This window comes from Mirounga angustirostris, unplaced genomic scaffold (assembly GCF_029215605.1).
Source record: "Mirounga angustirostris isolate CCGP_5_RB_7025 unplaced genomic scaffold, mMirAng1.0.hap1 SCAF_17, whole genome shotgun sequence".
Lineage (NCBI taxonomy): Eukaryota > Metazoa > Chordata > Mammalia > Carnivora > Phocidae > Mirounga > Mirounga angustirostris.
This window is the reverse complement of record NW_026991725.1, coordinates 51,535,817-51,657,712: the sequence shown is the minus strand read 5'-3', so window position 1 is coordinate 51,657,712 and position 121,896 is coordinate 51,535,817. Positions and strand designations below refer to the sequence as shown.

Here is a 121,896-nt window from a genome sequence, read left to right as displayed (position 1 = left end):
CCTTCCTTCCTTCCTTCCTTCCTTCCTTCCTTCCCTTCCTTCCTTCTTTCCTTCCTTCCCTTCCTTCTTTCCTTCCTTCCCTCCTTCCTTCCTTCCTTCTTTCTTTCCTTCCCTTCCTTCCTTCTTTCCTTCCTTCCCTCCTTCCTTCCTTCCTTCCTTTCCTTCCTTCCCTCCTTCCTTCCTTCTTTCCTTCCTTCCCTTCCTCCCTTCCCTTCTTCCATCCTTTCTTTCTTCCTCCCTCCCTCCCTCTCCTTATAACAGAATGCGTGCTGTCTCAATAATATTGTTAGAAGCAGGGCTACTGCTAACGAGCACTATCTTAACGAGAGCATTTGCACAGATGCGTTTCCTGACTGTTGAGTAAGTTTGAACCCACGCGGCTGCAGCAACACCAGGATTAGCGGCAAACTCTGTGTCTGTTAGGCCTGCTTCACCACGGGAGTCCCAGGTATCTGGAGAAAACCACACGTGGCTACTTCCAGGCTCTAAGAGCATTAAGAAGCTCAACTGTGGCTGTCTTCAGAAGTCTCCGTACATCTCCTAGTCATGTCCCATTGATCTCCAGAAAAGAGGACACACTTAAGAGTTTAAAAGTACTTAAAATAAAAACTCCCACTAGGAGACAGATGAATTAACATGGTCTGTCTGATCCCCTGGGTGCAGCCAACTTCTCCGAGTTTCTCCCAGGTATCCCTAGTTTTATACTGTAAATGTCACATCTGATCGATGGACAGTGTGTGAATACGGAGCCTGTGGGAAGGGGCTGAGACTAAGAATCCAGGGGTCTGCTCTGTGATGCATATCAGTACTGATTAATATCCTACAAAGGTGTGTAGGCAAGTGTACAGTCTTAACAAAGTACAGCGGCTTCCTGACCAAGTCTCGTCCTTCTGCTCCAAATACCCCGAGCAGAGACCCTGCAAGTTTGTTTTCCAAAGGCGATAAGGGGGGAGAAAATAACATACAGGTCGCACAACGTGGCACAGGAAAAATGTACTGACCAGCAAGCTTTGTCAAGATCCAAATAAAATGTCAACATCTGAGGGACAAACAAACATGAGGAATGTGTTAATAAGGTCTTTCTTCCCTGGAGCTTCACCTTCCCAGAAGAGACTGGTAATGCTTCCCTCTCGATTTCTGGTTCTGATGACGGACATAAAAGCAAAACGAAAAAAATGTACCATGTGGATCTCTCAAAGCACAACGCAGGTCAAGGAATGTAAAAAACGGTTTTCGTGTCCCTTTGATGCTTTTCTACGAGAGACGGTATTTACCACTTCCAGCAACTAAGGGTGAAGCTGTTCTGTCTTTTCACATCCATATTCCTTGTCAAGATGAGCGCGTTCATGGTGAGCAAGTGGCTGTGTGAGTCTTCGGGCTGGAGCCGGTAGTCATACACAAGAGGCAACGTGTAGTCTGTTGATGAATCAGGAACTCGTAGTGAGAAAGGCCAAGTATCATTTCACAGCAAATTGGGGGCTTAAGGGCTATTGGTGTAGAATGCTCTGTAACACTGCTTTTCAAAAGACACACAAATACACATACGTGTAGACATATATACACATGCATGTATATATACATGGATATATCTACACACATATGCATACCTACCCCCCGTTAGATCTGCCAGCTTTCTGAGTAGCAGTCCCCGCAAAACACTCTGTGTTCACACATGTTTACAAGTTAACAATGGAATGATTTCTACATCTTTGGTTTATCAAAAAGAGAACTTCTAAAATCACAACATTTTTGGTTACCTTCTGCGTAAGTGCACAGTGAATTTTTTTTTTTTTTTTTTTTTTTTTTACAAAATAAGAACACAGTGCCTTAGTGGTTTAAATTAAAAACAACAACAACAACAACAACAACAACAACAACAACAAACCAACCAGCCAACCAGCAACAGCTACTCTCTACAGCATGCAACACTATGTCATTTGAGTGTTTGGAGTCCCAGCAAAAGCAGGAGGTACTGAGGAATGCACACCAGACCACTGTCTTTTCTTCCTTTCCTTGTTTTCCATGTGCAACTGTGTTTCCTTTCACGGACCCAGACCTGCAATCCTCTCCCCTTGCAAATATCATTTCAGCTCTATCTTTACAAAGTAATGATTTCCAATTTCCCCCACACCACCCAAATCACTGATTGCTGTAAGTCAAATGAGAGCAGAATGAGCTTTGGGACTGATGGGCCAAGTCACTGCTTTTTTCCCCCAAGGACATTCTTTTTTTTTTTTTTTTTTTTTTTTGCAGCAAATGATGCATATGGAGAATGAGTTCTCCGGGAGAACATGGAGTTTTAGCTTTTTAAAATATGGCTTTATTAGGATTATGGCAGCTTGTTAGATCTGAGGAGTCCTCTTGATGTTGGGGCAGAAAAAAGAAAGAGTTTCAAAAGAGGAGCAAGAAAAGATTGGTATCTTGAAAGAAAAGTTGGAGAAAGATAAACAGAGGTGGATCCCAAATCCCTCCCCCGCAAAAAAAGTTGGACCTCCATAAATCGCCATCCCGTTGTAGGAACCCATGGTATTTATTCTCGTGACACGTGAAACAAGGTTTTCTAGCACTGTCTGAATGATTCCTGGTATGGTTTGCCATCTGCTTATGTGGTCACCTCCAGTCTTTGAAACTAAAGGGGGCTGTGTTGGGGAACTTTCCATGGCAGGAGGTTTTGGGTTTAGTTTGCTTTAAGGTTCTTGGCTGTTTCCCGCTTCACAGAGACAGTGGGAGTGATCTGGTGACTGGTTGACAAAGAGGGAAATTCTCAGTGGGGTTCTGTGGACCAAATGTAGGGTCTTTGCTATCCGTGACCACACAGAGTCCTGGGTCCCGGACTGGAATCACCACAAGGGGGCAGCTTTGTGGTCCAGCTGATTTCCTTTCCCTGGGAATGGGTTGGTTCTGTCCCTCTATCCTACCTCAAGAACCTAACGGAAGTGGGGCCTGACTTCTATTTTGAATGATAAGGAGGGGAGGGATGGCAAGCAGCCTCCACCATGGGTCTATCTTCCAGAAATGTTGATGGTTATGCTATTATACTCCCTGTACTCCAAAAGAGCTCCATTTCCTTTCTGCACCACATCTAATAAATCCATGAGAGAGGCTTACGAAGCGAGAATATGCCCGAACAATGCCTGAGAAAAATCAGGGGTTGCAAAAATATTGGTGTTTGAAAAGGCAGTGAAAGATTTTTTTTTTTTTTTTTTTTTGGCATTCCTGATCTGAGAAAGCACATTTCTGAATGCATTGCTGAAATCATTGACAGTTACTGAATGTCGGTAAATATTACATCATACACATATATATAAAGACTCCTTTTTGCTCTCGTTGATGGTCACAGAAGTCTCCACTGTTTCTTTGAAATTCCCTCCTCCTCCTCCTCCTCTTTTTGGACGATAGGAGTGATTTTGGTTGTCTGCTTTTCCCCCATGGCATTCCCACTGGTCTCCCTTGGTGCCTCTGCCCACCATTCTACCACTGCTGTAAGTGAAGGTCCATGGGGGAATTCAGGTTGAGATCCGTGACATCCAGGAAATCAATGTTAAAGATGCTGGGTCCGCTGGTGCCGAGGGAGCTAAAGCTTGGCGTGGAGCTTGGCGGAGTGAGGTCCAGCCACTCCATGGTTTCCCAAGGAGATTCAGTGAAGCTTAGCGGCAGTCCACTGCTGTCCACAGAGGAGGGGGAGAACTGAGTCTGCATCGGGGAGAGGGGGCCTGCCAAGATCTCGTGGGCGCTGAACAGGTCTTCTGCTGCCTTCCCGGAGAATCCATCCATTATCCCATCGAAAGGAGGCTCTTCGCTCCCGATTTTTAGCAGGGCGACATCGCTCACCTTCCCTAAGGGGCTCTGGGAATTTAATAAGACTTCAAGGTGCTCATCGTTCTCGGTGCTGTAGTGATCAAAGGAGAGCTGGCCCCCCGAAGACGAGGGTTTGGGCAGGGCAGCCGGGGGGCTTCGGGAAGACCCGGGTATCTTGGGGACTTTTTGAAGACACGAATGATCCTCTCTAGCGTTAGCTGGCATTTCTGTTGGCAAAACAGAGTGGGAATTGTTAAACCACTTCTGGTTCCGCAATAGGGATCTTTGGGATGAAGGAGTCATGCTTACACACAAGATGGACGCGTCTCTCCAGTTATCACCCAGTCTCGTCCCTAAAGTGCCCTGTTTGTGTCCAATTCTTCTCCCTGGTCTCTCCCCAAGCCCTTTCTTTCTGGAACTTCCACTCCGATCAGCAACCTCACAAAGCAGGTCCCTTTACCTGCTCCTTCACTGACACCTGGCTGTCCCCCAAGGACACTGCATCCTCCTCACGCCCGCAGTGGGGGCTCATTTACGTGGGACCTGGAAGAGGAGTCATGGGGTGCCATGCCATTGTCACTTTCCGATTGTCACTCCAACCTACGGACTCTACTACTTTCTCCCTCCATCAGCCCCCTGGGCTCTCACATCTTTCTCTGTTGGGCTGATATTCTCCGCTCCATGGTTAGAGCTACTGTCTTATAAATATCCTCAATCACCTTGCTCTTTTCTCCTTGCATCGCACTTCCTTGGCAAAACCTCACACCCAGGGGCGCCCGGGTCGCTCAGTTGGTTAAGCGTCTGCCTTTAGCTCAGGTCATGCTCCCAGGGTCCTGGGATCGAGCCCTGAGTCAGGCTCCCTGCTCAGCGGGGAGCCTGCTTCTCCCTCTCCATCTGCCTCTCTCCTCACTCATGCTCCCTCTCGCTCTTTCTCTCTCAAATAAATAAAATCTTAAAAAAAAAAAAAAAAAAACAACAAACCCACACCTGGATGAATCTTGGTTGCAAGAGAAAAATGACACAATGGAGCTGACTGGTCTCACTTTAGATTTACGGTAACAAACCTACCAATGGCACTTAATACAGCCTAGCATCCTACTGTGTTTCTCCAGAAAATTCATTCGTGATTGATTTAGAACTGCCCTCAAATGATTCTTCTGTTCTCAAATCTCCTGTGCTCCCCTCCTGAACCCTTACCTTTGCTGACCTGGCCATATAGTTCGTTAAAAATATAAGGGTGTCTTGGGGCGCCTGGGTGGTTCAGTCGGTTGGGAGTCCGACTCTCGGTTTCAGCTCAGGTCCTGATCTCAGGGTCTCGAGATGGGGCCCCAGGTCGGGCTCTGCCCTTGGCGGGGAGTCTGCTTGTCCCTCACCCTCTCCCTCTGCTCCTCTCCCTGCTCGCTCTCTCTCCCCAAAATAAATAAAATCTTTAAAAAAATATATAAGGATGTCTGATATCACCCTCTCCTCTTTCCACTGCAAAACGTATAGATATATATGCCCATCTTTTCCTTCTTTCTCTTGCTACAAGGGAGAAATTGCTGGTTCACTTGACTGTTGTCCATTCTGCCTTACCAGACTCTAATCTCCACAAAGGTGGGGACTTTGTCAGGTGCAGCACTGAGCCCAGTGCAATGCCTGGCCACTCCTTCTCCCAACTTACAAGGTTGTTATCGAAAGGCTCAGACCTGAGGATTTTTTTGTTTTTGTTTTTGTTTCTATCTACATGTTCTCTTCACAAAATCTTATTCATCTGTGTGGTTTCAGATTCTGGGCACATACCATGTAATTTTGAAAAAATAAATGAATGACTAAAAAGGAGGTGAAAAGAACATGTTGGTCTTTTTTTTTTTTTTTTTTTTTTTTTTTGGGTTGCAAGCTGGAATGACATCTAAGCATGAATGGACCATCCAGTGGGAGATAAGTAATTGAATTTCATTTTGAGTAGGTAGCACAAAACTTGCTTTGTCTGCTCTCTTATTATTAATTAAGAGGATAGGGAGATTGGGATTAGAAAGGCAAAGAGGAACGGAGTTACAAGGGAAAACACTTAGGGAAACAGGGACCGAGTTGAGGACACCAACTGGTAAAATGCTGAGCAAGCCCCTAGGGACAGAGGGACAGAGTCAGGGAGGAATCACCCACTGGACCTTCATACATCTGCTCCAGCGTGGACAGCGAGCTCACAAGAAGTGACACTTGACCCCCTTATGGCTTTTGGGTCTGACTTCCTGTGAGCACCTGACCTTGGTCCTAAGGGTTCACTTCCCAGAGCACAAGCAGGTGCAGAGTATCCCCGGGGCAGTCTTACCTCCACTTTCAATGAGGACATCTAGGAGCTCATCCATCTGTTGACTCCGAGTCATTTGCTATTGCAAATTAAGCAGAGGAGAATGGACAAGTAAGAAAGTTGGCCACCTCTTCCGTGGGAGATCGTTAGAAGCAGCACTACAGATTTTTCGAACTAGGTTTGGTTAAGGTGGGTTTTTTTCCTTAATTGCGGAAAAATACACATGACACAGAATTTACCATCTTCATCATTTTTAAGCATCTGGTCCGGTGACATTAAGTACATTATGTTCACATTATTGTGTGACCGTCCCCACCATCCGTCTCCAGAACTTTTTCATCTACCCCAACTGCAACGCTGTCCCCATGAAACATGAACTCCCCATCCTCCTCCCCCCCCAGCCCCTGACGATTTCCATTCTGCTTTCTGTTCCCATGAATCGGGCAACTCTAGACACCTCACAGAAGTGGATTCACACAGTGTATTTCCTTTCATTACTGGTTTACTTCACTCAGTGTAATATCCTCCGGGTTCATCCATGTTGCGACATGTGTCAGAATCTCTTTCCTTGTTAAGACTGACTAGTATTGGGGCGCCTGAGTGGCTCAGTTGCTTAAGCATCTGCCTTCAGCTCAGGTCAGGATCTCAGGGTCCTGGGATCAAGCCCCACATCAGGCTCTCTGCTCAGCAGGGAATCTGCTTCTCCCTCTCCCTCTGTCCCTCCCCCCTGCTTGTGCGAGTGCTCTCTCTCTCTCTCAAATGAATAAATAAATCATCTTTTAAAAAAAAGACTGACTGGGCACCTGGGTGGCTCAGATGGTTGAACGTCTGCCTTCGGCTCAGGTCATGATCCCCGAGTCCTGGGATCGAGTCCCGCATCGGGCTCTCTGCTCCTTGGGAGCCTGCTTCTCCCTCTGCCTCTCTCTCTCTCTCTGTCTCTCATGAATAAATAAATAAAAATCTTTAAAAAAAAATAAAAATAAAAAAAAGACTGACTAGTATTAATTGTATGTATTCACCACATTTTGGTTAACCATTCATCCATGGACGGCCACTTGGGTTGCTTCCACTGTTTGTGAATAATGCTGCTGTGAGCAGGACTATAAATGGCTGACCGCACGACTAAAGCTCAGTGTTCACCTCAGACTGGAAAACTCCTGAACGAAACGAGAGAAGGGGGGGAGAAGGCAGAGTGCTCCCCAGGAGAGTCCTTCAGGGTGAGCTCGGTGGAGTGGCTTCCATCCCAAGAACAGGGCTTCTTAATACAGAGAGTACAGCCATTTTTCTCACTCTGAAGCGACTCGGATCTGCCTCCCATGTGGGGGCTGTGGTTGTGGCCCCAGCATGTGGCTCAGGCTTTCCTGGTTCCTCACTGAAAGAGCCCTGTGGCACCTGTTGATGCTCGTAGGGCAGGCATCCCTTCCCTCTGGCTCATCTCAGTTGTACGGTAGAGTCTCATTCATGGAAATCCACTTGGCTTGACCTTCTTCTTTTCTTTTGAAACTACAAAGGATCCATGGATGCTTACAGATACCAGGGGCAGAAGACGGGGAGGACGGGGGCCCATACCTCTCTCACGCTCTTGAGAGCCCACTCCCAATACACAAAGGCATCAATAATCAATATGATGGGAGCACTGCTCAGAGAATGAGTCACCTACCAGTCCAGAAGGCATCAGATGTCCACAGGGTCTGGCAGGTAATGTAAATGAGCCGAACAGAGAGCAAGAGAGAGGGGTAGAATGTAGACCCCTCGCTGTGGTTCTAAGAGGCTGTGGATACTCTGTTTCAGGCAACTGTCCGCTCCCAGAAACGTGGCTCCACCATTGGGAGATCCTGACTTTTCAGGAATGAGAAAGCCCACTTTTCGCCTAAAATCTCCTGACATTTAAAAATACTCTTTAAGGGCGCCTGGGTGGCTCAGTTGGTTAAGCAACTGCCTTCAGCTCAGGTCATGATCCTGGAGTCCCGGGATCGAGTCCCGCATCGGGCTCCCTGCTCAGCGAGGAGCCTGCTTCTCCCCCCTCTCATGTACTCTCTCTCATTCTCGCTCTCTCAAATAAATAAATAAATCTTAAAAAAAAAAATACTCTTTAAGCCACGTGAGACCTAGCTGCAAGCTGATTTTGATCTGGGGGACGCCAGCGTGCAAAAGTTGACGTAGCTCTTCCTTGCGAGGTTGGGCACATGCAAAGGGCCTTCTCATATCTTATCCAAGCTCAGACCGTTTGAAATATATGATCATTCACTGCTTTCCTTTCTTTGGAGTTTACTTTTTATTTGGAACATTTCCCACCATAAATGGCAGCAAGGCATACAACAGACCTCCATGAACATGGTCATCAATACTTTGCCTGGATCACTAAATTCTGAAACTAACAAGAACCTTATACAAAGTATCACCTTAAACAAAGTATCACCTTATACAAATTATCACCCTGACAACGGCTCTCCTCTATTTGAGCACCTACCCGGTGCCTGGACAAGTTAGTAAGTGCTACACTCTCTAGAATCCTTACAAAGCAGATATGGATCCTATTTCACATAAGAGACGTTGAGCACTTGTCCAAGCTTAGTAACAATGGTGGCTGGCTGCTGACATTAAATAAAGGCACCTGGGTGCCCAGCCCAACCTCTTCTCTGCCTGCCTCACACACCCGCTATGTACACCCAACACCTTTCTGCAATTAGCGTCTAGACACTTGGCCCATTCTCATCGAGGGGCTCCCGATGCACTCAATGTCAGCATCTACAGACTGCGTGAAGGTGGATAATGAAAAAAAAAATCCGTTTAGGCTACCTGTTTCCCTACAGAGAACACATCTTGCAAAGTTACCTGCTTTACGGCATCTTCATAGGACGGAGGCTGGGTTATCTCTGGAACTGCTGAAGTTGACTTGGAAAACGTTGGGGATGGAATGGAAAACTTTGGCCCTGTCTTCTCAGAAGAAGAGTGTAAACCAGCCATCTGTGGGGGTACAACGCAGAGAAAGAGAGTCAACTCGTGGGGTCAGAAACGGTACGGCTTCTGTGTTATAAACTCCAGGCTTGAGTTTGGAAAAACTGATTTGAGGGCGAACGAAAAAGAGCTAGGGTTTAGAAACAACCCCAATATATTGACAGTAGGACACATCACAGGCATCCTATTGACAATAGTACATATCGTGGGCATATCACGGGCGAATTGTAGCCCATATCTGGAGGCACGTTAGGATGGGAAACTTGCAGATTCATTTTCCCCTCTAGGATGAACCCTGTTCGGTTAGGAGAAAAGCAAATAAAGTAAGAGTGCAGTCCAATATGAAAAAGTCCATCACCTCAGGAATTCCCAGGGTACTTTACCCTCCCCCCTTCCCCGGGGAGGCGTTTCATTCCTAACTGGGTGCATTTGCAGAGAGATGGAGCCACTGCTGGGGTATCTCTTTAGGAACCAGCCTCATGTACTGTGAGTGTTCTATGGAATGCCAGGGCCATTTCAGGATCTCTGTCCCCAAAGGATTCCCTGCCTGTCCTTGTGGCATGTAGCGCTTCTGTGTCATGGCCCTCCTGTTGGTCTCCTTGTCACCTCTTCGTTAGTCCTTGGAACTCCGCATATTCCGGCTCCCTCCCATCCCTGATTTCCACCTGCTGGGATGTATCACCTTTTCCTTTTTCCACTGAGAGACTGCCCCATGACTCGAACACTCTGCACCTTTCTAGACCTTTCTAGACCTTTCCACCTTAACACTCTTTCTCGAGTGTTAGTTCCCCACGTGCCTCTATTCCAATCTTGGACTCCACGGAAACTGGTGTGTTTGCCATGTTGTTTCACAAACAGACCACGCTCACATTAGTCCTCATGATTTGCAGGATAACCCCCAGCAATGGCACCTCAGTACACCTAATTTCTATCTGTACATTCATGTCAGTCTGTTTCCAGTGGATTTGTTTTTATCTAAAATGTCACTGATTTCCGCCTTTGGACCTCCTCATTCGGAGGACGGGGCCACAGAAGAGGGAAAGAGGCCAAGTTTAAACCTTTTTCCAGGCGCCTACCTTTTGCTGGACCCCTGGGCTTTTGGGACGAGGGGTGCCCCCAGCACCATGACTGCTGTCTGCCTGGGCTCCAGAGAAAGGGGGGTGGAGGCCGGAGGGCTGGGGAGAGAAGCTTGCAGGATGGCTCTCATGCCCTGAGTTCTGGAAGGAAGAAACGACCAATGAGGTAGCCTCCAGCAGTACACTTGAGAGCTTTGGCTGAGACTCCTGGTCCCTGCCCTGGTGTCTTATCTTTTCAACTCTCCCTAAATCCCATTATCAAAGTCTCAAATCTGGCTTTGTACGTATCACCCATTGCTCAAAAACCTTCCATGGCTCCCATGCATCCACAGCATAAGGTCTCCACCAGTAACGTGTTCGAGATGCTCCAGGCCAGGTATCATTTCCTTCAAAAGCTTGTATTCTATTAACTTCCCTCAGCATGCCCTGCACATTGTACTTCCCTATCTTTTCCCACATGGAATGTTCTTTTTCCGACTCTTGTTTTTTAATGCTACGTTTCTCATGGAGTCTAACCCCTTTGCAAAACCTTCCTGGACTGGCCTCCCCCCACCCCAAAAAAGACCTTCCTGGATCTTCCTAGCCCTTCATGACCAATCTGCTTCCCCCCACCTTCCCCCAACACTTCGTGCAGCATTTGATACCAGAAGCACTGATCAGGCATGTTATTCTGTATTGCTCTTTATCTTTTTATCATGTTTGCCTAGGACACCGTGCACTGAGTAAATGTCAACAGAGATGACAATCCATGTGACGTCCCAGCCCCTCCCAGAGTGCCCACTCAGAAGTGGGCATCATTCACTTGGATGTGCTGTTCTGGGGTGTGTAAAATCATATTCCCATTACCTATGGCCATACCCCATACTCCCAGGGTAGAGAACGTTCAGTGGGAAAAGGGCATACATTTTAGCATCAGATAACCCTGGGTTCCTGTGACCCTGGGTTCCTGGGTTAACCTCCTTGAGCTTCATTTTCTTCTGTGGCAAGTAAAGAATAAAGAATTGGAGCTCATAAGGTTGTGACAATTAACGAGATTACTCAGAGGCATGCCTCTTAATACTGGGCACGTGGCAGGATCCAATCATGTGGGTTTTCTTCCTATTTTCCTTTCTCATAAGGTAGATTTCAGAACTTTTGATGATGTAATTTTCTTTCTCAGCCTTAGGTAGATTTTCCTAATGATTTTTTAGCTTCGTGGACAAGGAAAGTCTCTGATGATCACCTTGGTCGAGGCTTTGAAGTAGTTACTGCCGTAAGCTCTCTCTACAACCACCCCTCATTCAGCTCCAGCCACACTGGTCTTCCTTCTGATCCCTGAATATTCCACACACAACTCCCACCTCGGGGCCCTTGCTCTTGCTATTCTTCCTTTGCCTGCAACCTTCACCCCAAATATTCATGAGGCTTTCTCCCTTATCTCTTTCAAAGAGTGGCCCCAGACCTTGACTTAAAAGTTGCAAACTTGCAAATGCTCCATCACCATGCCTCCCTGATTTTTCTCCATAACATCTATCATCCTTTAAGGGTGCTTGGGTGGCTCAGTCGGTTAAGCATCTGCCTTTGGCTCACTTGGGCTCATGATACCCAGGTCCTGGGATTGAGCCCCACATGGGGCTCCCTGCTCTCCTTCTCCCCCCCTGCTCGTGCTCTCTCTAGCTATGTCTCTTTTTCTCTCAAATAAATAAAATCTTAAAAAAAAAAAAAAGATCTATCATCTTCTGATACATGATATATTTTATGTGTTTATTTTATTTACTGTCTTCCCATGAGAATGGGGATTTTTGTTTGGTTAGTTCATCCCTCATCCCCAGAGACCACACAGTAGCGTTGGGAAAATGTTTGCCCTATGCAGACCATTACACGGAGAGAACGGTAAGATCTGGTAACTTCCCGTTGGCTCTCTTGATAAACTGGTTTGGCCTCATAGGCACAATATTCATTATCCAGCCTTTCCCGGCCGATGTTGCCAACCTCAATCTCAGAGACGAGAGTCTCCCTCCCCTCTACGGGGAGGACCAGAGGTTGCTTCTGGGCTTCCCCTAAACCCTGCGCGTTCAGACTTCAGCTCTTGAGCCTTTGCCGAGCCACACCCCACTTCGGGAAGGCGGGGGGCTCTTACCTGTGCAGCGCATACCTGGTTGCTGGCAGGTGAGGCGATCCTGTGCCCGTCCCCCTGGGCGCCCGAGGAGGGGGGGAGGAAGTAATGGTTGTTGGGGGATGGGGGCAAACTGATGTGCTGCGGGCTTTTGACAGCGCCCAGCGGCGAGCGCTGAGGGGAGCACTGCGGGCTGAGGAACGTGGACGGCAGCGCGTCGCCGGGGCCCGAGGCCGGCTCGGCGCACGGAGCGGGCCCCGGGGGCCGGCGCCCCGCCGCTTCGCAGGCCTGCGCTCGGCCCTCGGAGCCGAGGCCCGGTCTCTTCCCAGGCCTCTGCTGGGGCGTGAAGGGACAGCCGGGCGCGGCGTCCTCCTGCTTGACGGCGACGGCCAGGAAGGGCGGCGGCTTCTCGGCGCAGGGGCTCCTCTTGCGCTTCTGCAGCTGCAGCCTCAGCTCCTCCACGTGGCGCTGCTCCTGCTGGAGCTTCCAGGTGAGCTCGTTGATCACCTTCTGCTTCTCCACCAGCATCTTGTCCTTCTCCGAGTCCAGCCCGTCCAGCTCGGGGCCGAGGGAGCCCCCGTTCCGGCTGCTCAGGAGGCCCTCGTCGGCGCACGCGGGCAGCGGGGACGGGTGCAGGCAGAGGGACGGGGACGCGTCGTTGAAGGGGTCGGGCAGGGACCCCGCCGCCGACAGGTCGGACGAGGCGGGCGAGATCGGGGGGCTGGAGCTGGTGCTGCCGAAGTGGTAGAAGCCGCTGGACAAGGCGCCGGCGGACGGGGAGGACTGGTAGCCCGGCAGCGCGCCGCTGGGCGTCACGGGGAAAGTGACCGTCGTGATGTCCCCGAAGCTGGCCAGGGGCGCCCCCGAACAGTCCTGGAAGGGCCGCAGACGGTCCATGAGGGCCGTCTTGGTGCCCGACACGGGCAGGCCGCGGATTCGAAGCTGCTGTCTTAATTCCGAGACCTACAGAAACCAGGGCGTGCTTAGAGCGCCGGTTAAGAACAATCTTTAAAAATAATGAATCACATTCGCTTTCAAACATCCCACGTGGAATTTTACAACATCCGCTTTTCTATGATTTGCTTACAATCCCCCCCCCTTCCCTTGGTATCAGTAGGCTTGTGCACCATGCTTTTTTTCTTATTTTCATGATCCCAGAATCCTAGAAAGGCATAGCCCACACGAACCGTAGAGGTCGCCTACTCTGCTAGCTTCCAGCCCCCACCCTGGCCCTCGCCCCTTTCTACAGATGAGAAGACTGATCTCTGCCCAGGTTTAGCCATCAGCCAGCAACCAATCATCCCAAAGCATGCTGAGACTCCAGGTCTTCTGCTCCTAGGTCACCGGTCTCCCTGCCCGGCTCTCTCTGTCCTTGGTTCTCCAACTTGAGCAGGTGCATTTTTAACGGGTTCCCAGGGGATGCTGATGCACTGGTCCCTGGACCAGGTTTTGAGAACCATGGTTCTACATTAACACTTATGTCCTGTTTTGTTTTTTTTTTAAGATGTATTTATTTTAGAGAGAGAGTGAGCCTGAGCATGGGGAGGGGCAGAGGGAGAGAGAATCTTAAGTGGATTCCCTGCTGAGCATGGAGCCCGACACAGGGCTTGATCCCACCACCCCAAGATCATGACCTGAGCTGAAACCAGGAGTCAGAGGCACAACAGACTGAGCCGCCCAGGCGCCCCACATACGTCCTAATTTTAATAACTGGCTAGATGATAGTCATATACTGAGGAAGACTGTGCCGGGATAAGACCATCAGTTCAAATCCCGACCTTGCCTCTTACTAGATCACTTTGTGCCTTGGTTCCCCTTCTGTAAAATGGAGACAGTCATAGCGACCTTATATGTTTTTGTGAGGACTGAAATGGCTCAACATTTGTAAAGTGCTTGGAATAGTGTCTCGCAAATGGTTAGTGTGGTGTAAGAGTTTGCCATTATTATGTTGATTCACGTGTGATAATTTCATCCTGCATTTTTTACAATGTTCATAAATGATAAGCTGCAGATATCTAAAAATATGGGAACTAAATTAACGATCATGACTATGAATGATGGAATACCTGAATCCATTAAAGCTGATGTTATATGTAATAATGAGTAATTATTTATGGTATACTATTTTTTCTTGATTTTTAAAATTTGAGAGAGAGAGAAAGAGAGAGAGAGCACAAGCAGGGGGAGGGACAAAGGGAGAAGGGCAAGCAGATTCCCTGCTGAGCAAGGAGCCGGATGCAGGACTCGATCCCAGGACCCTGAGATCATGATCTGAGCAGAAGTGAGACACTCAACCCACAGAGCAACCCAGGTGCCCCCCCTGTTTTTGGTATATTATTAAATGAAAAACAGTTTGAATTGTTTGATTCTATTTTTCTAAGAATTATATAAATTTGTATGTATGTGTGTGTATATTTAAACCTATGCTTGCTGAGGAAAATATGTAGATAAAGATAGACTAAAATGTTAACAATGGTTCTCCTTATCTCTAACATCCTAAATATTTCACATAAGATATTACTTTTGTAATTAAAACAAGAAACATTAAATATCTAAGTGTCAATAATCCCATAAAATACTTGAAGAACAAATAGGGAAATGTCCTTCTGATATTCTGTAGGGAAAGATCTTTTGAGCCTAAAAGCAAAGAAAGCAACTTTAAAAATACTGAAGACAAAAATAAAAAACCCCTCTAAGTCAAAAACACCAAAAAGAAAATGAAAATGCAGATAGCAGTCTCAGACAAAAATAATTGCAGGACAAATAATAAAGTGTTAGTAAGCTCGATGTACCAAGTGTGCTTTAACAAACCCCCAAAATAACCAACACCCCAAAATGGGTAATGGGCATGGTTCAACTCTTCACAAACAAAAGATACATTTTTATTTATTTATTTGAGAGAGAGCGAGAGAGAGGGAGAGCACGAGCAGGGAAGAGGAGCAGAGGGAGAGAGAGAGAAGCAGGCTCCCCGCTGAGCAGGGAGCCCCATGCGGGGCTCGATCCCAGGATTCTGGGATCATGACCTGAGCCAAAGGAAGACGCTTCACTGATTGAGCCACCCAGGTACCCACAAAAGATACATTTAAAAAAAAAATGGCAATAATGGACATGTACTAGCATTAGTAATCCAAATAAAATAAATATGGACATATTTTTGCATTCATGAAATTGACAAAGGAATTAATAACACTTTGTGTTAATGAAGTATCAGCAAAAATAAGCAAATAAAAATGTTTTTTAAAGAAAGTTCCTTAATACCTTGCTATTCCAAGTGTGGTCCTTGGACCACCAGCTCCAAGGGCATCTGGGAGCATGTTAGGAATGCAGACACTCAGGCCCCCTCCCCACACCTACTGAATCAGAATCTGTATTTTACCCAGAGCCCCAGGTGATCCAGTGTGTATACTCATGCTTGATAAATGTTGCCGCAGCCCAATGCTTCTGGCAGTAGATTGGCACAAACGTTCAGGACAGAAATTTTTACAATATGTATTCTTTGGCAAGAACTTTAGTATTTTTTTTTTTTTTTAAGTAGGCTCCATGTTCAACACAGGGCTCGAACTCACAACTCTGAGATCAAGACCTGAGGTCAAGAGTCAGATGCTGTACCGACTGAGCCACCCAGGTGCCCCTGGCAAGAACTTTAAAATATGTTAATATGTTTTGGTTCAGGAATTCTACTCCCAGGTATTTAGCCTGGGACAGTCACTGGATACATCAATGAATTTATGTACAAATTATATTTTTAATAGCAAAAATTTGGAAGCAAGTTAAGTGTCTGACACAGGACTGTTAACTAGGTGGTAGAATGATACGCTATGAAAAATAAAAATTCTGGGGCGCCTGGGTGGCTCAGTCGGTTAAGCGTCTGCCTTCGGCTCAGGTCATGATCCCAGGGTCCTGGGATCTAGCCACACATCGGGCTCCGTGCTCAGCGGGGAGTCTGCTTCTCCCTCTGCCTGCCACTCCCCCTGCTTGTGCTCTCTCTCTGACAAATAAATAAATGAATAAATAACATCTTAAAAAAAATAAAAATTTTATTGAACATTGCAAGTTATGAAAAATGCTTATGATATGTTAAACAAAAAAGCATGTCAGAAATTCATGCTCACAGGATTACCTTACAGCAATAATTAAAAAAAATTTTTTTCAACAATAATTTTTAAAAGAAAACAGGTCCACCTGTATTTTCAGTTTATAGGGAAATAAAATCTGCAATGCTATCTGTGGGTCAATTATCTTTTAAAGATTTTATTTATTTCTTTGACAGAGAGAGACACAGCGAGAGAGGGAACACAAGCAGGGGGAGAGGGAGAGGGAGAAGCAGGCTTCCCGCGGAGCAGGGAGCCCGATGCGGGGCTCGATCCCAGGACTCTGGGATCATGACCTGAGCCGAAGGCAGACGCTTAACGACTGAGCCACCCAGGTGCCCCTGTGGGTCAATTATCTTTTAAAATACTCTTTATTTCTACCTGCACTATCCTGTCTCAACAGTAAATAACTACTTTTATAATCATTTAAAGGGTATTTTAAAAGGATTACAAGAATTCACACTATTGCAAGCGGTAAATATAACCCCCCCCATCTTTCTGGCATTGTTTTATCTTTTTTTTTTTTTTTTTCAGATTTGCTGGTTTGAAAAAGTACAGAATAGCAACTCATTATTGTTTTAACTTTGAATTACTTAAAATTAATGAGTTCTACATTTATTTTTAGAATCTGTTCTGGCACTGAATATTTTAAACTACATCATTAAATAATGCAGCTCATATTCCAAAATAACACAAATACTTGTTGCGTTCATGTACCTTACATTTCGGAGTATTATGCTGTGTGGGCTTGCTTGGGACAAAGGTTTGCATACACCTCTTTCCTATACTCACTGGTGTTTTAATCGCCGATCACTCTTTCAACCATGTGTTATGGAAATGTGTATCATACACAAAAGTTGATGAAAAAAGTATAATGAACCTCATGTACCCATCAACCAGCTTCAACAATGATTAATCCATGCCCAATCCTGATTCATTTATACCCTAAACCACTTCCACTATATTTCCTAAATTATTCTGAAGCAACTCATATAATGAGATCTGTAAATATTCTGGTATCTTTCTCTAAAAGATAAGTGCATTTTATAAAAAATGCCAATAAAAGACCATTATCACACCCAAAACACATGAATAACTATTTCTTAATATCCATCATATTTTCCCAGTTTTTAAATTTCCCATTATTTTCTCTCTCTCATGCTGTCATGCTCTCTGGCTCTCAAGTTTCTTAGAAACAAGAAAAAAAAATCCATATACTGGATTAGCAAAAAAACAAAAAACAAAAAAACATATACTGTGATGTTACCATGTATAACTTTAAAAACAAGATTTATTTATTTATTTGAGAGACAGAGAGAGAGAGTGAGCAGGAGCGGGGGGCTGGGGCAGAGAGAGAGGGAGAATCTCAAGCAGGCTCCCTGCTGAGTGCAGAGCCCAACACAGGGCTCAATCTCACAACCCCGAGATCATGACCCTGAGCCCAAACTAAGAGTCGGATGCTTAACTAGCTATGTCCCCCAGGTGCCTGCCCCCCATGTATAACTTTTTAATGAGAAATCAAACTTTCTTCCCAGTGCTTTTCCCCTTTTACTCCTAATCAGCAAAACATGAGCATTTTGGGAGAACATCGACCTTCGATACCTTATCTTTCTGATGACCTGTTTTAAGGGTCACCTTCATTAATTCCTCCTATTTCTTCCTTTTCCAAGGTACGGTTATATCACCTGTTTCCTTTATTCCTCTTCTCTCCTTCTTCCCTTCCCACTCTTTCCAATTGCTCTCCTTCCATCTCTTTCAGTCTCGTGGCTTTAACCCACCCCGCTATGCAAACGATGCCAAAATTTCTGTGCCCAGCCTGACAACTAGGTCGGTGTGACTCTAACTGCATGGAGATGGGCTAGACTTTTCCTCTTGGTTGTCCTGGTGGTAACTGTGACTCAATTTCCCCAAACTGAATGCACCTGCCAACATCCCTTCAGATCAGCTCCCCATTCTACCCTCCCAGTTTCTGCCCCTGGTGTCACAATCCCAGGTGACACCTCTCCCCATACACCCTGTGGTCAAGTCCAATTAAGGTTTCTCCTTCTCCATCCTCATTTCGAATGACAGTAGCAAAACCTTTGAGATCACTGAATTAAAAGAAGTACTACTCTCCAATCCAGTAATCACACTACTGGATATTTACTGAAAAAAATACAAAAACAGGAATTCAAAGGCATACATGCACCCCTATATTTAGAGCAGCATTATTTACCATAGCCAAATTACGGAAGCCGCCCAAGTGCCCATTGATAGATGAATGGAAAAAGAAGATGTGGTGTGTATATTACTCAGCCATAAAAAAGAACGAAATCTCGCCATTTGCAACAACATGGATGGAGCTAGACGGTATAATGCTAAGCAAAATAAGTCAGTCAGAGAAAGACAAATACCATGTGATTTCATTCATATGTGGAATTTAAGAAACAAACAAAACAAGCAAAGGAAAAAAAAGAGAGAGAGAGACAAACCAAGGACAGACTTTTAATCATAAAGGACAAACTGATAGTCACCAGAGGGGAGGTGGCGGGGCGATGGGAGAAATATGTGATGGGGGTCAAGGAGTGCACTTGTGATGAACTCTGGGTTTTGTACAGAATTGCCGAATCACCATATTTTACACCTGAAACTAATATAACACTGCATGTTAACTATACTGGAATTTAAAATAAAATAAAATAAAATAAAATAAGAAAAAAAAATCACTCACTTAAGTGCAAACCCCAGTTTTGTCATCTATAGTCGGGTTAACTTGCATAGCATTTGGCCTCTGTTTCTGGGGGTGGGGGTTAAGCAAGACATTTATTCACTTAGTATATGATCTTAGTGCACTGTATGTCTATAGTATAAACCGTAAACTCACAACCGATCGACACTCAAACTTGACAATGTGCGACCCATGTAGGGATGTGAGGTTGATGTGATAAATGTCATATGTCTCCCAAATATAACTCCAGACTTCCTACTTTAACTTCTTAAAATACACCAATCAATGTTACCAGAGAAACTAAAGCCAAATCTATGAATTTACCAAACTTATTTATTCTGTAAAGATTCTTAGGCTTCTACAGAAGGAGATGTAAGTCTATTTTTAGATGTCAGCATTCTGGATTGACTTGTGGGCTCTGGAAACATAGGACGAAGTTGTCAAATGAACGGATGAAATTGGGATGGCTTCTCCAAGTGGGGGAGAAAATGTAGAGATAAAAGAATCTCTTTTACATGTTAACCTATGTCCTGATAGAACCAACATATTTCTCCCACTTTTCTCACCTGAGCTGTCAGGGTTGGTGTCAGGTATATCAACAGTATCTTTCTTCTAGGGGAACCTGGGTGGCTTGGTTGGTTAAGCATCTGACTTCGGCTCAGGCCATGATCTCAGGGTCCTGGGATCGAGCCCCGCGTCGGGCTCCCTACTCAGCAGGGAGTCTGCTTCTCCCTCTGCTCCTCCCCCCACTCATGCTCTCTCTTTCAAATAAATAAATAAAATCTTAAAAAAACCCCAATATCTTTGTTCTATACAGCAAACTGTTTTATAGCATTCATGATAAAGATAAATATCAAAAATATCTAGGATGATAATGAGTTATATGCCTTATTCATTTAGCATCTTTGAGGTCCTGATTTTTATGTTCACATGTAAAACCTATCTTGCAGGGTGAAAATGGAAGCAAATCTATACAGGATGGTCGACTGATCGTTTACATTCAGAAACTGGCAGCTGCGACCCCCATCATTTCCTAGTACCCCTGCTAATTTATTATTATATATCGAACCAGCCAATCATTCTGAACATGTGCACATGGAGGAAACTATCTTTGGAGGCTCTGCCAGATGGCACATCACATCTAGACTAGGCAACTACCTGACCCCGGCTCCCATCCTAAGGTAGATTACTTTTTTTTTTTAAAGATTTTATTTATTTATTCATTAGAGACAGAGAGAGAGAGGCAGAGGGAGAAGCAGGCTCCCAAGGAGCAGGGAGCCCGATGCAGGACTCGATCCCAGGACCCTGAGATCATGACCTGAGCCGAAGGCAGACGCTTAACCATCTGAGCCACCCAGGCGCCCGGTAGATTACTTTTTAAAAAAATCTTTTTTTTTTTTTTTCAATGCAGGGCTTGAACTCATAACCTTGAGATTAAGACCTGAGCTGAGATCACGAGTCAGATGCTTCACCCACTGAGCCAGCCAGGAGCATCTGAAAAATCTTTTTTATTCTGGTTAAAGACATACGGCATGAAATATACCATCCAATCATTTAAGTATGCAGTTCAGTAGAATTAATTCATTCACACTGTTGTGCAAACATTATCACCATCCGTCTCCAGAACATTTTCCTCATTGTGAGCAGAACCTATGTACCCATTACACACTAACACCCCATTCCTTCTCTGCCTAGCCCCTGGCAAACACCCTTCTACTTTCTGTCTTTGAACTTCTCTAGGTCCCTCATACAACTAGACTCACAGAATAGTTGTCCCTTTGTGCTTGGCTTACTTCATTTAGCATATTGTTTTCTGGGTGAGAGGACCTAATTTTATACCTTCATGGATTTATGACCTGGGGAGTGAAGGGTGGATGACCTGTTACCAGAAGCTTGACATCCTCTTCCAGCCTTATGGATGCTAAATCAGAACGAGCTCAATGAAACCTAAGCATTTTTATTCCAAGTGGAAGGGACAGAGGAACTCTTGATATCACAACCCAAGATATATTTTATTGACTGGTGTTGGCTATTGGCAGCCATAGAATTAATTTTCTTTCATTTGAAATAAATTCCACTCCCACCTTTCCCCCAAGACAGATAATGACCAAAGACTGAGAATGGGAATGGAGGGTGACAAATAAGGCCCTAGAAATCCTGGCCCAGTGAAGACCACAGGGACCTGTAGGAAATTGGCTTTTTGGGGACAAGTGATAAGGTCCTTTGGGGGAGGGGAGAGTAATAGGTGGGATCACAGACAACGGAGTGAGGCGTTGAGGGGAGCAGGTGTTCACACATTAGAGAAGTTGAAGGCACCACAAACTGCCTTCTTCAGCTCTTTTGTAAGTACCGGATGGATGAATACGCCAGTCGCGATCACTGCTCTGGAATGCGCGAGGTTTAGCTCAAAGCCCAGGGTCATCTCGGTGGACTGAGATCCCTGAGGTCTGTGATCCAGAGCAAACTGCTCCCCCAACACACAGCATTTAACACGTTGCTATCACATTTCAGGGCAGAAATCCTCAGACTTGGGGATTTCACAGAACAGTACGTTGTTTCAACTTAGGCAGTTGATGCAGGTTGGGTTGGGTTACCAACATTTCGGCTCCTTACACAAGACTAACATCCTTATTTAATAATACTCCTGCTTAATAGAAAGAAACAAAAGTCTACCAGAAACACCCAGTACTGTCATCATTTCCAAACAGGGTCTTTCTTTAGATTCGAAACATCGGGAGGAAATAAATACTTTGAATAAAGATCCTTCAAGGTATGCCGAACACACTTAGATTTATGAAAAGCCCTTTATGTGGTTCTTGTTTTTCTCATTTCACCAGAGACTGGTTAAAGTTCACCATGGAATTGACTGCTGGTTTAGAACATTCAGGAAGCCCACATCAGTCTTACTCTCTGTGCTATGCTCTGTCATGTATATACGATTCCACTGGGTTCTCACAAGAACTCATGTATGCAAATGAGCAATCTAAGATGCGGAGAAATTAAGATACGAACCCAAGGTTGCATAGCCAGTGAAAGAGCTGAGTTAGAAGCCCAGGGTCTTCTGCTCTATGGGGGGCGGGGTACTCAACCACAGCAGTTAAGATTTTATCATCTACTTGAATCTCCCTAACCTTCTCCCTAACCTTCTCCCTCCCACTGTTTTATTCAAGAACTCAGTTGGGGAAAATGTTGTTAAAAAGCTACTGATGGATTTGTCCGGGCACCTGCCTGGCTCAGTCAGTGGAGCATACGACCCTTGATCTCGGGGTTGTGAGTTCAAGTCCCATGTTGGGTGTAGAGATTATTTAAAAAGAAAATCTTAAAAAAATCTACTGATGTATTTGTTGAAGGACAGGGAGGAAGGAAGGGCAGGCAGGCAGGAAGGAAAACACACCAAATCCTATACCTTCAGATCATCTAGGTTTGATGGCAGTGGGCCTGGTTTGAGAGAAGAGACACCAGTTTGTCCAGAAAAGCTGTTTTTGACAGGAGACAAAGGGGTACTGCTCAGTGGTGTTGAAGTAGAGTTTGGATTTCTGACCATCTGTTCATTTGGCTCCCTGAAAACCAAACAAAAAAGAGGCACTTAAAATATGGGCAAATAGATATATGGGGGTGTAGTACCGGGATTTACAATAAGAAATTACACATTTAGTCCTTGTCCCTCTCTCTGGCACAGAGCTCCTAAAATCCTTGGAATCTCCTAAGTGATGAGAGCCACAGGGGTGTCAGCTGTTAGTGAGGCGACTTTGTGAAAGCCCCTAGGTCACCTAAGGATGGGGGCTGGTTGCCTGAGAACCAACCCTGTGATTTGAGGTTGAAACTTTCAGTCCCACCCCCTGCCCTCTGGGGAGAGGAGCTAGGCTGGAAGTTGACTCATTCACCAATGGCCAATGATTTAATCAATCATTGCCTCTAATGCAGTCTCCCTAACACCTAAAAGAATGGAGTTCAGAGAGCTTCCAGGTTGGTGAACACGTGGAGAACGAGGAGAGCGGCATGCTTGGGGTGGGGGCGTGGAAGCTCCTCGCCCTTTCCCCATCCCTTGCCCTGTGCATCTCTTCCATCTGGCGGTTCCTGAGTTACATCCTTCTATAATAAACCAGTGATCTCGTAAGTCAAGTGCTTCTCTGAGTTCTGTGAGCCGCTCTAGCGAATTAAGGGGACCCAAGGAGGAAATTGTGGGAAACTCTGATCTATAGCCCTGTCAACCAGAAGCCCAGGTCACAACTTTTAGACTTGTGGTTGGCACCTGAAGTTGGGGAAGGGGGGGCAGTCTTGTAGGACTGAGCCCTTAACCTGTGGGGTCTGATGCTGTCTGTCCAGGTAGATGGTGCCAGAATTATGTGGAACTGTAGGGCACCCGGCTGGTGATGTGGGGAAGGCCTCCCCCACACACTGGGATTGGGTGGCCAGAACCCTTGGTGGGTAGCTTTGCATTTAGATCAGGTCACAAGCTAATGGCCTGCAAGGATCAGGCAAGAAATCAATCAGTGGGAGAGGCGGGGCAAGGACACCAACAGTGCAAGCTCGGGGCCAAGTGGCAAGTGACGCTCTCTCTGGGGAGACAGGAGGGAGCCGTAGAGACTGTGGCATAGTGGAGAGTGTCCTGGGGGGGCAGGAGCACCCCTCATAAAGCATGGCTATATTCAGCACTCAGCATCATTGCCAACCCGACCTGAGGCTGAGCAGAGACCGGTGCGGGAACCCACACCCCAACTTCAGAGTTGAAGGGAATGGCCCATTTAAGAGGTGACCTGCCGTGGGGGTCACAGGCCGGGGTCCGAGAGTCACACTTTGGGTCTGGCCGTCACTCAGTCACTCGGCTCTGTTGCGTCCTAAAGCATAAGGGCCGAGTGAATCCAAGAAATGGAACCATTCTGAGACGGTCTCTCCTCTCTGCTCCACGATTCAGTCCAAGAGCGCTAATCCTTTCTCTTTTCCCAACCATGCCTCTTCCCGGGGCATTGATTTCGTTGCTTCCTCCCGGCCTTCTGCTCCGGAAAAGGTGGGCATGGTTCCCATTCTAAACCTACCAGACGAGGACGGGGTGCCATAGGGGACTGGCTGGGTGCCCGGGCACCGGCCCCGTGTGCCTCAGACACAGAGGAGCGCCCCCAGCCCTGGGCCCTCCCGACTTACTTGAGCTGAGCCTGGTGAAGCCCGGGGTAGCCAAGCTGGTGCTGTTGTTGCTGCTGGCTCAGGATCTGGAGCTGCAGAAAGAGCTGCTGCTGCTGGAGTAGCCGGGCGTAGGCCGAGTCCATGGGCGGAGGGGACTTCTCCGCCTTCTGGTCTGGGGGGATGTACTGGTGATATTTGAGCTTCTTCACCTTGGGCTTGGGGTCCTTGGGCTTTTTGTGGCGGTTCTTACTGTCGCTCAAGGGCTTGGACTGCGGAGGGGGTGAAGAAATGGCATGTGCTTTAGGTGGAGGGTGGGGGAGCGGGGAATGGCTGGATGCCGTGGCTAGACCGCGAGGAGGTTCTTCTGTTAAGACGGGCTTTCTCGGGGCGCCTGGGTGGCTCAGTTGGTTAAGCGACTGCCTTCGGCTCAGGTCATGATCCTGGAGTCCCTGGATCGAGTCCCGCATCGGGCTTCCTGCTCGGCAGGGAGTCTGCTTCTCCCTCTGACCCTCCCCCCTCTCATGTGCTCTCTCTCATTCTCTCTCTCTCTCAAATAAATAAATAAAATCTTTAAAAAAAAAAAAAAAGATGGGCTTTCTCGAATCCCAGAGATACGATCTAGCAAAGGCACAAGGTGCCAGGAGATCCTGGGGCATTGAGGTACCTGTCGAACGGATCTACTGCAGGTGCCTCAATCTAGAAGGGGGGGTGGGCATGAATCCCAGATGTGGCTCTGGGAGCATTTCCTTCCCAGCGCAGAGTAAGACGGAAGCCTGCGTCTCGGCTAGGACGCTTTCCTTGGCTAAAACCACAGATGGCCTAGCAAAGGACACGATCCGATCTTGAGATGGAGTCGTAAGAAGTTCCTTCCCACGTATACACGAAACCGCCTTTAGTGAAGCACTCGGTAAACTGACTTATGAATGACGTCACCTTGGATGAAATTAAGCTTGTCTTTGATGGGGATTTTTGCAACTTTGGGCGGGAAAGTCAGATAGACTCCCCCATCCCACCAACACCCCAAATACGGATATAACCCCAGGAGCTGACACCCTCTGAGAGAGTGACACTTGACTTACTATGAGAAGGGTTCGCCACCCACTGGGACCCTTCTAGAAGCTTCCCATCCCAGAGCGTGACTTGGACACACTGAAAGAAGTCAAGGCTACAGGCTAGGAAGTTAAGACCAAGTTCTGAACACGGTGCAGGTACTTTGCTACATCTCCCTTACCTCACCGGACAGTTGAGGAAAATATTCTTACTTTTTATCTCAGGGACCAACACAACGATGTGGAAAGATATTAGTCACAGAAGAACCGGTCTCAAAGGATTATACCTACACCTACGCTCCTGAAATCAAAAGGCCTCCCTATTTTAGGAGGCAGTAGTCCATACTGTCATCAGTTGAAAGAAAAATCTTAACTTTCCAGCCCTGACTTTAATTAGAGAAGCCTGAAATGAAGAACGTGGATGTCATGACCGGCCTCTTGAGGCTTTGGGGGAAAGGTGCAGGGGAGGTGTGATACCAGCAGCGTCCAGAAGAGGGAGCTCCAGAATACCTGGCAGGCACGTTCCCACCTGGCAGCCTCCCCATTTTAACCGCGAAGCACACATCTGGAGCCTACAACTTGCATTTCTCTGACTCCAGGCATCCCACCACCGAAGCCTCTTTTGTAAACGTTTTCTTAAGGAGGCTTCTTCTCGGGAAGTAATAGATAAGGAGCACAAGAATTCCCGTGTGCCTGGTGGCTCGATTTCTCCCGGCTCCTTCATTGATTAGCATTCTAGCTAATTAATCAGTCTCCTGCACTCGCTTCTGCCATCAGCTCAGCCCTACTTTGCTCCAGCTCAGCTTCTGTTCCCACCTCACCCTAGGACTTGCCTCCTCGTCTGGGGGAGCTGCAGGCCAGTCAGGGACGGGGAGCTTTTCTCCATGTTGCCTTAGTACAGGGATGCTGAACATTCCAGAAGTTACTCAAATTGGACCGCTTTCTCTGGAGAGTGGAAGGCAAAGTCTTTTGAGCCCATGGAACCCTGATTCCATGGACTGTATAGTTTTACACTCTTTTTGAAACCAGAGGATACAAGGTGGTAAGTTTGTTTGTTTGTTTGTTGTTTTTTTCTATTTTCTGCCTAGAACTGCATGGTCTATGGGAGGTAGATACATCATCCAGGGGTTTAAGACCCACGCGTGAATGTGTAAAGCAGGTCAGTGTAGTGCAAGAGGGCATGGCGTGGTCTGTGGCTAGAGGGTCCATGACTTTTTTGCAAGAAGTCTTGCTCGCATCCTGGGCCTGCCCCACAACGTACCACCCCAGCAGCCTACAATCAGTTTGCCTGTCCTGCCTCGCAAGACCAAGTCCCAAACCCCCTCTGCCAAAGAAGACCGGTCACCCAGCTGCCTGACCCCTCCCACCCAACAGCTTACCCCTCCGGTCTCTTTTCCTTGCAATTTCCTGCTGTCTGCAATTCCCTCCTGCACCTGCTACCCGACTAGGGCTCATCCTCTGCGTTTGGCTCACACCCCAGCTCCCCTGGGAAGCCTTTCCCAATTCGCAGTGAGGTCTCTCATTTGCAGGTCTCAGATGGCATTTCGGGGCTGTCTGGTAATGGTCCACCACTGCATACCCTGCTCAGGGGGTGGGGGAGACTGAAGTCCAGCCCCTGTTCTGCTTCTTATGCTACGAGTCCTGATGGAGGTGGTGCCCCCCACCCCGCCAAGAAAGGGGTCTCTCATTCTGTATCTCGGTAAAATACAACAGAGAAATCACCCCAGTAACTATTTTAAAGTATACGATTCACAATGTTGTGCAAGCATCATCACTAAGTAGTTCCAGAAAATTTTCATCACCCCGAAAGGAAACCCCATCCCCACGAAGCAGCCCCTCCCCATTGTCCTTCTGTGGTCCCCGGACAACACTCATCTGCTCTCTGTCTCCATGGACTTGTCTATTCAGGATATTTCATATAAATGGAATCCTACACTATGTGGCCTTTTGTGTCTGGCTTCTTTCACTCAGCATCGTGTTTTCAAGGCTCATTTCTGTGTCAGACTTCATTCCTCTTTATAACTGAAGAACATCCCATTGTGTGGATATGCCACACGCGGACCCATCCTTCAGCTGATGGACATTTGAGTTCGTTCCAACTTTTGACTATTGTGAATAGTGCTGCCATGAATATTCACATCCAAGATCTCGTTAGAACACCTGTTTTCAATTCTGTGGGGCATATACCTAAGGAGAGGAATTTCTGGGTCATATGGTAATGCTAGGTTTAACTTTTTGAGGAACCACCAAGCTGCTTTCCGTAGTGGACGCACCATGTGTGAGAGCTCCAATCTCCACATTCTCACCAATACTTGCAATTTTCCAGGATAGCCATTCTAGTGGGTGTGAAGTGGTATTTTGTTGTGAGTTTGAGTTTCATTTCCCTGATGACTAATGACACTGAACACCTTTTCATGTGCTTATTGGCAATTTCTTTATCTTTGGCGAACTGTCTGTTCAGTTCCTTTGCAGCATGTTTTTCTTACTTGCTCCCAACACTGTTTGGGTTAGTGGTGGGCTATGAAACTCAGTTAGACTATAGGCTCCTTGAGAGCAAGAATCTTTTTTTTTTTTTAAGATTTTATTTATTTTGAGAGAGAGAGAGCACGAATGAGGGGGGAGGGCAGAGGGAAAAGGAGAAGCAGGCTCTCCACTGAGCAGGGAGCCCGATGGACATGGGGCTCGATCCCAGGACCCCAAGATCACGACCTGAGCTGAAGGCAGACGCTCAGCCGACTGAGCCACCCAGGCGCCCCAGGAATCGTGTTTTATTCAGCTTTGATATATACCTTCTAGGAGCCTGCACTGAAAACACCTTTCCCTTACATAGGATTTTACAGTTTTGGGGGAATTCTTGTGCATTCTCTCAGTGGTCTCATATGTATCTTAGAAAGTCAGTAGGTCAGAGATGTTTCCCCTGAGCTGGGCTGCTTCCTTCTTTTTTTTTTTTTTTTTTTTTTTTAAAGATTTTATTTATTTATTTGAGAGAGAGAATGAGAGAGAGCACATGAGAGGGGGGAGGGTCAGAGGGAGAAGCAGACTCCCTGCCGAGCAGGGAGCCCGATGCGGGACTCGATCCAGGGACTCCAGGATCATGACCTGAGCCGAAGGCAGTTGCTTAACCAACTGAGCCACCCAGGCGCCCGGCTGCTTCCTTCTTTGAGAAGCCCTGTAGTATCCTCTTCATTTAGACACGATGAGTATCGAACAACTGAGAATTCATAGACATTGACCAATCAGCAGGGAGACTGGCTCTTATATAAACAACCAGTCCTGCTAGATCAGTGACCTGTCAATCCTGCTCTCCGTTGAAACTGACCTGTCTTTCCTCTGGGCAACTATCACGCTTCCTTAGTGCACTGAGGCTGAAGGAGGCGCTAATTTGGCTTATGCAAAATTTAAACACGTTGGTAGAAATAGTAATAAAATTTCTCTTTGTACATGACGGTAGAAATAACGTGAACCATCTCCTTCCTCCACCGGCAATGAACAAAGTTCATCAACAGTCAGTGTAATCTCAAAGCTGCTGGGCTGAGTGAATTGTAAGCGAGGTTTAAGCTACTTAGGGAGTGAATTTGAAGCGAGGTTTAGGGACATTTACAGGAAACTGAAAGTCCTGCCGTCCACTTTTGTGTATATGCATGCAATGGAGGGGACTCGGCGGTCATTACTTTAACACTGATTCTTAACTTACGATCTTTTGAAAAATATTTCATAAAAGACATCTCAGCTCTCATTAAGTGGTGACCCTAGAGCTGAGATAACCTGCTCCCAAATTGATGAGAAGTTATTTGGGTTAGGGGTGCCTGGGTGGCTCAGTTGTTAAGCGGCTGACTCTTGATTTCAGCTCAGGTCATCATGATCTCAGGGGTGTGAGATCGAGCCCCACGCTGGGCTCTGTGCTGGGTGTGGAGGTTGCTTAAGATTCTCTCTCTCCCTCTCCCACTGCTCCTCCCCCCACCCCCCAACAAAACAAAACTAAACTAGTAAGTTACTTGGGATAAAATATTATGAAGAAGACCAAATGATTATTAGCAGGCAGTTAATTGGTAAGAGGAGAGAGTCCTCTGTGAACTAATAAGTATAACGCGAAGAAAAGGTAACCAACAATCTGCTATGATGCTCATGGTCTACTGGGCAGACAAGCCCTCCCTTTATCTCCAAAGGGAGCCGGACTTACATGATTGAGGTATTATATGACGCAAAGGCTTCAGATCTGCTTCCCCTGCGTAAAACCCAACTCCCGCCTCCCACCTATTTGATGACATTTACAAATCCTGTGTGCGTTCCCATCAGCCGCGTCTGTCTCTAGGCTGACCTTATGAAGTCTTTTAAGTCAGGCACACGCTCTGGCTGAGCTGTGATTCCAAAGAAATGCAGGCACATGGGTTCTTCTTCTGCGGGGAAGACCCACGCTGTGCCGACACAGATAACAGACTCTTGGTCCGCATACACGGATGGCCCCTCTCCCCTCTCCTGACTTGCAATGCTCCCGGCGGACTGAGCCTACACACGGGTCCGTGTGACTCTCCTCACCTAACTCCCACCGAACCGCCACACCTAACTCCAAGAGCTCTGCTCCCAGTGGGCTCTGTGGGCGAGCGCTCTGGCAGGTGCCAGGAGGCTGGTCCATCCCTACCTTTACGGCAGCATGCACAGCGATGGGGTTACCAAGAGGGCCGAGCCCCTGCGTCCCCGTGTCTGACTGGTTGCTGGGCTGGGAGGCTGAGTCTTTCCTGTCATTTTCGGAGCCAGAAGAATGATCCTGAAATCCAAATTTCAGCATGAGTCGGATGCAGGAGGAAAAACTGTATGGGGCAGAGATAAAGTAGAGCCCCCCCATCCCCCACCACATACACGGCTCTGTTGTTTTCATCTTCACTTCATATTCAAGTACATATCACATGACCTCCCCGGGGAAAGGAGTCATATATAATCTGTCAACCAACTGAGGTCACTTTTGAGAGATAAAGGGGTCGTCATTCATCATTATTTCAGAAGACAGGAATAGAAATGGCCTGTTCTAAAATAATGCAATATATGTTAAGAAAGAAAAAAAAGAAGAAGAAGAAGGTAGCAGGAGGGGAAGAATGAAGCGGGGGAAATCGGAGGGGTAGACGAACCATGAGAGACGATGGACTCTGAAAAACAAACAGGGTTCTAGAGGGGAGGGGGGGTGGGAGGATGGGTTAGCCTGGTGGTGGGTATTGAGGAGGGCACATTCTGCATGGAGCACTGGGTGTTGTGCACAATGAATCATGGAACACTTCATCTAAAACTAATAATGTAATGTATGGGGATTAACATAAGAATAAAAAAAATAATAATAATAAAAAAAAAAAGAAAGAAAGAAATGGCCTGTTCTAGGCCAACCCAGACAGCTGGTCACCCTGAGTGAGGGTTCCACCTATGACGAGGTCCACCTGTTAGACCTGATAAGGAGACTGATGAAAAAAAGGAAGAGGGAGGAGTAGGTGTAGGAATCTGGGGGGAAAGTAGGACCGAAAAAACCGATAAAAACGGTGTTAGCAGATGGAGGGAAAATGCATGAGTGTGTATATATGTTTGTATGTTTGCATATGTATGTGTGTATATGTTTGTATGTGTGTGCATGGGTCTGCATATATGTGAATGTGTCTATACATATGTGTGCATGTGCATATATGCATAGCTCTGTGCATGTGTGTATGTGTATATGTATGTGCTTATGTAATTTACATGCATGTGTATATATGTAGGTGTATGTGTGTGTCTACGTATGGGTGTGTGGGTGTAGTGTCATGAACAACCTCTGTACATGGGGGACTGGGAAAAAGGGTAACTGTCTTCTGTCCCTCTCCTGCAATCTGATACTGTGACCAAAAGGGACAGGGGCTGCTCATACTCGCCTGGAGCTTCTCCGCCCTTTCCTGAGCCCTGGCACCTGCAAAGGTCTGCAGAACCCTTGCCTCTCGAGCCTCAGTGTCCTGATCCGCTAACTGGGGCTGCTGGGTGCAAGGACAAAATGATTTTTGCCCCGGGCCTGGCATCGCCTTGTGCTTGTTCCCTTTGACCCCTTCTCCTGGGTTAAGTGGAAAAGAACTTGTCTTCTCCTGAAACCATTCTGCAATCAGAAGCTGAGGAATTCACCATCAGAATAACAGATACAAGTGATCCGAGATACTGTCTGCTGTTATCAGAGAAGCTGAGCTGCAAAGACCAGGTGTGGCACGCAGGGACACGGAAAGTGCTTTGATTATAAACCCGTGCACAGTAAACGTATGGATCTGCTTGTTAGCTCTCGTTTCCTCCCATTCCACATCTTCTCCTTGGCAGCCCCAGCTTTGCTCCCTTCATGGTGTGCAGAAGGGTATGACAATGACTATTAAGTATCATGGTTTCCAGAATAGGGCTCTGCATGATGATTACCCAAGCTGTCCCTGATACCCCTATGGCCATTTCCAGTGTAAACCATGTTTCAAATAGAATATCAAATTTCAACGCATCACATAATTCCCAGGAGGCCATGAGAACCAAACTCTTCCTAAAAGGGGGGTTCTCTGCAGAGTCCGTGGGTGAAAGACTCACATCTCGCTACCACACTAGTACATCTCCTTCCCCCCCCTTTTTTTGTGTGTGTGTGTGTGCACATGCCCACACATCTCCTCCTCGGGGCTGCATGAATACCATCATGCAAGGCTGAGGGAAGCCCCCATCAAGCTATTCTCAGGTTGGGCTGGATGTGGACCTTGCTGTGGTTTGGCAGGTAGAAATCTGTAAGGGTAGAACCATCTCGGGGCTCCCTGCTATGCAGCCAATCGGCACCTCCTGCTCCACACAACCCCCCCCCAGGACCCTGTAGAGATTTCTCAGTGTGTGGAAAGCCTGTGGGCTTTGAAATCGGTCCTGCTCTGGCACATTCTATCCGGGAGATCATCGGTGACTCAGCTGATCTCACTGAGTCTCTTTTTACCTTGTCCATAAATTTGGCAGATAAAAGGCATCCACTTGGCAGAGTGGACGCTTAAAGAGTAAGTCAAAGGGTATAGTCCTGAGGATTCTCTTTCAGGGTTTTCTAGAGGTTTTGGCCACCGCACACTGATCCCTGGACTGGATGGGGACAAAAGAGGCATGAAGTTCAAGTGCCATCAAAAGACATCTCTGGGGTCTCTACGCAAAACTAAAGGTGGCGATGTGCTTTTAAGCCCACGAAGACACGGTAGGCTGAGGTGGGATTTATTTACCTGGACTGGCCCCAGAGGACCTGCCAAAGGGGTCTCTGAAGCTTTAGTGTCCGCAGGGGATCCCGCTGAGCCCTGGGGGTCTTCGCTTCGAGTCTGGTCTGGAGAAAGCCCATCGCCGCTGCTGTCCTCTTCGAAGGCAAATGCATCTGCCGATTTGGAAAAACTCACCTGGTTACCTGATGGGGTAAAATCCAAGAACGGGGTCAGTGGCTGAGGCACACCAAAGGGCTTTCTGGAAATGCTTCGCTGTGGCATCCCTACCAGGAGCAAACATCTATCTCCTTAGATCTGTTTCTAGGGTCAGTGGCTGAGGCACACCAAAGGGCTTTCTGGAAATGCTTCACCGTGGCATCCCTACCAGGAGCAAACATCTATCTCCTTCGATCTGTTATCTTCACCTAAGAGTGAAGTTAGGTTTTAGCTTTATGTGGCATCTCATCGATTTACTCCAAATGGGAACTTGTGTTTATAAAAGGGATACGTCCAGCAGGGAAGAAGGCAGGGCGTATTAAAGGTCTCCCGTCGCTTGGTCAAGTTTATCTTCAGGTTTATGCATTCCTGCGCATTTTGGACGTGAGACCCGTTATCTTTCTGAAACGCAGTCAGGGAAGATGAAGGAAAGAAAGGGGCCACTGGATACAGACGAGGCCAAAGGAGATTGCAGTGGGAGGGTACCCGTCTCCCTCAGGTTCTACGACGAGACAGAGAACTGAAATGACAACATGCCATTGGCATCACGTTCAGATATAAAGCGGGGCACACGGCACAAAGTGTTTCGCAAACTTTGCTCTTCGGGATAAGCCAGACCCACTACTGAGTCTAAATTCCTAAATGTCGGAATTAGCTCACATCACCAGTGTTACAAAGCCCCTTTCAACGAACGCACAGCTGATTATAAAAGCCATAAATATGTCCCGGAAACTGCAGCGTGATCTTTTAAAATTATTATTATTTGGATTTCCTTTGTATGCTTCCTAGCTCTGTGTCTATTTTGGAAACCCTCAACAGCTGGGAAGGCAGAAATTCTTCCTCGGAAGGCTGCGTGGCCTTTGGAGGGGAGTGGGTTCATCAGCTTGGGGAAAGGGGCTCTCCAATCAGGTGGGACTACAATGACAACCTTATACGTCCCGTATGGGTTTTTGTTTGTTTGCTTGTTTGTTTTTACATCGCCAAATTGTATCTGGATTATTATCCAGCTACACAGTACAAAATGTGCTCAGGCCCCAGAAACGCTTCTGACCCGACCCCAGGCTCAGCTCTTCTAAAGGAATTTAGGTATTATCGGAAGTTTCCCAGCCCGGCGTTGTGCAATCACACGGACAAGAACTTTTGACTCCTGCTTTGGGCAGATAAGAGAGGGGAGCTTTCCCGGTGGAGATTGGAAAAGCAGCAAGGAGCAGCAAGAAATGGAACAAGTGTACTTCTGGGCTTGTCATCACCACCACTGCTGATATCTGTCACGGACCCTCCAGACATCCAAGTGTCAAAGTGGGAAAGAGCCAGAAAGGACAGGGCAGGTGGAAATTTCAGATGCTGCTCCCCCCACCCCCACCCCCGCCGCCGCGGGGGACCCCACCAACCTGGAAGGACTTGGGGACCAGCGTGGTGGCTCCACCACTTCAAGGACTGTTTATAAACTTATAAGTGCTTTTCTATGATGCTGAATGTAATGGTTACTTATGAGAACCATTCTTACCATATGAAGATGCCTAATGTATGTATTCATCCCACTTCCTGTTAATGATCTGGTGCCTCTTCGAGATCTAGTTCTGTATATACAATGAAACATACACACAGGCACAAAGTATTTCACTTACACAGGGCTGGTGAAATATTCTGAAGCTTGCCTTATTCTCGCTACAATGTTACTTAGGAGTCCTTTCCTTGGGGGCACACAGAGATAGTCCTCAATTAAAAAAAAAATTTTTTTTTTTTTTTGCAACAACTACACAGTATTCCATTGTGTTGTTGGAAACTTTTTATTTTTCAACTTCTATTTTCAGAGGTGTCCTTTTTTTTAAACCATAAAAAATTTGAAATAAGAAAAAAGTACAGAGGATAATGTAAAAGATTTGTTTACCTATTCCCTGAAATAAATAAATTCTAGCTTTTTTGGATATTTATGTCAGCAATGCATTCGTTTCCTAAGAGAGGGGTTTCACTGGGTATTTGATAAATGCCACCTTTTTCATTTGAGATCGGGGGTCATTCTTCCCCCCTTCAGTACTCTCAAACACTCACCTTCCTATTTTAAGAATCCAGCCTTATGCCCTTCCCTTCTCTTACGGGGAACCCTGGGCTCTACAAATAAACCTTTGTCACTGAAATTTCAAGTCCTACTTCTGCTGGTGGAGAAGGCTTTGTCCCTGTTCAAAGGCTTACCTGTGTTATTAAGGGCCAGGGAGACACAGGAGGGTGGTGGAGGACGTTAAGCCTTCCCCACCCCAGAAATCACAGCATTTCGTTGGATCTGCTCGGCACATGCCCTGAGCTGACATCAAGTCCATGCTCAGAGAGCCCTGCATGTGAGTGTGTTGGCCCCTCAGGGCAGGCGGTCTTCTCTGCTGGACAGGACCCTCCATCTGAAAGCTTTATGGTATTCCCTCCTGACTGCCCTCGGTCAAACTGGGTATAGAGCTTCTCCATGAGATCTCATCCTCCATGGGACAGAGACTCCCCCACCCCGTGGACCCCCACCATCTCACCCACACCCACACCGAGGATCACATCCCAAATATGCACACATCAAAGGAAGTTCATCACATCACAGAGGTGTCCGAATATTCTAACATGTGAGTGGAAAAGTTACAAGAGGCAGGCAGGGAGAAGGAAAGAGGATGGTTTCTTTTCTTATCTGCAACATCCCACTTTGTTTCAAATGGAGCAAACGCAAATGATAAGAACAGTTTGTATCAGGAATTCACTTAGTAGTCGTAGTAGTAACAAAAGACATCAACCTTTGTTGGGTCTCAAGTCAGAGTAGGGGCCCGTTTTCTCCTCACGGTTTTGGGGATGAGGATAAGCAAGTCATACAGGGACTGTGCCAAGACGGCAGTGTGAACGCTCAGAGCCACCAGCAGAGGGGGGCAAAACCCACTACCCTCCCTGGAAGCCATCAGGTGGCAGCATGTCATTTAGGGAACACCCACCGGGTAAGGGAAGGGGGAGGTAGCAGAGAAAATGCCTCTCTCTTTTTTTTTTTTTTTTCTGCACACAGTGCACTAAGGATATCTCCAGATTCCACAGCATCTTGTACTTGAGTTTTTGAGATGTAAGGGACGGATGGTGACACCAGGATCGTGAGGACGGAGAAGGGGGGACATTCTGGGGAGGGTGGTCATGATGATTTCATGGGGACTCGTCTCAGAAGAGGGTTGGAAGGATTGTGGAAGCCCCATTGTTGCCACTGGTTACTCAGCCTGCCCTTCCCACTTGGGCATCTGGCAATCTGGTGACCTTGGATCGAGGCACTAGGATTATGTGGAAAAGTCTCCAAGTGGAGTATCTGGAACAAAGGAGTTGGGCATCTGTCCCATTTTCCCTAGAGCTGGACAGAGCATTCCCTGGTTATTTCGTTCCCATCCAAGCTTCCAGATTTAGGAGAAGGAGAGAAGCAGAAGAAAAATCAGCTATGATGTCGGGAAGAGCTGATCTCCATGGGACACCATCAGAGACATTTGTCAAGGACGAGAACCGCCTGGCGAGCGCTGTCCCAGACAGACGGAGGAGATCTCAACGCAGGAGACTCCTGGAGGAGGCAGGATTGGGTTGAGTGTGAAATGACCGCCAGCTGTGGACAGGACGACAGACAGGGAGGGGTCACTTGACCTTCCTGGGGGGGGGCAGCGAAAGGGACGTTAACGGAGTGGCGAAGAGCAGAGCGGCAATGGGAAGGGGAGGAAGAGATTCCCCCCCCACCAGGGGACAGCATTATTTTGGGAGCCAATTCCTGGACAGACACAGCTTCCGGGAGTTACTTTATCAAGTGACAGGCAATCAATTAAAGAGGTTTTTCTAAGTCAACGGAGAAGCCATGTGTTCATGCAACCACATACGGGGGAGTCCTTTACTCCTGGACGAGCCAACACGGTGAGGACAAAGGCCCCACATGGGACTCCTTTTTGTCTGATCCCTAAAAGGCCGCACATGCCAAGTCAGCATATGTCACTGAGGACCATGTCGTCACTGTGCAGGCACAAAGACCCTGCCTCGGGGCCGGGGGCCGGGGGCTGCCAATCACCACTGTCTCAGGGCTGCAAGTGCCTTGGATTTGTGACCAAGTGGCTTGGAGTGTGCCCCCCACCCAGCAGCACATCCGGCTCAGCCCCTGTTGGTGTGAGAAACGGAACAGCCGAGAGGCGCTCATAGCCAAGGACAGTGGCTTCCTTCAGAGATGATGGATCGACTTCGGTTCTGGACTCTGGCGGTCTTGGTTTGTTTCTTGGTCCTACCCCTCCAGTGCTAGAGTCTGCTGGCAAGTTACTGAACCTCCCAGAGCCTCAGGGTCCCCATCTCTAAGATGAAAATAGCAGCCATAGTTACTGTCAAGGTTTCGAGGATTCAAACAACGGAGTGGGTGCGAAGTGCTGAGCCCAGTCCCTGGATGGGCAAGAGTTCCGTCCTTTCTAGCCGTGGGAATGACAGTTATTGCTTTCGTTAGGAGTAGCCGCTTGTCGCAGGTTTGCCATTATCAAAAATAAACAAGACCACCCAGGAGGCCGTTTGTCCGGCCCTCAGCTTGGCAAAGATCAGCGCAACTCCAGACCTAGAAAAACTGGCTTGTCCTCACGGGGTCATCCTAGGAAAGCCCAGACAGACCCTCCCTGGGGCCAGAGAGTCCTGGGAAAGGCTGCTTGTCACTCCCTCTCCCTCCTGGTTCAAGCCAGGAGAGGCACAAAGGTCACCTTATGGGGCTGCCTCGGGAACAACCCAGTCTGTTGGCTTTGTGCTGTGACCCTGGGCCTCTGCTCTGATCTCTCCCCCAGCACGAGGCCTCCTGGGAGCCGCTGGAGTGCGGTGTGCAGGCTAATGTCCCTGTAGACACATCAGGCGGTGCGGTGACAAGGACCCGCTTTGGGAAGCCCTGACATCATCCTCCAGCTATGCCTGCAGGGCCGGCTCTGGGCACCAGCCCCTGGGCGATGTCGGCCCTGCGACTCTGAGCTTTCCCCATCCCTCTTGGAAGCAATTAGATGAATGAGTCAGTTGTACTTTTTGTACATAAACATGTAAGATTCCGAGATTAAGTGAGATAGCTGGAGTCCTCGGTACCTCGCTGCACGGAGGGCAGGAGACCGCGAAGTGGGATGTGGAAAGGGACCTGGCTTGCTTATCTACTTGCAAACTTGCTCAGTGCCCTGCGGGAGAGCTATTTTAATTCACCGGCAGACCATCTCTTAATGCCCTCTTGGAAGAGACGGAAGGAAAATCCATTTCCAAGGGGACAAAGTGACGCCCGTGGAAGCAGCTATGGTTTAAAGGCTCTTGCCTAAACATATTTTAATACACGGAAGATGCCACAGCCTCCGGAGGATGGATTGTATCTTGCAACAAAGACAGAAACTGCAGCTCTTGAAGGGGATCAGATGCCTTTATTATGGAAATGGATGTCAGTGGATGTCTGCAGGAAGGAGGATTCCTTTTCTTCAGACTCCTGGCAGTTTTTGCAATATGCCTTAAGCCCCTAAGACATGACCCTGGTGCTAGGACCACATGAGTGGAGAAAAAAAGTTAACTGGAAGGATTAACCTGTGTCAGAGCTCAAGGTTAATTCTCGAGGGAGGAGGAAGATCATCAGGTGTGTGAAGGTACTTGCTCAAGGTCTCTTGCTTCCCCTCTGCAGGACCTCTCATGGCTGTAGCACCTGTCCCCAGCTACAGACTTCTTGGTGAGGCCAGTGACTGCTTCGGTGGGCAGCAGAGGCCCCCAGCACAGAAAAGTATTTTACACGTATTCCTCATTGGGCCTCTTTCCCCCAGGACCACGTGCACTTTTGAAACAATTTCTCATTATAGAATGATAAATTCTGTCCACGAGAAAGTTATGCCAAAGCAAACCTTTTCTTTTTTATAACAAAGCAAACAACTCTACCATCTGGCTTAGGGCCATGATTATTGCCCATTTGCCTTCCCATAAACGATCAGAGCGTCAGGACTTCCAGAGTCTCTGAAGAATGACCGGATTCTTAGTAAATAGGATTTGTTTTGTTTTGTTATGAAGTCTGCACCTCGGGGGTGTGAGTGAGCAAAGACTAGTGTGGAATCTTTTAGAAATATAAGTGACAGCTATAAATGGGTGTCTTCCAGACCAGCCCTGGTGGACTAGAAATACTGCTCCTTACGTTAAAGGGTTATAGTGACACAAAGAACTAATTTATCTTTGACAACTAGATTGTATATTCTGAGTCGCAGTGTCAATTTTTTTTTTTTTTTTTTTAGAAAAAGTAGCTAAGTAGCTGATTTGGGCATTCGGCAAGCCACCTGGGCCAGACCAAGGGAAAGGTGAGGACACTTTAGGAGGAGGGGTCTGTCTGTTAGAGCTGAAAACCAGCATCCTCCCACTGTTTGAAAAAAAACAGGGAAGCCAGCAGGGGTTCTGTTTCACTCAAGCGGAAGCCAGACCTCTGGACAATAAATAGCTTCCATGGAAGCTCAAGGATACTGCTCCTGTCAAGTAAAGAAAAGATTCAGATGGCCAGTGAGAGAATTAACAAACTAGGAGTCGGCTCCTGGGGGTCTCCAACTGAGAGGATCTTTAAGTAATAACGACCCCACACAGCTGCTCAAGGAGGCCAAGCTAAACTCCAGTATATAATTTCTGTTCTCCTAAATCCTCACTCCCCTGTAACATCAGATTTGGTGTTTTGTTTCAGTATTCTGTCCTGAGAGACAGGCTGTTAGGGGTTGCAATATGGTGATTTATAATAAGAAATATATACTTGGACTTCATCCCCCTTTCTGGCACAGAGCTCTGAAAACAATTGGAATTTTCTAAGTGATGAGAGCCACAAAAGGGTCGTTTGTTATGTTAATGAGGTGGCTTTTGGACCTGCCTAAGGATGGGGCTGGGGCTGGGAGAACCAATCATGTGATCTTGGAACTTTCAGTCCCACCCTCTGACCCCCAGGGAGGGGAGAGGGGTTGGAGACGGAGTTAATTCACCAATAGCCGAATCAATTGAGACTCTGTAATGAAGCCTCCATTAAAAACCCAAAGAGACAGGGTTTGGAGAGGTTCTGGATTGATGACCATGCGGAGATTTGGGGGGAGTGGCGTTCCTGGAGAGCATGGAAGCTCCTTACCCTTTCCCCATACGTGGCTCATCCTCTGCATCTCTTCCAGCTGACTGTTACTGAGCTTTTATAATAAACTGGTAATCCAGTACGTAAATGGGTCCCCTCAGTTCTGTGAGCTGCTCTAGCAAACTAATTGAGCTCGAGGAGGGCATCGTGGGAACGTCTGATCTGTAGCCGGTTGATCAGAAGCATGGGTGATAGGTGTTTGTGACTGGAGTCTGAAGAGGAGGGTGATCTTGCCGGACGGAACCCTTCACCCGTGAGATCTGATGCTGTCAGAATTGAGTTGAACTGTAGGATGCCAGCTGGTGTCCTACACATTGCTTGTTGGGATGGGGGACACCCTCCCCCCTCCCCGTTGGAAGTGGGTGCTTAGACCCCTTTAGTGGCTTTCCAAGAAGAGGAAACAGGGGATTAGGTGCATACCCCTCTGAGATGTGGCCACGAGGAGGCCCAAGCCTTCTCCTGTGGAAGTCAAATCAGAAAGCCAAAGCAATCTTGAAAAAGAAGAACAAAACTGGAGGTATCACAATCCCAGATTTCAAGATATACTACAAAGCTGTAGTAATCGAAACAGTATGTCACTGGTATAAAAATAGACACATAGATCAATGGAACCGAATAGAAAGCCCAGAAATAAACCCACATTTATATGGTTAATTAATCTCTGACAAAGGAGGCAAGAATATGCAATGGGAAAAAGACAAAGATGGTCTCTTCAACAAATGGTGCTGGGAAAACTGGACAGTTATATGCAAAACAATGAAACTGGGCCACTTTCTTAGACCATACACAAAAATAAACTCAAAATAGATTAAGGACCAAAAGTGAGACCTGAAACCATAAAAATCCCAGAAGAGAGCTCAAGCAGTAATTTCTCTGACATTGGCCACAGCAACATTTTTCTAGCTAGGTCTCCTGAGGCAAGGGAAACAAAAGCAAAAATAAACTATTGGGACTTCATCAAAATAAAAAGCTTCTGCACAGCGAAGGAAACAATCAACACAACTGAAAAACAACCTATTGAATGTGAGAAGATATTTGCAAATGACATATCTGATAAAAGGTTAGTATCCAAAATATATAAAGAAATTATACAACTCAACACCAAACAACCAAATAATCTGATTAAAAATGGTATAAGGGGCACCTGGGTGGCTCAGTTGTTAAGCATCTGCCTTCGGCTCAGGTCATGATCCCAGAGTCCTGGGATCGAGCCCCGCATCGGGCTCCCGGCTCAGCAGGAAGCCTGCTTCTCCCTCTCCCACTCCCCCTGCTTGTGTTCCCTCTCTCGCTGTATCTCTCTCTCTCAAATAAATAAAAAAAATCTTTAAAAAAAAAATGGTATAAGACATGAACAGACATTTTTCCAAAGAAGACATCCAGATGGCCAACAGACACATGAAAAGATGCTCAACATCACTCATCATCAGGGAAAGGGTAACCAAAATCACAATGAGATACCACCTCACATCTGTCAGAATGGTTAAAATCAACAACACAAGAAACAACATGTGTTGGGAAGGATGCAGAGAAAGGGGAAACTTCATGTCTCTTGGTGGGAATGCAAACTGGTGCAGCCACTCTGGAAAACAGTATGGAGGTTCCTCAAAAACTTAAAAATAAAATTACCATCTGATCCAGTAATTCCACTAGTGGGTATTTACCCAAAGAATATGAAAACACTAATTCATAAAGATATATGCACCCCAATGTTCATAGCAGTGGTATTTACAATAGGCAAATTATGGAAGCAATCCAAGTGTCCGTCAATAGATGAATACATAAAGAAGATATAGTGTACATACACAATGGAATATTACTCAGCCACAGAAGGAATCTTACCATTTGCAACAATATGGATGGATCTAGAGGGTATAATACTAAGTGAAATAAGTCAGAGAAAGATAAATACCATATGATTTCACTCATATGTGGAATTTAAGAAGCAAAACAAATGAACAAAGGGCAAAAAAAGAAACCAACCAAGAAAGAGACTCTTAACTATAGAGAACAAACTGATGGGTCACCAGAGGGGAGTGGGTGGGGGGGGTGTGGGGAAATAGATGAAGGGGATTAAGGGTACACTTATCATGATGAGCACTGAGTTACGTGTAGAATTGTTGAATCTCTATATCGTACAATTGAAACTGATATAACACTGTGTGTTAACTCTACTAGAATTAAAATTTAAAAATAAACAATTTTTTAAGATAAAAAAATTAAAAAGCAATCCCTCTGTGTGTTGGGAGAAGTTCTAGATTGGTCTTGGGTTGGAGAACACTTGGTCTTTACTAAAACCAGGAGGAAGACAATGACCAAGTGTTCTGCTCAGAGCCGGGCAGAAACACAGAAACCCAGCTGCAGACAGAGCTGGAAAATCTAAGCACATCTGGAAAAGCGCATGAAGAGAGGGTGAAATACACAGATGCCAGGAGAACAACCCACAGCGAACCACTGCCCTGAGTCACCGCTTCACCACGGGGAGTTGATTTCATCACAAGAAGCGACAGGCAGATGAGGGGGCTGGGTCATCATCACCACTGGACAGGCTACTCAAAGTCCTAGCTCCAAAGCTAGTCTCCGAGCAACTCCTTCTGTCTTTATGATATTTCATATGATGCCATCACCTTGCCCATAAAAACTCTTATGCACATGGAAAGATTACTGCTAAGAGGCTGATGCCTGGGTCAGTCCCCATTACTGGTGCCGGATTTTCCTTGATCTGGTCAACCCATACCTTCCACCTCTTTCTGTGGCCATTCATGCCCTTCATCCTCACAGTCTCCCTACCTCTGTCTTAAAGATCACTGCCTGCGAGCCTCTTAGCCCTCTTTGCCTTTTATGCATCCTCCACTCCTCCCAACTACCCTCTAGCGGGCACTCTTGATTCCTTGAACCCGGTACTACTTTTACACCATTTATACCCTTTTATCACGATATATAATTATTCATTACTTGTTTGTTTATTGCCCGCATTTCCCAACTACAACATAAGTTCCATTGAAGCGGAAATGTTCTGTTCACTGACATATCCCAAGCACTTAGAATAGTGCCTGTCACAGAACATACTCCATAAATAGTGAAGAAATATATGAACAAAAAGGCAATCTTACCTAGTCCGTTAGTTTAAATGTTCATATACACTCATGTCTCCTAGATCTGTCGTTCTAGACCAATATTCTCCTGCATTCTAGTTCAAGAGAACCCATTGCTCACTTAGTCCCTTGTCCTTGGATTTTCTGTGGGCCCCTCAAATCTCATAGTTGAAACACAAATCCATCATCTCTCCCTGTATCTGCTCTTCTACTCATGGTCCCCATCTTGATAAATGGCCACCATTTACCCAGTTGTCCAAGAGAGAAACCTAGGTGTTATCTTTTGCCTTCCCTTTGTCTCAATTGGTGTATTCTACTGATCATCTAATCATGCAGAATCAATTCTCTCCCAGAGTCCCACTTTTCCACACCCCCCAGCCATGACTCTTGTTCATGCTTCCATCAACTTTCCTCAAACAACTCTAGCAACCCCCTAACAGAAGAGAGTACTCTGGCACTGTATCTCATCTCTTGAGTCTACTTCACATTGCAGCCAGAATGATCTTTGTGACTTTTTATCCCGTCCCCTCAGAGGAATTGCTCTGGGAAGCAGCCAGACTGGAGGGGGTCTGTGTGCCTGAAAGATCCACCATTAAGGAAGATCCTCCCTGGACCGTTGATGAACAAGACGTGATCTTCTATTGCTAAGCTGCTGAAATTCTGGGGATGCTTTAGCAGCTACTATTATCCTAACGGAGAATAAAATAGATGCAATGATGGAATGATGGCTTTCTTCTTCCTCTTTTCTTGCTCAAGTGTGAAGGCCTGGAGATCAGAAACTAGACTAACTCCCTAACATACCTCCAGTGCCTAGTAAATTCTTTACATAATTAAAAAACTGAATGCACCTTGAAAAAAAGGCCCCACAAGATAGCAATTATTGTTGTTGGGGTTTCAGAGAGGAGCAACTGAGGCACGTGGGATTAAATCACCGCACGGCCGTGTGGCCAAAGTCACAAAGTCCAGCTCTGAAAATGAGGGCGGTGGGTCCCATAGCAACTGTTCCTTTAGGTAGATTCATGCCTTGCCCAATTTTTTTTTTTCACTAGCCCTCATGTTTACTGCTTTCTACCCATTTCTGTTGACCACGGGCCTGCTCATGCCCTTGGAGTCCTCACCTGAATGGGGGACATGTTGTTTAACCTTCCCTCTGCCTCAACCTGTCTCTACTGTACCCGAAACTGATGAACACTCCCGACCCTCAGCTCTCCTCATGGAGATTCTCCTGCTCAATGACCCTGATGAGAAGCAAAATTAAGTGAATTCAAGTAGAGACCAGAAACCAACAACCATAAAACAAATTCACAAACTGCTTCTTTGTAATAATGACCAACTAAGACTTTTAGCAAGTGTGATGAAAAAGGGAGGAAAGAAGGGAGAAAACACACAAATTAGCAACATTGCGCTGAAAAATAGAGCAGAACCCCTGGTCGAGAACAGCTTAAAGCATCTGTAAGCCAAGACTTTATACGACTTTAAGCTAATAACTTTGTAATTCGGTGGAATAATGAGAATTTTTTTTTTTTGAAAAATGCACATTTTAAGGGTGCCTGGGTGGCTCAGTCGGTTGAGCATCTGACTCCTGATTTTGGCTCAGGTCGTGGTCTCGGGGTCATGAGACTGAGCCCCACGTTTTGCTGGAAAATCACCGTTCAGCCAGAAAAAAACCCTTCCCCAGCCATACGCGCTATTTTCATAGTGGAATATGGGCAGAAGTGATATGTTCATTTCCAGGTGGAGGCTTTTAAAATAGGTGGGTGGGCCTTTCCATTCTTTCTTCCCCCTCACTGGCTAGATACAGAGGATGAGGGGGCTCTAGGGCACAGGTGGGCACATTATGGCCCGTGAGCCTGCGTTTGTTAATAAAGTTTTATTGGAACACGGCCATGCCCACTTGTTGACTTATTGCTTACAGTTCTTTCGGTACCGCAGCAGCAGAGTGAGTAGTTGCGACAGGCGGTTTAAATCGCTTAGCCTATTTACTGTCTGGTCCTTTCAGAAAGTTTGCTGCCCTCCTCTAGGGAAGCAGCCAGACTGGAGGGGGTCTGTGTGCCTGAAAGATCCACCATTAAGGAAGATCCTCCCTGGACCGTTGATGAACAAGACGTGATCTTCTATTGCTAAGCTGCTGAAATTCTGGGGATGCTTTAGCAGCTACTATTATCCTAACGGAGAATAAAATAGATGCAAGTCTCAAATAAAATATCAGATACTTCTAGAAAAAAATTTCTTTGTAGGGTTTTTTTCCAGAAATGCAAGGTGATTAGAAAAGAGAGCAATGCCATAGTCCTAGGTCGAAGAAGAAAACTCACGCGATCGTCTTTCTGTGCATGTTGAAAGCATTTAAGAATTCAGCACCCATCTTATACACTACTCTTAGTAGGATAGGAGAGAGAAATAATTCCTTAGAATACCTATCTACATACCAAAAGCTAGCATCATATATAGAGGTACATGAGAGAAGAAAACCCCATTTGTGACGGAAACAAACAGAAAAATAAATGTTATCAACATAGCGAAAGCATAACATATATATGATAATAAAATACTGATCAAATCCCTGGCAATGTACAAATAAAGAAAATTTCCTACCATGTAATATATTAATAATTATTAAATTGCATTGTTCATTATATAATATGAAATGACGTAAGTTATGTGCTTTATATAATTCACATGCATAATTTTATATATGATATCCTTCTACATACAATATAGATATTTTATATGTAATAAAGTATATATTAAGTTTGCATAATACAGCATACTGTATACTTTGCAATTTATATAAAATTCATATAATTCACAAATACGTAATTTGTAAATAAAACATGAAAATTATATATAATTTATATGTTATGAATATACTATATATAAATTTTTTAAATGATGCTAATTAGATAATACTTTAATGAAACCCTGATGTTACTTTTCAAGTATTAGCTAGTGCACCAACACAGAAAAACAATGAAGCGGGAGACAAATTTTCATTATTTGTAGGAGACATGATGGTGTACCTAGGCAATTGAAGATAAACCGAGAAACTATTGGCAACTATTAAGAAAGTCTTAAAAGTTAAAAAATTAACGCGCAAAATTAATACATTTCCTGTATGTCAGCAATAATTAACGTGACCTTACTTAAAAAAAAAAAGAAAAAAATCCAGAACCTTACTAAGGGAAATGAGAGATCACTTGAATCAGTGACCTCTGGGTATGGAGAGGACTCTGGGACAGTGACCCAGGGCAGGACTCCTGTTCTAACTACCTTTTATGGCCTCCTTCACAGCAGAATCCACGGGGAGTATATTCTTCTCCACCAGCTCCAGTGGTCCTGGCCGGAGGGCGATCTTTTCATTGAGATCATCTGCAAGTCGGGCTCTTTTCAGCTTCATCTGAGCAGTTGGGATGGACCTCTCTGCAGTGGAGGCTGAGGGATTGAAACCGGAAGAATCAGCCCTACCGTTCTGATGTCAGCTTTGGTTTTGCTTCTGCTTTTTGGCTTTTGCACGTGCACCATTGTGTCGTGTCGTGCTCTCTACCACCCTAATAATGTTTCACTGCGATCATGGTCATTTCACATGGATTAGCAGCGAAGACCAGACACTTCCAAATAAAGGCAAATCGAGAGGCACGGAAGGGTTAGAGAAATGTGCTTTGTGCCGATTCTTGGAAAAAAAAAAGTGCAATTTGGCAATTCTGTGGGCAGGCAGTCCACGGGGTGTACATTGCTCGCTGACCCTAAGCTGCAGCGTAGGGATGTGCATCCTGTTTCTACATTACCTGGCACGGTCTGAGCCTGCTGCAAATACCATCTATTATTATAATTACTTGCAGTAGTGTGACTCCTTAAGGTTTGGCAATGTTGTGATGCTAACTGATGCCCATGTCAAGGGGAATTGTAAAATTAAAAAAAATCCCTTTGAAACAGTTACTTAATTAAACAGGGGGGTTTTAAAAATTGAATTCATCTGATGGGCGGTTTCTCATCATTTGGACGGTGACAAAGGTCTCTGCCAAGCCCTGAATCACCCGTATATTCCTCTTCCGATTCCTCCCAGACTTATTTCTGTGTGAGAACTTGGAGGAGAGTCTGGCCAACCAGCTGCTCCTGCAAGGCAGACCTGTTAGGATTCCATCGAAGTTTGTAGCTTCACTCTGAACTCGGCAGTTTTAAAAGAGGAGATATTTACCCACCAGCCTCCCAGCCCTGTCGCTGTATTATTATCCACCCGCTAACCCAGACCTCGTGTCTGGAGGCTGATCTAGAAATCTCCATACGGGGGCGCTCTAGAGAGGTGGTATGGTTGCAACAGGTCAGATCTCATCTAGAAGTTGTATCTGTAAAGCACCTGACACGGGATGGACAAAACATCAGTACTCCGAACCTAAGAATACATGTGCTGAGACTAGGTCCTCCCCAAGCCTCCCTTAACATCCCGTCAGGTCAGGGCAAGGGCTTCTTGCTGGGTCCACTGCCTCAAGGATCTTTCTGATTCGTCCTATGCACCCATTAATCCCGAGAAGCACTCCTCCCTTGAAAACCCCTACATGATGCTTCTCTATCCCTCTGGCCATGCCATGAATGGAGATGCTCCATCCCCAAAGGACCACTCCAGTGACCCTGGTCCTCCCCCTTCTGTCCCTCACATCTTACCGAGTTCACCTTTGTACTTTGCTTGGTTCCCTCTCCTGGTGAGCTTCCTACCTTCTCCCCACCACCAGCCCAGCAGGCTACTCTTCGGGTCCCAGCCCAAAGCCTCCTCTTACGTGCCGCCTTCGCTGTGACTGCCTCCAGCACTTACAGCCATGGCCCTTGGTCTTAAGCAGCTGCTTCCAAAACTAGACCCAGAAGCTTTGCAAAGAGGGGTCATTTTGTATCCAGCAGATCCTTGGTGCCCTAGGGCACTAATTCCCAATTTCTGTTGGGGAGAAGAGAGGATCCCATGGGAATCACCAGAGTCACGCAATTGAATTGCTGGTCATGGCAGTTCACAGCCTATTTTAATTCAAGACCGTGATGATATAACAAATAACATTTCTCATGCCTTTTTTTTTTTTCCTCTTCTCTTCCCCACACAGGGCTTGAACTCACAGCCCCTGAGATCAAGACCTGAGCTGAGATCCAGAGTCCGATGCTTAACTGACTGAGCCACCCAGGCGCCCTTCTCATGCTTTTTTGATTGTAGTATTATTACACACTCGTCCAGCCTAAGTATGGGAAATGCTAAAAGAGTATATGAAAGACAATGAAAGCATCGAGAAACGCCCCACTTTGAGTCAACTGTTTTTAATAGGTGGGTGTCTTTCTTAACTATTCATATTTATCATTAGGGCTACGTTTTGGGGGGTTTTTGTTTTATTTATATATTTCAAGATCTTGTTTTTAAGTAATCTCTGCACCCAGCGTGGGGCTCAAACCCCCAACCCTGAGATCAAGAGTCGTGCACTCCACCAACTGAGCTGGCCAGGTTTTTAAATCACAGAATCAGACTATAAACACTCTGTGGCCCTAGAGGGACTCAAACGACCACTCTGAATGGCAGGGGACATTTATTAAGAGGACACAGAGAGAAAAGAACTCTGGCACATGCCCACCATTGGCGGGCATCCTTGGTCATGCTTGGGTGCGGTCTCACCTTGGAGTATGTGCATATTAACAACGTTCTCACCTTGGAGTATGTGCATATTAACCACGTCGGTGTGATCGGGCCTGTTTCTGACCTTGTGCTTCAGGGAGTCTTCAGTCTGCAAGCACAAACACAGAGCATGTTCCGCTCACATGGTTGAACTGCCTCGTTTTGACTTTAAAAGAGCCTCGATTTCTCTCAAAAGGGAGAACAATCCTTCTTTTGACAAACAGAAGCTGCAAATCGCTCTGGTCTCCTCTATTTCGATGCAGGAATGCTTGCAAAAGCCTCTCTAGTAATTTTAGGATGGAAAAATTCAGGAAAGAGGGAAGGAGCTTGGGTCTCCATCAGGGCTACACACTTAAAGGCCAGGCAGGTACGTGCTAATAAAATATTAATAAAGCTCTGATAATACTAAAGCTCTGATAATACTAAGTTGCTTGTACTCCAGTCAATTCTATTCCTTGGACTCTTAAAACGGCAGTGAAACTAACTAAGGTTAGAGATGAAATGAAACCTGAGTCCATCTAGTAGAACATGACAACCTATGCCCTCTTCCAAGAATTCACTGGCTGTCTCTCTTAGGACCTGTGAAAATGTAAATTCAGGAGCACCGTGAGTGCGAAGGACACACGGAGATGATTTACCGAGTCCCATCTTCTTCTTAATGGTGGAGCTGTCTGTGGGAACGGATATGGGCTCTGGCAGGGCCACACCCAGATCTCTCAGGCCCTGATTTCTATCTAGTTCTGGGTTTTGATCCCACTATACTGGATCTCCTACTTGACCCCTGAGAGGGGTCAGGAGATCACTCCTATTCTGATAGAAGACACTTGTTATCCAGGGAGCAGGGACCAAAATCTCTCAGGAGCAACTGTGAAGAGGTACAAAGCCCAGCTCCTCTCTCCACCCACAACCTAGCTGCAGGGCTAGAACTCGTAGACAAAGAAATCCCGGGAGAAAGGCACCCCCTTTTCATCTCCTTCTCATACAGGGCTGATGCCAGCTAAATAGTATTTATTATTGATAAATTCAGTTTGCAGAGATCTACTATGAAGGTACAGAATATATGCCCCCCCCGAAGTGCTAAACAAACAAACAAAACAGAAAGAGAAATAAACCAAAAGCCTTTTGCCTTTAGGTACCTGCCAATCAGCTCTGTATTCACAGGCCTTAGCTTAGTATTACATTGGAGTTTTAAAAAATCTGATTGTAAGAAAAGGCTGGAAGGCTTTTTGAAGTCTCTTTGACTTCTTCAGCATCCTTGCCATGAACTTCCTAACATCAGGAAGACTGGGGACATTTTCTTAAGCTAAAAAAGAGTTTCAAAGCAAAATGTGGTCAATCGCATTTCTCCAGTTTTCGAGTTTGTAGGAATAAGATTCCCTATGGTGTGGCGGGGTGTTGGGGGTGGGGGGATGTATCAAGTTTGTGGTAGAAATTCCACCTGCTTTAGCCAAACCTGAGCACTCAGAGATCCATACCCTGGAGTCCAAGTTCAGAAACAGGGCAGTTTGCAAAAAAAAAAAAAAAAAAATTTACCTTGTCACTATCCAAATGTTTTCTTTGCTCATGGAATTCGGTTGGATTTTTCAGTGCTGCAACGGAAAGACAGGGACGTGAGCAGAGCGGGGCTCAGGGCACTGAGCAGCAAAGACAGGATTTGCCGGTGCGCTTGCTGAGCTGTGCATAGGATGGATGTGAGCACCTTTATTAGGCCACAAGCAATTGAAGAGGAGAGGCCCAGAGGACACCAGCTTCCCTGAAGCCAGAAGATACAGAGGAGGCTGGAATTGAGGCCGAAAACAGGAGGAACAGTAGAGGCAGACGTGCGACAGGGAGACAGGTGTGGAGACAGGGCATTCCGAGATCCTGGGGAGGCACGGGGACCTGTGGGAGGCTGGACACAGATCCCGAGTGAGGGAGAAGGGCGGATGGGGTGCCTAACGCCCTCTTCCACTTTGCCCTGCCCCTGAGTGCAGAAGTCTGGGTGGCGGCTGCGGGCCACGGGAGGGGCGCCCCAGCCTGCAGGAAGGGACTTGAACTTGGGACAAGGCCCATGACGGGTCGGATAGGAACATGCAACTAAGGGTGCTGGGTGAGAAGCACAGAATCAGACTTTGAGGGCCAGAAGGGGCCCTGGAGATGGTGAAATGAGCTCCTGCCCTGAACAGAATGGGGAAACTGAGTCCACAGAAATCAGCTGACTTGCCTAGGGTCACACAGTTAGGGCTAAGAGCCTAGGTGCTCTGACAACTTCACTTCTTCCAAGGCATGCTGTTCAAAACATTAACACCCAGGAGATACACGTATGGGTCAGCCAGAACACACAGCACCCTGAACAGCCTAGCCCCGATGCTGCCTCCATCCTGCCCTCTTCTTCCTGCTCTCCACCGTGGCGGGGAACTTCTTCTGACTTAGCAGAGAAGCAGAACATCGCTGGGCAACATTCCGCATCTCTCATGAGCTTTCCTGAGCCCCTGAAACAATCAATCCAGAGCCACAAGCAATCAGCTCTGCGTTCTGAGTGATGAGGTTGGTCCGAGCTCACAAAACTGCACTGAATGCTTTTCTGAACTGCAAGTCTGGACAAGCTGATGAACCACAGGATCCGGGGTTCTAATATCACTGCAGCAGATGTCCACCTGCAAGTGGCGGGCAATGAAATATTCTTCCAAGGTTTGGCGAGCTTAAAAAATTGGGGCTCTAGCCAGACTGGAGCTTGGGGCTACGTGTGTGTGAGTGTGAGTGGGTGAGTCTTGTTCAGTCTTTAAGGTAAATTTTAAATTTGAGCACAGATTTCAAGAGAGCTTGCTGGACATCAAGCAAATGGCATTGCAGTCCGGGCAGCTGGCTGACCACCTTATTCTCTATGGAGGGCATGGCTTGGGAAGCCTCTCTATGGAAGGCATGCTCCCTCTTAGTGTCCCTGCCTCAGGGGAACAAAGGAGTGTTGACCAAAGGAGCTTGCCGAATAGTCCCAGCTGGCTGCCTTGTGTCAAATATACTGGGCGAATACCCCCCTCCTCACTTTGAGCAGAGATTAAGGGGCTTCCCTTCTTATAGAAAAAATAATGGAACATGCTGCTTGACTATCAATATCTCCCATTGAGTGAATATGTTTCTCTTTGTTGCTTTTACTCTTAAAACAGGCTTCTTTGCAAAATCTGCCATTTCCAACGGCCTGCCTACCCCGCCACACCCTCCATTTGTCCCCACTCAGGAGCTCTGGGAAATCATCTGGAGAAATGTGCCGTTCTAATGCATTGCTTGTGCATTTTCTCTGATTTGGGTCTGGTCGCCATGCCTTGTAAGGAGGCTTGTCTTTTCCTGCATTTGATCACAGTTGCAATTTATATTGATGGTGCTCTGAGAGCAACTCCCGTATCCCCGGGCAACCAGAGCCTACAAGTCTGCTTGAGGTCCAGGGGGCCCTGGTGAATCTATACAATTTGAAGGGATAGGTCTTCACCTATGTCCTACAGTCTGGTGGTCATCTAATTTGGGATTATGTATTGGTGCTGGCCTCATCATTTGTAGACTCCAGAAAGGACATGATCTTTGTGTGGCTGTATTAAGTGATTAAAAAGCATTCACACATCCTTTTAGTATGAATCTATCCTGCAATATCACTTACATTCCAAACCCAATTGGTTTTAATCGGGCTTAGGAATTAGGAGGAATTTATCTGATTCTCTTGCCCCCTGAGGCTCTCCAGTTCCTATTAGCAGAACTTATTAATTGCTCGAAGCAGTGCATTTCCTGTATCTTAGCCTTGGAGAGCTCTAATTCATCACTTCTTGGTGTTAATAACTTGTGAAATGATTTGCACAGTTCAGGTCTCTGAAGCCAGGAGTACAAAGGTCTTCTGGAAACTCCTATCACAGAGACACAGTGGGAGATGCTATGTCCATTTGGCAAGGACTTGGGAAGAGAGCCGAAGAGGTCCCCACACTGCATTTTACCACACGCTAGTCTCCTCGGGGCTTAAGGGATGTTATATGGGGTACTGGTTTGGGGTCACCCCACAGAGAACTATCTTGCCATGGCTCTGTGATTGACATTTGCTTTTTCCATGACTCCAGAGAATGTGGGTTTTAGCCAGCTCCCCTGAGGGCCAGCAAAAGCCATAATGCACCCCCCCCCCCAAGTTGGCTTTTTGGAAAATACACAAAGGACCTCTTGCTGCCAGCCCTGGGAGTATCAAATGGCAAAATTTTGTTTTTTGGGGGACGTTGACATTTGAGATGGAAAAGGAATTTGGATTTCTAAATTAAAAAAAATAAGTCTATGTGATTTCAAATTAAAATATGGTTGTAAATTCAGTCAGCCACACATCTAACTCATTCCCCCCCTGGAGGAAGATTAATTACTTCTCACAAGGGAATTCGTGTTCTCGCTTCAGAGTTTAGTTACGGCCTATTCCTATTTCGGTCCCGCAGCTCCAGCTAATTTGGGTCAGCTGTGTGTATAAACATTTGCTTACGAAAGCTCAGAAAAAGATCCCAAGGAAAGAACAGGCCTCCTGCAGTCCCCTGCTCTGGACACTAACCTCATGCCTCCGACAGGAGCCCGGGAAAAGGAGAACACGGGCCCTGGGGCCACTGAGGCATCAGTGAAGGGGATGGGCCGACCCCCCAGCACAGGGTGGTGGGGAAGCCTGCTATTGGTGGAAGCTCTGGCAACAGAGGCAGGGCCGTGGCCTTGCGGGCCTGCTCTCTAGGGGTCGCTCCCTCCCAGGCTTGCAGGACAGAACCCAGCTTCTTCAGTATTGCAGATAAGGACAGAAATGCAGAATCAAAGGGCTGGTGTCCTGGGGCAGCATTTGGAACAGTGGTTCTCAACGCGTGGCCCCCGGACCGGTATCTTCAGCCTCACCTGGAAGCTTGTCCGAAATGCCAATGCTCAGGCCCCACCCAGACCTCCACAACCGGACCCTTGGGGGGTGGGTCCCGGGGATTTGTGTTGGAACATGCCCTCCTTGCCGATCCTGATGCCCAAGTTTGAGAACCACTCTTCTGGAGCCCACCAGGCCAGTGAGTCCTGATCTGGGGTCCTTCGGAACCCAGGAGTTCCAGAAGAGAGAAATTAATTTCTAGGACTGATTTTCAGCATTTCAAAGAGCTGAAGGAAGAAGGTCCGTGTGCCCAGAGAAAGGCTGATTAGGCTAATGGAACGGTCCCTTTTCCTTGTTGCTGCCTCGGATCATAATGGCATGCTCTCATGATGGTTGTCTCACCAAAAATCACAGGCTGTTCAGTGTAAATGCCATTAACTAATCAAAAACAGATATATGGATTCATAATTCATGAATGTGGGCTTCTTTGGTAGGGGGGTAGAAGACATAATGAAAGTCATCTTGGGTGCCTGAAAATTTGGGAACTACCTGTCCTTGCTTTGTCTCCTCAAACACATGTGAGAGTCTCCCACCTGTACAGGGGGCTTAGTAATGCTGGTCTTCTGTTTGTCTCACTTTGAAAGACAAACTAGATCGTGAATGCTGCTCTTCCTAGCAGAGGAGGTACATGCTCTGCGTAACTGACGATGATTTGGAAATGACATCCTCTCCTAGGCTGGCGATCAACGGCTTACTGAATACCCAAAGGATGGTCCCAGGAGTCCAAAAAACGTAGCTCTGTTACCTTTCAGACCTGGCTGCACACTTGGGAGGGGTTCATGCAACATACGTGAATACTTTGGGATTTCTAAGAAGAGTCCAAAGTATGCATGTAATGGCTGGCTTCCTAGTTTCTAGGGAGTGAGGAACCTGAAGACAGGAGGAGGGGAAAAGACAACGTTTAGGATTCTGGACTCCCCCCTGCCCCCACCTTCCAGGCTTGCCATGGAAATCCAGAGTGCCTTGGCTTGTCTCTGAACTTGAGAGGTTAGACAGGGAGGGAGGAGGCAGACAGATTAAAACCCTCGTGCTGTGTCCTGCTCAAACAGCCAACAGTTGTGTGCTAGGGGTGCTGGAGGAAGAAGCCAAGTCAGATGGATGCACAGAGGAGAGGAGGAAAGACTTTGCATAGTCGACTTCTCAAGACTATCATGAAGCTGCATGTGGTGTGGGTAGAGGAGTGTGCCCGGTCATTCTTGCTGCTATTCAGGAGAGGTACCACAGAGAATTCGGGGGTTTACCAAGGCTTTGCCGTGGCTGCGATTAGTCTGTAAAACAAATAAGGTGGCACCGTTCATAGACAGCTCGTTGTAGCTTTCAATTCATTTACACTGATCAGATCATGGACCCAAGCTGCCTGGATGGTTCATTCTGGCCGGCAGCGGCTTTCCGGAAGTTTCCATAGAGATGCCGCAGCCTCTCTGGGGTGCCCGTCTAGTGCAGTTCTCTTGTTCTCATATTGCAGGACCAAAAGCTACCTGTTTCCTCCTCTCTCTCCCCTGGGTTCATACAGATTAGCCCCACATCCATGCAGTGGTGTGATGTCCAAAATATCACTCCTCGGCACAATCAAGCAGGGGGATCTGGGGCCCCTTCCAGACGGTAAGCCTCTGAAACAGAACTCACGTCTGACTCCTGTGTGTTCCCCAGGGCCTTCCTCACAGCAGATGGTCAAAACACCACTGAATTGCTGTGATCATTCATTGCACCTACTCCACAGGGCTGATCATCCTTCTGCACCGAGGCTTCCCAAGGGGTTGGAATAAAGTGGTGTTGTTTTAGGGAGGGCACGTTCTGCATGGAGCACTGGGTGTTATGCACAATGAATCATGGAACACTACATCTAAAACTAATGATGTAATGTATGGTGATTAACATAACAATAAAAAAGAAAAAAAAAGTAGTGTTGTTTTAGATTCCCCCCAGGAGAGGGATGCCCAAGGAAAAGAATTGTGGTGGAGAAAAATCTGCACGAGAAATGGTGAACAGATCCAAGCCCCACAGGTCAACAGGGAAAGAGGCTGGCTCTGTCCTAAAGCCAAGAGAAAAACAGAGAACGTAGATGTTTTTTGCAGCCTTGACTCCACAAGGGAGGGGCAGCGAAATGCTCCCTTTGAATCCTGGCTGGTGGTGGCAGAGGAGGCAACTTGAAATCTCCATTTAGAGATTCAGAGGTGGGATTCTGGAGACAAGTCCAAGCAATAAATTCTTAAAGTAGTATTTCTGAGCTAATTGCGAGAGGGTATTTCACTGAGATTTCATGACTATTTTTGACAATGTGAATTCTACAATGGTATTATAAATGTGAAAACAATCTTAGAATCTGGCTGGGGCCCATGCTCCCTGGTCTGAAAAACCTCTTTCCACTACTGAGAGTTGTTCTGGGGCCTCTGTGCTGGCCTCGGAACTCTGCCCTTCTTGACTAAATTCAAGAAACAATGACTTTATGTTCATTTAAAGCACCCGAAGGGGGAGAACCCCAGACCCATAATGGACAAATGTGGGAAATAAGTAAATGCTGAAGAGAAGTGATTAAGGGGGGTTATGAAGGAGAATTTGTCCCTGGTTGCGGTGGACTGTTTGTTACTCATCAGTAACTTCAAAACCTGCAGGATACATGTCCAAGAAGAAGGAAGGAGTTAACTAGTTCTACTACTTAACTGAAATTTACACATGGTTCAGTTTATCAGAATCCGGAGGGACAGAAACCTTATACTTTCATTGTCAATTTGATGTACAAGTGAAGTAAGATCTGCTACAAGGCTAAAGCAGCAGAACTTTTCCTTCCCTCTTGGTCACGGTGAGGTGTAGATGAGGATGGAAAACCTGACGCCATTTTGTTAAAACCATTGGGTTTTCCTTGGCATTTCCACCTATGTATATTTTTAATTTCCCCAAATTCCAACTGAATTTTTTGGCCACAAAATGCTTGAGGGAAACCTAAGGAAGTGCTTTTAAAGTCCAAGTGATTCGTTTGGAATATTTGAGAAAAAAGCTCTACGCAGGGACCAACCCCGCCGTAGGTTCTAGCCCCAGCTCCTCCACAAAAGGAGGGGCAACGCCTTTGAGATTTAATCTAATGTAAAGCTCAAGAGGAATTCTGCCAAAGGATAGCAGGTGTTTCTCTGGACTGGTTAAAAAACAGTGAGGCTAAGCAATAATAACATAGGGACCGTGAATAGTTCACTTGACCATCAGCTTTCAATTGAGGCAATTTATGACAAGCTTTAAAATCTGGGGGGGGGGGGGGAAGGATTGCGGTTATTTCAAATGTACTCATAATTATGTAAAAAATTCTACCTTGAACTATACTTCTGTGTTTCCTATCACCTCTTCCCCTAAAATCTTGAGTCCGTTCAAGGGACTGCCTTGCTCATTGTTGTCTCTACGGGCCCAGCACCCTACCCTCCATATAGTCTGGTTCGTACCAAAATTTGTTGCATTTGATTGAATCGATAGGACCCTGAGTCTGCTGGCTCTTCTTTCCTTCCCCTTATTGCTTGCCTTGACACATGAACCCTGAGGAGCTCTGCACTGCATTTAGATGGCCAATCTCTGATTGGATTGACAAGGCTAACCATCTTCACCCCCAACCTCTCAGCAGGTGAAAGATTTGTCTTGAGTCTAACTTCCTGAGAAGAGCCAAGTAGCTGAGGTCTGTCCGGGCTGGGCATGCCTTGTGCTCCTGCTGCAGTCGATAATTTTCCACAGCAGAATCTACACCCTCAGGAAGCCTAGTTGAGAGGAGCTGGATGAAGACTAGGGAAAATGGATGACACTTAATTAACCTTTATCAGTTTGCTGAATTAAAAAGAAAAAAAAATCCTTTCATTCTCATAGGATTTTTTTTCCCCCCAGTAATTATTTTAATGGTTCAACGGACTAAGGATGCAAAATTTCTGTCAAGCAGAGTTTTGTTAATAGGTACCCTATTTGATTCTGGAAATCCTGAGAACAAAATATCTTATCCCCATTGGACACTCCTCCACAAATGGACACTGAATTTACAAAATGCACTTAGAGGTGTTATTTTAAAATGTATCATAGGGTTCTTTCCTATCTTCCCTAGGTGTTTTTACAGGTTCCCAGAGATTTAACCCCATAAACCTCAAAAAAAGAAAGAAAGGGGGAAAAAAAGTTTATTCTCATTCAAATGTCAGCAGCAAGACCCAGGTACAGAGTACTTAGGCACTCGAGTCAAGCTTTAAGTCAGTTGTGAGCAGCCTGGGCTGACTGAGAGGGACTGAGTCTTTCTACTCCGCGTGCCTTTCCAGAATCAAAGAAAAGAAACCCCAGTGGGGGAATAGATTATTTTAATATTACCCAAATAGAGGGGCTCCTCATAGATTTGAGGATGTGGGCACAGACTGTGGCCCCTGAGAGGATCCTGGTGGAGCTACACTCTTCTACTTAGTGAGCAATTCTTCTAGATGATGCTTTATCAGGTCAGATTCTACATGTGTGTAATAGGATTCCGAAAAAGACTGGTCTGCTCAGCTCTGAGTGACAATGTACTTATCTGACTGGAAGTCAGCAGACCTTTGTTCTCTCCTGTGTTTTTAGTACCTCCACTAATGGGCTGAGATGAAACAGGCCACCCAGACGTGATCCTATGGATTCTCATCACCGATGTACATACTGTGTACGCAGCCTTTAAAATTGCAGGCTGAGTGGTTCTACTATTAAGGTCCCCTGCTGTTTACTGTTTGGAGGGCTTAGCCATGAACAGAGAGCTATTTTTGAATTATGAAGGAAAAGACTTGAAACATTCTCACTTCTGTTCTGGCTCTGGGGCATGGACTATACTTAAAATTTTAGACCTTGGGTCACAGGGCTCCAATATTATTATTAACCGCAGGACATTTGATCTGGGCCAAACTGCTTGTTGCATGCTGGACTCTGAAGTAATGGTCATGGCGAATCTAGATTTCTGCTAGAGTCATTACGGGTTTTGATTTTTAAATTTCGTTGGGGAAGAAAGTTAAAAAGTATGACCCTAAAGGAGTCTGAACTGCGACTTCATTCATTCGGGGCACGCTTCCTTCTGTTACTATGGATAGTCAAGAGTTAGATTTAATCACTAACCTGGGTAGGAAGTTTTAAATCTATCTACTAAAAGACATGATAATCATTCTTCTTTGACCCAAATTATGGCCAGTAATTCAATATACCATTGACGCTAGAAAGCCATTGTTTCTCGGTGTTCCAGAAAGGAAGCACTCGACGATATTCAATTAATTGTGGACTCAAGTACCCCGAATAGAATGGAAACCGAGGAGGTAAGAGGATGGACATGTGATTGATGCTTCTGGAAAGAACAGGGATGACATCCTAAAAGTAAGAGAAGGGTGAGGGGTGCCCACAGTGAATTGTGTTTACTCCAAAAACAAACCCACTGGTTGGCATTTTAGCTACAACCTATGTCATGAAAGGGAAGCCCTTGCAGGTGAGTAGGATCTGGGGCAAAGCATCCAAGGTCTGGGATTTCTGCTGACATGGAGTCTACGGGGATCTTGGGGGGAGACCCATCCATAGGCTTAGTCTCAATGACCTTGGAGGTGCTTTCCAGTTCCCAAATTGCATGGTCCCCTGGTAATAGATCGGTGAGCAAGAGACACAGCTACTCACGTGGTGTTATGCCTTGGTTAGCCAGCTGTTCCTGGGTCCTCCTCTGCTGAAGTCGTAACTGCAAAACTTAGAAAAGAAAATGTTAGTTTGTAAGTTGGGCTGCATGTGATTGTATTTGTTCATATTTACATCAGAATTTTTGCCCAGCTCTTCTCATTTTATTCTTATTTTTTAAGATTATTTACTTGTTTATTTATTTAGAGAGAGTGAGCACTCGTGCAAGGGGGGAGGGGCAGAGGGAGAAGAAAGAATCTCAAGCAGGCCCCACACTCAATGAGGAGCCCGACGTGGGGCTTGATCTCAAGACCCATGAGATCATGACCTGAGCCAAAATCGAGTCAGACGCTTAATGGACTGAGCCATCCAAGAGCCCCTCATTTTACTTTTAGAACAGTCCTGAACTTTTGCATGAGGTACATTTGTATTTCTGTTACAGATGTGGAGAAAGAAAAGAGGAGAGACCCTGAGGGGGTTGCAGGGATTTGCGGGAAGTCTGTGACGAGTTGGAACTAGAACACCCCTCTCCTCTTTCAAAGTGAACGTTGTTCCCACAGCACTGTGCTCCCTGTCTCCCTATTACCCACTTTGGAGATAAACACCAACCGATTCTGCTGGGAATTTGCCTGCACTTTCAAAGGGAGAGAGAATGAAGAAAGCAATAGGCTTTGGAGTCTCATATGGGTTCAAATCTCATTTTTAGCCCCTTCAAAAGGTGGGTGACCCTGGGCAAGTTGCTTAACCTCTCTGACCCCTGGTTCCCTCATCTGTAAATGGGAACAATGCCTACCTTGAGGTGCTGCTATGAAGTCTGATAAACAAGGTACGCAAGTCGCTTAGCAGAGTATCTGGCACAAAATAATTCACCAATAAACAGGGGTATTTTGAGCATCTGGGACCTGTTTGGAATTTCAAAGATGGACTACTGGAGTCAGGTTTTGCTTAGAAAAGTTAAAACACTGTAAAGTGTTTGAACTTTATATTATAAAACTTTGCTGCTATCCATAGCACAAATAGATTATATATATCATAAACATATATACATACAGTTTTTTAAAACTATATTTAAAATTATGTGTAGCATTTGTGATTTTCTCCTACTCCCTCTCTACTCTCCCCCTAAAAATTCTATCTTTGGACACTTAGCCTCTCTCCCTCATGGATATTCCATTTTCTCAGGGAGGTTCTTCTTCTTCTTCTTAAAGATTTATTTACTAGAGAGAAAGAGAGAGAGAGAGAGAGAGAGAGAGAGAGCACACATATGTGAGCTGGGGAGGGGCAGACGGAAAGGGAAAGAATCTCAAGGAGAGTCCCCGCAGAGCTTCTTAAAGCCCAGTGTGGGGCTCGACCTCACAACCCCGAGACCATAACCTAATCAAGGGTCAGATGCTCAACCAACAGAGCCACCCAGGTGCCCCTCTCAGGGAGATTCTAAGTTTACCATCTTGGCTCTGGCATTTACATTGCTCAGAATAATGATAGAAAGAGCAAACATTTACAGAAAGAGGGATTGGTCTAATCAACTTAGAATGAAGAGAACAAGAGAACTGCTTTTAAGAAGAGAAAATTAGAATGTAGGGAAGAGGGGCAAAAATAGGAAGGCTATGTGGGCTGACTTTCAAGCTGATGTAGTATTCGGAGTAAAGCATCAGAAAAAATGCAGTCGCCATACTGAGAGACTAATGGGGAAAGATAATTTTTTAAAGTGCTGCCATGGTTTTGAATTGGACCCTCATCAATCATCTTCAAGAGAGAGCAATGTTGTTGAATTGCTTTTAACTACTTTTGGTTGCTAGACTGCGCTTCACCATAGTCTCGTTTTACTCCAAGTTAGGACTGGACAATAAAGAAGACAAAATAAATGAAAATGATATGAGAGTTTGTTATTTAAGCCCTCCTTCAGAACAACCCTCCCACTAATAAAAGCTGTAAACTCTGAACAAAATATGAGCTATAACTACCTGAAGATTCTGAACAGGAAACAAAATCAGGCAGATTGTAGAGGGGAGTTGAGATTTGGAGAAGTGACTTGCATGGGGGTGAGTTCCCTATTTGGGGGAAACTGAGGCTGACCTGGAGTCATGAAGTGGCAGGTCACAGGCAAATAAAACTCTAATAGAAAACATGCTCATCTTTCTGGCCAGAGAAATCAGAGAAAGGTACCTGGACAACCATGGCTGACCACCACAGATTGAGGAGGATGTCATGTAGGGGAGAGAGTTGGGGAAGGAAGGGATCCCCAAACTATGTGTATGAACCCTCACAAGTTTCAGGTTTATCCCTTCATGATGTTTCCTTGGGGCAGACTCAAAGCAGCACGGCAAAGATTTAAAATTAAACAGAAATTTGAACCTCTGTGCACATAGGCAAAAAAGGACTTAATGTTTGAATCTACCTGGATTGTGTGTTAAAACCAAACCAAACCAAACCAAACCAAACCAAACCAAACCAAACCAGCATTCTCCAGAGGATTGTAAAAGAATTCAGAGTTTGTGTAACACAAGACAGAATGTCCAGGATACAATCCAAAATTACTCTACACATAAAGAACCAGGAAGAACCAGAAAAATGTGATCCATTTTAAATAGAAAAGCCAATTAACTGATGCTAGCTTTGAGATGACCCAGATGTTGGAATTATCACACTAGTACTTTAAAGTAGTTATTTTCTTTCTTCTTCTTTCTTCCTTCTTCCTTCCTTCTTCCTTCCTTCTTCCTTTCTTCTTCTTCTTCTTCTTCTTCTTCTTCTTCTTCTTCTTCTTCTTCTTCTTCTTCTTCTCTTCTTCCCTCCTCCTCCTTCTTCCTCTTCCTCTTCCTCTTCTTCTTCCCTCCTCCTCCTCCTTCTTCCTCTTCCTCTTCCTCTTCCTCTTCTTCTTTCTTCTTTCTTCTTTCTTCTTTCTTCTTTCTTCTTTCTTCTTCTTCTTCTTCTTCTTCCTCTTCCTCTTCCTCTTCCTCTTCCTCCTCCTCCTCCTCCTCCTCTTCTTCTTCTTCATCTCAGAGAGGCAGGCGGAGGGAGAGGGAGGGAGAGAATCTTATGCGGGCTCCATGGAGCCCACTTAAAAAAAAAAAGAATAAATATTAGAGGGGATGAATCAGTAAACTTGAAGATCAAAATTAAGAAGAGAGAGGAAAATGGTGGAGAAAATGGACATAGAGATAGCCTCATGGATCTGTACCACATTATCACAAAGTCTAACATCAGCTAATTAGAGTCCCAGAAAGAGAGAAATAAGTAATAATAGCCCCAAACTTCCCAAATCTTTTAAAAGACATAAATTCACAGATTCCAAAAGGTCAACAAACCCAAACCAGACATATTCACAGAAAACCACCCTTAGATACATCATAATCTAATGACTAACCTAAAGATAAAGAGTAAATCCTGAAAGTATCCAGGGAAAAACAACACATTATATAAAGGGAAACACTGATTCTCATCCAGAAAGCATGGAAGTGAGAAGATAAAACAAAAACAAAATGTAAAACATAAAACAAAATTCAACACCAAATAAGAAATGTCCTCTAGAAACGAAGATAAAATAAAGATGCGTTCAGGTAAAGAGAAAGTAAGATAATTTGTTGCCAGCAGATTTTACTACAAGAAATGCTTAAGGAATTCTTCAGGCTGAATGGAAATGAGAGCAGAAACAAACCTGGATATTTGGGAATGACTAAAGAGTATCAGAAATAGTAACTATTTTGTAAATATTAAAGATTTTTCTTTTTGTTCTTAAGTTTTAAAAGAATGCACCTAACTACTTAGAGAAAAATTATAATATTGTCCTGTGATGTTCTTAAGGCATGTAGATATAATACAGATTACAACTGTAACATAAAAGGTCCTTTATGACTGCAAGATTTCTACACTTTACATGTAATGGTATAATATTAACTATAGGTAGATTGCAAAAGATTAATGAAGAGCAACTAATACAAATACAAAGAGGAAGGGTGCCTGGGTGGCTCAGTCAGTTAAGCGTCCAACTCTTGACCTCATAGTCATGAGTTCAAGCCCTGTGTTGGGCGTGAAGCCTACTTAAAAAAAAATACAAAGAGGAACAGGTAAAAAAACACCCATAAATTAAAATGGAATACTAAAAAATATTCAAACAATCCAAAAGAATGCAAAAAGTAGGGAATATAGAGACAAAAAGTAGAGGGACAAACAGAAAACAAACATTAAAATGGCTGAAGTCTAAAAACATTAATAAATACATTAAATTTTAATGGTCTAAACCCTCAGATTAAAAGGCAAAGATTATCAAAAGGAATAAAAATTCAATATGCAATTATATGCTATCTATATATAGACACTTTATATATAAAGACTCAGATTAGTTGAAGTAGATGGGGAAAAATATAGCATACAAACAATAAACAAAAGAAAGCTAGATTGGCATACAATATCAGATAAAAGAGACTTCAAGCCAAAGAGTATTATCAGAGATAAAGAAGGGACATTACATAATTATAAAAGGGACAATTCATTTGAAGACCTGGCAGTTATAAATGGATAGGCATCTAATAAAAGCCTCAAACAAATGAAGCAAAAACTGACGGAATGAGAGGGACAAACAGACAATTTCAAAATCATAGTAGATTCTATGATTCCTTTCTCAACATTTGATAGAACTAGATTTTTAAAAAAAATCACTGATGACATTGGGATTTGAACAATTATCGGTCATCTTGATTTAACTGATATTTATAGAGCACTGTGTTCAATAACTTAAAATTTACCATTCTTTTAAGGTTCACTTATTACATTCACCGAGATATACTAGGCCATAAAACAAATTTCAATACACTTTTTTTTTTAAAGATTAAACTCATATACAGTATGTTCTCTGTTCACATTGGAAGTAATTAGAAATCAAAGGCAATATGTTATTTAGGAAAATATTTGACAATACACTTCTAAATAATTTGTAGGTCAAAGAAGAAATCACAAGGGAAATTAAAAATATTTTTAATTGACTGATAATGCATATACACAACTACAATTATGGGATACAGCTAACGCAGTGCTTAGAGGGAAACTTTAGAGTTTTAAGTGCTTATGTTAGACAAAAGATAGATTTTTTTTTACATTAATTTATTTGAGAGAGAGAAGACAGTATGTGCAGGCATCACACTTGCATGGACAGAGAAGGGGGAGGGGCGTGGGGAGAAGCAGCCTCCCTGCTCAGTGGGGACTCGATCCCAGGACCCTGAGATCATGACCTGAGCTGAAATCAAGAGTCGGACGCTTAACCGACTGAACCACCCAGGCACCTGAAGAGGAAAAATTTTAAATCAGTGACCTAAGACTCTATCTAATAAGCTAAAAAAGAAGTATGGCCGGGGCGCCTGGGTGGCTCAATCATTAAGTGTCTGCCTTCGGCTCAGGTCATGATCCCAGGGTCCTGGGATCGAGCCCCGCATCGGGCTCCCTGCTCCGCGGGAAGCCTGCTTCTCCCTCTCCCACTCCCCCTGCTTGTGTTCCCTCTCTCACTGTGTCTCTCTCTGTCAAATAAATAAATAAAATCTTTAAAAAAAAAAAAGTATGGCCAAGGTAAGTAGAAGGGAGAGAATAGTATTAGAGCAGAAGTCTTCCAAATAGATCAAAATAGAAAGCAGACAAGTAGCAGAGAAAATTCACTGAGCCAAAAGGTGGTTCTTTGCAAAGACCAACAAAATCGACAACCCCCTACCTAAAAAAAAGAGAGAAAGAATACATTTTACCAGTATCAAGAATAAAAAGATGGGTTATAACTACAGACCTAAAAGGATATTAAAGGATTAAAAAGGATATTAGGAGAATATCATTAACAATTTTGTGCCAACATATTTGACAACTTTTGGATAAAATGGAAAAACTTCTCTTTTTTTTTAAAAAAATGTTTTATTTATTTATTCATGAGAGTCAGAGAGAGAGAGAGAAAGAGAGAGGCAGAGGCAGAGGGAGAAGCAGGCTCCCTGCCCAGCAGGGAGCCCGATGCAGGACTCGATCCCAGGACCCTAGGATCATGACCTGAGCCGAAGGCAGACGCTTAACCATCTGAGCCACCCAGGCGCCCCAAATGGAAAAACTTCTTGAAAGCTACAACTTCTCAAAATTAATACAAGGAGAAATGTAAACCTGAATAGTGTTATATGACTAAATAAGTGGCATTAAGAATTTGTCCCCTTAAAAAAAAAAACAAAAAAACAAAAACCCCACAACTCCAGACCCAGATGGCTTCACTGGTAAATTCAATCAAAATATTGTGATTACAATGAGTTGTTTTCTAAGTTCTTCATCAAATAACCTCCATCTTCTACATGTTACTTCAACAGTAAATAAGAATCCTCAATAATTTTGTATTTCAATACCATAGATCTTAGTGCAACAGATGGAAAAAGTTTAGAGAGATACCTGTTGTTAGAATCAGCCATTCTGAAGGCTGTTTCAGTGCTCTAGACATTAAGCTATTTTGACCGAGACTGAGCTGGATAAAGGCAGTAGAAATGGAAACGAGAGAGAAAAAATAAAAAACATTTTGAACAAAAAGAACTGGAAGAATCTAGTGATAAAAAGGAGGAGAGAAATATGTACCACTATCAAAGGGGCTTGTTGGGATCTTCAGCTATGCTGTAGGAAATTTAAGAACTCCCTGATGTTATCTGTAACTATGTACTTGTACTATGTACTTACGTACTTTTTCTTGGGAGTGGGTCCATAGCACTTGCCAGATTCCCAAAGGGGGCCAAGGCCTCCAAAATTTAAGTCCCGCTAATCCAGAAATGTGAAAATCCAGGGTTTTGAGAGCATGCATTAGAGTTAAGTTAAATGATGCTGACAAAGAAGTCTGGGGAAATGATTAGTTTAATTTTAAACAGTATGAATTTGAGGAGTCCCAGTAAATTATAAACAATGTTTCTGATATGCAACTTGAAAAACAGGGCTGGAGAAAGGCTCAGGGGTCAGGGCTGATTTGGATACTGTCTCCAAAGAAATGGCCACGAAAACTTGTATCAGAATTCCTAAAAAAGAGGGGTATGTTATCTGAGGAAAGGAAAGAAAAAATGAAAAAGGGAATAAAAATGACATTACCAATCAAGAAAGAATAACATTAAAAGGAGCTGGTAAAGGGCATAATTAGTTTAGGGCATAATTAGTTTTGGGTATGGAATGTGGAGAAATCACTGGGCTATTTGACATCGCTCACTTCCCTACTCATCCCTTTTTAGTTAATCATTTGCAGATCTTCCCGTTAAAAAGATCAAAGGCATTATTCATCACATTCCTTCAACCTTTCAATAAGCATCTGATGGCCCACTATGTGAGAGACATCGCTCGTTATTGGCATAACTGGTGAATAGGACAGGTGGTTATCACTCTCAAAGCTGTAACTTCCTAGCTGGTGAGATAAACACAATTTTTCCTGAACACAGTCTTTTTACTCCTTTTTGTTTTTTTCCTACTTTATTTTGCCTTCTCAAAGTACCATCCTTCTTTTGGAATAAATTTTTTCCCTAAAGAAGAAGCTGGTCTTTGAGGTTTGTTAATTCCCTGAAACTATATGCAATGTGCGTGTATCTGCCTATTTTTGTGGATTGGCCTGTGACTTCTTTCAGATTTTAGGAAGTCTCTGGGACGTCCAGAAGTTAAGCACCATCAACTCCGATCTAGACTAGATCATCTCACATCTTTTCTAGCAGGCTCTCTCCTTACAGTGCACCTTACACATATTATCAGACTGATGTCCCTGAAACTCTATTTTCGTATGATTACATTGTACGGATTCCTCCAGTGGTTCCTGATTCTGGCTTTTGAGATCTTCTCCACAAGCACAATTCCCCACACAAACTCTCTCCTCCAGTTTAGTCTGTTTCCACCTGAGCCCAACACCTACCTTGATTATGATATCCTCACAGGTGGAATCTCGTGTATGGTTTGAGGCTAGGCTATAATTTTAATTTATTCCAAAGAGTTGGCAAACTATATATATCTGAAATTTATTTATTTATTTTAAGATTTTATTTATTTATTTGAGCCAGAGAGAATGAGAGAGAGAGAGAGAGCACATGAGAGGGGGGAGGGTCAGAGGGAGAAGCAGACTCCCTGCCGAGCAGGGAGCCCGATGCGGGACTCGATCCAGGGACTCCAGGATCATGACCTGAGCCGAAGGCAGTCGCTTAACCAACTGAGCCACCCAGGCGCCCTATATCTGAAATTTATTAAAGAATTTCCCTTTGTCCACTGATTTGTAATGTCACCTTTGTCATTTACTAAAGTGCTGATATCAGCTCTGATCTAAATTCTAATTTATACTAACTTATACTTTCTATCCTTTTTTTCTTTTTTTTTTTTAACAGCAAAATAGTACATGGTTCCTGATTCCTAGAAATAACAGACATGAGAGCTTTAAAAATCTATACCTGTCCTGGGAAAGACAAAGGGGATTCCTCAGTGGACTGAAACTGTAAGTAATCTTTGGGAGAAAACAGAATATGGGATTGGATTGGAAAAGTACACTGTAAGATATATGCAAGTGAGTGATAGAAAGCCTTGCTAAGTATCCTCCTTGCCCGGGAGCACAAGGGGGTATAAAGCTCCCTCTCACAGGGCTGTTAGATGGGGTGCCCAGGGAATACATCAGTCTCTACCATGTCCTGTACCCCTCTCCACACTGGACCAGGCACTGGTTATGGGATGGGACTCTCAGTCTCCAGGTAGGAGCAGCAAATATGGCATCTGGGGAGATACCGGAGTGGACTCTGGATTGTTGGCAATACCCAAGAGGGTCAATAACCCTTTGTTGCCTGAAACCAGTGACTGGTCATCCTGTGCCTCTCCCCCAGTCCCTCCAATCAGATCAAAGCATGTGTGTCAGCAATGTATCTTTTTGCCCCAGGCTGTGCTCACCTGTGCATCAGACAGTCTAACAACTTTCCAAAAAGGGCACAAGGTGAGGGTATGATTGAGAATCACCTAACCTGGGAGGAATGTCAGCACCACATTAGAGTGGTGGTGTCTTACGTTTGTAAGACTCTAAATGCAGAACAAAAGAACACATACTTAAGGTGACAGCACGAACAAATGAAAAGAGAACTTTCTCAGGGATAGACAAGAGAATTTTCATTAATTAAACAGAAAAGAGACACCTGGGTGGCTCAGATGGTCAAGCATCTGCCTTCGGCTTAGGTCATGATCTCCAGGTCCTAGGGTTGAGCCCCATGTTGGGCTCCCAGCTCAGTGGGGAGTCTGCTTCTCCCTCTCCCTCTGCCTCTCCCCCTGCTTGTGCTCTGCCTTTCTCTCTCTCTCAAATGAATAAATAAAATCTTTAAAATAAAATAAAATAAAATAAAATAAACCAAACTGGGGGAGGGGCAGGAAAAAATAATCATCACCTCACACCCATTAGGATGGTTACAATTAAAAAAAATAATAAAGGTACAAGAGTTGGCAAGGCTGTGGAGAAACTGGAACCCTTGTGCACTGTTGGTAGTAATATAAAATGGTGCAACCCCTATGGGAAACAATATGGCGGCTCCTCAAAAAATTCAAAATAGAATACCATATGATCCAGCAATCCTGCTTCTGAGTACATACCCCAAAAAAGTAAAAGCAGAAACCTGAAGAGATGCTGTACACTCATGTTCATAGCAGCATTATTCACAATAACCTAGGGAGGGAAGTGACCCAAGCGTCCATCAACAGATGAATGGACAAACAACATGCTGTATACACATACACTAGATTATTAGTCAGCCTTCAAAAGGAAGGACATTCTGGCACCTGCTACAGCATGGATGAAACTTTGGGACATTACGCTGAGTGAAACAAGCCAGTCACCCAAAGACAAATACTGTGTGAAGTACCTAGAGTTGTCAAATCCACAAAGGCAGAAAATAGAATGGTGATTTCCAGGTGATCGGGCGGGGGGAGGAAGACACTGGAAATTACTGTGTAATAGGGATGGAGTTTCAGTCTTGCACGATAAAGAGAGTTCTGGAGGCAGACGGTGGTGATGGTTGCACAACAGTGTCGATGTTTGCCTATTGCCACTGAACTGCATGCTTAAAAAGTGCTTTAGATGGTACATGTTATATTATGGGTGTTTTACAAGCACAGAATTAAACTACAAAAATAAAGCAAATGTTGAATAAGGATATAGTCCATTAAGATAAACTCAAATGGGTGGCTGAATATTGGAACGCATATAGTTAAACATGAATTACTAAGCAAGATGAGCTGAACGAAGGTTCTCTTAGAATGTAATCCCTCTTAGACAAAGGGGTAAAAGACTAGAAAGCAAAATCAATATGTACTCGATGTAGACACATTGCGAAATAGAGAAAAGCTTCCAGAAAAAAAATACTTATTCCTGAACTAGAGCTAACTATTATTCATATTTGATTCATATCCTTGAGGTCCTTTTCCCTAGATGTTTATGTGGGATCACATTATAAATTCTTCCTTCCTTAACTGATTTTTATTAGTAACACATCACAGGTATGTTTCCATATAATTTAATACTCTTCAAAAGACACTATTTTGGTAGCTGCGTCTTCCATTTTTTGGTTATTCTGTACATTATTGAACCGAATGCCTACTATTAAATATTTACTTTGTTTCTAGTCTTTTATAACAGAGGACGCTCTGTAGTCAATTTAGGGCCACATCCTCAGTTAGGCTTTAGGATACACTCCTAGAAGTGGAGTTGTTTGGGTTCTGGACATGTCAAATTTGAAAGCTTGTGGTCCGTAAGACAAATAGCTCTCCTGAAAGGTTGTTCTGATTTTCTTCTCACTAGTGAAGGGTGGCAGGTTGCCCACGGCCCGCTGCCTGGCCGCTCTTATCATGCTGTAATCCTGCTCTCCACCGAAGCTGGAGGCCTGGCTGCCAGGTCAGTGCTCCAGGCCTACAGAAAACGGCCAGAGGGCCAAGGCCAGGAGGATCCTGGCAGTGGATCTAACTCGTCCCTGGGTGGCTTCTTCTCCAAGTTTGGCAGAGCTCTGATGCTGGAGGTGGGAGCTAAATGACCCTTCGGGCAGAAACCTTGCGCTTGGTGAAGCAGGCTTTCCCTGTGGGCACAGCTGCCCTTGGTCAGCACTGGCCTCCTTCCTGGACTGCCTCTGTGTGCTTCCCTGGGCAGTCCCTCCCTCCCTGCTTTCAAGCTGGCTGGAGCCTTTTGTGTCCCCAGAGCTCTTGGCAAACCTCCACTGATCCACCGTAGCTAAAAATACTCTAAGCAGAGGGTTGATTTCTTGGCCCAAGGCTCCCCCATCCCCCACTCCCACTTCTAACCACCTATAAGTGACATCAAGTCCCCTCTTCACTTCTTTGGAGGCCATATGGTTATCTTTGACAGGTGAAGGGAAGGAAGTTCTTGGTGTCTTTGTCACCTCAGTATGTTCTCTTATGGTTCAGGCCTTTAGGGTGTCAATCTTTCGTAGCTTTCACAACCAAAGCATTTTTTTTTTTTTTTTTTGCATTCTTTTGGCCCTTGTCAGAATTGGGAGTCATATGTTTGCACTTAAGTTGCTTCTTTCCTGAGAAGTCCGGGACTCTCAATTCTGATTTCCTCATCTGTCTGGCTATTCTTGTCCCCAGGACTACACTATTTAAGTTATTGTAGACTTAACGATAGGCTTTCAGGTCTGATACAAAGAAATCTTCTATTATCCTTTTTTTTTTAATTTTTAAAAAATTTTTATTTTTTTAAAAGATTTTATTTATTTATTTGAGAGAGAGAGACTGAGAGAGAGAGAGAGAGCATGAAAGGGGGGAGGTCGGAGGGAGAAGCAGACTCCCTGCCGAGCAGGGAGCCCGATGCGGGACTCGATCCAGGGACTCCAGGATCATGACCTGAGCCAAAGGCAGTTGCTTAACCAACTGAGCCACCCAGGCGCCCTTCTATTATCCTTTTTAAATAAATATTTTGCGACTACCCTAACCTGTCTCCTCCCCCCCACCAAATAAACTTCAGGACCAGAGTAGCAAGTTCTACCATCATCCTAAGCACCTACCTTCCCAAAAGAAGAGTAAGTTCCTTTACTATTTTGTAAAGTGTGAACACCATCCAGTTAGAGCAACAGCCCCCTGTCTGAAGATGATTAAAGAATATATGGAAACTTCTGGATCAAGTATAGCACAGGACCAGGAATAGCTGCCTATGTGCAGCTGGGACCAGGCACCCAATTCAAGAATGGGAGCTACAATATCTTTACACAGCATCAGACTGCAACCAGAACATGTCACTCACCTATGCCCAGGAGAGGAAGCATTGATGGAGCAAGGGAGCTGGGAACAGAAAACAGAGACCTAATTTTGATTCCACCATGCCGTGTGACCTTAGACAAGTCACTGTGTCTATGAGTCTTAGCCTTCTCATCTGTATATAGCAATATTCCTATCACTAATAAATCATAAGAACAAATTGCACAGGGTTGTTGGGATGGCAGTAATGAGTTAACCACTTTCTAAACTATATAAAATACCTTTCTGTGTTAAATTGATGATGGCAGCTTCAGGTGAAAGCCCACCTGTTTGGTTCTGGTTACAGAATCTGGAGGAGAAAGGGGAACTGTTTGCAGTGGGAACAATAACGTATAACTTTAAAAAGTCATGCTGTCTAAATGCTGGCCAAGTCAGGGATCCAGGTGGTGCAAATCGGGAAGGAGAAAATCTGGAAGAATCTTATACAGAGTGCGCTGAGGATACAGGGATGCCGCCATTCATTGAGTGAGGTGGGAGTGGCAGGAGTGAACAGAAGGACGGAAAGAGGAGTGAACAGAAGAAATGGAGTCATTAACTCCTCACAGATCAGTTCTGGCATTGAGGGAACTGTAAAGGGCCAGGGTCTGGAATAGAAGCTTTTATAGAAATCATCTCATTGAAACCTCCTGCTAATCCTGAAGGACTATAGGGCGCCTGGGTGGCTCAGTCATTAAGCGTCTGCCTTTGGCTCAGGTCATGATCCCAGGGTCCGGGGATCAAGCCCTGCATCGGGCTCCCTGCTCGGCAGGAAGTCTGCTTCTCCCCCTCCCATTCCCCCTGGTTGTGTTCCTTCTCTTGCTGTGTCTCTCTCTGTCAAATAAATAAATAAAAAATCTTTAAAAAAAATCCTGTAGGACTATAAATTATCATCTCATGTTGCAGCTTGTAAGGCCCAGAGGACACCAATAACTCCTTGAAAGCCATAAAGCTTTGAAGTAAGAGAAGCCCATTTCACACCCATGACTTTGGACTCATGGGTACAAATTCCAAATGGACCCATGTTCTACCTTATGTTTTAATGTCTTTCCCCCATTTTGGGGGGGTTCCTTTCAAATGAAGAAGCAGGAGCCACTGTAACATGAAGCATACACCTCACGTTACTAGCCACCTAGGTAACTCAACATAAGGGAACCTCAGCTCAAGAGCACTGCCCGAAGTATTTCCATAGCGACAGTCATGTAGGGCACCACTGTCTCTCTGGAGCCAACAGGCAGCTGGGTGACTATCCTACCCGATGCAGGTGATGGGCCCAGCTGAGTCTCTGATTAGGAAGAGGCTCCTGAATGATCCCAAGCTCTGACGGCATCACACAGAGTTGTTGCCATGGTTTTGGTGAGAAGTATTGCTTTTCTGAGGATTGCAAAACACTTCATGTTCCAACCCCATGCTCGTTCATTCCTGACAGAGTGGAAAATGTGTCTCCTTGGCTGAAATGTTCCTCTTGAGTCCAGCCCAAAGATGACATTTTTAGGAAAGTTTGAGAAGAATCCTGTGGCTGTTACTGAGTCATGATAGAGTGGAAATGGATCTTTTCTATTTAAAGAGTTTTGTGCTACTGTTTGAAAATGTCATATTGCTAGGGAACGGTGGAAATAGAAAACTTTCCATTTGCCATCAACAAAGAAAGATCATTACTGAATGAGAAACAATGGAGTGGAGGAGAAGTTTTCCTACCTGCCTGACTGAAGTAATAGGTTGCTGGGAGTTGAATTTAAGAACATGAGTCTAAATAAGCTTGGTGTTCTAGAAAGGGATCATTCATCTGAAATCCAGAACATTCAATTCTAGACCCCATTCTGCTACTACAGTTGTTACTTTAGACAGGCCCCAGAATCTCCCTGGATCTCAGGGTCAATATAAGTCAAAAGAAGAGATTAGATTGATCCCAATTTTCCCAATTTCCCTGATATTAAGAGTCACCTACAGACTAAAAAAACCCCAACCACTTCTTTGGTCCCTTTCCTGAAGATTAGAGTTCAGCAGGTCTGGGATATATTGGAAATGTATTTTAACAAACCTTCCAGGAAATTCTGAGGAAAAGGTAGGTTTGAGAAATAGAAGTAAGCAAATACAACATGCAAAACATGAGACCATGTTTTTATACTATTTTGTACCTTGCTTTTTCACTGGCAATATATGGTTACTTTTTGTGTGGGTGTATGTATAGACTCTCATTTTTAATGGCTACATAGTATTTCACCATGTTTCAATATCTATTTAATCCCCTTTTATTGTACATTGCATGTTCTTTTCTCCAGAAAAGATAACATTATTTTGAATTCCTACTAGGACTATTAGAGGGCCCCCATTTCTCTCCACCCCTGTGAAAGAGAACTCCAAAGTGCTGTAAGCATTGCTAAGAGAGTCTTTCAGAACAGGGCAGGAGGACATTGAGGAAAGAGGCCTGTGCACATCTCCTGTTTCAATTTTTGGAACACTGTGGACTTTTGACTTTTGTCAGTTGCACCTCCACTACCTCCTGGAACACATCCTTCTACTTTGGACAGGAACAGAGATAATACAGCATCTGGTCGCTGAATAGCCAATCATGCAGTAGTCAGTTTAACTCTGTCAGCACCAATCATAATTCCTTCAAAACAAGTTATGTAACCTTGTGGTTTTTGCCTTTATAAGCCTACTCCCTGCTCACGATTTAGAGCACACTTTTGAGTTTGGTTCTTTGCAATCTCTAAGATCCCAAATTAGCCTCTTCTTCTTGGTCAACACCCTTACTAACAATGGATGACATTATTAAAGAAGAAAAAAAGCTTCGCTAATTTGATAAGTAATAATGGTATCCCATTACATTTCTTAATTAGTCAAACATGTTTTCATAGATTTGTTGATATTCATATCTTTCGTTATGTGAATTGCCTGGTAACATTCTTTGCAAATGTTTCCATTTTTTTTTCCTTATAGATTTGGGAGAGCTATTTATATTTAAAGCACATTAAATATAGTCCTCTGTGTTGTAAATTTCCCCTGGTTTTAGTTTGCCATTCAATCTTGTTTGTGATGATTTTGGCATTTAACATTTCTATAGCAATCCTTTTTAAAAAACTTATGCATTCTATCTTTGGTACATACTTAGATCTCCATATCCAGATCATATATTCACTTAAATGTTCTTACATTTTTCTGGTTTTGGTTTTGCATTTGACTTTGCAATGCATCACATTTTAGTACATAGTATTAGAAAAGACTCTAATTACTTTTTCAAATTGTTAACTAGTTATTATGACATAATTTCTATATCAAATGGATTTTCGATACTATGTTTGTCATGTAATACAGACTTGCATAACCTTGAACCTACTCCTTTTTACTCATTCTTTTCATTCTGACCTCAATATTTTTGTCTGTTTGGTGGCAGGCTGGATTTATCTGACTTATTAAATATCCACTTTATAGGGTGTAGGAGTCTAATTTGGGATACTTTGAACCCCCTAGTCTAGATCTCTGAAACCAAGCCTTCAGAATGCAAGGTTTTAAGAGAACAAAAAGTGGAAAGCAGCTTCTACTCACATCAGCAACAGAGGCAACATATCACATTAAGACAGGAGCACCAGGTATTCCTATAAATGTTTAACATGCAACAGGTAGGGCAAGTTTAATCCAATGAAATCGGAGTATGAATCAATTCTGAATGTACCGAGGGTTTTCCAGACAAAGAGAAGCAGATGAAAGAAGAGAAAACAAGCAGGGAAGAAAGGTAGAAAGAAGAAGTAAAAAAAGAAATGATGGTAGGAAAACAGGTTTATTTTTTTTTACTGTGAGACTATTTGTGTGTATAAATATCTATTCCAGTGAAGACTATTAATTCATGTGTATTTAATAGAAAATGAGAGAGGTGTTAAATCATGCCACAACTAGGTTCTGCCCCAAGAGGGAAATAAGAGGCCGAGTGTCTTGACAGAGGCTCTGGATTTATAAAGCTATGCTTTTGGCCATTTCACGGGCTATGTGTCTCCCTAGGCTCAATATGGAGGGGATTCTAAGGAAAGGGGGCGGTGAGGGGAGGAAGGGAGAAAGAGGAAAGTAAAAAAAAAAAAGTAAAGAAATGAAACCAATTTTCATATGAAAGTTGTGTTGTAAGAATTTCAGAATGAATCTATTTGCTCAACTGTTTAGATAATTTAGAAGCAGAAAACTAGGGACCAGAATGATCGAGCTACGTTTCTTCCTCTAATAAACAGGGTTACTACCCACCCAGGCTTCAGTTTGGGCTGTGTTGTTGGCAAAACCGGCAAGTCCCACTGAAATCTGGAAATCTCTCCTACTTCCACTCAAGGTGGAAAACAGCTGCTTTCTCCTCCATTGGGTGGAAGAAACTTTTCAGTACTTCTGGCAACATTACTGTCCCTAAACAACAACACTAGGTATCTTGCTGTTTCTCAATTCTTTGGCAATTGTTGCTTCTTATTTATGTTATCTTCCATCTAGAATACTCCATGGGCCCAAGTAATTGTTATCATCCAAAGAACCCCAAAGGCATTGGTGGGACCTGTGGATTAAACCTTGGATTTGGTCCATCTCAAGAAATCATCATTGGTCCAATCATCATTGGATTTGGCCCATCTCAAGAAATCATTTGTCCAATCATCACTGGATTTGGTCCATCTCAAGAAATCATCATTGCTAAGAACATCATCCTTACTTGTTACTTCTCCCATGTGGATAAGCTGCCTTCTTAAGACCATTATGTTATTCATATTTGAATACACGCCTTCCACTCAACTGTTTGTTTGTTCCTACCTTATCCTCCATTTTTTTCTTAAGCCATTTCCCCTTGGCCTCTCTTGGCCTTTGGTCTCCATGCAGTCCGCTTGCTACCCCCTCTGTAAGCCTCTAAGCGCAGTCATATTTTGTAAAGGAACAACAGAAGGCGTGGTCTAACGAGATTCTTTTTCTGAATCCTAAATTAATTTGTACTTAAACTTTATCAAAGTCAAAAAATAACTTCTGTTTATTCTATAGTTAGCAAGTCAACTGTCTTAAGGAGGGGCGAAATAATTCGAAAATTACCCCCAAAATGGTGCATGCTAAATAAAAGACATGTACTCACTGTACTAACCATATATTCACTGTCCACAGAATCATCGTCCTCTCCTTCTTCCAATGGGCCACGGTTTCTAGTCCGTCTAGAAATGGCTCTACCTTGACTATGCAGGAAGGTGAAAAGAAGCCTCCCAATTTTGCTGAGTGAACTTAAGGACTCCTTCCAACACTACTTCAAAGTAATTAACACAAAGGAATCCACCTCTTTGGGTCCCAGCCTCCTTACCCAGGAAGGGAGAGATGGACTAAATGAGAATTAGGTGCTCTCAAACTTAAAACAAACAAACAAACAACCCCCCCCACCAGAAACCTTTTTTAAACTAAAATATTACATGGAAGGAAAAAGAAAATAGCACAGGGACAAACGATAAAAACAGAACCTCTCATGAAATGTCAGAGCTCCGTGGAGCAGAGTTTGAAAAACCATTGGATTGGATCATCCCTAAATCCCTTCCAAATTAAGTGTTATTTTTATGATTTCCACCTAAAAAAGTCTCAAGCCTCTTAAGAGATATTGCTTAGGAATAGATGGGAGTGATTCTATTCAGGAGGAGGGAGTGAGGGGTGGATTACGGTGCCTCTGCACTGAGAGAACCCTCAGTGCCCCCAAACCATCTTGGTCCTTTGAACCTTCCCTGCAGGATGATAAAAGCTTGAGAGCACAGGGAATTTCCCGATTCCAACCGAGGACCAAGCCCAGATCCCTTAGCAACAGAGGGAAGCCTTCTTTTACATCAGCAGATGGTGGTGGGCCCTCATGGCTCTGCAGCGCCTTCTTACAATGGACTCCTGGCTACTATTAGAATTTTCTGGACCATGCCTAGCAACCAGCACCCCTTGGTAACTAAGGAGCAATCATTCCATCAGACCCCACGGTTGCCGCTTGTCTCATCGCTCTATACTTTTTCCATGTTCTGCATATATGACATGCCCTGTGTCTAAATGTAAATCCTTTAAATAAGGATATCGGAGGACAGATGCCGAAATCCAGAAATTCACAGAAAACCAAAATGAACTGTATTTTAAAAATAACCTGCATCCGGGGGCGCCTGGGTGGCTCAGTTGGTTAAGCGACTGCCTTCGGCAGAGGTCATGATCCTGGAGTCCCGGGATCGAGTCCCACATTGGGCTCCCTGCTCGGCGGGGAACCTGCTTCTCCCTCTGACCCTCCCCCATCTCATGCTCTCTCTCTCTGTCTCATTCTCTCTCTCAAATAAATAAAATCTTAAAAAAAAAAAAATAACCTGCATCCGTATTCAACTTCTGCTTTGCATACAAAATACCTAGGGGTAGTGATTAGAAGGTCGCCCCACGTCCTGTCTGCTGTAATAAATCAGTGTGATGTCCCCTCCAAGTCTCACAAGAGTCCAGGGGACCAGGCCCTATTCCTACCACTACACAACTATGTGACCTCAGTCAAGACACTTCACCTCCAAGCTTTAGTTTCTTCCTTCATAAAGCAAGAAAGATGAGCTGATGATCACAGAGGCTCCTTGGGGTGCTCACATTTTATAACCTTTGGCTTCATTTTTGACCAGGGTCTTTGTATGTCTCCAAGCTCAGACCTCTGAGTTTTTTCCTAATCCCTAGAGTTTCCCCCATGAGCTCAATATTTCTGGTAATAGTTCTTAGCGTTATGTTCGAAGTGCAGGGAAGGACTGGCAAGACCACAAGGCAGGACAGGTTCTAAGAAGTCAGAAATGCAGGGTCCCCATGTGACCCTGTGGTCAGAAAGGTGAAATCGAATAGCTAGACAAATCTTCAGGATCACCAGACCAGCCTGGTGATGATGCATTCATGCATCTGTCCGCCAATTTGTTCTCTCCAAAAGTATTTAACAGTTCCTTGCTATTTGCTGAAGCATCCATAGACCCAGAAGATGAGACACAGTAATTTAAAGCATGAATAATCTAGTGGGGAAAGAGAAGACACACACACTTGAGTTAGATAATAAAGCCTTGGGGCCACCGGTGATTCAAGAATAAATATTCACAGAAGGCTACCAAGGGTAGAACTGGACCTTTACATTTTCAAGGGAGAATCATGTGGGGACGGATGGTTGATACACGGCATTCTTGGCCAAGGGAATTCCGAACATGCCTACAAACTTGAATGTGGAATAAACATGGTGCGTTCTGACCAGGGCCTCACTTAGTGAGCATATGACCTATCCCGCCAGACTCCCATGCTCAGCAGGGCCCTGTGCTTGGCCTAACACAGTGTTGTCACCGCCTGACATTTTCATCATTTTTGAGCGGAGGGCGCCATGCTGCCATTTTGCATGGAGCCCCACAATTTATCTAGTGTCCCCCAGAATACCAGCTTGCTCAAGGAAAGAGATCCTATCATGGACTGGTAAGAGATGAAACTGAAGAAGAGGTGGGGATTCAAGGACAGAGGGCCTTAAGTGCTGGGACGAAGTGTTTGGACTTCATCCTGTGCAAGGTGGTGGTATGGACATGCTTTGGACAGCAGAGCAATATGGTAACATTGAGATTTCAGGATGACTAATTTCATGCTAACACGGATGGGGGAGACAGGACTGGTTTGAAGACTCTTCATGATCCATGGTAAGGCAAGAAAGTCCACTTGCGTGTAGTAGGAATCGAGAAGATTTGAGAAACAAGTGAATTACAGAGAAGAATTACTCTGTCTTGATAATAAATTAAGGAAAGGTGGAGAGAAGAGAGAGAAAGGAAGGATTCAGAGTATTAAAGTAGTGTTACTATGGTTATTGGTAGCCAAATAGGTAGGGCTACCAGGAGTCTTTGGGGGTAACGCTTTCATCCGCGAACTTGGCAGTCAGGTGGACACCCTAACATCATTCATTTATGCACTTCATTCATTCAATATTTATTGATCACCTAACACTATGTCCAGGCACTGTATTAGACACTCAAGATCCAGCCGCAAATAAAGCTGTCACAAACTCTGCTTATATGAATTTTGCAGTCTAGGGAAAGGGAAAGAGGAAAAGGTTAAGCAAATCATTACAACTGTGGGCATGCCATGAGAGGGAAGCTCTATGTTGTTTGGGAATCAGAGGAGGCTTTTCTGGCTCTTTAACCCGAGAAACCTAAACAAATCAATAAATGAAGTTGTTAAACTCTGAATTTGTTTTGTGTGTGTGTGTGGGGGGGTGTAATTTTCATTTCCTGAAGACTAGGCAAGTCTCATGAGAGAGGGAGATATGCACAGTAAAGTAACTGGCTGAGGGAGGAATAAAAGAACAATCCAGAAGCCAATGATACCTTCCCCTTTTATTTTCTTCCAAATGGTTTTCCACTGGGTTCTTACCAAGAAATGCCTTTCCAAAATCTGCTATGGAAGTGGTTCTCATGCAGCTAAGATGTTCCCACTGGGTCGCCTCTCTTACTGATCACACAGCTTTTGTTCTGAGGATGGGCATCGACCCAGCCACATCGGGCTTGTCCCTGGGAATTTTGGAAACTGGACTGAGAGAGAGCAAACTCAGGAGCTTTTGGGGGGTGGCCATTGTCAACCGTGTGAACTGGGAAAACGGTGGAGCTGACTGATGGAGAGAGAAGAATGCAGTGTGGACAGGAGCCACGGACAGTGGCCTGCAGGTGCTCCTGTCCCCAGTTCCAGCTGACTTTCCTCCAAGTCTCAACCTCGTCCCTATGGCTGAGTTCCACGAGACGCCCTATATCTTTTTTTTTTTTTTGCCAACAAAGAGGCTTCCTATTGATGAGTGTTGAGGAAGAGCATCCAGGGATGGTGGATGCTATTGGTACGACCAAGGAAAATTTTGAGATCTGTTTTTAAATCGTGTTTAAACTCCTAGGGGTGTGGACTGAGAGCTCGTAAGGTGGCCATGATATGCACATCCCAGAGCAGAACCTTGGCAGGCCCGGAACCTGGCTGACACATGTCACTTCAAGCATCCTGGGTGGCTGTTTAAGGTGGGTCCCCTCTGAACTGTGTCACCTAAAGACCACAAGCCCTGGACACAATAAAACAGCCAGTGGAAGGTTCTTCCCTTAGAAAAGGCAGCAGTACACGTCCAGACTTAGTCCTTGACTTTAGCCGGATTGACCTTAGGTACAACGCATGACTCTGATATTTTTGTCTTCACGGACACTGTCAGGCAAAGGACATTGGCAAGCTGTTGGCCGTGGTTGGTCAAGCAAGACTTCTCCTGGAGGTTCCGGGTCCCTACTAGGGCAGAAAGTCAATGTTGTGGGATGCATTATAGATACCACTCTCCTTTTCTTGCCCCATGGGTGGCTCCCCCAACAAAATCCTTTCTTCCACCTGGCAGTATCCCACTCTGGGCCACAGCTACCCTTCACGTGAGCAGCCTGAGTCACTTATGGGGCTGACTCATTCTTCCTTGGGGTACACAGCCATCAAACTGCCTGAAAAAGAGGACGCAGGGCTGCTACTGATGTGTCCAGCTGGGAGAACGTGGCCCGATGTGCCAGGTTGGCTATGCTGTTCCTGCCCCGATCTTGGCCATGTTTCCCAAATATGGCGGAGAGCCAGGACATATTTTTGTGTGTTCTGATGCCTGAGCACACTCTGCTCCTTGCCTTCTGACTCCAGGTACCAATAATAACTGTTCCCTGGCCAAACACGGCCCTGCATGCTGATGCATGGCCAAGGGGCCGCAACGACCAAGAATGACAAAGGCCCAACAGTCTACCCATTTATTGATGGAAGCATCCAGAGAAGAGAAGGTAAAAATGATGACTGGGTTACTGATGTAGCCCTTTGTGGTCTGGGGATGTGGGGAGAAGGTGAGCCTGGGGTGGGTGGCTGGGGGGGACTGGACCAGCCTCAGTAGCCCTCACGATGCCCAGGCATGCATGCAAGAGCCTGGGACCAGGCACATAAATGGAATCCTTCTTCATCCTAAGAGATGTTCTGACTCTGGTTCCCTTCAGGAGCCTGAGAGACATGCATTCAGACCAGCTTCGAGCCTCAGACATTCGGAGGGTAAAAAACAGGAGAATATTCAAACCCTCTAAGAGCCAAACTCAGCATTGCTATGCAGTTATTTCAATGATGAAGCCTCATGGCTCAGTTTAAGGGAGTTTTAGAAAGATGTCTGTTCACACAAACACTGCGAAGCTATTCTTTCCCTAAGCGCCACACTCTGTCAAAACATTTGAAGAAGACTAATTCATGCCTCAAAAGGAATTTTCTGTCACTCACAAAGCTGCCAGGTTTGTGAGCTGAAGGCTTTGTGTATTACAATGGCTCAAGACACCCCAGGGACGAGGAAGCCGGACCTCCAGGGGGAATGCCTTGGGGCTTACCATGTCATGGAGAGGGCAGAATCACAGTTTGCACACTCCCCTGGAGGATGTTTGAGAACATCGGGTGGCTCAAGCCAGCTCTGGCCAGTTTGGTGCCAGCAAGAAGCAGAACAGGGGAGCAGCTGAACATATATGGGCTCTGAAGCCGGGGGTGCAAGAGTCCAAGTCCCACCTGTTCCATTTATGAGTCGTGCAATCTTAAGAAATGTCCTGAAGGGTGCTTCCATTTCTTCCTCTGTGAGTTTGGGGGTAAGGACGGGGCAACTGCCTCCCGACAAGGTTGCTGCGAGGGTTAAATTAGCACCTGCTGCTACATACTTAGAGCAGCGCCCAGCCAACAGTGAGCACCGGATAATTCCGGGGGTGCTCTATTGGGGCTGCAGCTGATCTCCCCCAACACCCCCCCTCCGTGCTGGGAGGACCGGGGAGCAGCAGGGCCATGCTGTCCCCAGAGCTGCCCCACGAGGGTCGTCCCTGCTCAGCAGCAGGGAATTTTTCCCTCCATCACAAACAGGTCCCCGAGGCACAGAACAGAAACTCGGCAACTGACATAAACAATTTCAAACAATAATTTCAAACAATAATTTCAGAAGACAAATGGCTCCATTTGGGCATCCAGATTCCTCTCGGAGGCTTTCCCCACTTGTTTATGTATTCCATGGCGTGAAGCCACGAGTGAATTAAGCAGACAGCCTGCACACTCCCAGGACGGCAGGAGCGGCCTGTGGGAGAAACAACTTGCCATTTGACCTGCTTTCCTTGAAAGCTATTGCCGGGGGAGGTCCTTGAGAAAAGGGCCTCTGATTTACACCTCCCGGTGTCCACCCACTCACGGGGAGAGGTCCCCAGATCCGAGGCCTGGGGATCCCGGTTCGAGTCCTGCCCTGCCATTTTTCTATGTGCGTGAATTGGAACAGGCGATCAACACTTCCCGGACCTTGGCTTCCCATCTTTACAAGGAAGGTATTATTATTCCTGCTTTAGGTACCCATAAGGAAGGTATCGTGATACCCAAATTACAGGGAATTGCAACGGTCCAACCAAGACTCCTTTAGCAGTGGTAATTACTACGGGGATACTAACAAGGTCAGTTGTCCAGAGACTCCCTGGAGAACTGGTAACAAAGGGAAAGTAAGGCTTGGAGCAAAGGGCGTGTTTTATGAGGGCAAGGAAAAGGAATTCTCCCCCAGATGAAGAGGAACATTTTCATTCCACGTTGCTAGAGTCTCTGAATGTCTATTTTATTTTGAGATCCCCAGTAATGCCAGTGGCGTACTAGGCTAGCACTTAGAACATGCACGGCTCTTCTGATTACAAAAGAAATGCGTGTGCGTTAGAGAAAACCTTGGGAAGTGTACAGAAGTTCCAGGATGGAAAGCAAAATCCTTGGTAATGCACATGTTTAATGCTTGTCGTGGTACACCTGCCAATATCTGCCCTTCTTTCTTCCGATTCACATATATGCACACACACATATATAAAATACCTATTCTACAATTTCCCAAGAATTGGGATTGTAGGATAGTTGAATACTGAAGCCTCTCTCTTGCCTTCTAGACAGCTTCCCACCTCATTAGGGATCCTTCGGAAGCACCATCTTTTATTTATTTATTTTTTTAAAGATTTTTATTTATTTATTTGACAGAGAGGGACACAGCGAGAGAGGGAACACAAGCAGAGGGAGTGAGAGAGGGAGAAGCAGGCTTCCCGCGGAGCAGAGAGCCCGATGAGGGGCTCGACCCCAGGACCCTGGGATCATGACCTGAGCCGAAGACAGATGCTAACTGACTGAGCCACCTGGGCACCTCTACACTTTTTTTTTTTTTTTTTAAGATTTATTTATTTATTCAGAGAGAGCACATGCAGAGGTGGAGGGAGGGGCAGAGGAAGAAGAAGAGAGTCTTTTTTTTTTTTTTTTAAAGATTTTTTAAATTTATTTGACAGAGAGAAAGACAGCCAGAGAGGGAACACAAGCAGGGGGAGTGGGAGAGGAAGAAGCAGGCTCCCCGCCAAGCAGGGAGCCCGACGCGGGGCTCGATCTCAGGACTCCGGGATCATGACCTGAGCTGAAGGAAGATGCTCAACGACTGAGCCACCCAGGTGCCCCAGAAGCACCCTCTTTAATGTGCATGCTCTATCCCATTGTGAGTGGATTTAAACATTCTCCTTTGGTTGAACGTTTCCGGTTTCTCTTTCAATTTTTCTGCAGCAGACAGAACACCCCAAAGACTGAATCTTTGACCTTTCATATGATATATATAGTCTAAATATATGTATACAATAGACAGTACAAGACTATACCTTATACACTCACACTATTATATATATAAACTGCTACATATTAAGAGTGGTATATGTAAGTATATATATGAAGATATGTGAGTATATACGTGTTATATACCCATGTATGTTATATGCCTTACGTCTTTCATTAATAAACTGTACCAGTACCTCCCAAGTTTGGAAAAATAATAAATGTAGATACGTTACATTTTTTTTTTTTAATGTTAGAAAGTAATCAGCCCTGCTGTTAGACACAAGATTTTGACGTAACCAAACATAACACTTAGAACATTTTCTGTGCCTGGGACATTCCACGGTGTCAGGCTCCAATCTATGTGTTAAGACCAGAACCTTCTGCAGAGGTTGGCATTCCACTGAGTCAGAGGTTCCTCTGCAAACCCCAGGCCTCATCCTGTTCTTGACTCCCAGCCAATCGTGTGCTCGGCTTGCCGAATCTTCCCCTCTCCTGATCTAAAGCCCTTCCAATCCGAATCCAGTGCAGGTGGCTGTTCTGTATGAAGAAAGCTTCAGGCAGGGGGAACATTTTGTGGAGAGAGCCACTGGTTTCAGTGCCAGGCACCTGCCTATCTTAACACCATGCTTCTCCTTCCAGCACATTCCTCAGCGGGATCATGTGGTGAACTTGTTTCTGGGGGACCAGAGACGAAAGTTCTGGTTCTAAATCTATGGGGTGACTTTGGACAAATGTCTCCTCATCTGTACAACCAGCTTTGCAATCTCCCAGAGTTGGTTTGAAAATAAAAGCATATGGACTGATAGGATTTTTTTTGGGGGGGGGGAAGAGTTAATGCACCATAAAATATATTATATGTATATAATGTAACATACACTATATAATACAGTCTATGGTATATAAATCAGACTGTTCCACTAGCTCTGTGAGCCTCAAATTTTGCTCCCTCTGGAGAGAGCTCTTCCTCTAGGTTTTATTTTTAGACGGAACGGTATTTTCGATTATAAGAGCATAGGATCTGGGTTCTCAGTAGTGCCTGAAAAACAGCCATGAGCCTTTGCTAATCCTTATGGCCAGTGGTAACCTTGCAGGGTCCCAGGGCTCTCTTCAAAAAGCCCTAAAGACCTAATCTGGACAATAACCACCCCTGTCTGGAGTTGAAAATGACAAGAAAGACTTCCATAAGAATTTTCTTGAAAGACAAAGAGTAAATGACAATACATATACAGAGCACTTTATAGACTGCAGTGTAAATTCTATAATGGTAATAACGATCTTCACTACTCTTAAACACAGCCTGAGGTAACAAAGAAATGAGAACAATAGCACATCTTAAGAGAGAGCCACAAGAAGATGGCAGGTATTAATTTAGAAACAATGTGTTTTAGAATAACAACGAAATGATTTAAAAGTATCGTAAATTAACACACCCTATCATAGTTAGACGAATGTTGATCTAACAATTAATATAGAATTGATATTCATCTGTGGATAAAACTGCTACAATTTATCGCACACATGAGCACATCCCTGAACTGTGTTAAACACGTCTATGCTTTTCCACTAAAGCCTCACAGAATCCCCATGGGGAAGGCATCTTTGTTGCCCCCTCTACCAAGGCAGAAGTGGAGGTTTGAGAACTTAAAGGCACAGGCTCAACTTCCTACAACCAGGAAGCGTAGAGCCCATGAGGGGCCATGGGTTTTCAGTCATCACAGAGGAGCGAGGTTTTTAGTTTACAGGTTTTTCTTTTTTTTTTTTTTTTTTTGAGATTTTTATTTATTTATTTGAGAGAGAAAAAGAGAGAGCAAGCATGAGCGGGGGAGGAGGAGAGAAGCAGACTCCCCACTGATCAGGGAGAGCCCAACGTGGGACTCGACTGCAGGACCCTGAGATCATGACCTGAGCTGGAGGCAGACGTTTAACCGACTGAGCCACCCAGATTATAGACTATAATAACTATAGTCTATATAACTATACAACTATGTAACTATATAACCCTAGGTTATAGTTTGAATGTGAGCATGCTTTAGGATTGGTGGGAATTTATTAAGAACTTAAACCTCCCAGGTGCTCAGCTCCCTCCCGATCTAGTTCCTCAGATAAGGTCTCTCTAATCCTCACTACTCCTGGACTTAAATAAACAAACAATGCTCACTGCTAGTTGATTTATTGCCAACATCATTCCTGATTATTATAGCAGATCTAGGAGACACTGAATAATCAAAATAAAGAATATGGGAATATAAGAAAGAATATAAGAAAAATTAAACATTACTCCGAATCTTACCACTCAGAGATAATCACTTGGGGGATGGGTCTTTCTAGGCTTTTTTCTATGCATACGCTTCAACACTTTGGGTATGTTTGTGGTGTGTTTTGATTCCTAACTTGTGGAGCTTAAAATACTTCAACTTTTCAAAGCATTTTCTTTCAAAACTGCCTATGGTCAAATGAGTTTGATATTTTAAATTTATTGACATTTCAGTGTGTGTTGTGTTGGGGATGGGCACTAAATTTAAAATTGTCAGGACACCTGGGTGGCTCAGTCGGTTAAGCGGCTGCCTTTGGCTCAGGTCATGATCCCAGGGTCCTGGGATCGAGTCCCACATTGGGCTCCTTGCTCGGCAGGGAGCCTGCTTCTCCCTCTGCCTGCCTCTCCCCCTGCTTGTGTTCTGTCTCTCTCTCTCTGACAAATAAATAAATAAAATCTTAAAAAATAAAAAAATAATAAATTTAAAATTGTCTTCTAATATTCTAGGGCATGTCAGAAGTTTAAAATACATAGCCAGTTTAACTTTAGTGTTCATATCCTACAAATCCCAACTTGAGTTTTTGTCTATTTGATTCGGTTTATAGAAATGTGCTCTTTTCTACTACTGTGATGATGTTGACAATTTCTCTTTAAACATTGGCATATTTAAAAATTTCTCAGGGGCACCTGGGTGGCTCAGTTGGTTAAACGTCATGATCTCAGAGTCCTGAGTTGGGCTCCCTGCTCAGTGGGGAGCCGGCTTCTCCCTACCCCTCTGCTCCCCCCGCCCCGCTCACTCTCTCTCCTGCTCTCTTTCAAATAAATACATAAAATCTTAAAAAAACATAAAAATAAAAACTTAATTTCATAGATACCAATACATTCTTGTTTTAAAAGATTCAAATGGTGTGTGTATGTGTGTGTATATATTTAATATATACATTAAAAAAGATCAGATATATATTTTATATATATGTGTATATATGCATGTGTATGTGTGTATATATATCACAGTTATATATAAGTATATATATAATAATAATATACATAATATATGTATATATGATAATATACATATATTAAAAAAGATCAGATCTTCCTTCCTCCCACCCCTGGGTATCACTGTGAACAGTTTGACTTATGTTCTTGAAGATTTTTTTCTGTGTACTTATACCTATCTTTAAAAATAAAAATGCAAATATGCTGCCTGATTGTTTCATTTTTTTTTTTTTAAACTAAGTGTATGTCTTGGAGATCTTTCCATGTCAGTTCATATAGAATTTTATCTCTTTTTTGTTTTGCACTGCATTTTATCATATTCCATGAGTGTAGCATAATTAACCATACCCCCACTGATGGAGGTTTATGCTGTTTCCATCCTTTTTGGCATTATAAATTGTGATGTCCTGAAAATCCCTGTACATACAAGCGTTTCTTTCAATTAGATGCCTTAATGTACCTTGGTTGATAGTGAGCTCATTTAAAATTCAATAGAAACTGTCAAACTCTATCCCTTGAGGCTTAACTAAGGGGATTAGGTGTCTGTTTTCTCCACCCTTGGAAGATACTTGATGTTATCAATATTTGGCATTTTTTACAAATCTGATAGTTGAAAAAAATGCTTTCAATCTGCATGTTCTCGAATGTTAGTGAGTTGAATATATTGTATGTGCTTATTGACGATTTTTTTCCTTTGAATTATCCTGCTCTTTAGGTTGTGGGTTTTTTTTTTTTTTTTAAGATTTTATTTATTTATTTGACAGAGAGAGACACAGCAGGAGAGGGAACACAAGCAGGGGGAGTGTGAAAGGGAGAAGCAGGCTTCCCGCCGAGCAGGGAGCCCGATGTGGGGCTTGATCCCAGGACTGAGCCACTCAGGCGCCCCTAGGTTGTGGACTTTTGTTTATACAAGTCCTTTTAACAACTTTGTCTGAATACACATTTCAAGTGTTTTCTTTCAGTCTACTGTTTGATTTTTAAATTTCTTTTGCTGATTTTTTTTTTCCATGTAGCATTTTAAACTTTTTAAGTGGCCCAATACCTCAATTTTTATTTCTCCTCTGGCTTTGGTAATATGCTTGGGAAGGCGTGTCTTACTCCAAGACTATAAAACGATTCTGTTTTCTACTAATATTTTATAGATTTTTTTTTTTAGATTTTATTTATTTGAGAGAGAGAGAGACAGAAATAGTGAGAGCACAAGTGGGGAGGAGAGGGAGAAGCAGGCTCCCCACCGAGCAAGGAGCCTGATGCGGGACGCGATCCCATGACCCCGGGATCATGACCTGAGCCGAAGGCAGATGCTTAACCGACTGAGCCACCCAGGCACCCCTTATAGATTTCTTTAGCTTTTTAATCCATATGGATTTTTTTAAAGACTCATTATAAAATAGTTGAATTCATTTACTTCCAAAAGGAAGTCAATTTTCCCAACACACTTTCATCACATATTTTATTGCTAATTTGAATAGCCATTATTATGAGTTTAATAATTAGAGATTAAAATCATACAGATAAACATGTGGATGAGTATATGTACACACACACACACACACACAACTCTGATCCACTGATAATATGTTTTACTCCTAATACTAATTACTACATAGGTATCTCTCTTTTTTTTTTCAGCTTTATTGGGGTATAATGGACAAAATTGTAAGATAAGAGTGCATGACATGATGGTTTGCTGTGCATACCCATCACTGAGTTAATTAACAGGGCTCTCATCTCAGATATTTACCTTTGTTTCTTTGGTGACAACACTGAAGTTCTGGGCTCTTAGCAAATTTCAATTATACACACAGTGTTATCAACTACAGTCGCCATGTTATACATTAAATCCATAGACCTTTTTCATCTTATAACTGAATGTTACCAGCCTCCCTATTTCTCCCACCCTCCAGCCCCTGGCAACCACCATTCTACTCTCTGGTACTAGATATTTCTTTTATAGCTATGTTTAGTGTCTTGGGGCAAGCCTACTCTTTTTGTTGTTGGTTTTCAAAAACTTCTCAAATTTTTGTTCTCAAACTGAGATCTAAATAGTCAGCTTTCATTAGAAGTCCTAAAATTCCGGGAGGGTGGCATGTATAATTTATAGATTAACTTGTGCTAGACACAAGTCTCTTCATAAATCACTATTTAAGGAAATCAAGCACAAGAATGGTAATTGGGTGTATGCCTGGAGTTGTCATCCAGAATGAAGCATATTAAATCCACCTGGCCAAGTGGGCATGTATGTTGGAACGGGGGAAGGCTGGACGGTAGGGCTGGGGGGTGGGAGGAGTGAGCGTTTAGGCTGTAACAGCAATGATCATTCTCACACAGTGGAACCAACAGGGTCAGATGTGGCCTCCATCAGTTATTGGTTACGGGCTCTGACCAAGTTGCTTTGAGCCTCAGCTTCTTTGTCTATAGAATGGGGATAATCACAGGTGTCCCAGAGCATTCTGTAAGGATTAAATGAGATCATAACACTGCCACAGATAACAGGTTCTCATTAACTCCTAGTCCTCTTTGCTTCTCCTTTGATGAGGTGTCAGTCCTATCTGGTAACAGGTGGTCCCCAAAGAGCAGATCACACAGAAGTTTCCAAAGGTATCAGGTGATTGTGTCTCCTTTTCCTTTTTATTCTTGACTGAAAAGGTGTGAAAAGCTTACTGAACACCAGTCACCACTGAATAAGTACCCAAGATGACTCTGAGCTTGTTCAATTACAGGGGCAAGCATTCACTGCCATATGGAAATTGGACTCGGGTTAAGCTTGGTACATTGTAGGCGCTCCAGAAATACTAGCTACCAAAGTGCATCATAAAGATTCATAACCATTAGTCCCATGCTTGGATATTTACTCTAAATGGTGAGTATCCTGTAAGACAACCCTAGAGAACTAAAAAGGCTATGTGCATTAAGATTTTCATAGTGATGTTATTTATAATATAAAAATTATAACTGGATCATTTTCCAACTCAAGTGGAAAAGGTTTAACAAATTACTATATACTCACTCGATGGACTTTGATAAAGTCTTCAAGACAAGAATGTGTAACTACCAGCAGCTCGAAAAACAGCTTATGATACTATGCTCGCTGATAAAAACACTGAGTATAAACTTCTCTATGCACTCTGGCTGTAACTTTGTAAAAATCTTTACGCGTCTGGACAAGGAAAGGAAGGAAACACAAAATAGTAAAAACTTTTAAAGTATCCAGGAGATTACTGTTCAATTAATGTTGAATAGTATTTTCTGGATTTGGCCTGTTTTGGAGCCTTCTCGCCCCATCTAGAGCTTGAGTACCAAAAAAGTTCCACATGGAACTTGACCTCAGACGGAGAAACCAGCCCCACCAGTCCTCCAGTCCTGAGGAGCACAAAGTCGAATGACTTCCGGGAGGAAGAGTATTTCCAGAAATAGGAAAGGCAGAAAGCTATGGGTGACATCCCAGTCATTTCTCCTCATCTTTGAAAGGAGGACATTCCCTGGGGCTACCTGACTTTGTTTCCTAAGAAAGAATTGATGACTTTTTACTTAAGGGGCTGCGAAGGGGCTTAGAAGGGGCTTAAGGGGCAGAAAGAACGAGATGCAGATTGAGGGTAGAAGACTTACTTAGGTGGTAGATCAAATTGGGGTGTCAGCAAGGGGCAGTAGGCAAGACATCCTAAGTATCTGAGAGGTTATGGATCCACTTTTCATTGCTACACAGACCGAGCGATGGCTAAGTCGCTATGCATGAGCAAAGCCATTATATACACTTTACAATGTTACAGTAGTGTAAATCAGTATCTCTGCTTCTAGCATTACTGTTTCTTTAAATCTAAGGTGGCTAATCTAAGGGGGCTGGATACAGCAAACCTCAACTGGAGCGACTGAAATGATAAGAGGACTACGCACTCCAATAGCGTCTATGGGGAAATGGACAAACTTATCTTCCGTCAACCAACAGGAGAAAAGACAGAAATTATTATTCTTTCGGTAGCTCCCAAGGGCACTCTGTTGGGCCTGGCTAAATAAATAAGTAAGTAAGTAAATAAGTAAGTAAATAAATAAATAAAGTCAGGAATCAGCCTTATTTGTTCTAAATTTCTGGGAATAAATGACATTTGCACAGCATTTGGAGACCCTCATATCTTACCTGGGAATAAGCTATGAAACTGGTTATGTGACATTTGACTTACTAGTTATTCTGCAGGACATCAGAATAGAAGTTAGTGCAAATTACACATTAAAAACAAACAAATGCTACCTGCTTAGAAATTTGAACATCTAAGCACTGAAACAGGAAGGCTGCAAAACAATTACTTGGCTAAGAGCTTTTGGGGATTTTTTTAATCCTATTTATCCATCAAAAGCTTTTCACTCCCCCCACGTTTGTCTCTTATGCAATTCACATGTCACCAGGTCACGTTATCCCTTCCCCTATGGGGAGAGGGACTTCTTTCTGTACAAGAAAGCATCAGTAATTCTGCAGAGGTCTTTCCCTCACAAATGGCAATGAATAATTTTATCTGTATGGAAACAAAGGCCCAGGGAGCAGGGCTGATTCCTATCCCAAGGTCATGGAATCGGAGGAGATGTGATGGGACTCCCCCCCCCCGCCCCCTCCTGCCCCTGCCCACAGGAGAGCATGAGTGGGCCTAGGAAGGCAGACCCCTGTGAAATGCACCTGCTGGTTCCTCCTTCCGGATCTGGGCAGAGATGCAAGCTAGCTGGTCACCATCTGCTAGATGGCCAGTGAGTTCTTGCTATATTAACAGGGAAATAGAGGCAATGAAAAAACCACTTCATGCTCTAGCATCTTCTTTTCAGGTGTGGCTTCCCCGAAGTTTATAAAAGTCAAACCCTGGGGCTGAGCGCTGCTAGTCTGGCCATGCGTTTCCATTTCTCTCCAATTTAATTCAACTAGATTAGAATCCATCCAATCTGGTTCAATCCAACTTAATCAAGTCTTCCTGACTGTGCCCGCCACATACTATAGCAAAGAAAAGATGAATGCTACTCTTTCTGGTCTGGAAAAACTTAATTTTTTTAAAAGACCCTGGGCACACTAAATTGGACTAATTATAATCCTTGACTCATGTTACATCGCCACATAGGATCATTGAGCCCTGAATGAACACTGTTTAATTAATTTGCTTAATAATAAACATGCAGGCACCCACTGCCTAACCTAAGAACTCCACCACCAACTGTTTCCTTAGCTTAGACTACACCCTTCCTCCTCACCTAGCCTGCCCTGCTCCAGAAGAACTACTTTTCTGAATTTTGTATTTATACTCTCTCCTCCCCTTGCTGTTCTAGTTTTAATACACAATACCTATGTCTAAAAATATATAAAAACATAGATTGCTGGGGCACCTGGGTGGCTCAGGCAGTTAAGCATCTGCCTTCAGCTCAGGTCATGATCCTGGGATTGAGCCTAAAGTCTTGCTCCCTGCTTAGCAGGGAGTCTGCTTCTCTCTCTCCCTCTGCCCCTCACCCCCAGCTCGTGCTCTCTCTCACTCTCAAATAAAATCTTAAAACAAACAAACAAAACAAAACAACCCAGACTGTTTACTTCTATTGCTTTTGAGTAGTCTTTGGGGGAAGGATAAAATGCATCTCCAATACATATTTAATGGTGCCCTCTTTACGCCAGAGTTCTACATGCTGGGGAAGTAAGCAGTGAAACAAACTAACAAAAATCCTGGTCTCTATGGATGACAAATAACAAACAAGTAACCAAGTCAAATGTTTAATATACCTGATGAATGAGAAGAGCTATGGATACAAAGAAGCCAGGTGGGTGGTCAGGGCTCTTGCCCCAGTAATGAAGATGGTGAGGGATGGCCGCCCAGTATGCGACTCCATCTCACACAGCTGGGACGGGAGGGAACAGCAATGGTCTCAAGCAGGTGGCCTGAGCCAGACCCCAAATGTTCCTTTGGCTTTTAAAAAAAAGATTTTAAATTCCCATTTAGGAATGAAAATGCACTCATCTTTTAAGGTCCTGTCAATTGTGTTCTCATGTGGACTTCTAGAGGCACAGTTTGCTGGAACCACGCACAGAGTAATGGAAGGTCAGCTCTAAGATTCCATGTGAGGGTGGGGAATGTTTCTTCCCTGCTCCCCAACTGTATACCCAGCCCCCAGCTTCTCGTAACATCCACTGCAAGGGAAACATGGAAGACATAGCTGTTGAATGAATGAATGAATGAATATGTAACTCATACACAGCATTTTCCAGGTTGCCTGTGAGCTTCTTGAGGACAGGGTTACAATCCTACAAAGATTATCCCTGGGGTGGGAGTGGAGGGGCAAGGATGCCTGATACCAATTAATAACAGAGATCCAAGGCTTGAAAGGGTGAGTCGACATCTAAGTAAGCAGCCAGGAAGGAAAACCATCAGAGTGCTTACCTGGGTGGGTGGCTGGGGGGGAGGGCCTGCCAATAACCCACCTACAGAAATTCACCCCATTAAAGAATTCACTGTTGCCAACTGTGAGCTTCTCTGTTCAGAGCAGAATTTTCCACAATGTGTTTATCCAGCTAAACCTGCCCCATGGGATGCTATGTGAATAAAGGTGAAACACGTTTGAGAATCACTACTTTTTAAAAGTTCACAATATACGGTGCCTGGGTGGCTCAGTCAGTTAAGTGTCTGCCTTCGGCTGAGGTCATGATCCCAGCATCCTGGGATCGAGTCCCTCACTGGGCTCCTTGCTCAGTGGGAGTCTGCTTCTCCTTCTGCCCCTCTCCTTGCCCTTCCCCCTCCGGTCCCCCTCCCCCTGCTCATGCGCTCTCTCAAAAATAAATTTAAAAAAAATCTTAAAACAAAAGTTCACAATATACATCAGAACTAGTAAGGTCTTCCAGAAATCCTGCAGTTAAAGATCCAGTGTAATTTTTCAGCACACTCTGCCTCCCTCTTGTTAAAAATGTTAAGGTCCTGTGGAATCAGTCTTCTGTGGACCACTGTGGAGAAAACACTGGGATTGTGGCCACGTAATCCATATTAAGGGAGAAGTTCTGCAGAACAAAGTCTGCAGGATAGAGGGATGGTGGAGGTAAGGAAGATGGGAATGCCATATTAGAAGGTGGGATCATAAGCAGAATAACGTGCCCTCCCCCCAGATGTCCACATCCTAATCCCTGGGACCTAAGAATATGTTACTTCACATGGTCCTATGGACTGAATTGTGTCTTGACCCTCCCTCTCCAAATTCATATGTTGAAGCCCTACACCCCAATGGGATGGCATTTCCTTCGGGAAAGATTAGGTTTAGAGATGAGGTCATGAGGGTGGGGCCCCCCTGAAGGGATTAGTGCCCCTGTGAACAAGAGAACCAGAGAGCTCACCCTTCCCCACCCCTAACTCTCTCCTCTTTCTTTCTCTTTCCATCCGCAGCCATGATATCCCCCGTGCCCTGTGTCTTATTATTCTATCCAAGGCTGTGGATGGAATTCAAGTTGCTAATCAGCTGACCTTAAAATAGGGAGATTATTGGGGCACCTGGGTGGCTCAGTCAGTTAAGCGGCTGCCTTCAGCTCAGGTCAGGGTCCTGGGATCGAGCCCCGCATCAGGCTCCCTGCTCGGCAGGAACCCTGCTTCTCCCTCTCCCACTCCCCCTGCTTGTGTTCCCTCTCTTGCTGTGTCTCTGTCAGATAAATCAATAAAATATTACAAAAAAAATAGGGAGGTTATCCTGAATGAGCCCAATGGAATCACAAGAGTCTTACATGTCCAAGTGAGAGAGAGATTTGAAATTGCTACATTGTTGCCCTTGTCGATGGCAGAAGGGACCAGGAACCAAGGGACACAGGTGCCTCTAGAATCTAAAAGTCAAGAAAACAGATTCTGTAGAGTCCCCAAAAGGAACACAGCCCTGCTAACACCTGGATTTTAGCTCAGTGAGACCCTTCTCAGGCTTCTGACCTCCGTAACTAGAAGATGATAAATTTGGGCTATTTCAAGCCACTAACTTTGTGGCAATTTGCTACAGGAGGTGGATACACTGTTGCTGAGAGAGGAATTAGTGGCAAAGAGTCAGTTCAGCTAGGAACAGTTTGTACAGATACCCAGAGTGAAAATTAGCCCTTCTCTTCCTTCTATTCTGCTTGCATCCAGGAGAAATTCCTGAAAGATCCTGATAGAGCAAGTTTTCCCAAATTTTAAAAATAATCTCCCAGTCATTTCAACAGCAAGGTGGAATTGAGGAGCGGTTAAGATATTTGCGCTCAAGGAGGCTTCACATGAAAAAGTGGTCTTCAATGAAATGCTGAAGCAACGCATGCTCACACGAACAATTATCTCAGAATATCGCGCTAATTATGAAGACGACAGGTGTGATTCATTTATCCATTCAAGAAATATGCATTGAACACCTACTGTATGTCCAGATCCCTGAGAACGCAACAGTCTGAAAATGTCACGGTAATGGTTTTATGAAGCTTCTCGTTTTCAAATGTTACAAAAATACTCAAGGCCATGCACATGGAAAAAAAATATCAAATCCTAGGGCTGGAAGCAATTGCAGATTCAACCAAACACAGTCAGCCCCTGCCTGTCCAGTGCCTACTTTGCACGTGTCTTGGTTTCTTTTGGCGGTGACCCCAAGTCTGGGAGTCCCTACACCTGAGCACCAATCAGCCTGTCTGCTGAGCTGCCCCTCCCCCCAGGAAGCCCAAAGAGAAGCTCCCATGTTCTTCCTCTGCTGGCTTCTACCCCAGGTGACCCAGCATTCATGTTCCTGGCACCCCCTTCTCATTCTGAGTCTCCTCTTTCATGCCTAAAATGCGAGTTTTGCATTTTGAGGCGTCTTTGGGCACCCAGACTCTCGAGAGCTTGATGGGATACGGGAGGGGCCAGCAGAGAGTATTGGTCAAAGGCTGCTTAGGCTGAAGGTAGGGTTGCCAGAGAAAATACAGAGCGGCTAGTTCAATTTGGATTTTCAGATAACAGTATGTCCCTAATTTTAGCAACATGCTAAAAAAATTATTCATTGTTTATCTGAAATTCAAATTCAACTGGGCATCCTGTCTTTTTATTAAATCTGACAGCCCTAAATTTGTGAGGGAAGGAGGCAAGGTCATGGTGGATACCAGAGTTTGCCTTTGCGTGGACCGTTTGAGTCAGAAGAGGAGACAAAAAGCAAAAGAAATAAAGCAGTTCTCTTGAAGGGAAATCCATGAATGGACGTCTCTCTCTCCTTTTGATGCTTTGTGCCTGGTGTGTGTGTGCATGTGTGTATATGCCCATACATCGGAATCTGCATTTTGTTGACACAAGGATTATGGTATTGACCAGAAACTGGTGACAGTGATACCAATTAGATATTGACAAAACAAGTGAGAATTTTTTAGAAAGTAAAAAAAGTGATCAGTCTAAAAGTAATATTACTTACTGCATTTCTATAAACTCTCTACCATTTATGTCCAACAGCTACACAGCCCCATCACAATTTTGTTCGTTCCCCGTCTTTGTGCGTCTTCATAAAACCATAAAACATTATGAAAGGGTCTGCGAAATCACCTAGTCCAAACCTGACATTTACAGGTTAAGTAACCGAGACTCAGAGAGAGGAAGTGACCAACCCGGGATCATGCTCTGTCCTAACAGTATTTTTCGAGGGCTTACGTACCAGGCATTTTTAAAACGCTCTGCTTGTATTATCACATTTAATCCTTGCAACCACCATATAATCACCATTATTCAGATGAAACAAATTGCGGCAGAGAGAATTATGACACTTATCTAAGGTCAAGGTTATACAGCTGGAAAGTAGAAGCGCCTGCAAAACACCCAGCTAGTTTGGCTCCAGAGTCACGCACTCAACCATGAAACCCCACAGCCTCTCAAATAAGAGGAGTTTATATCATTAAATATGTTAATACATGTAAAATGTCCTCGTTTACTGCTCCTCTAGCATGCTTTTGTCCTTAATAACAAGGTCACGCGAACAGTTTACAGAAAGCCAGTTGGCATCTGCTTTTATAAAAAAGCCCCACAAACATGGGATGTCTTGCTGTGATCAGAGAACAATTTAGTTGCATTTATTTATTTTTAAAGATTTTATTTATTTGACAGAGAGAGAGACAGCGAGAGAGGGAACACAAGCAGGGGGAGCGGGAGAGGGAGAAGCAGGCTTCCCGCAGAGCAGGGAGCCCGATGTGGGGCTGGATCCCAGGACCCCGGGATCATGACCTGAGCCGAAGGCGGTTGCTTAACTGACTGAGCCACTCAGGTGCCCCTACATTTAGTTTTTGAAATAATTTTAATTAGACAACACCAGGGTCTACCAGCAAAGCAAACACCGGCAGTGAGAGGGAGTTTTATGAATTTACATTAGGAGTAGCTCATGAAAGCAAGAAGAAAAAAAGCAAATGGAGCAGAAATCAAAACAGAGAAGAGGCTCTCCTATCCATTGTTAAACACAAAATAAACCATGTTCTCTTAGGAAGAGGCAGGCCCTCTTTGCTAGCAAGCTGCCGACCCAAGGTCTGAGCTGGTGCAGCTGGACTTTATGTAACTATATCCAGGAGGATATAATCTTCGGGGTCTGCAACATTACATTTACTTAGTTTCACATGTTGCTTGTTTTTTCTTCCGTGTCTTTCAGGAGATTATCAACCCCTTGTATCTCCAGTGACCAAAGCACTTTGTCCATTTCCAGACCCCAGTTTGGCTGTTTATCAAAGGTGGAGGATTAAGCATGCCGGTATCTGCATTGATATCATGTTTTCCTGAAGTTACCCTTTCCTGTGATACAAAGCCTGTCCAAGCTTTAAAGAGAGAGAGAGAGAGAAAGAAAAGAAAGAAAAGAGAAAGAAAGGAAGAAAAAGAAAAAAAAAAAAAAAAAAAGAAAGAAAGCAAGTTGGCAATTGGAATTCTCCAAAGCTCCAGGGTCTACCTGGGAGACACCAGAACTCCACTAACCCACTAAAACAGGAATTAGGAATTCCCTCTCTGCACTTTCCCCGAAGGAGGGATTCCTTGATGAGTTCCCTAAGTCTGTTTTGCAATTCTCCTATCCTTTTATTTTTATTTTATTTTTTTACAACCAGCTCCTCCCCTACCTCCTACGCCAAAGGGCAAGGGTGCATCTGAAAGGAGCTTAGTTTCTTGCAAAAACAAATCTGCATCCTCTCTTCTTCAGAAAGGTGGCAGTGTTGCCTTGCGGTTTTGACCACAGTACAAAGCAGGGGCAAGGTCTCTAGCGGATTAACAGACCAACCAGCGCACCTCATCAGGGAAAGGAGAGGAAGGACATAATCCACTGTGGAACCCAGTGCCTGGCAGGCTCACCCCGGAGCCTCAGGGCCCCGAGGCTCGCGGCCACATAAGCTCTTGAATGGTCATCTCCCTTCAATGGTACGGAGCCTTAGAAAACCTCCCATGGACCCCACAGACATCTAAAAGCCAGAAGCGCCTAAGGAACTCCCAGATGACCCTTACTTTCCAACATCCATGCTTCTCCGTTTTGAAACATGAATCCCAAGTGGAAACACTGAGTGGTCCCATTTAGCAAAGCTGCGGAGAATCACCGTAAGCGACGCCAGCATCCTAGGAACACCTGTTACGGGGAATGTTCACATAGGAGTTCTCAGAAAGTAATCCGCCTTCTAAGGAGGAACGCTGCCATTTGTTGAGTGGTTTGTCACCGCTTTTATAAAACCGATATTACACACAGTGCTGTTGAGAAAGAACTTAAGGGGGCGAGTGTCTCCCTGTCCAAACGTGGACACCCACACGTTGGTACCTTCCATGGGCGCCTAAACCAACCCTTCATGGCGAGCCGCTAGACTTCCCGGCTCTCCCTTCCACTCACCTTCACTCGGCGTCCTCTGAGAAGTTTCTGTATGCGCCACTGACACAGAAATTTGGGGGGAGATTCTCCATTTATAAATATCAGATGGTTTGGGAAAAAATATTTGTGGCACTGGACTTTTTTTTTTTTTCTCTACAGTGATGTCATCCTAAATACTTGGTGTGCACTAAATTTGCTATTTTTACTTCCCCCAAGTTACTTTTTTGGGAAATACATTTGTTTGGATTAGCTACATTTTAAGTGACCCTGTATCTATTAATACACAACATCAGGTTCATCTTCTCAGCAGTTACAACTGATATTATGTAGCTCTCCAACTTGAACTCCCTTATTTGTTCATTTTCAAAGTCCTTCCTTTCCGATGTACCCCTCCAAAATTTCTATTCACAGATACAGGAAAAAAAAAATATATAAAAGAATTGGCCTTTTCACAAACAAACAAAAATCACATCCAACAATTCAAAGCATTGAAAACGGAAGACATTACAGTTTCTCGCCCCCCGCCCCCGGCCCCCAAAGTCAAATAAAAGCCTTCGCTTTCAGAAAGGTGCTTTGTGGGGGACAAGGTGGAAGGAGCCACGGCCGGCTCCGAAACACTGGTTGGGAAGCAGCGGAGAGTTGCGAGCTGCGGAAGAGGAAAGTTAACACGGAATGCTAAGCGACTTAGCCCTACCTGATCTGAATTTGCTCCTAATCAGCAAAGAATGCTCAGACCCCAGGAGTGTCATGTTGAGTCTCAACGAGCCGCTGGTCCCTTGGCCAGACGCCCCCTGTTTTCCGCCAGGAACGGGCTCCCGGGAGCCCAGCGGAGCGCAGCTAACACCCCACAATGCATCCAACTCTCCGGGAGCGCCGGTGGGTAGGAGGACCGCGGCGGCCAGCGGCCGAAACCGGTGTCCCCAGGAAGCTGGCGGCTCCCCCCTCGCTGCGCGGGGCTAACTGACTCCGAGCCGGCGGGACCCTCCTCCTGCGCCGAGTCTGGCCGGCAGCGGCGGCATCCCAGGCGTGCCCGGCTGATGTCATGGGCTGCCAGCGATCGCGGAGTATCGCCACCACGCCTTTATGAAGGGCCCAAGTTTGCCATCCGATACTTTTTTACTACTGACAACAGCTCAGCCAATCAGGCGCGGCGAGCGGGGCCGGCGGCCGCCCGGGGAGCGGCGGGAGCGGGGGTCCCGGCCGGCGCGCGGGGGCGCAGGGGCGCGCGGGGGCTGCGCGGGGGCTGCGCGGGGGCTGCGCGGGGGTGGCTGCGAGCCCCCCGCGGGGCAGGAGAGGCGCGCGCGGGCGCGCGGAACCCAGCGGGGCTCCGGGCGCCGCGCGCTCCCACCTTCTCTCCGCGTTCCCGGGCCTCGGGGCGCAGGCGGAGACGAGCGGCCGCGGGGAAAGGGAAAGCCTTTCATTTTCCCGGGGTGTGCGCTTTCGGGGCGAGCCTGACTCGGTGGACGCGCAGATCCAGCCCGGGGACACAAGGCCCTCCCTCTGGGGGAAGGCACAGACGTGGAACTGGGGGGGGGGAGGGGGGCAGGAGGGTGGAACTCACGGAGGGAGGGTCTCAGGAGCCGGGGGGGGGGTAGTTGGGGTGTCAGAGCTGGGGTCAGGCTTAGCTTGCAAAGGCTCTAGGCTTTTCCTACGCGTGGGGGGAAATCCATTCCGAACCCAAAACGGAGTTATTGGACATCTAGAATGTGCCAGGGGTTATAAGCTCTACCTGATCCGAATTAACTCCTAATCAGCAACAAGGAAGGCTCATCGGGAAGTAAAACAAAGACTCTGCTTTCAAGAAGCTTGCTCCGTAGGTGGTGGCACCGAAAATAAAACCCAGGCTGTGTACCTACATGATGCTGGGTTGAATTGATTTGCAACCTTCTACGCGCGTGGGCCCCTGGTCTCCTGGATCACATACATAACTGCTTAGGTCTCAGGAGAACGCAACACTTCCAGGCTCCTGCGGTCCTGGGTTCCCAAACCCCAGCCCCTTGACCTCTTTCCATCGAAGACCAGGAGCCTGGGGCTTGACTGAGGACAGGAACATGCTGGGAGGAGGAGGGGGTCACTCTGTGCCAGGCAGAATGTCTCCCCTTCCCACTGCTCACATCTCAATCCCAGGAATCTGTTCCACTCCATGGCAGAGGGGGAATGAAGGTACCAGATGGAATTAAGGTTGGCAATCAGCTGACCTTGCAATAAGGGTCTTGCAATACAGGGTCAGGGGGTGACAGGTGAAGACCCGATAGGACAAGCTCCTGGGACAACTTCTGGTGCCGGAATTCTCTGATCCTTGCCTTCATTCTTTGGATCCCACCAATCCTTTGTGTACAGAAGGTCATCTGAGTTAGGCCATACCCTTCTTGGGTCAAAAGGGAGACAAAGCAACCCCAGCCATGTTCCCATTGGGAACAGTGTCCTGGCCGCGGATGGGGTTTCCAGGAGGGCGGAAGACACAGGAGCATCTCGGTGGCGATGTCTCATTTAGATACACAGTGTGTTACTTTCCTAGTCCTGCAGTAACAAGTTACCGCGAGTTCAGGAAGTCAAAACGACACAAATTTATTACCTTGCAGTTGTGGAGGTCAGAAGTCTGGGTTCTCCTGGGCTGAGATCGAGGTACCATCAGGGCTCTTTCCCTTTGGAGAATCTAGGGGAGAACGGTTTCCTGCCCTGTTCCAGCTTCTAGAGGCCATCCATGCTCTTTTGCTTGTGGTCCCTTCCTCCCATCTTCAGAGCCAGCAGTGGTGGGGACAAGCTCTTACCCCCCTCGGGTGACTCTGATCCCCCCAGCCCCCACTTCTGCCTCCCTCTTCCACACTTTAAGGATGCTTGTGATTACATTGGGCCCCCCTGGGTAAACCTTATTGCAAGGTCAGCTGATTGCCAACCTTAATTCCATCTGGTACCTTCATTCCCCCTCTGCCATGGAGTGGAACAGATTCCTGGGATTGAGATGTGAGCAGTGGGAAGGGGAGACATTCTGCCTGGCACAGAGTGACCCCCTCCTCCTCCCAGCATGTTCCTGTCCTCAGTCAAGCCCCAGGCTCCTGGTCTTCGATGGAAAGAGGTCAAGGGGCTGGGGTTTGGGAACCCAGGACCGCAGGAGTCTGGAAGAATTCCAGTGACTTCGAGCTGCCTGAGGCAGAGAGGTGCTCTGCGGGGAAGGGATCAGTGACATAGGGAACATTGCAAGATGATCCGAGTGGCGAAAAAGAAACTACTCTGAGCAACATTAAAAACAAAAAAACCCAAAATATTCAAACAGATTTTTATCCTGAGGGCCGTAGGGCTGAGAAGAGGTCCACGTAACTTGGCAGAGAATTCTTTTTCAGTGAAAGTTGTGAGGAAAACAGGGGAGCCAGCATTGAAAGTAAGGGTCTGCGTGACCTAGGGGAGTTGGACAGGAGTACGTTGTTTTCCCTCTGCTGGCGTGACTGTGTGTGTGTGTGTGTGTGTGTGTGTGTGTGTGTGTGTAGGGGAGCTTGGTTTCTTTTTTGAGTGAGTTTGGGAAATGCTGGTCGCCAAAATGTCAATTTTCCCATCACAACACAGAGCTGCTGACGTCTGCCCGCTGAGATTTATGCCCCCTACAGTGTGGAATATCTCTGGATATAAATATGCTCATATAGAAGCTCATCCTTCCTTCTCTCTATGCAAGCATTTTTTTTTTTTTAAGCAATTTGGACAGGCTGTTCCCGAGGGAGAAAGATCTCCAAGTAGCTATGAGAACAGCAATGGCCTGCCACAAAGCCCTGTCCTACAATTTGACCACCTTGAAGGCACTTGTCCCGTATACCATGCGACCCTGGGACTCCTCCCCTGAGCCTGTGATGTAAGGTAGAAGACAGACACGAGCTCCTTGTGTCGGGGGGAACTTCATCTGACCCTGAGCTCCCTCTGTGACCTGGAGTGAGTTATCAAAGTCTTCTAAGACAGCATCTTCCGGTAACATGACGTTGGAAATATTTACTTCTAGAAGGGTGCAGAAGTTCAGATGAGATAGGACATTGGGAGCGCCCAGAACAATCTCCCATGGCATGTTTTGTGTTTTAGGTCCCTCTCTTGATCCTCCCCTGACCTCTGATCATTCTTGATGATTCCAGGCAATCCTGAATCCCTGTGTTACGGCTTTCCTTTACTTCGCCATGAGTTATCTACAACTGGGTAACCAGTTACCACCAGGGTAGCAGCTTAACAGCACACGTGCTTACTATTTCACAGTTCCCATGGGTTGGTATTCTGGGCGTGGCTCAGCTGGCCCTTGGCTCAGGAATTCACAGGGCTGCAGTCAAGGTGATGGTGGGGGTTGCGGCCTTGTCAAAGGCCCAGCGTTCTCTTCCAAGCTCACTGGCTGAGTGGAAGCCAGCTTCTTGCAGTGCTAGAACTCATCGTAGCTTGCTCTGTCCAGGCCAACGGGAGAATCTCTCTTTCACGGAAGACCCTTTTAAAGGACTCCCCTGATTAGGCCAGACCCACCCAAGATAATCTCCCTTTTAATGAACTCAAGGTCATACCATTAAGGAAACTTCATGGTATCTGCAAAACCCCTTGACATTGGGCAAATCACATAACCTAACCATGGCTGTGTCATCGGTCACATTCAAGCCCCCCCTCCCCCCATGGTGAAAGAGAGAGGGTTATACAAAGGTGTAACTCACTGAGCCTTCTGCCCTTCACAGCTGTGGTCCTGGGCCTGCAGCCAGATGGGAGTGTTGTGTCTGGAAGCATGAGTCCACTGCACAGCTTAGGGTGGTCAGCTTGAACCCTGACCCCAGGTGGACCTCCTCGTGGGGCCACCTGGGGTCAGGGGCTGGGTTGCAGGGCACGGGGTGGTGAGCAAAGGGACAGCTCGCTTATGTGGACCGCAGGACCTCCAGTTCTCTTAGCATCCCAAGGTCATCAATGTCTTCTTGGACCTCATCGTCTCCTTGTCCTCAGTGCCTGTCCCTGGTATCATCTGCTGTTTTCTCTTTTTTTCTTTCACGTGTCTGATGAGCAACTTCAGGGAGCATCTGTCCCTCTTTCATCCATTCATTGAAAGTGTGTATAGGGATCTGTACAAGCCACTCTGGCGAATGTCCTGGTTAGACATACAGCTTACACGCGGGTTTGCACACTCACATGATTTGACCAGTGATAGGAGAGAATGTGCTGGGGTGGGGGGTGTCTGCAGCAGGCCTGACACACAGGGCTGGTCCAAATGCGGCAGCGAGGACATATAGCCTGGGTTGACCATAGCCAGACAGAAACTTATTGGCATTCCCTCCAGATATTCAAACAAACTGAAAACCCAGGGGGAAATGTTCCATGTATTGGTTTCTAAAAATATGAGTGGCTATTGGTAATTTCAAAAAACAAAAATAAACAAAAAAACTCTTAAAACACAGTATGAGTCAACCAGGGACAGATTCAGGATGTGGGACCTGAGCCTTATGTATCTGGATGGGGGGGGGCTTTAAAAAAGTAAGTGCAAAATCAGAAATGGGACGGTTCGTGAAAGTGTGACTTTTGACCAAAATTGAGAAACGGAATCACAACTACCTGGAGCATGGACGATTCGGATCCTCAGTCAACTGACCAGAAATGGTAATGCAGAAATGCTTCCTACTTGCATCCTGGCTTCCCTTCCCACCTGGAACTCTCTAGAATTCCCAGCTACTCCCAGCACCCCCAGGGCCGGTGTCAGAGGGAGGAAGGACCCTGATGCTTAAGTTTCATTAACTTCATGGTAAATCCATCTCTGGGGCCAATAAAACATGTCTTCAAGCCGAATGAGGCTCGTATGCCTCTGCCAAGAAAATCCGGTCTCTAAGAGGCTCCGTGACCCCAGGAACGAGAGTAAAATGCATGCTACCAAGTTACCAATTTAAGAAATTACCTATTTAAGGAATATGGCTTCAGCCTATCAATTTTGTTTCAATTTCAATTCAATTCAAATTCAATTCAATTTCAATTCAATTTCAATATTTATTAAGCGTGGACTGTGTTCTAGCCCTGCAGGGGTTATAAAGACAACACAGACGTGATCCTGGACCTCCAAGGGCTAAGGATACAGTGGCAAGGCAGCCCCAAGCTCCCAGCGCACCAGAAATCCAATGTCATTATTATGCTAGTAACGGAATGAAATCTCAGATAGAACTCACGGGGGCCGCCCTGTTAATATAACCTGTTTTCTTTCACGAAAGTGAAGGGAGAAGGACTTTTGCCTAAGTTAAACAAAGGCTTTAAGTTAAACAAATATAAAGAAAGCCGTTTCAGTTGAAAGTATCTGTCACAGCTCCTGGTCCCCCTGTCTGCCAGCAATGCTTCTCACCCTGTTCCCCTCTCTTTGCACTTCTCCATCCTAGCTCGTGCCCAAGGAAAGGGAATGCAGTTTGATCATTCTGGTTTAAAGCCACTGGGTTGGGCCACATTCACTAGAGGGCAGGGTCACTGCGTTAAAAAGTCATGCGTCCATGTATTGCCTCTTCTTGGGCTTCTTCCTGGTTGCTATTACTGTTGAGAGGGCGGGGAGAAGCAGAGATCAGAAGCGAAGAATGTGCATTCCGACATGTGTTCGTATTCCTTCAGCTAGTTTGCACTGAATTTATGCAATGACTGTGTCCTTGGGGTCCAGGGTATATCCAAGAGGCTCGTCGCACGGCTGTGACTTGCCCTAAAGAATATGCGTGTTGCACAGAGTGGGGCTCATGGTTGTCCTTCACTATTGCATAGATGGAATTTGCTTCATGCCAGTTCTTTGGGTCCCTTCTGTTTCCCCCCCCATACTTTGAGGGCACAAGATGATGAATAATCTTTGTCCAATAGGCACTTGTCAGTCTTTGTGCTTCTAGATTCTCTTGAGGGTTAGGCATTGTTGATCCTTTCCTTTCTCTCAAAACTCCTTCCAAATCTATATGTTTGCCTGAAATTGTTTCCTTACGCTCTAGACCCATATAACCAAATGCTTTCTCGGCTGGACTTGCCCAAAAGAGCCCATATGTCCATCAACGGATGAATGGATAAAGAAGGTGTAATATGTACACACACACACACACCCTGGAATATTACTCAGCCATCAAAAAATGAAATCTTACCACTTGCAACAACGTGGATAGAACTGGAGGGTGTTACGCTAAGCAAAGTAATTAGAGAAAGACAATTATCATATGATCTCACTCCTATGTGGAATTTAAGAAATGAAACAGATGAACATAGGGGAAGGGAGGGAAAAATAAAATAAGACCAAATCAGAGAGGGAGACAAACCATTAGAGACTTGACTCTAGGAAACAAACTGAGGGTTGCTGGAGGGGAGGTGGGTGGAGGGATGGGGTAACTGGGTGACGGGCATTAAAGAGGGCACGTGATGTAATGAGCACTGGGTGTTATGTAAGACTGATGAATCCCTGACCTCTACCTCTGAAACTATTATTACACTATATGTCAGTTGATTAAAAAAAAGAACCCAACAGGTACAAAACCTAAACTTACCGCTTCCTCTCACCAAGTTTCCCTACAAACCTACTCCCTTTTCCTGCACCTACTGTTGAACGAATGGGCAAAGTATTCACCTCGTCTCTGGCCTGGGAGATAACCCGCAATCCACCCCTGCATTCTGTCCATCATCAACCTGTCACCATGCCACATCCATTCTCCTGAGTTCCTCCTAAATCTACCCCTTTAATTTGTTCCCAATGCCTCTTCCGTACTTCCAGCCCTCCTTGCTTTTCTCCTGGTTTGTTTCAAGTGTCTCTTGAGTGGTCTCCAGGCTCCTAGTCTTCCCCACCTCCAACCTGTCTTCTGTGTTGTCATCAAAATGATGTTTCTAAATCATAGGCAGGATCACTTTGCTTCCTGCCTAAATCCTTCCCTGGCTCCCTACTGCCACACTCCTAAGAATGACATAGACAGCTCCATGTTATTCAGCCCCATCAACTTGTACCTTATTTCCTGCCTTTCCCATTTTATTCTGTACATACTAGCAATGACAAATAGTTTTAAGAACACGGAGGCTCTTCTCTATTTTTCTTTTCCTAAGCACTTTCTTTTTACCTAGAATGCCTTTTTTTCCTCGGTCTCGAGACATCCTACTTATAACTTCACAACTCAAGGCAGATGACCTTATTCAGAAAACCTTCCTTGACAGCTCAAGCAGAGAGCATCATGCCCTCCTTGCTTTGCTACTTTCCTATCTTTATGTACTTCTGTTATTGCATTTGTCAGGGAGGATTATCAATTACTTTTTAACACAAAAATTCTTCCACGAGTTTATGGGCTCCTAGGGGACAGAAACATTGTTTTCATTCATGCCCATAACCTACTATCTATTTTCCCTTTTAATTTTATGTTGCTAGTTCCCTGCATGACTCATCTTGTAATAAACTGCCCTTCGACATAATTTCTGATTGAATTATTATATATAGACCAGTGTTTCTTTTTCTTTTTTAATCTTCTCCTCTACAAAGAGTTTATAAACTTCTTGAAGGCTTTGGCTATGCCTTATTATTCTTTCTATTTACCAAGATGTCTTACACAGTGGCTTTCAGAGCAGTTGGAACAGGGGTGGGTGGGATATTGCCTGGGGTGTGGGGACTGTTTTGTTCTGATTCACTCCATTCACACTTTCCAAAGATGACGAAACCACTTCTGGTTCATTTGGTCTGATCTGGGAGCTTGCTTTTTCTTCCAAACCTTTTTTCCCCCCTTGGCAACTGGTCACATTCTGTTTTCCTAACTCCTCACTTTGCTCCCCTCCCCTGCCATCTCCCCCACTCCCCCAGAAAACAGAATGGAAGCCCATAAATCCCCGACCTGCTTCAGATGACCTGACAAGTCCTGTGTGCCTCGCCTCCTTAACCTGGGCTGCCTATTATGGCTAAGGAATGGTGAAGCACTACCCAGTGTGGGGGGAGTATTGGGGGGGGGCAGCAGTACTATTCAGTGAGCTGCAATCATTCCAGAGCTTTCCAGACCTCTTCTTTACCTCATCCCACATCTCCAGGGCTGTGAATAAGGCAGGAGAGTTCTGGAGGAAAGGGTATTTCCATCCCTCTGAAAACACCATGGCCTACTCAGGGAGTTAGAATGGGTTAATTAAAACTGACATCTGACTATTAAAATTAGGACATTCCAAGTCAGAATGCCTGAAAAGGGAAAATTCCAAGTGCTATTAAAACCAGCTATGATAACAGTAAAGAAAATTCAGGGTGGGAGCCTTGTTAACCAACAATACCCTTGCTCACTCATCTCAGGATCCCAGTGTCCAGTAAAAAGAAATTAAAAAAAAAAATCATTCATGGGGCACCTGGGTGGCTCAGTGGGTTAAGCGCCTGCCTTTAGCTCAGGTCATGATCCTGAGGTCCTGGGATCGAGCCCCGTATTGGGCTCCCTGCTCAGTGGAGAGTCTGCTTCTCTCGCTCTCTCTCCCCCTCCCCCTGCTTGTGCTTTCTCTCTCTCAAATAAATAAATAAATAAAATCTTTAAAAAAAATCATTCATTTCAGCCAAGGGCCAAGCACTGAATGCTTCTGCAGCAAAATTCCTTTTTATGGCTATAAGTTGAAAGGATATGTCAGTTTCATATGCATTGACCTAAATCCACATGGTGTTAAGACAGGGGTTGCAATCCTAAACATGACTCTTTTTGCAAGCTTTTTTTTTAAATCAAGACAATATTTTTTAGCGCAGTCCTGGATTCACAGCAAGACCACAAGGAGGGCCCAGAGATTTCCCATATACCTCCCTCCCCCACACGTGCGAGGCTCCCCCATGCAGAGCGGTCTGTTTGTTACAATTGAAGGACCTACACTGATACATCGGAATCACCCACACTCCAGACTTTACATTATAGTTGGCTTCCGGTGTTGTATGTTCCATGGCTTTGGAGGGAAGTATAATGAATGACATGGATGCACCGTTAAGGTATCCTATGAATTATTTTCTCGCTGCCCTAAAAATCCTCTGTGCTCCCCTTGCTCGGCACCCTCCCATAAGATTTTCCTGTTTCACAATCGCACTATTTTCATGCTTCAATGCATACATACCTTTGCCTTCTTAAAGCCTTTTGTGTGTATTTCCCTTTGTGATCCTGTGAGGTATTGAATTCACCTTCTTTTTCACAGCTGGAGTAGTGAAGTGGGCTTAGAAGAGAACACTGAGTTCACTGAACTTGTTCCTCCAGATAGAAGATCAGGTCTGTGTGACTGCTCTTTTTTAGGAGATCTTCAGCCTCTTCCTTGCCAGTTGACTCAAAAGCCTGCTCCTGTTTCCCTCCCTGGGTATATACATGCCCTGCCTTTGACAGGTGGGTTGTTGGTTTTTTTTGTCTTTTTAATTCCTCTGGGTGGTCAGTATTCATGTCAGGGATAATTTAAACATCTCTATGTTGCTTTCTGGCTCGTGTAGTATCTTCTTACAGTACGTTGCCAATTCCTGATTTTCTGGAAAATTCTTTATTACGCACTGACCTTGGTGCTGACCCACTCCATTAAAACAAAAAAACAACAAAAAACCTCACACATGCTCCCATACACATACACACACACACACACACACACACACACACACACACACACCCAGGATACTGTTACATTGTGGTGGAAAGCTAAAGAATGGTAAATGTGTGTCTAAGGCTTTCCAGACATGAGGCTGTGGTATCTTCCAGCGTGCTTGATGGAAAATTTGTTAAAAGTGACCAAACGAGGAGCCTAGAAGATTCAATAGAATTTACGTGTCTGCTGATGGGTTGAGTTCAGAAAGGAGTTTTTGAAACATGGGGCTGTTGGCAGTGTAATTCTTCCTTTGCATACAGGGGCACGTGTGGCTACTTATGGCAAAGGATGTGGGTTCTGGAGTCAGATGCCTACGTGTAATTCCAGGGCTCTACCGTTCATTACCTGTGTGACCTCAGCCAAGTTACTTAACCACTCTGTTCTATGTGTCTCTGTTTCCTTGTCTGCAAGACGAGGGTATCTAGGTCATCAAGTTATGGAGAGGATTCAACAGATAAATATGTATAAAGCTCTCAGGACAAAGCCTGGCACCTGGGAAGCTCCCCCCAGAAAGAAGAGCCATGATGATGACCAAAACGGTGGGGGTGATACATGCATCAACCAACCCACTCACAGGCGAAGCTAGAGTGCAGAGAGGCTCTTCATATACTTTGAAGTGCTTCACCAGTGCTACATATTAGCATCTGCGAATGGTGATCCTTTGGGAAATAATTGTTTTCTGTGGTAGAAAGATCCAGGGCAATTCCAAAGCCATGGCAAGGTCAGCATTCTGGAAACAGCCGCCAGTAACAGGAAACCAGGCTGTCCCTGCAAGAAATCAGTGCCTCCTCCTGGCTGGACGTGGTACTGCAGGTGGGGGAGTGACCCCTGTCTTATAGGTTGCATTGGCTGTCCTCTGAGGTTTTTCTAGAGATTCCACTGGAAATATAGATGTGGAATGATCCTTGCTTAACAATGATACTCAGTTTTAATTTTTGTTTTTGCCCTACTTTTTTTTTTTAAAGATTCGTTTATTTATTAGAAAGAGAGAGAATGTGCAAGTGTTGGGGGAGGGATAGAGGGAGAGAATCCCAAGCAGACTCCCCACTGAGTACGGAGCCCAGTGCAGGGCTCAATCCCAGGACCCTGAGATCATGACCTGAGCCAAAACCAAGAGTTGGATACTTAACTGATGGAGCCACCTAGGTGCCCCTGTTTTGGCCCTACTTGAAAAAGAAAACCAAAACCCTGCAGACTAATACCTACTTGGGTAGAACTTTAAGAACTTGGAACTAATGTTTCTAAAAAGTTCTGTGTCCTCTTTTTTTTTTTTTGCTGTTGTCGCTGTATTTGGGTTTGCCGAATAATAATTTTGAAGACAGACACACTATTGTACCTGCCAGAAAACAGAGCCACATGTTAAATGCTGATAGATATAACCTATCATCAAAAAGTTTGCTGAATCTGGCCTCGACATACTTATTTAAATGTATGTATTTATATATATGTACAAGTAGACAACAGCATTGTCCAGCATCAGTGAATTCTAGCGATGCGAATGGTTTTGTTATCTCATTTAATACACACACTAGCCTTGGAAAGTAGTAACAGTTTTATTCTCATTTTACAGATAGGGAAACTGAGATTCAGAGAGAGTCCCATCCTTCGATAAGGGGCTCTACCCCAGGTGCCATATTTCACGGACCCCCTTTGCTTTGGAGTGCCTCCCTTGAAATTTTCTAAGTCTTGTGGTCAGCAGTGCTACCTTGTCTAAGATCCCTGAGCCCAAATCAGACCAGCTGGGCCCCGTCTCTGGTCTCTCTTTCCCTCCAGGGTATTCTCAAACCCTCTAGCCCATGGTGGGGTTGACCAGATGCCCAGATACGCTCCGACACTGGAACTTAATGAGTGGTGTGTGGCCCCATGACCAGCCCTGATCACATCCTCTGAATGGTGTGTTATCAGGCTGCCGGAATCGTGTTGACATGCTGATTTTGAGTGGCTCAAACTATTTATATGGGCAGGAGCCCTGCCAAAAAAAAAAAAAAAAAAAAAATTCCCCAAAGCCCCCATAACTCCTGGGGGGGTTGCCTTGCTTAGAGAAGTTTGAATAAAATCATCCAGCTGGGTAAGTGGCAGAGCTGTTATTTGACCTTGGGCATGTCAGAGGCACTCACATATTCATTTATTATTTTTAAGATACTAGGAGTTGTGATTCATATATGTAAAATTTGCAAAATGATCAATTCCCTCAGCAATATTAAGATGCGCAGAATGATCAAACAACCCTTCCACAATTTTCTTTGGTTTCTGACCACCTTCCATGCTAGGCCTACCTTACGTAAGAATATGAACTTAATAGTGTCCTCAGGTTTATTTATGGGACACTGGAACTTCCCAGGAGTGAATTAAAAGTTTGGGATGGGTATTATGGCACCAGCCTTTAAGCTGCTCGTCACTGGTGTGGCCTGATCCTTGAAGAGACATAGATGGATTTTTAGAAATGGCCTTCAGATCTTTAGTTGGGAATGATACCACCTCTGGGAACACAGCAAAGGCAGTTCTGATGTCTAACAAAAGTGTCACCAACGAGAGAGAGAAAAAAATACAACTCTTCTGTAAACATTCATGACAGTGGAATTAAAAAATTTCTGACATCTGTTTATTAAAGATTATAACTCACTTCAACATCACACAGAATGAAACCCCTTTAACCAGATAATAAGCACAGCACATTCTTTATGATCATGCCGACAAAATTAGAAGACTTTACTATTTGTTATTTATCGGGTCGACTAGACAAATCATTTTTCTACATGCCAGCCTCGGAAAATTCCTTATTTTCTCTCTCCTTCTTATAAATAAAAACAGCAGAGGGTGGGTAAATTTATCTTAATGCACTTTGCACTTCAAAACTTTAGTTGGTGTTGGTACTGAGATTCCAGAGTTTTACAGCAGAGACAATGTATGTGTGTTTTTATTTCCCATTAGGTTTGTAGAAGGGTCAACTTTAGCTCTTGCCAATGGTGGATATTGTTGGGGTTTTTTTTGAAAACTTTTTCCAGTGTCTATCAGAAATCCATTTATTTTTCTTTATCTTCAGCCACCATGCCAGACCATACCAATATGCATTTCTTATTTAGACAGTGTTCATAACCTCCTAAAGATTCTCCCCAACTCCCATTCTTGCACCTCTGAAGTCCACTCTCTACACAGAAGTCAGAATGATCTTTTTAATATAAATCTGTGTAAAGCGCTCCCTTGCTCAAAACTCTCCAGCGGCTTCCTAATGCCCTCAGAATACAACCAAACGCCTTCTCGTGGCTATTCTGGATGTCTTCTGATGGCTTCTCTTTCCTCCTCTGGATCTTACTCCTTCTTCCTCCATCCCACCCTTCACTCTGAAGGGTGCAGGGGAAGTGCACCGGTATGGTTCCTTTGCTCTTGACTTGCTGGTGTGTTCAGCCATTGGGGAGCTCCAGCATGGGTAGGAAGGAGGTGGGACAGTGAGGTCAGGGCTGTTTCCCAGGGTCCCCTGGCCCCCAGCATCCACTGAATGAAGGCTACATTTCTCTCCATTCAGCTGTCCCCCCCCGCCCCCCGTGGGTCCTGGTGACCACTCCCCCCTCCCCCCACCACCAGAGCTGGTCCAAGTGTCCTGCCATTCCTTTTCCTGGGAGTATTTTCTGTGCTTTGTAGCTTTGTAGTTTCTCTACCCCACCCATGTCTTTGTAAATATTCCTTTTACTGAACTTGCTTTCATTTGCCCCATATTCATGTGCCATCTGCTTATCGCTAACCTTAGAGTCCTCCAAGTCTGGCATCTGCCGACCACACCAACCTTACCCTAGGCTCGACTTGGTGACTCTCCTCCAGTCACACTGGACTGTCCTCCTTTCCACACCCACCCTGCACTCAGTCACTGTCCTCATTGCCTGGAATATCCTCCCCCCAGACATTTGCATGCCTGGGCTCCATTCAAGGGAGTATCAGCTTCACAGAAGGGTCTTCTCTGAGCTTCTTACCTTAAGTAGCCCACTCCTCCCAAACACGCTCTACCAATCTCTCCATTCTGTTTTCTTCCTCTCTTATCATTTACTGAAACGATCTTGTTTAGTTGTCTACTTTTTTTGGTCTCCGCTATGGGAATGTGAGCAGGAATCTTGTCTCTCTTGTGCCCCAGTGGAACCCCAGTGCCTAGAACTGTGCCTTGCACATGGTAGATGCTCCGTAAATGGTTGCTAAGTGTTTGTTGAATGAATCCGGTTGGACTGTCTCATTCTATGGATGAGGAAGCTTAGATCCCTGGTAATGGACCTTGTCTGGGTCCTCACATGGGGACTTGAACCAGGGTTCCTGTGACCTAGGGTTACCCTCCTCAGTTTTTGGATTACTGTCTTATTTGTATCCTGTCTTTTCTGTAGAAAGGGGCCTCTTCTCTTTTCTATTTACTGGATTTGTCTATTTTTAATATAATGAGTAAGGTCTTCTAAAGCATGGATTTTCTACTGTGCATTTCCCCAATCTTTCTCTATTCTCTCTCTATATTCTTCAACACATCCTATCTCCATGCCTTCTTGTAGCTAGGAAGCACTGACTGAGAGCTGATGTTTAGATAACTGACGTGGGGAAAACCATATTCACAGGGCAGAGCAACTGGGGAATCAAGACCTGGGAGATCTTTGAGGAAGTTGGGGCATCTGTGCACAAATAGTAATAATCACAGTTACCACTACTTAATTGATGAGTATGTGCTCTGGAGCAAACATAGTATGAGGTATGTTACACATAATTCATAAATGTACACATAAATTCTTACCTATTCCTCATAGCAATCCTATAAACCTATACACCTTCCTCTTTCTTTAGGCGAGGGAGCTGACATTCAAGGAGGCTTCTGGGAAAGTGGCAAAGATTCTGACATGGGCCTCCTTCTCCTTACACCCTCTCAAGTCTGGTGAGGCTCCTGGTAAGTCAGGAGAGGGAGCTGCAGGTTACCCAGCCTCCAAAGTAGGGAATGAGACAAATAACACTGATTGGGAGTTCAGCGTGAGTTTAAGAAATCAGAGATGGGTGAAGAAGTGAAGTTCAAAGAATAGAGCCCAAAAGAGCCAATTCAGGGCTTAGGGGCAAAAATTAGATCTTGAGCACCAAAGGTCGGACACAGGGACCCAAGGCTCATCATAAAGATGGTGCTTTCTGGCCCTTTGATGTTCTGGCACCTTTCCTGTAACTTTAAGAGTATTCTTTGAAATGACATGGGGGGAAAATGGAAATGACAGGGAAAAAATGGAAAAAAACCCACTTGATATTCAATGAGGGTCTTTTTTTCTTACTCAGTGATGAGAGGAATTTACTGGCCGGACCCTCTCTTGGGCAGAGGTAAATCGCCTGAAACATGGTGACTAGCTTTGGAAGCCTAATAAAACAGCAACATGGGACAGAGTTAGGGAGAAGCATTCAGAAGGTAGGGGCATCTGGCAGAAATGGAAGCAGCCAAGCTGAGGGTGTGTGGTCTTTGATTGCCAAACAGATGACTTCAGACCACTGCCATGTGCCAACGCTTACTTGCAGCCCAAGGTTAAGTATGAGATGTATTTTCTTGACTGAAGTCACCTACAAATGCCCACTCTGGGCTCCAGAAGGTTTCTCTCCAGTTCAGAGAAGGGGTGAATGGCCAGAAAGAAGGGTCAGGATGCTCCATCGAAGGGAACAAAAGCCAGGTAGAAGCAATGTCTAGCCATGACATATTAATCTCCATCCTTCAAGCATCCCAAGGAAATTTCTCAATGTATCGCCATGCAAGGGATGTTGTGCAATTGACCCTAACAAAAAATACTTCTGTGCTTTACTAAAGTCTACTTTTGAGCCGCCCAATGTTTTCATCATAATATTTACTTCTGGGTAAATAGGCTAAATTCTCTAATTCTGATACAAAACAGAAAGATCAGAGATTGAAAATAAATAGATGACATGGCTGTTTAAAGATAATGTAAAATGTTTTCTAGTAGCATAAATATTTGATTGTAAAACTTTCAATATGTTGTGTCTATTAACTAGTAATGTACAATATTTAAATAATTCAGCCAGCCGATGTGGACCAGGGTCATGGGGGAGGACGTGGTGAAGGCCCATCCTGGCGAGACGCCAACTTGCAGTCATAACACAACCCCAAGCCTGGCCCCAGACACTATCTGTTCCATCTGGAGCTCTTTGCTCAGGACCAAGCCCCAGACAAGAGCAGAGGGTTAAATGGAACACAAGAACATTTGAAATTTCCCTGTCGCCTTCTATTGCTAATTTGTTTTGCGTAGAGCTTCTATGTGTCATTTATATTTGAACCGTCAGATGTTCAATTCAGTCGGTGCTCTTTGGCACGATTCTTTGATTTTTGTATTTGGTGGCAGGGAAGAGGGGTGATGTTTCTGGAACACCACTGGGACTTAGGTGGAGTTATCTGAAAATCCATCCATCCCACTGGTATCCCTGCCTCCCTACATGTGTCATCTGGCAAGGAGCATTTGATTTACAGTCAGGAGGCTGTAATTTGGGAATTGCAATTCGGGAAACCTTTTTTTTTTTTTTTTAAAGATTTTATTTATTTATTTGAGAGAGAGAGAATGAGAGACAGAGAGCACAAGAGGGAAGAGGGTCAGAGGGAGAAGCAGACGCCCCGCTGAGCAGGGAGCCCGATGTGGGACTCGATCCCGGGACTCCAGGATCATGACCTGAGCCGAAGGCAGTTGCTTAACCAACTGAGCCACCCAGGCGCCCCTCGGGAAACCTTTTAAGCCATACTTGAATTTGGGCATTTGTGCGAATCTCTCTGGGCCTCGCCTTCATCAGTGTAAAATGGGACTAGTAAGATGGGCCCTGGCTATTCCACTGGGTGGTGATGAGGATCAAAAAGGAAAATGAGACAGAACAGCTAAAAGTATAAAAGTCCTCTCAGGTACTGTCCTCATTTGAGGGAGCGCTGTATTCATTCCAGAGTTTACCCCTCTTTGTACACGCTCCACTGTCTAACACTGAGCCCAGCACATTGTAAATCTCTTTACATGTTTGTGGATTGATCGAATGAGCATGTTGGCAGCTAAGTGGCCCTCTTCCCACTCTGTTCTCCAAGGACTGTGCTCAAAGAGTAGGAACTTCCCAGAATGAGAAACCCCTGGCTGATCAAAGCCCACAATGGGCTTTTTCAAGGGATATATCCTGCAATCTCCAGAATCCTCAGATTTCTGAATAATGTTGAAGAGGAGAAAGGCAAGGCAGCACTGAGATTCTGGAATTCTGGGTGATGATCTGCCCTTGTTCCTGGCCTAGTGGCTTTCTGCTGATCCATCTCCTGGGTGATGCAGTTCCCAGGAAAGAGGCAAATTGATAGGCATCATGGGTGGTTCATAAGAGGTAAAACACAAATCTTAAATCAGCAAATTACAAGCATCAGCTAATTTGTTATTCAAAATAATTGGGGGGTGCCTGGGGGTCTCAGTCAGTTAAGCATCCAACTCCTGGTTTCGGCTCAGGTCATGATCTCAGGGCAGTGAGATCAAGCCCCGCAATGGGCTCTGCACTGGGTGTGGAGCCTGCTTAAGACTCTCTCTCTCCCTCTGCCTCTTCTCCCCACCCCCGGTTGTGCCCATATGCACACAATCTCTCTAACAACAACAACAACAACAACAACAACAACAACAACAACAAAAAGCTACATAGACAAAATAATTGGGAAGTCAGTAATTTTATAAAGCAGTGCAAATAATGCATAATAATAATCTTCTGTGTTCATTTTCTTAGCCTGGAGAATACTTGAGACAGCCCCCAGTCACATCTACATAACAGGATTACTTCGTCCCACACTTTTTAAACCGCACCCCGGCCCCGCCCCCCCTTATGAAGTAGTGTAAAGGCATTCACATTGAGAGGTCTATAATTTTTTTTTTTTAAGATTTTTAATTTTTATTTATTTGAGTGAGAGAGACAGAGATAGCGACAGAGAGCAGGAACAGGGAGGAGAGGGAGAAGCAGACTCCCTGCTAAGCGGGGAGCCCGATGCGGGGCTCCATCCCAGGACCCTGGGATCATGACCTGAGCCGAAGGCAGACACTTAACCGACTGAGCCACCCACGCGCCCCGGTCTATAATCTAACCAGTGTTTAACAGATCACATATTCTCTCATGTCTGAATTTAGAACTGAGCTGATTGCACTGCGTACACCTTTGTTTCATTCATTACCTCACTCGCTAAATACTGAGTGCCTACTATGTGCAAAATTGGAGAAGTGCTACCTACTATGGGAGGTAAAGTACAAGACATTGATTTCTACCTTTAAAGACCTTACCATCCTTTTTGGGGAGCGGGAGTGTAAAAGGCTTGTGCAACAGAGTATAAACTTGAATGTGGGCGCCTTGTCGGTGCTGTTTGTTGGTAACACCTGCATAATGCTGAGCATATGGTAGGCAATAAGAAAATACTTATTGAATGAATGAATGAATGAATGAAATAACCATCATATTTTATTGAACCTAAGATGCACATTTTCCCATTTTTCGCTATCACCAAAGAAGTAATGCCTCTTAAAAATCAATGGAATGTCAACACTGTAATTGACAGGTTTTTTTTTTCTTTCTCGTACATAAACTAATGATTTCTCTTACAATCAATAGCCTTAAATTTGATGATATATGGTAAGGAATGATAGAAAAGAGGATTTATTTAGGTGTTAGAATACAGGTCCTAAAAAATCTTAAAAAAAAAAGAATACAGGTCCTAATTCCTTGGTCATCGAAAGGGGAAATTTCTTTGTGGAACGGGCTAGACTCCCTGTATATTGAGACTGGGACTGGGATTGACAGCAGAAAAGGCCTACATGGAAATGGGTGGAAGGAGCTTTCAAGTGTGAAGGAAGAAAGACAAAGAGACAGAAGTGATTAAAATGTGTTTCAGGGCTATTGGAAAGGTGGATGTTCCCGGAGAGTTCACACGAAAATATATAACATAAGCCTGTAAATAAAAGATAGGATCATGGAAGATTGTAGAGAGCTTTGAATAACAGGCTGGAAAGTTGGGATTTCCTCTTGTATATAACTTTTGAGCCGAAGAGTGACATACTAAAAATAGTATTCTAAGAGGATTAATCTGGGCAGGGTGGATTGAAGCGTGTGGGACTGGAGACAGGGAGAGCAGTTAGGGGATTATTTTTGTAATCCAGCAGAAATATAATGAGAGACTATAGTAGGGTCGTAGAGATGAGGTTGGAGAGCAAAGGTGAGATATGAGGGAAATTTTGAGGAAATTGGTGAGTGATGTCTTTTGCATTCCATATTGTCATTTATACAACTCTTTCTACGTGCCAGGCAGCATTGTGCTAAGTACTTTTAAGCAACATCTCACTTAGTATTCATATAGGACTCATCATATTCTCCATTACTTTCTTATTATCTCTTATTTTCTCCATTTTATACTAAGGAAACAGCAACAGAAAGGTACACAACCTTGTGTCATTAAAATGTCTCTTGCCTTGAGTTCTTTTTAATGTCCGTATGACTATCCCTGTATTCTTTGTTTTCTTCTGCAAGTTACACCTTTGTACATCTTTTTATTTTAACTTTTTCATGCCATGCTGTTTTAGGTCTTGTCTAATAAAAATACACAATCTGGATTCTCAATCTGATTCAATTTCAGAGTCTTTGTTAATGAGGGAGTTTTAACCTATTAATATTTATTGTGATACATTATTTGTGAACATGACTTCTTTCAGCTTGTTTTGTTTTCTGCTTCTCTATGATCCCATAATAGTTGCTAATTTTCTCTTTATCTTGTTTTCCTATAGTGATTTTCAAATTCTTTAATTTCTTTTAAAGATTATTTAAAAATAATCTTTATTATTTTTAATAAAATAATAAAGAGGGAGGAGTAGAGGGAGAGGGACAAGCTGACTCCCTGCTAAGCAGGGAGCCCAATACAGGCTCGATTCCAGGTCCCCAAGATTATGACCTGAGCTGAAGTCAGATGCTTAACTGAATGAGTCACCCAGGCACCCCTGATTTTCAAATTCTATATCTTATTCTTAGTCTTTTATTACTATCTTATCTATTTAAAAAATAGTCAAACATTTTTTTTTCCTGTATTTATGCCCCAGGCTTCCATTTACGTTTTCTCTCTGTTAAGAATAATCTTCTCTTTTTTATCACCTAGACATTCTGCATGAACTTAGTTAAACGGCGTTTCTTCTGGGAACCCCTCACTGATTCTTTCAAATTAGAGTATAAATTAACCTCTGCTACTCGTCCTCTTCTAGTTTTTGTTAAACTTATTGAGAATATTAAGTCCAGAATAATCAGACTTAATTTACCTTTCCATGATACAATATTTTTGGCAAGAATTGTTCTTATATTTGCATTCAGTTTCAAAATCATTCTAACAAAAACTATGAAACTGTAGTCTAAATATTACTGTTATGACTCATCACTACTTATTTGTATATTGCCTTCTTCAATCTTGCATTATCTCTTTCGATTTTATTTACTTATTTGTTTTTGTGAAATCCTTTTCTCTGGTCTATTTTACAAGGATGGGTAGACTGGTGTGGTTTTAAAGTCTGAATGTTGAACAACTTTCTCTTTGTCACAATATTTTCTCACCTAAAATCTGTAAACTTGACTTCTAGTTTTTAGTGTTGTAACAGAAGTTTGATATAGAGTTGACTTTTTTTATTTGTGGATAGTTTTTAAAAAGTATCTAGATGCTTATGGGCTCCCCTCCTCAGCCCATACTTGAATTTAAAAAGAAATACAAAGAAGGTATGTCTTGATGTGTTTCTCAATTCATTCATTAGATGTGAGACTTGGTGAAAAGACTCGTGTCTTCTTTGTAGTTCGGGAATAATTTTCTTTTAATTCTTTTGTATTCATCTTTTGAACACTCTGATCTCTCTTTCTGGAATTCTTGTTCCACAGAAATACTAGAGCTTCTGCATCATTCCTCCTGTGTTCTTCAACTTTTTAACACTTTATCATATTTCTATCTTATACTCCAAGTTATGGGGAAACTTTTTGAACTTGTACTGTAATTACATGAATTAAAATTTTATACAGAATCCATCTGCTATGTACAGCATTTATTGCATTTTAAAATGTATCTGCCATTTTTAAATTGCTAATAAGTATTTTCTAATGTCAGACTGCTTCCCCCCCCCTTTTTTTTTAAGATTTTATTTATTTTTTGACAGAGAGAGAGACAGCGAGAGAGGGAGCACAAGCAGGGGGAGTGGGAGAGGGAGAAGCAGGCTCATGACCTGAGCCAAAGGCAGACGCTTAACAACTGAGCCACCCTGGCACCCCCAGACTGCTTCCTTTTCACGGCCAGCTTCATAAATGTAAAATCCTCCTGAAGAGTATTGAAAATACATCTTAGAGATTACATTACCTATGATTACTGCAGTAACTTACTGAAATGGAGGGGCATTTCCTTTGTTTTATCAGATCAGTTCCCTTTTTGGAGATTATGGAATATTTTCATACATCTACTGCATTTCCCCATGACCATTTTTAGAGATGGTTTGTTCAGTACTGAGAGTTGAGATGGCTTCTAGCAAGGATTTTGTGTATCAGTACTAAAATATTTCAGGTCCAGATGAAGGGAACCAGGAAATGTTTTGATGTATAGATCTTCAATTTGCCAGATTAGAGAACCAGTAGCTTGTAGAGAGTAAGGAGGGACTTCAAGCCAGAGACAACTATGGCAAGAAGGAATCTGGCCAGGATGACACAGCATCATTTCACCTTCTCATTATTTACAGGTGTGCTGGAGCCTACTCATCCTGGCTGGTGAGATTGATTGTTTGACTCTCTTCCCAGCCCTGTGTTCAGTGACATCACAGTGCTAACTTGAATTATATGGCAGTGGGAATATTTACACCACAGAAATTGACCAACACTACAAATCATGGCTTCCCCTTTGCCTCACCAACATTGTTAAACATTTACCAGCAGACAATGCTCTTAGAAAACATAATTCATTTTTCATTTTCCTGGGTCCAATGTTTACACCTGCCTTGAAAAAATTGGGGATGAAGATGAAGCTTGACCTCGGTGCATGCACACATCACGCTGTTATGGGCTGAACTGTATCCTCTCAAGATTCATATGTCAAAGCCTGAACTCTCAGTACTCAAGAATGTGATTGCCTTTGGAGAGAGGGCCTTGAAAGAAGTGATTAAGTTAAATGAGGCTGACGTAGTGGGCCTCAATCCAACCTGCTAGTGTCCTAATAAGAAGAGGAGATTAGGACATGCAGAGAGACATCAGGGGCATATATGCCTAAAGGGAAGACCAAGTGAAGACACAGGGAGCAGCTGGCCACCTACAAGCCAAGGAGAGAGGCCTCAGAAGAAACCAACCCTGTGACCACCTTAATCTTAGACTTCCAGTGTCTAGAACTGTGAGAAAATAAATGTCTGCTGTTTCAGCCCCCTAGCCTGTGGTATTTTGTTATGACAGCCCCAGCAAACTCAGACACTCCCTCTGATAATCCTGTACCCTTTCATATTCCACCTTGCCCTTTTCCTCACTAAAATATCAGCTC

General features: G+C 44.7%; 1 protein-coding gene across 7 annotated transcripts; it reads right to left on the bottom strand.

The window, feature by feature from the left end:
- Window positions 1–254: 254 nt before the first annotated feature.
- Window positions 255–99,919, bottom strand: MYOCD (myocardin). 7 transcript variants are annotated; one of them, XM_064583670.1, is made up of 15 exons: window positions 99,529–99,602; window positions 58,955–59,020; window positions 54,568–54,594; window positions 49,972–50,027; window positions 48,472–48,547; window positions 46,068–46,229; window positions 32,409–32,584; window positions 29,825–29,950; window positions 24,158–24,405; window positions 22,422–22,575; window positions 12,242–13,180; window positions 10,123–10,263; window positions 8,924–9,055; window positions 6,110–6,167; window positions 255–4,025 (listed from the first exon to the last, which is right to left on the bottom strand). In XM_064583670.1, the coding sequence occupies exons 5-15, from the start codon at window positions 48,485–48,487 to the stop codon at window positions 3,472–3,474; spliced, it is 2,706 nt and encodes a 901-aa protein (XP_064439740.1). In that variant the 5' UTR covers window positions 48,488–48,547; window positions 49,972–50,027; window positions 54,568–54,594; window positions 58,955–59,020; window positions 99,529–99,602; the 3' UTR covers window positions 255–3,471. The 7 variants fall into 7 exon arrangements, with proteins under 7 accessions (XP_064439740.1, XP_064439741.1, XP_064439738.1 ...); XM_064583671.1 differs by lacking the exon at window positions 99,529–99,602 and adding an exon at window positions 61,603–61,762; XM_064583668.1 differs by lacking the exon at window positions 54,568–54,594 and having other exon boundaries at window positions 99,529–99,919.
- Window positions 99,920–121,896: the final 21,977 nt, after the last annotated feature.

Coding starts and splice junctions, on each gene's coding strand:
- MYOCD (XM_064583668.1), bottom strand. CDS start 99,583: ATGACACTCCTGGGGTCTGAGCATTCTTTGCTGATTAGGAGCAAATTC. Junction 50,028..58,954: donor TAACCAAGGCATAACACCAC/GTGAGTAGCTGT, acceptor TTTCCGTTGCAG/CACTGAAAAATCCAACCGAA. Junction 46,230..48,471: donor TAATATGCACATACTCCAAG/GTGAGAACGTTG, acceptor TCAATCCCTCAG/CCTCCACTGCAGAGAGGTCC.